Source organism: Lampris incognitus, chromosome 1, assembly GCF_029633865.1.
Source record: "Lampris incognitus isolate fLamInc1 chromosome 1, fLamInc1.hap2, whole genome shotgun sequence".
Taxonomy (NCBI): domain Eukaryota; kingdom Metazoa; phylum Chordata; class Actinopteri; order Lampriformes; family Lampridae; genus Lampris; species Lampris incognitus.
The window spans coordinates 124,759,174-124,881,069 of NC_079211.1; the positions used below are offsets into that span (position 1 = coordinate 124,759,174).

Here is a 121,896-nt window from a genome sequence, read left to right on the forward strand (position 1 = left end):
ATTTTTGGTGGGCTAAATTAAATGTAGTTTTCAAAATAATATGCTTTGGTCTGTGCAATCTCAGAGAAATCCACCCCCATGACAGTGTGTATATAGAGTCTAAAGATTGGTTAAAAGAAAAACTAAAAACAAATATTTCCCTGCAAAGAAACTTGAGAGCATTGCTCTAAAAACGCACATGCAAAACAAAGCCTCCTACAGCAGAGCAAGGGTAACTCACATGCTAGCTGTACCTATCTTTCTTTTAGGGTTGTGAAAGACATGTAGCCATCTCTGTTGAATTCGTCCGGTGCCAATCAAAGCAAGTGCTGGCATGGCAGGTTTTTGAGCTCTGGCGTGGTTCACCTGGTAAAACTAATAAATCCAAGTTGAGACCCCCTTTTTAAACAGCTGTAGTTTCCTTTGTCATAAGGCATCTTATTAACACTTCTCTTGCATGTCTTGTCATCTCAGGCTAACATTACTGTCTCTCTAAGAGCTAAAAGACTGACGCCGATGCAATTTGCTCCTATGGCAAAGCAAACTCACTTTAATTGAGCAAAGTTCAAGTCTCTGCAAACAGCAAAGTAACAGAAAAAAAATCAATGGTAGCAGAGGCATGGAAAAAAGAGATAGCATTGATTTATCTGCCATCGATTTGTGAGGATCGCTGCCTCGTGCCCTCTGGGTGAAACGCATGCTGTCTGCCAACTGATGGGGACGAATGTGAAAAGGTGTTGTGGTTAGAGGACACAGAGGTGGAGGGAAAGATGCAGGAACAGCATGGGGTTGCAGGGAAAGAAGAATAGATAAAAGTGGGGGCAAGAGCATAACGTATCAAATGGAAGAGAATGCTTGGCTGAAGACTTGATAAGAAAGAGTAATGTGGCATGGACAAGACAACAGCTATATATGTCAGGTCATCTGTCAATACTGCTGCGCTAATGTCTCTGTGTGACAGAGGCTCCAAGATGAGGTGACCATGAAAACATTGTAGAGGTATTTAGTGAAAGAGCAACAGGCAGAAAGCCGATCCTTTGATAGAAACCAAGGCACCAACTCAAAATCAATGGGCCACTGTCTTCCATGAATGCGATTTACAATATCATGATTGAATGCAGGTGTGCAGTATCTTGCATCAAGTGTATTTTATATGGTGACCTCTTGTATTTTCTATGTTGAAAACTACTGTGACTCAAACACTGTATCAAAAAAAAGTGAATGTTTGACTTCCCAAGTGGAGGATGATGAGCAGAGGAAGGTTATAGGAGGCGAAATTTGTTATTCCTGCTTTTGCACGTATTTGACAGGATCAGTGTGTCTCATTATCTTGCATCTGAGGCTAGCCATCTCTCCCTGGAAAGATAAGTGAAAGAGAGAGAGGCGAGTCGATTCGCGATCAGCCCGAGTGACATTGCTATGTTTTAATGTTGCCTAAGGGCCACACCTGAGGAGTGCCATAATTTTAGCTAACTGTAAGGGACATCCTTAAAGGGTGGGAATTAGTACTGGTTGGGAGGTGGAGAGAAGCGAAGGGACCACTGGTGAAACATCAAGCTAAGCCTGTTAATCTCCCAATATTTGCTTCTATGCACCCTATGCATTGCCTTTGTGCACTGCCTGTTGACACCCTATGTCAAATGGGACTTGAACCTAGTTTTGGGGCACTTAATTGCATTGTTGCCTCCTGACTAGATCCTTGCTTGTGTTGTATTAACTCTCAGATGCACAACGCTTTGGATGGAAGCGTCTGCTAAATGTAACATTGTAACATTGTAATATCTCCTCTGTGTTACTAGGTAGAAATGATATGGGAAGAAAGATCAGATGCCAGAGAACGCTACAGAGATCAAGCCCACGTGGCATCGCTCTGGAGGTAGTATGTCATTGTATACCTGCACAGACGTTGCTTCTTTGAGGAAAGATAAATAAAACCGTGTTTTGACTGGACTCTCCCGGTCACCTGTCTCCTGTGTGTGTCCGGACACCTTCAAGCTTTGCAGACTGAGCCTGAGAGACACACCAAACATCGCACACCCGAATGGGGAGCTGTGTGCAGGAGTAGTAGTGCCCATGTGGTGCCACCAGACCAGAGTTCAGAGTGGCTACATTAAGAAGGGGGCCAGTTTAGATTTTTTTTTTCAAACTGGAACAAAGATATGGACATTAAGTAAACCCAAGTCAAAACTCTGAAAAAAAAGAAACAGTGAAGCGAAAAATGAAACGAATCGATCCGCTTACTGATTTAGTGCATTTTTAGCATAAAGCAGGTACATGGGGAGCACATTCTGGATATGCAGGAGTTTGTGAAGATGCCTTAACATGTTCCTACTGGCCAGCAGCTTGAGACGCCTAGACGGCAGCACACCAAGCAGGTGTGAGGAGACCAGGCAGAGTGTGGTTTCTCTCTCCTGGAGTGTGAAAGGTCACAGCAGGCAGCTCTTCCTAACAAAAACTGAGGGAAGAAATAAAGGAGGTAATACATGTGGGGAAAAGAAAGGTCTTGCGGGTCACCGAATGCAGCGCGAGCAAGTTATGTTTCTAAGCGCAAGCTCTTGTACCCACCTATCTATCACTGTCCTGTGAAGAAAAGAAAGGGGAGAACACCCGCATGTGTTAATACTTTCTCCGGTGTTGTTGCAGCACCTCACCACTTCTACATCTTCTCATTTAGCAGGCGCTTTTATTCGACACGCTTTACAGAATCAGCAATTAGAGACTATATTTGGCACTCAACGTGCACCACCCACATCACAAATGTAAGGACACCTAGACCTGTGTGCTTATCTCTTTGAAGCAGGTAAACAACAATGATGCTGTCAATGACCCTTCACCTTATCATGGTAATGTCTGGATGACAGAAGACACACACGGTCTAGTCACAGAGGTCTCTCTCCCCTTAAACCCAGCAGCTGGTTTGGGCAGGACTGCCAAGAACACAACCATTCTTTGTGTTCTTTGAGAGCTTGGTAAAATGAACATCCCCTCTCTCCATATGTAGTGCTAGGCCTGCCTACACTGGTGTCTGTGACAGATGACAGGCCACTATACGCTATATTGACACCTTAGTTTACTTTAGTTCAGCAGTTTTCATGAAATACAGCAATTAACAATTACAGCTAGAAGACTGGCGAACACACAAAAGTGTGACTATTAAAAGACCTCTTCAAGCAGGCAATATAAAACATACCAAAAGCAAATTAAAACACATTTTACACAAATTAAAAAGTTGTCAGTGCAGACCAATCTCTCTCTAGGAGGAATGCCATTTTGGTTTGGAAGTTGCATTATTGCATCAATGAACAAAACACATCAGCGATTCCATGGCTTTCTTCCCCGCCAATTTTGAATCACTGTATTCTGAATTCATCGTGTTCTATTCAAAATTGCTTGGGCTTCCTCTTTTCAAGTTGCAAGGCTGCTGGCTGAACCTTTCTCTGTCTCTCCATCTCAGTCAGTCAGGCTCCAATGGACAAGGGACCATCATCCTCTGCTTTGCGCAATGCTCAGCTCTGCCCAATTTTGCACCTCCGTTTGCAAGTGATAGAGCACTATCAGTTTTGACAGCTCCCCAGAGCCACTGGGATTTGAGCGCTCCCTTCCTCCATCCACCCTACACACACACACACACACACACACACACACACACACACACACACACACACACACACACACACACACACACACACACACACACAGACAAACATACACATTCACTCACGCACCCTACTTCCTCTCTTCTGTCTGTCTCTTGAAAGCACACAGGCTGGAGATGATGGGCAGAACAAAAGCTGTCGAAGCAAAGAAAGAAACAGAAGTGAGGATATCTGTAGGGATGCTAAGGACAATGGGATACTTTGTCCCTGGTTTCATTATTGGATTGTGTTTCATTTGAAACAGACAACTAATCACATTAGAGACAACCTCTCTCCACAACACTCCAGCTCTCTGCTCTGTTTCCTGGAAGCAATCACTGTGCTGAAAGTGTCTCAATGGATCCTTGATCCCATTTACTTAACTCTTTAAAGTGTCCTAAATTCAAGAGGAACAATGGATTAGGGCATAGTTAGGCACCAATATATTTTCAGTTCATTTATGCCATAAATTAAGAACTTTTGCTTGCAGTAAGAAGAACGATATTGTTATTGTTGATGATAATGATGATGCCGATGACAATAATGAGGATGATGATTGCATACCCTTCCTATTTTTATAGCCTTTTCTACGGTATATTATTATCTAGTTTTGAAGGTACTCCTCCATTTTACACATTCTATTCAGCATGTTTCTTAGTGCTAATGACATTTTTTGTTTTTAAGATAGAAAATGTCCAGACTGAGTACATTTTTTGTCTTTGCAGAGTGATCCAATTTTTTAACAAGTCCACACAGCGATCATCAAGAAAAACGTCTCACGAAAAAACATGAAGAAAACTTTCCAGCATAATCATGGACAGACAACTGTTTTGAATGCCTGTGATGGCAGCTGCCTAACTATCCCAGCAAGGCATCTTAGCATGCAGCACAAAGCATGAATGAGGTCAAGGGGGAGGCTAAAATCAAGGTCCCGGGGGGGAGAGAGCCAGAGAGCTGAAGCAAGACAAAAAGATGCAATAACCTCACATGAGAGAAATCAACTGAAATATAAGAAGCATACAATAAACTGCAGATAGAGCTCTTTGCAATTAAATAGCCAATTTCCAATTTCACCAGAGTATAATCCACTGTCAGAGTGGCTTTTAGCTGCTCAGATAAAACAGTTCCATGTAAATGAACAGGTCAAAGGAAGCGTTTTGATAACCAAAGTCCAGGTGTTCGTTTACATGGCTGTTTGCAACATCGCTGCCTGGTTGCCTGGTGCCTGACAGACAATGAAGACGTGCCCTGAGACAGAGGTGAGTGTTTTAGGTTGTACAGTATGTTAGTCAGGGATGGTAGGACACCCCCCCCCCCGACTTCTAAGATTTCACTCTGCTATATCTTTATGATGCTCCAGCTGTTCTCTGTCTCCACTAAGCTGAAGTCTCCTCACAGAACTGCTTACACCTTTGACTCATTCAGCCACCCTTAATCTTTGTTTCTAAGAATGAATCTTGACTGCATTATTCAATATTCATAGTTACAACTTCGTCATTCCTCCTTCCTCAACTCTGACCTTAAAAAAATGTATTTCTTCTTCAGGTGAATTATTATCCCATCTTCTGTGAGACCTTGCCAATCTATTAATCTAACTTGCCATTTTACTGTCTATTCTCTCTGGCTCTGTTAAAGGTTGGCTGCCTCTCCTCTCACTCTATCTGTCAGTCAGTCTTTGTGTGCAAATCCCACTTCTTTCTCCTGCAGACTGAATTATTCAATTTAGATGCCATTTGTTTCACAGTTGGCAAGAGGGACGGTATGCACTCTCCTCTATATCAGCTGCAGTTCTAATCACCCACTGCCCCCCCCTTCATACACCTTTAATAGTCCCTCACAATACAACCCCTTACTATACTATTTCACATTCATTTTCTTTCCCTTCCACTGAATTAGCAGTTATACACTGATAAGCCAAAACATTATGACCACCTGCTTAATATGCTGTTGGTCCTCCATGTGCCGCCAAAACAGTACCGACCCACCGAGGCATGGACTCTAAAAGACTCCTGAAGGTGTCCTGTGGTATCTGGCACCAAAATATTAGCAGCAGATCCTTCATGTCACATGTAAGTTGCGAGGTGGAGTCATCAGGGATGGGACTTGTTGGTTCCAGCACATCTCACAGATGCTCAATTAGATTGAGATCTGGAGAATTTGGAGGCCAAGGCAACACCTTGAGCACTTCATCATGTTCCTCAAACCATTCCTGAACAATGTGTGCAGTGCGGCACGGCGCATTACCCTGCTGAAAGAGGCCACTGCCATCAGGGAATATCACTGCCATGAAGGGGTTTACCTGGTCTGCAACTATGTTTAGGTAGGTGGCACATGTCAAACTCACGTCCCCATGAATGGCCGGACCCAGGGCTTCCCAGCAGAACATTGCCCAGAGCCTCCACCGGCTTGTCATCTACCCACAGTGCATCCTGTTGCCATCACTTTCTCAGGTAAATGATGCACACGTACACAGCCATCCAGGTGATCTAAAAGAAAACGGGACTCATCGGACTAGGCAACCTTTTTCCACTGCTCCAAGGTCCAGTTCCAACATTTGGGTGCCCATTGTAGATACTTTTGATGGTGGACAGGGGTCATCATGGGCACTCTGATGAGTCTGTGGCTATGCAGCCCCACATGTAGCAGGGTGTGATGCATTGTTGCAACACATTCCTCCCGTAACCATCATTAAAAAAATGTATGACTTGTGCCACAGTAGACCTTCTGTCTGAAGGGATAGCCTTCATTGCCCTCACACATCAATGAGCCTTGGGCACCCCACACCCAGTCACCGGTTTGTGGTTTGTCCCTCCTCGGACCACCGTCGGTAGGTACTCAGCACTGCTGACCGGGAGCAGCCCACAAACCTTGTCATTTCAGAGATGCTCTGACCCAGTTGTGTGGCCATAACAATTTGGCCCTTGTCAAAGCTGCTCAAGTCTTTACTCCTGCCCATTTCTCCTGTATCCAACATGTTGACTATGAGAACTGATGGTTCGCTTAACATCTAATCTACCCAGACCTTGTCGTGTGCCCTTGTTTGGAGATGATCAATGTTATTCGGTTCACCTGTGAGTGGTCATAATGTTTTGGCTTATCAGTGTATGTGAAGAGGGTTTTATGTGTCGCTGTCTCCGGGGGCAACTCTCTGTTTCACAGCTATAAATCAATTTGTTGAAACCAGTGTTTCACTGAAAAGTGCTATTATGATTAATTAATTAATATAGCCAGTGAAGAGGTCACAGGGTCTGCACCCACTACTTTCCTTCTTTATTCAAATTGGTTCTTCTAAGGGGATCCCAAATTTCAAAATCTTTAAAAAGGTTATATTTTCATTGCATTACCTAGACAATATTTAGAAAGATTCAAATTTCAGTGACGGCTCTACATTTGAACATGATTTGCTGCATTGAGGTGAATATAACACAGTATGAAACAATTGTGCCACACCACATTTTGAGGGAAACATCAGCAGAATACAGGAGATGTCCCTGAATAAATAAACATAACTTGTAATGTGTCTATAAATCAAATCGCTCACACTGAAACTGGATTTATGAATTGTCAGCAGCCGAGCCAATGCACAAATTATACATCAAATATTATCTCCCTCAAAGGTATTGATCAAATCCGAATCCGATTTCCCATGGAAGGCCATTTTTATAGTGCTAGTAATGCGCTCTCCTCCCTTTGTCCTGACAGTCATTACCCTTTGGTCCCATCTAATGTCTGATGCCATGGTTTCCAACTCATTTTGCAACACCTCTGCTGCAACTGCAAATGGAGGCAATCCGTTGCCGGGGCAACAAACTTCTTTCCTGGCTTCTGTCATGCAAATCCCTCTAAAGAAAGGGCAAAAAGTTAAGGAGGCCAATCCAGCCACTCTATAGAGTCCTACGATAGAGACAGGATTTTGTGCGGTGGAGAGACTCTTGTCAGCGGAGGGGCTGTGATGTGTTATTTCTTTTCTCATCTCTGCTCGTCTCTCCCCTCCAAGAGAGGCAGCTGATGTAGAGTGAAAACCTTACCTAAATCACAGTGTGGTTTTTGTCCTGTTAACACAGACGCACAAAAACAAGCTACCTCTGGGAACATTTCAATTCCGACAGAACTAAAATGCATTGTTCTTTCATCTCGAAAATTACAAAGGAAGATGGGGGTAATCACATCCAAAGCTCTAAATAATACAGAAGAAAAAAGGAGAATGACAAGTCTGGCAAATTAAATCTGGCTGGGGGAGCCTCTGTGTACCCAGCAACCCTAGTAGGGGCATTTTCTCCTCGGTGGCCTTAGAGCACCCTTCCTCCTAATGGAAGGGAAGCAGAACAGATGGGACACAAATTGCACTTTCATACACCTCGAGGTTCAAGGCAATTTCCCCTCTGTGCCTGTGAAGTTCTCGGATTGCCTCTCCATCCTTTGAGCTTTTCACTCTTCAAAGGGGTTTGGGTTTGTTCAGTGCCCAGACTCATACACACACTAACACGTTCTCTAACACTGACATGTGAATGCATGCACGTACGCACACTTGTGCACGTGTTCACACATGCACACAAAAAAGGCACATGCACACACTGTGTCTCCCGAAAAGCCCTTCACAGTGGTCACCCTGTGTTTTCATGAGCACATTGTCATTTGAATGAGTGGGTCCCATTTACAGAAAGGCATTGATACTGTCAAAAATTTCAAGGAAGAAGACTAAAGAAAAATTGCCAGTCTTGTAAAAGCTACATTGTGGAGATTTGGCTACAGGACTACTTCTGGCCACAGCTTTACAACAGCATCTTACGGGGCAACAGAACACGAGTGTCAGACATGTTTCAACAAGTCAAATTCAACCCAATTATCTAAACAAAGTATTAGAAAGTGAAAATGAATGTACAAGTTAAAAGTTATTAACTGAAATGTCCAACATTTTCAATGGTCCATCAAGTTGCTGGGTTATTGTCTGATTCAACTTGCAGGAATCACCTGCCTAAACTTACTGTAGGAAGTCATAACCACTGATAAACTGTCCAGTGCAATGGAGAGTTCATAGATAATGGGAAATCATGCACACAGACTAACTAAGGCCCGAGATTTCTTTTTTGTCATTAATGTTGAAAGGACAGGTTTAAGGCTTGTGTTCTGTTGTCCCATTGTCACGCTGTGCCTAGCAGTGGTCCCAAACCCAGAATCTCCAAATTAAAGCCGTGAAGTAAAAAGATATCATAACCAATGTGCATTATGGCAAAAACTATGAAAAACAAGACCCAGGTTCAAAAAATCCAGAATTATCATTTAAGTGATTAAAAAAAGTCATCAAAATGTCTTGAATGTTTAGTCTCTATATGGGACTGGCTGATGTCCTTCTGTTAGTGCTGCACAGTGTGGGAGTGAGTTTTAGCAGTAATGATCACAACTGGTGCATTTTAACGAGGTTTTATAAGGAAAATCAAGAAATAAAGTTACATGTTCGGCTCTCGTAACTGTCAGCTATGCTTCCTTAGCTAGCCTATCCATCTCGGTCTGGATGTTAACATTACTTCCATTAATGAACAATGATAGTTGTAGTCCTATAACTACACTATTTATGTAGTTATGTCATCCTACATTTCCCCCTTCTTTAGCTAAGACCCTAAGTTAAGTCAAAGTCATGGAGTCTAGCAGGTAGTTTTCTTTCACAAGCTGGTCATGGCTCTGGTTGTTCTTCTTGTGCCCTTGCTTCCGGCACATCTCCATGAGCAACTTCTTGTCTCTGTTCTTGAAGGTTCTGCTCTTGATCCAGATCATAGCCAGGCGGTTGTGGAATTAACACTTCAGTGTCCATTTTGTCTCCAGTGGGCTGGTTGGTATAAATCAGTTTTCTTGAGTTCCAGAACGTTCCACATTGAAGCTGGAGAGTATATCTGCCATGTTAAGCAATGACCCTATAAGGGCCAGACAAACTGATCTTCAGGGTGTGTCCTCTCAGTGGTTGTTTTACCCAGACACAATCTCCAACTTGCAGTGAGGAATACTTCGTGACATTTTTTCTTTTGTCATAGTACTTCTTTTGAGCATCCTGATGTTTCCGTACTTCCTTTTGTAGCTTTACGTCATCAGGTGGTTTGTCAGCCACAAAGGGTGAACAGACTGTGTCCAGCAGGACTCTCAAGGTCCTTCCAATCATGAGCTCTGTGGGTGTTTTCCCTGTCATCTTGTGAGGCGTCAATCTGTAGTTCAACGGTAGTGTTTTCAGTGTGTCAGAGAACTGTTTTCCTTCTTGGAGCACGGCACAAAGACCATACTTCAGAACTTTTTTAAACCTCTCCACACCTGTGTTGGCTAGTGGATGGTACGAAGGTGTCTTCTGGTGTGCAATTCTTCTTCTCCAAGTAGCATGTGAAGTCAGGTTGGAATTGTGGGCTGTTATCTGTCACTAGAACTTGAGACTGGCTCCAGCACGTGAACTGATCTGAAAGTCCATTAATTACTGTTACAGTAGTCACATTGCTTGTGGCTAGGACTTTAGGGCATTTGTTGTACAGGTCTGTCACAATGATCAGTCACTTCTGATGAACTGGAGCCATTTGTATCTCCAAGGATGTCCACTTGAATCTTCTCCCAAGGTATTTTAGGCCATGGTGTTGGGTGTAGTGGTGGTTTCTCTGGGACGGGTGACTTCACCCAATGCATAGGGCACACAATTTTTCACAAAGCTGGTGACGTCACCATCCACCCTCAACTTCGATACTTTGCCACAAAGGAACTGTTTCATCTTCCTTGTTCCAGGATATCTTTCATGTACTTGGGTGAGGACTGTGTCTGAGTGTGATTGGTAGAATGGTACAGTCTCCTCTTCCAACTCATGATGTTTTCCAACTGAAAAGTTCTGCTCCTACCATATAGTATGGGCTGAGTAGTAAGTCTCTTGTTGGATCTTTCCATCCTGTTTTAATGTAGCACAGCACTTCCCTTAGTACTGGATCTTGCAGTATTTCTCTTGTGAGCTCTTCAGGGGTGATGGCTGCTTGAAGGTCATCAATGAAGGTCTGCTGTATGAAGAGCTCTTCTTTTCCCTCCTCGAAGTAAGTCTTCTTTTTACCATTATCTTGTGGCATAAGTCTCGAAAGGGTTTCAGTCACATTGTTGGACTTTCCTGGGTGAAACTGTTTTGTACATGTGCTGGGCAAGCCAATCTGACCATCTGGAGATTCTCATGGACTGTCTTCCTGTTACCGAGGCCAACAGAAGAGTGGTCAGGGCCTGATGATCTGTTTTAAGAGTTAATTGTCATCTGAATAAGTACATGTGCCATTTCTCCATGCTTCATAAACAATGGTACTTCTCTTTCCCTGACTGAGTATCTCTATTCAGTGGCTGACAGGGTCTTCGATGCGTAAGCAACTGGTCATTCTTCCCCATCCGCATTCTGTGATGAGACTGCACCTAATCCAACTGCTGAAGTATCGAAGGTAAGGAATATTGTACGATCTGTGTGGAAGTAAACTAGAACAGTTGATTCTGCTATTGCATGTTTCAGTTTGGTGAAGGCTTGGTCTTGTCTGAATGTCCATTTCCATTCTGTGTTCTGGCGTACCAACAGTCTCAGGGGTTCTGTTGTTGTTGTGTAAGATGGGATGAACTTCAAGCAGTAGTTTGTCATCCCTAAGAAGGTCTGGAGCTCTTTCACAGACTTTGGTGCTGGCATCTTCTCAATAGCAATCACGCTCGACTGGCATGGCTTCACTCCAGCAGCACGCCCATTGTAGCCAAGAAATTCTATTGTAATGGTGGTGAAGACACATTTCTCTCTGTTCAATGTCATGTTGTACTTTGCAAGGCGTGCAAACAGTTCTTTCAGTCTTTCTTTGCATTCTTTTTGATCCTTACCATAGACTGTGATATCATCGCATTTTAGCCTCTGCGTCGTCTGAACAGACTTTCTTCAGTTTTTCCATCGTGAATTACCCCTACGATTTTATGAGTAATTAATTCTTCGCACATCAGCTTTTGTCCTAGCCTGTGATGCCTCCTGCAGGATGTTCACTTCCTCTCTTGTAGCTTCCATGGTAGTGGCTATGTCAACAGATTTAGCTAGGGTAATGTCTCCCTTGTTAAGCAAACTTTCCCTCAACCTGTTGCTTGTAGTCTTGTTGATCAATAGATCTTTAATCGGCTGCTCCGTAAGTCTCCCCATTCACAAGTGCATGCTAGCTGCCTGAGCTCTGCATCATACTGTAGCAACCGGAAAGGGCGGTCGCTGGACTATTGACAGCTATGCGCTGGGGGAGCGCAGGGTATTCTGGGACTGATAACGTTCATGTTCAGATTATTGTTTTAGTAATGTTGTGATTATTGTTGTATTGTTTGTTTGGGAGTTCGACTCGGACTGGGTAGATGACCATTTTACTGACTGACTGACTGACTGACTGTAGCACCGTGACTAAAACTGGTATGTTCAACAGTGAGATGGTTAGGGGAAGACATTGTTTGGAAACCGTAGGGGAAGAATAAAATGAAGGGGTATTCCTGGAGGCGTGCAGTATATGAACCTCAGCAGCTGCCGTTCAAAGGAAAGTCTTGCTTCTTCTTTATCACGTCAGTTTTGTCCGGTTCCGACGGAGTGTAAAATTGAAGAGCATTCCCGGGGCCGTGTGGTGTGTGAGGCACGGGAGTTGCGATTAAAAGGGAGCTCTGCCTCTCGCTCTTCCACGCTGAATCGCCACAATATACATTAGTGCAGATTCTCCCTGTACTTGTGCTCTTCCGTAGGATTTAGCATGTTCCAGGCGCGCGATAGCATGCTCTATTTCAGTAAAGTTACTGGAATGCTGAAGTTCTTCAATATCGCCTGGTAGTGTACCAAGGATGCATTGTCCCTTGGTCCCCAAACAATGAAGAAGAGGAATCACCACATGTTGCTCCTTCAGGGCCTTGGTTACTCCAGTAGCGAGCAGGTAAATTGCCAAGTGTTTTTTCCATTGTTCTCACCCTCCACCAGTTGGCCACTGCACTGAACTACCTCAAAAGCCTGGAGCATATACCCCTTTCCCACTGGCCAAAAAATCCCGCTAACATCCGCTAACATCCAGCTTTTTTGGCCAATGGGAAAGGTTACAATCGGAATTCAGTCCCGGGTCAAATGACTGACATGCAGACTTAAAGCCTGATATATCATGATGGCCCCGTGTCTGCATGGGTTTCCTCCCACAGTCCAAAGACATGCAGGTGAATCGGCCGCACTAAATTGTCCCTAGGTGTGTGTGTGTGTGTGTGTGTGTGTGTGGGCCCTGTGATGGACTGACGGCCTGTACACAGTGTCTGCCCGCCTGCCGCCCAATGACTGCTGAGACAGACTCCAGCATCCCCGCGACCCCGATTGGGATAAGCAGCTTGGATAATGGATGGATGTTTCCATTGTAGAGGAGGGCCGCCTGTTGCGGCCAAAAATGCGGACGCATTCGTTTCCACAGCGGGCTCGGGTTGCTCTTCTACCTCGGCCGCTTGCTGTATCGGCGCTATCTGTATCGCCCCATCATCTGCTTCAGCAGAGTCAGACACCAACGTTCAGTTCAAAAAATCTTCATCGCCCCATGTGGGAAGGAGTCTTAGCAGTAATGATCACAACTTGTAGTGCCGCTGAACAAGGTTTAATAGAGAAAATAAACTTACATGTTCAGCCTCGTAACTGTCAGCTATACTATCCCTTAGCTAGCCTATCCGTCTCAGTCCGGATGTTAACATAGCTTCCCTTAATGAACAATAGTAATTGTAGTTCTATAACTTAACTATTAACTATGTAGTCACGTCAGGTCCTACACACAGTACCATCATCACCAGATCTAAGATGATCCAAATCTAAGAAATACATATCTTCTCTTATCATTTTTGTCAGGTGTTCAGTCAGCTGTTGAACAGCCCCTGGTGCTGATAGAGGTGCTGAGGATGTAATAAAAGATTTCCTGCAGTACTGTTTATTGCTCCATTAACAAACAAGCATCAGGGCCCATTTGACTAAATACTGCTGACGGAGAATATGGTGATCAATCACCATGGCAACCACCAGCCCTTTAATTAATATAATGCTGGAGGATTTAGGAATACATAGAGGATGGGGTAAAAATTTGCAGTTTTTGGTTTTAGCAGGGGACTGAATGTGGGGGCTGTGGCTCCATGGTACCATCCTAAATTTCTGGCCTTTGTCAGACAGAGGGAAGTAGCCTTGCTCCATGTGCCAACCAAAGGGTTAACTGTGTCCCCAAAGCAATTGTGGAGCTAGTTAGCAATTAGTGAATTAAATGTATTGAATCTGTCGTTGTCATGGAGACAGAATTTTCAATGATACTTGAGAAATTGAAGAGCCCTTTTAAAATATTCTGTGGTTTTAGTAGACGTGGACAGAGGTAGTTGCAGTCCATTTAGCATGATCATCACTTTAGTTTGTTATTGAATGTAATTAGTTGTTTTCATGTGAACTTTGAAAAAAAATACAAAAAAAAAAACAAAACAAAAAACAATGCCATTAACCCCTAGAATCAATGTGACCAGCAAAAAAGACTAAGCAAAAGGTGAAACCTCATCTGCAGATTAGAGCACCTGATGTAGGCGGTGTGAAAGCAGCTGCAAAATCATTTAAAAGGTCCTCGACAATCTTTGCTGGGTTATTGCTGAGGCCTCTTTTTTACTTAATAAGCTGCAGTCAGGCTTACTTTGATACTACAGGATTCAAAACTTTGAAGATAGACATACAACTGATTTTACTGCTGTTCAAATGTTGAGGGGTTTTTTTTCCCTAAAAATGCAGCCAGTGGTCCTCCACAGAAGCCTATGCGCCCCCTCCCTTCACATCACTCACTTATCCACCTAGATATTATAATGATCAGTCAAATGTTTATCGTACATTTAGCATACCATCTGTGCTTTTGTCTCTTCAGGGCCAGATCTGACACATCACGATGACATGAGGCACACAGATTCCAAAATACCTTTCCTATCCTATGCAATGTGGCTGCTATTTAGTTGGAATATCTGATGCTTTTCTATGCCCGTTCCTCTCCCTTTATGAAACCGTCTGTGCAAATGGGGCCAGAGTCCAAAAAAAATCTTTATGACAGATTCATGAAGAGAGGCCGAGGGGAGGGAAACAGATTAGGTAGAAATCTGGAGCGATAAAGATGGGACGTCTGTCTGCCGCTGAGGGCAGTGAGACAAGCCCCGTCTGTATTGGGCTCAAGGAAATATGCTGAGGGCCCTGACAGACAGCATCAGACCATCTCAGAGCAGCAAAACTCTTTAAAGCCGACACAGACAGTGTCTTTCATTTGATTTCCCAAGGCAATGGGCAAAGTGTGACTACCAATTATGGAATCTACAGGCCAACCATCTTGTTTTCTATTCAATCTCACTGCGCATGTATCCATAACCCGGACGAGGAATATGATGGACCTTTGTCTATAGATGCAAAGCACCTCATGAACTTGGTTTCCAACTCACTCTCTCACAAACACACAATTTGTCTCATATTTAGCTGTACCATTCAGGGATCAGTTGGCAATTCCCCCTAAAATATTTTTGAGTGCATCTAAAATTATATACTATTGCAAGGCGTTAGGGATTTTGTGTTTTGGAAAAATTAATTTTTTTTCTCTGCACCCCCACCGCTATTTTCTCATAGTCTCTCCCTCATATTCTATCACTTGGTATTGCCCATTTGGTTTCAACTGAGGTAGGATTTCACAGAAATGCCATTGACATATGCAAGTAACATGTGCTCTGTCCCTGTTAATGTATTCAACAAATGAATCCTTTCGATCGATAAGAGTTTTGAAGTGTTTCTGTTGTGCTAGAATGCCTTTCAATAAGAGTTTTTAAGAGTTTCTAATGTGCTAGCTTGCTTGTCTGAGTTGTCCATTAACTAAAAATATGATTTAGGCGAGCTAACTTTAGCCCTGTTGAAAAAAGCATCCATGTAGTGTCTATGTTAAGTATCCAATCAGGATATTATATATGTTTCTAAATGTATGTATTATGTATGTAACGTTAGCTACCCAATTGAAAATGTGCAGTCAACTAGGCATACTTCTAATGACAAACTGAAGACAATGGTCTGGCCTTGTTCTGTTCAAAACAGTCACACAACTGATGTAATTGTTTTCTACAGCATGACACCATGTCCTTGTTCGATAAACTCTTTTTGGATTTTTTCCTTTTTTTTTTGAAAAACATTATTTTCCCACCAGGTAGAGAGACGTGAGAGAAAAGTACATCATACCCAGAAGTATTTGCGGTTGAAGCGTCTGATAGCAGCTGAAGAGCAGAGGTCCGATCCACTCAGCTGAGCTCATAAAGATCGGACAGCATGATTTATCCAGCACACTCCTCTGGTCTACTCAGCTGCTATGCCCTGGCAGGAATCAGCAGCTGACAGCACAGGGGCAGCATAAAGATATCCCCGCCAGAAATCTATATTGAAAACAGTCAAAAGCTACTGTCTGGCATTCTCAGAAATGGCCAATAAAACCTTGTCGTTCAGGGAATGTCCGTTTCAATGCATCTCACTATTACATCACCCAAAGCACAGCACCAGGGGAACTTTGTCACCTGAGCCCACTGGAAAGTTTTGATGGTAAAACACCATTTTTGCTGACCAATCAACAGTAAACTGGTCTGATTCAGCCCAATTTCCCCAGCATTCACCTTCCATCTCCTCCCTACACCCCCCCCCCACACACACACACACACTCACTCTCAGCCCCCAGGTAGGATGACTGTCAGCCATAATGCCGGTCAGCGCGAGCCCCGGCTGCAGTTGAGCAGAGTGCTGGAAGGCCTGTGCGATTACCCCCGCCCCCCTGCTGCGAGCACTACAATGGTGGAGAGACAGAGAGGGAGAGTGGTGAGCTTTTAATACCACGCACAATAGGGCACCTCAACCCCAGACAGGCACCATATTTACACTGAGCTAAGGCCCTCCCTGAGCCGTATGACAGAGCAGGCGGAATGATCACCCCTTCGCCTTCCAGCCAGGGATCCATAATTCATGAGAAGAGGTGGTCGGGGGTGCAGACAGGGCAATGCTTACAGAAGGGGGGCTGCCGCCTGAGGAGTGTGTCCTGAGCCCTGTGTGTCTAAGTAATTAAATGGGATTAGGTATGTGCTGAACCCATTTTCAGAGAGATTGGCTGGCAATGCCATTATTATTGGAAAGGATCAGAGGGGCTTATAGGCATTGGGGAGAAAGGTAACTGAAGAGAAGTTTGAAGAGATTTAATAAAAGAAAAAACTATTCTCTCAAATGTGGGTGGCAGGTTTTTTTTGTCTTTTTTCCATACTCAGGGAGAAAGAGGTGGAAAAAAAAAGTTGGTCCAGGGGATAAGCTTCCTGTGGTGGTGTTGGAAACAGCCACCAGATCAAAGGATGCAGGACCAACCATGTCCACAGAACCTGCACCTCTGCTCTGCCCAAAACAGCCGTTTCTAATTTGTGTGACAATGCCAGTGTGGATGGCACCTGATTTGCAAGAGGATGCCCCGAGCAGAACTCATTTGAATAAGCACACATCCGAGTTATCTGGGATCAGGAGGGAGAGCTCATAGACAGAGTGCGACCTTTTTTCCTCGGAAGCTCGACATCTCAAACACACTCAGCCAACAATAGGTCTCTGTGTGCACCTGGGATGGTAATCCAAAAAACGCAGTGAACAAAATGGTATGCAAGCCATCATGACATGCAACCCACATCTTAGCCTCAATCTAAGTGGATGGAAAACCCCAGTTTGTGTGCCCCACCGAAGGATGATTTCCTCTTCTTGTCAGAACAGCTGAAGCAAGTTCTTGTTTGTGCTTCTTTTTTTTTTCACAAACCGAGAGAACCTTTTGGCGACAGCAACCCTGGGAGAGATGCAGAAAGCACGTCCCCTGGGGAGAAAAGCTGCCTCAGGCTTCAGAAAGCCTATTTACAACAAGCTGTGCTTGTTACTTTCATCAAAATAGAGCACTGAGCTTTTCTTCTGCCTTGTTTTTTGTGCTTTTGGCAGGAGGTTGTTATTGTAAGGCCCTGACTCCATTGTGCTCACTGGTGCGGTGAAAGTCTAGCTGTCCATGACTGAGGAGAAGATAAGAAAAGAGGGGAGAAGGATTGATAAGAAGAAAGATAACACCTTTCTCCCTAAGACCCCTGTCTGTTTTATGGAGTTTGGAGGAGTGCCCTACAAAGCAGTGGAGAAACCTGCTATGTCACTGAATTTTCCCAGCATTTGATCCTCAGCTGCACTCCATCAAGTTCAATTAGAGGATTCGTGGTCTTTCGTGGGCACGTTTGTCATAATCTATTGGGTATGGCGCATTCCAGATATTGAAGGAGAGGACAGAAAATCAATAGGCTGGATTGGACTGCTGGGCCCAGAGGGAGGTCTCTGTACCCTTCCTTGCATGGCTCAAGCTTAACCCTCCTCCATCAAGGCTTTCTTTTTACTGCCGTTTGGGCCATCAAATTGAATTTAATCAAAAGATCTCAAGAAGAAAGGAATATGGTGTAAGACCCTTGTTTTCCACAGGCCCTTTAATTACCCTCTAGACAAAATGCAAACACACTCAGAGATTCTATTTGAAATCACATTGAGTGATCTGTAGAGCACTGAGTGATGGCTACATTTGGCACATCCATCACAGCTAGCTAGCTGGATGGATGGACGGATAGATAGATAGATAGATAGATAGATAGATAGATAGATAGATAGATAGATAGATAGATAGATAGATAGATAGATAGATTTTACATGTCAGTAAATATTCTCTGGTGGTAGTCAGGTACCATCTAATGCAGATGCTTTTCAGGTGGTGTGGGTGAAATTCTAAAATAACTCACAATCTATGTCCAACAACAAATGTGCGGAAAGCTGAAAGTGAGGAGAGGAAAGATCTTTTAATCTGGCAAGTTTATTGTTGGCGCTTATCAACACAGAGCAGAGGGGGAAAAGGGACTGTGGGAGGAATCAAGGTCAATGACTCCTTGACAACCGTTCCATCTGTGAGGTATTATCATTTCATTACCTGCCCACGTCAGTAGCCACTGTTGTTTTTCTTTTTGACTCCATTTCCATAGTAACTATTGATTAAATGTTTGTAAGGGCCAATCTTTCCTGGACAATTAAGTCTTAATGTTGCAATATGACTGGCGGCGTTCAGCTGTCTGTAATGGCATGTGTGTGTGCATATAGGAGTATCTATATATGAATTTGTGTGTGTGTGTGTGTGTGTGTGTGTGTAAGTCTAAGACAATTGTTTTATTCCACAGTAGCTTTCAGCATTGAAAGTGTGGTTTGTCTCACATTGAATGGGACTCTGCACACATGACTGATTGTTTAGCAGATCTGGTTATTATCACTGACACTCTCAAGCCATGTGGTCATGCTCACCCTCCCCTACTTTCTCTCTCTCGCTTAACTACAGTCCCCCCAACGACGGTGGAACAAAAGATCACCCAAAGGAGGTGGTCCACCTAAAAATTTATAAAGCCCTCCATCAAAATCATTCCCTTTGGTTTATGAGGACATTAATCTGTTGGTGTGGTGCTCTGCTCTTCAAAGCACCTTGACGTTGGGATTGCCCTTTTTCTGGCTGCTGGTCTTTCTTGCTTCATTTTGCCCTGCAAAATCTCCAGTTTATCAAACCAAACGAGGCTGTGAAAAAAAATACTGTATCAGAGAGAAATAAGGAAGTGTGATGAAGAGAACAGAGAGTTTGATACAGAGGAAGAGAAGAAGGCCAAAAGAGAACTACTGTTGATTAACAGCCCTGCCAAAACAAATCCACCATGGGAAAACAAAATACCCTGTGAAATAACGCTCTGGCATCCCCTTCCAAAACTGCCGTAACATTTATTACTCTCAAGTGTCAGATAAATGTCTAGAAGAGACGAAGGAGTTGTCCTTGGAGTTGTGCTTTCTCTGCCTAAACTCTACCTGGCAAGACACACACCTCCATATAGCAGCCAGGTCAGTCAAGTGAGGGCTTACCATCCAGGTTAGACCACATCCTGTAGGTGGGGAATGAGTGATATCTACCCGGCAGGTGAGCAGGATTGTAAAACACGTGTGATAGAGCAGACACAGAGAGGGGAAAACAAAGACCTCTAAAGTTTAAGATTCATCAATCCAACCGGATTGCATTGTTCGCACATTGCTCATGATAAATGCAGCTCATGAGAGCTCCCCATCCGCCATTACAATCAGATTCATCACCGGCCGCGCTTGGTGGCGCCAATAAAGTGTGCCACAGAGATTATTTATGACACATGGAAGGCAGTGCCCCAGGCTTTAACGGCTCTGTCGGTAAAGGAGAGTGCTACCGGGAACCTGAGTGGAGCTGAACCAGCGGCACCGCTCCATTTAGTAAATAAATTAAGTTGCTAAATGAGGGCGGCAAGCGTCAGGAGAGGAACCCCACTCCTGTTAATTACGCCCTTGGCTGCAGCTCTGGGACTCTGGAGCTATCTTGTGGGGCCGGGGTTAGCAGTGGTACCAGGTGGGATTGCCAAAACAGACCCTTCTCTCTGCTGGAGGAGGTGCTTGCCATCTTGCGGATCACAAAAAAGAACCTGGGCTATAAACTGTAAGATGCAGATGGTGAGAAGGCAAATAAAATGCTGGCAACATAGCTACGCTAAGGAACCTCCACACCAGTCATTTCATTTAACAACCTGTCCTCTTTTAAGATTCAGTTCGTAATCACAGATGAGAGATGTGCACATCAAACAGGACGAGTGACTTCAGTCTACGCAGCCACCTAATAAAAAAGCAAACAAGCGATAAATAAAAGAGAATTTTATAGAGGGGCGTCTGTCGGGTACACGGGGCTGAGGTGGGGGAGAGAAGCAGAGAAGGAGAATAAGATGGATTCTAGGAGACATCAGAGACCTCATTGCATGACATTGCCTATTACAAATACAATGTGTTGCTATTTAAATGTGACGGTATAGGAACAGGTTGGCTGGAAGCAGGGTTTGTATGACAGCTCTTAATGAGATCCTTTGATGTGGCAGATGAGGGGGAACTGAATAAAGGAGAGGGCCCTCTGGGGGAGGAGAGGTGACAGGAGGCCAGACCACCACCACTTCTGAAGCAGAGGAGAGAGGAGGAGTGTGGACCATGGAAGGAAACTGCTCCTCCGTCACCAGACAGGACCTGGGGGCACTGAAAAGGAGCGTGTACTACACTAATAAAGAGAGAAGCATCCTTTATCATAGAATATTTTGTGCTCTAGTAATCCTGTTTGCATGTGTGTGTTCTGTGTGTTTGTGTGTCACGTCAAGTTTATTTAAAGAGCACAAAAAGAGTTGCCCAAAGTGCTGTAGAAAATCAATACATGAAATAAGAACGAATGCAGAGTGTAACGTATGATGCAGTATTGGCAAAAAATATACACAAAATAATTTAAAGAATAATCAATCCAAACAAACCATAAGGGCTAAAATGTGTTTTGAGCAGGGAGTCATGACCAGATTATTAACTCGCATGGGGGCCCCAGGGCAAGAATTTACAATACCCACCGAACCAATTGTCCACTATGTGCGTTGTGCATGTACAATGAGTGGTTAATGGCTCCTTATAAGGCTGCTATCATTTAACTCAAAACTGTGTTTAAATGGTGCATATTCCCATATTTGCAAAATGCATATTTGCATTTTATCAAATAACCACAAACCAATTAACACACGGTGAACCCTGGGCCTTTGGGGTCCCTGGGGGTCTGGGGCCCCAGAGCAATTGCCCATTTTACCCGGCCACTAATCCAGACTTGCAGGGAGTAGGTAGATTTGATGGAGAGAGGAACGCTCTTCCACAAGTCTAAGTCAACCTTGAGTTTAGACCTTTATGGACGAACACACAGGAGCCCCACATCAGAAGACTTGGGAAGCCTGGTGGTTGTATGGTGGTTTGGGAGATCTCATCTATATAGAGGGGGGATGGCCCATTCATTCAAGGCTCCAAAAATAAATAACTTAACCTAACTCAATTCCAAAATGATGTACAGGAAGCCAGTAAACATAGACCAAAATGAAGCTCACAAGGTCATTTTTCAAAAGGTCATTTTTCTCAAGGTCCCATCAGAGGCTTTGCCAGAAGACTCAACAAAATTTGCACGATAAAAAGACTGTTAGAATGGGTGCAATATACAGGTTATACTTGTATGAAGACGTGTTGCCTAAACGTCAAGTCTGCTTGTTAAGCCAGACAGTGCTATGAAGAATGGTTGCTCCAGGTGGGACTATGCCTGCTGCAACAGCTGCTACGGTGGCTGACCTACCTCCCACAGCGTCTGCCATCACGGGTCCTCCTGCATGGGTCCCCTGCACCGTCCTCCTCAGTGTTCAGGCAGGTTGGTCACTCCCAGTCCCAATGCTGCTTCCTCAGGCCAACAACATTCACCCCCTCCCAAGACTGTCCCTGGCAGTGCTGTCAATCAATCATGCACTCTTCGCTTCCCCCCACCAAATTGATCTTTGGGGAGTCCATAGTCTGAAACATCCATCTTGTAAATGTGGTCACTCACTGCTTTCCTTGAGTCACTACTCCTGACATACTAGAGAAACTCCCATGACTCCTTGATTCATTTCCAACAGTTGTGAGAGTAATAGTCCACGTCAGCTCCAATGACACTGCCCATCAACAGTTTGTGTGAACAAACTGCCACATCCGGCTTCCCACCTGCAGACACGGCTTCGCGGTGGCTACGTCACGAAATTTTCACGCAATGTAGCTTGGGGTCGAAAAGCGGACAAACAAGGCAAACAACCACGCGCAACACGCCTCGCTTTCATACATTTCAACAAGAATTGAGCGAACTAGAAGAATGACGTCGTTTTAATCCCATGATGGGTTTATTTCAGCAATTTGGAAGTTTTCTGGCAAGCGTATTTCACTTGCTAACGAGTGATCAGAGTTGCGGTAAAACGATAATTTACAGAGCTGGCACTGCTGCAAACGAAAGGTGTGGAAGGTAAGGCCTAAGATTTTCCAGTCGTGATGATGACTGCAACCGCTGTTCTCGAAGGAACAATAACATTGGAAGAAGAGGATGTTCCCGGTGCTAAGCTTACGAAGCCACCAAAGGACTGTAACCTGACTGAGCTTAGGCGCTGGCTAGAATGCTACGGAGGCAAGAAGACTGGCAAAAGGGCTGAGCTAATTGCAAGGGTGGAGGGCTATCAAGCAATCGGACAGAAGGCAGACCCAAATGTGTATGGGGGAAAGTGGTATAATGTCAAGACTAATATGAAGGCTTCAGGAGACAGTCAGGCAGAATTTCAAACAAACAAGGAATGGCAGCAATTTCCTTCCCGCAACATCCCTAGTATGTTCAATTATGGTCATATTTCCCATTACCTTGTCGCGTCAGTCTTATCCCAGGGTGTGACTTACTTCAGGCTCAAGTCGTTCCTTTCTGACTTTAGAAGGGCCCACAATACGGCTTTCTCGGGCTTACTTCGTTCTAAATCGTTTTTTTTTTGCACGAGGAGCACGACCCTCCATTGTAAACTGCACATGTAAGTGTCCTTCTTAATGTCCGAAAGACGACAGAAGTCTTTCCTTCCACATGCATGAAGCCACCTCTTTGCTTTTTCCGTCTTCTCCTGTTCGCGTTTCTTTTCCCACTCTGTTAGGCCATCTTTCACGGTTCCTGGCTTTGGAAAACTCAAAAATTCTGTTCCTTCAGGCAACCTTTCTTTATATCGCAAATCCGATCTACAAGTTCCCCAGCAGCAATGCTTTGTGGTACCTTTTCTAGATTGTTTGGCTCCCACTATGACAAGGTTACCAGCCATCGTAAACCCAAGTCTTCTGCAAGACCACTTTCGCACACAACGAAACGAAGAACAGTTTGTCCTCGAATCAATCCCATGATTCAATGCGCGCTCATGCCTGTTCTATTTTTAGAATCGCAGTTGAGCCCTATTGTGTCTGTACGGATGCACGACCAAGCAGGAGGTAACACAAGGATTCAAACCGGAGATCCCCGTGTTGGTAGGCAACGGAATAGACCGCTACGCTACTCGGACGCCCGTCCCTAACTAACTACACCCAATCACACCCACAGGATTCAAATAAAATAGCTATGGTTACATGCACACTTTTTTCATTCTGAAATCATTCCGATTGAAGATTTCGGGTCAACTGTTTACATGGGTGTGAAAATATGGTCAGGTGTTTACATACACTGATGCATTTAATTGGAACAGCTGTGTGACATTTTTTCGTGTACTTGTTTGAATAGGTCATTTCTTATTTTTCTACCGTCTAGGGGTTCTATAATTTTTCTGTTCGCCTCATGGAGCAGCTGTCAGTCTTCACGGCATTGTATCTGATGCAGATACAATCCGAATTTTGTTAGGGAGAAGGATGTCAGTCTCTCAGGTGGCAGACAGCGACTGACACAGGCAAGAGAATTCCAGAGTCTTTAGAGGGCTACAACTCGACGAAAGTCTCTGTCTTGGAGCACTAGTTCTACTTTGGCTGAAAGTAAGCAAGTGCTAGCTAGCAGCAGAACCCGCTAGCAGTACAAATGCACAGTACAAATTCTGGAATTCCTGAGCAAAGCCAGGAAAGCCCAGTCATTTTGTTTGGGCTTTTAACCCTATTATAATGGTCCCACTCCCTTAGTCACTGCCATTATATACACCCCCCACCCGCCCAAACCACTCCTTTCTCTCTGACTTCTCTGATATTCTGACCCAGGTATGTGCCATCTCACCCTCGTTCAGCTCCTGGGTTTTAATAACCACATTGATGACATTGACTGTAAATTTGCCATAGAATTGCTACAGTGCTTCAATTTCAAAAAACATATCAACTTTCCCACTCATAGCTGTGGTCACATCTTGGATTTGGTCTGTTCCACTGGTCTCACAATTTATCAACTCTCCAGCCTCAACCTCAATATCTCTGACCACGTGGCAATCGCCATGGACATTGACAACGCTATCCCCATTCCAAAAGTCAAACGCTTGATATCCTTTAGAAATCTCAAACCTATCTCCCCCTAAGCACTTTCTGCTTCTCTTGCCAGTAAAATGCCAGCCTCCTCTCCCTCGCTGTTTGATAATCCCTCAGAACTTGTCAGTTATTATAATGACACACTCTCCTCCTGTCTTGATCAGCTGGCCCCCATTATAAAACCAAAACAGTCTCATTCACACATTCAGCTCCCTGGTATACTCCTGAACTCCATCAAATTAAAGCCCGTAAGGGCCAGCTCGAAGGACTCTCCAATAAAACTGGTTTAGCAGTGCAACTCCAAGCCTACTCAAACTACCTTCAACAATACAAAGATGCTCATCACAGCCCAGTCCACCTGCTACTCACACCTCATACATTCAAGTTGATATATCTATTATACACATGTTGATTTACCCTTGTGTGAATATTACCAAATCGATTTTGTAAGAGTGATTATTGTGTAAATACATTTTTGGGAGGATATAAGTTTCTGTCATGTAACGTAACGTTAGCTAACGTGAATATGGCTAGTAGCTAGCTCGCGGTGGGAGATACAGATATTTTATATAGCCTTGACTCCAGTACATTTCCCCTTTTAATTTATACGGTTTTATTATTCTTTATTTGTGTATACTATTGCATTGAGTTGTGTAAGGAAAACGGTTTAGCTAATCTGAAGCTCAGACGTTCATATAGCCTATCTATGTTATGGATGCTAGTTAACGTTAGCTAGAAAAAGTGCTCCGGTGATTTTAGTTGGTTTTAGGTCACGCGGGGACCGATGACAGTTCAGTCACTAGATGACTATATAGTAGGCTAGTTAATGCCTGATGCTTACGTTACTCATTTGTAAAGGTAATGAATGAACCTGCTACTACATGTAATATGCTTGATTGATGATTTATTGAAATAAGGAGGACATATTCAACAAAATATGATGAATACTAATAAACAATGCTGAGGAACGCTGAACCAGGAAACACTGCATTGACTAATTATTTCTTTTTATCCTGTTTAACAGGAATACTTATCTGTATACATGTTCTCAAGCCAGAGAAGTGTAACAGATTGACTTGGCTGACTGACATGGGCATGGATTCCTCCCTGGACATTAATTGCTTTTGTTCTCCTATTTGGCTTGATTATGACTGTCAGGTAATGGGAAAATCACAATGAGGAGGTGTTTACTTATATATAAACTGCAGATGGTGCAGTAACATTACAGTCAGAGAAAAAATTTGTCTATTAGACATAGAAGTACTGTCTTTGTCTCTAAGGCCTTTCTACCTCCCAAGTGAATTTCCTCAAATATCTGTCTGAGTGGTTTACATACATCCTAGAGCAAACACCAAATTGACTGCTGATACCATTTTTAAAGTGACACAGAAACTGTAATCTCTCTCACCTAATTCCCCCAACATCATAATGGGAGATTTCAACCATTGAAATCTAAAGGACTCAATGCCAAGCTTTTATTTGTATGTCTCATGTCCCACACACCATAGTAAAACTTTACTTGAGACTTGTGCTATGGGACTATCAAATGGCCTTATACGTCTGTTGTGGGACCCCCCGCTTGGATCATCTGATGATAATGTAGTCCACCTTCTACCGGCATATAAGACTGTATTGAGAGAGAAGGTGCGGAAACAACATGTCAAGGTCTAGACTGAGGACATTTCCCTTGCCCTACAGGGCTGTTTCGAGTGCATGGACTGGTCAGTGTTCCATAACTCCACAGATGATATAAATGAACTCACTGATGTCGTGTGCAGCTATATTGATTTTTGTAAAGGCTCTGTGATTCCCACTAAAGAGGTAAATGTTTTTCCAAATAACAAATCATGGGTCTCTAAAGAATTAGAAGGGCTTATATGTCAAAGGAAAGCTGCTTTTCATAGAGGTGATGAAGTAAAAGAGAGAAATTAATGAAGAGTTAAAAGCTGAAATCAAGAAAGCAAAAATTAAATACAAGATTGCAGCCAAGTTTAGAAGTAACAACCCAAAAGCCACCTGGAATGGCATGAAACTAATGACAGGATGTCACGATAGGGGGAGGAAAGGAATAAGTCTTGATGGGTTTAACACTAATATACAACTGGCTGACAGTTTAAATGAGTTCTATATGAAGTTTGAAAAAGAACAAACAGATGAGTTGAAGAACAAGACTAAGTCTGGCCAAGCAATTACCATTAATGTTGACACTGTTGTAAAGCTTTTTAGGCACATAGATTGCAGAAAGAGCTTGGGTCCTGATGAAATTTGTGGCAGAGTGCTTAGGACTTGTGCAGAACAGCTTGGCAGTATTTTTCACTCTATTTTCTTGAAATCTCTAGAGCAACAAAAGATACCATCAACATGGAAACATTCTACCAATGTCCCTTTTGCAAATGCAAAAACCCAAAGATCTTAAATGACTTCAGGACTGTGGCCCTTACACCTATAGTTATGAAGATTTTTGAGAAGATTATAAAACGGGCTATTCTACTGCAGGTCCAGAATTCACTAGACCCTCTACAGTTTGCATATAGAACTGGCAGAGGAGTAGAGGATGCTACCCTACCTTGCTGAACTACCTGTATCACCTTGAACATCGAATGACTCATGCCAGGCTGCTGTTTGTAGACTTTTCTTCTGCCTTTAATACTATTCAGCCATATACGTATACTTGCAGAGAAACGTCTTTTCGATTTTAATCTTGATATCAATATCATTGGATGGATTTTAGACTTTTTGACAGACCGGTCACAATGTGTAAGAGTTAATAGTGTCCTTTCAAACAAGCTTCATTCATCCACTGGTTCACCTCAAGGATGCGTTCTGTCTCCCCTCCTTTATATTCTTTACACAAACAGCTGTCAAAGTAAATACCAGAACAGACACAATAAAGTTTGCCGATGATTCTGGTATACTCAGCCACCTGGAAGGAGAGGAACTAGGTCATGGGCCAGCAATTTACAACTTTGTGTCATGGTGTAAGGGGTCTTTTCTTGAGCTGAATGTTTTTAAAACCAAGGACATGATCATTGACTTTAGCAAGTCGGCACTCAACCCAAAACTGACAGGGGAATGAAATTGACCTGGTGGAAAATTACAAGTATTTGGGTATTGTGTTTGACAACAAGTTGAGCTTCCAATCAAATGTAGATGCAATTTCTGAAAAGGTACAACAACATCTGTACTTTTTGAGAAAAATTAGCTCTTTTAATGTGTGCACTACAATAGTGACTCTGTTCTATAGAGGTTTCATTGAGTTTATTCTGTCCTTCTGTAATGTGGCCTGGTTTGGGAACCTGAATCTGGCCAATAAGAACAGGCTTGGCTGGTTTGTAAAAGTGACCAGTAAAGTTATTGAGTTGAGTCAGCTGCAGCACTCTGACCTCTACTATAAGCAAGTCCTAAGGAAGGCCCAGACCATATTGGACTGCCCTGATCACCCCCTGCAGAGGGAGTTTGAGCTCCTACCTTCAGGCCGTAGGTACAAAGTTACTGCCCAAAGGAAAAAAGATACAACGTCTTTTCTTTGTGCCGCAATTAGTAGCCTGAATTTGCACATGTGATCTCTGCATCTAAGCTCTTTATGTATTTGGCATGCAGCTGTTTTTTTTTTCTTTGCACTGTTCATTTGAAATGATGTTGCATTTGTACCGTTTGTCCCTGGGAACTGCATTATCTGATTGTTTTTTTTACGATGAATGTGCTATATATATATATATATATATATATATATAAATCTGGCTGCCACCAAATTTCCCCTGGTGTGATAATAAAGTTTGACTTGACTTGCCTCACTGAAATTAAATCATGGATGCAAGCCAACTTCCTCAAACTAAATTCTGATAAATCTGACATGGTCATTATCAGTCCCAAATCCCTTTCCAAAACCGCTCATAACTTTTGCCTCACCAACTCGACTCTGTCTCCCTCCCCACACATCCGAAACCTCAGAATCATTTGACAGCAACCTCTCCTTTGAACACCACATCAATCAAATCACCAGAACTGCCTTTTTCCACCTAAAAAACATAACTCGTCTCCGCCCATCACTCTCGTCTGCTGCCAAAACTTTGATCCAGGCCTTCATCATATCCAGAAGTGACTACTGCAATAGCATTCGTTACGGGTCATCATTCAAAGTCCAAAACAAATTCCAGTACATCCAGAACTCTGCTGCTCATCTGCTCATCCACTCCTGCTCCCGTGACCACATCACCCCTGTCCTCCAGAACCTCCACTGGCTCCCTGTCCCACAACAGATCCAACTCAAAATCCTTCTCCTCACTCATAAAATCCTCCATAATCAGGACCCCTCCTACCTCACCAACCTGCTCCACTACCATACTCCTTCCCACAGCCTTCGCTCCTCTGATGCCAACCTCCTGTCTCTATCGCACAGGACCAAGTACTGGACCTGGGGCAATAGAGCCTTCTCCATAGCTGCCACCTCCCTCTGGAACTCTCTCCCCAAACACATCAGACTACGCCGATCTGTCCACATTCAAATCATTAATCAAAACTCACCTCTTCAGAATTGCTTTTAATGTGTGATTAATGTTGTGTGTTTTATGTTTTTGGTGTGTTGCTTTTATGTTTTTTTTTAATCTTGTGTAATGCATCTTTGTGTACCTTGAAAGGTACCATACAAATAAAATGAATTATTATTATTATTATTATTGTGTGTTTGAGCATACATCCACTGTGTACAGACTGTGTTGAATGCATTCTCAAGTTGTACACATGCATTCCACACATGCATTGATCCACCCACTCGCATACATATACACAGGCACACACACAAATACATAAATTCTAGCACACAAACTTCTGCTTGATGTATTTTCTTTCTTTTTTTTATTTTTTGCGCTATGCCAAACAAAGCACAAAGACCAAAAAAATAATTTGACAGAAATAGAGAATGTGACAGTGTGTATTCTAAGGCCTTGTACTTTTGACACCCACAGGCGAGGAAGTGTTATTGAAGCTTACTTTGAAGGCAAGGGCAAAATAATCAAGGCCTGTCTCGGCGAACACAGGGAATCTCAACACCAGATGTTCTCTCTGATTAAAAACAAATTGTTTTTATTATCAATGTCACCTCACTTGATCTTACATACCAAGGAGCAGAGGTGGTCTTTGATTTAAGGAATGCATGAGCATGGATCGCTTTCATCCCTGACAAGCTTGTTTTTTTTCCCCCTCAACTGTTCGACTGTTGTGCCTTTGACTATGTTGAGTAGGGATATCTTGAGATGATCAACTCTCCTTTTGTTTTCTATCTCACCGTTTGCCCATGTGTTGAATTATCGCAAGGCCAGTTGCACAGCAGACCTTGTAATCTTCTGGAATGCTGAAGATGAAGCTCAGTTATCATAATCAATTATCAGCAGTCTCCAAATAACTCAGAGATAATCTCTGTTTGCCCCATATAAACAAGCAGAAACACCAAACAAAGAATAATAGTCTGCTGAGCTGTTGCTTTATAATGCAACACAAGGGGAGAGTTATCAGTAAGATCAGGAGCGACTCATTGGATGGGATAACATGAAAGGTCAAGGAGGGAAAGTCAAACCACCAACCCTTAGTTTTGTGGTGTGGACAACATTACACTATTTACAGTCAACGTCTGGGACAGAGGGTTTTCGTTTCACCTGGGGACCCGTAAATTCACACGATCGTCAAAGCAACAACTGTCACAAACCTGGCATGTGTGGACCCGTGTGTCACACCTCATTTCCCCCGAGTCTTCATGCCTGTTGGCTGTTAAATGACTCGGGGCAAACACTCACATTTACACACTGGAGGTTACGTACCATTTTTTTTATCACATGGTGCTGCACTCCCATCGGGGGGCCTCCATATGGAAATCTAGATCTTACATACTGGTAGTTGAAGAACTGTCACCTCTGCTTTAGAGGAATAGCGTTTGCCCTATCATCAGCACAACATGAATACCAAGTGCAGTGGCAAGTTATATTTTTGTCCTTCTCGTGTTGCAGAGCATTCAGGGGAATTTTATTATTATTTCACAACATCAAACATAGTTTGCATTATTGCAAAAAGATTGCTACTTTTTTCCACTTGTAACAGAAACACCTCTATTTGTATGTATATGTATGTACTCTGTCAAGCAAGGAAAAAAATTGTGTACAAGATGTAAATACGATGTTTACTCAATGTGCTGATGCAAAAAGTCCTTGAATTACTGAAAACATGCCAATAAGGGTACTCAGAAGCCTCCTCTTGGTAGGGGTTCAGTACTAATTTATGCTCCTAGTCATCATGTCAGCCCCTTGTTCTCCATGCTAGTTGTTTCCGTAGTTTATCATAGGGCTGTAAACACCACAGCAACCAGGGGCCACTGAGGGCATGGAGTGTGTGTGTGTGGGGGGGGGGGGGGACTCCAGCTGTTAATCTCAATTTACCCACAGGCCTCTGCTCATGAGGTTGCTTCGACGTGACTTTCACTTCCTGCTCTCCATCCTGACAGCGGGAGAGAGTCTCTAAATCTTCCCTCCAACAACACCTCTCCCAGGCCCACATTCTCAGCCTTTCTGCCTTCATACCCCCCGCACGCTACAGCTGTGACCTCCGAACACTCGAGCTGCGCTGCATGGTGGATTGGTGCATTGGTGAGAAATGAGAGTTAGGCATGCAGGCTCGGTCTCTTTAAAGGTCCAATGAGATGACGAATGTATTTCCATTCTTGTGACCTCTTTTATCTGCACTTAATCTATATCTATTCAACACTATTTTCTGGAAATCCACAGAAACTAATTTTGTTTTCTTCATATGTTCATCGAAAATATTAATTTTCTCTTCCTGATTTATACAATGCTTTGGTAATGGCAGCCCATAGACCAACACAAATGTCAAATGAAAGGGAATGAGATTGACAGAAGACATGTGATCGTCTACCACCAAACTGTAATGAGCCAATAGCATATTGATGTCCACATTTATCTAAAATACTCAATATTTGCTGTTAGTCAACTCAAGCGCCCTCCACTCACAAACTGATTAGTTGATGTCAAATCACGGAAGTTTGTGGTGCTCTCAATGCTGTTTCATAAGGCCTTAAATAGACAGTAGCGCCCTACATAAGGGTGTATATATACTCTTCTATACATAAGATTGTCAACCAAAAGATACTTTGTCTAAGAAAGATGACTGATCTCAGTGTTACACCAAGCATTCAAATCTACAGGTGCATGAACAGTTACATAGCATTTGCCTCCTCACCTGTCGTTACCTTCCCTGTAAACTGGAGCTGCACCATTTGGCGGCTATTCCCATAGCTATGCTACAAATCCATACCTACACTGGCTGTGCCCCATTTGACAAGACACGCCCATCCTTCAGGGATTTCTGGTTGGGTGTGAACGCTTATAAGGGTTGGAATGGGCTCAAGCTAGTATAGGGAGAGGCTATTTTGCAACCCAATAAAAAATTGCTTCGATCTGAATGTATTGGACAAATGCTAACTTAACGCTGAATGAATTGGTTATCCCTGCCTCATATCTCTAGATCTATTGAGAAGAGGGTAGCATAGGTTAAGTTAAAAATCAAACGAAGAGTACCACTAGATATTAACAAATGAGCTGATAAATAAGGGGGAAAAGGGCTGCCATCAAAACTTTGTTTAACAAACAAAACCATTTCAAGAAATATTTGTACCACAACAGAGCTCCATCTATGTGTTGACAGGTTTCAGCTGAGAGTTTCTCAGCGACTGCATTGAGTCTGTCATACTATCTCTCGGTCTGTCAGGAGGCCTCTCAAGCAACTGATCTCTGAAACCAGACAGCAGTCAGAAACCGACTGTGGCAAGGTGAAAATAACCTCTTCCATTTGCTGGTGTTTGCCAGAGGGCAGGAGATGCTTGTCTTTTTGTCGGTGGGTCATAACCTCTGCATTTTAACTCAGTATGAAAGGGCCACAAAAAGAGAACATTGATCACAACATAACCTTCACGTTTTCAAGTAACTCTATGGTGAAGAAAGGGTGCCGTAAATCATTACTAATCAGACACCAGAAAGCAAATTAAATCGACTTGGGGATCAATAGACTCTGGTCGATTGGTCAAAAGGACAGCTGATTTGGCTCCTAAGAGCTGTGGAATTCCAGGGGCCGTGTAAAAGGCCATGGATTTGTCTCTGCTATGTAGCCATGTTGTCTGAGCTCTGAGCATCAAGATGTCTGGAGGTAACTCAGACAGGCTTAGCTAGAATAAAATCTCAGGGGGCTGGTTAGGAACCAGTCCAATGGAACTTAACCACTGGCCTTACAGGATAAGGGGAGGTTCCCTCCTGTGTCTGGAGCTGATGGTGCTCCTATCCCCTCTTCAGATGCACAACAGATGGCTCCCAGTTCACTGACGGCTGGTTTCCATGTCTTTAAGGTCATAAATGACCGCTTTAATAGCAGGAAACATAAACACATATTACTATACTGATCCCATCAGAGGTACAGTAAAACGCAATACAGTTATACTGCTGTGATGTTTTGGCTGTGTTAGCAATCTCCATTAAACTTTCTGTGTTTGATTTCCAATATTAAGCCATTTTAGATGCATAGTTTGAAGAGCAAATTCGCCTATTTTCAACCTTATATCTGTCTATCCTCCACAGGGGGAGCACGTGAAAAACATCTGGAGTTGTTCCGGATCGTCTCTGCATCTCGGGGGCAGCAGTGAAACCGAGTTTGTTTTTGTTTTTTTCCATCCTCCAAGTGACGTATCATGACGTCAGGCAGTCAGATGGTGGCTAGAAAAACTACACACAGCCTAGCAGGGGTTCTACTCGAAACACGCTGTTCATGAAACACATCCTTATTCTCTCAACTAAGCAACATTTCCAGTGACGGAAATGACGTCCCACAACACTAGCTGAGAGGATTTTATGGATGGCGATACAGACGCTAGCATGCAGCAATGCATTCTGGTATGTGTAGGTGCTGCGGGAAAGACTGAGCAGGAGAACACAGATTTCTCATTACACAGTGAGGACGTTGTTGCTTCAATCCAATACATCACTCATCAGTAGTGATTTTGAGGTAAGAAAATTATGATGGCAGTAAAAAAAAAATATATATATATATATATATATATATATATATATATATATATATATAAATAAATGGCGTGTTTACTTACCATCCACCGATGAGAAATTCAATAATTAAAAAAAGAAAATCTAAATTAAACATTTTAGCATAATAATAGCCGTACTTGGCAGGTGCAAAAGCTAACATTATGTATTAATAATGTCAGCATTTGCCATAGGCCAAAGGCCCTTCTCACGCCTAAATGGCCTCCTCACAGTATACTGCCTCTCCTCTTCTTCTTTCGTCTTGTTCCCTGTTTCTCAGGGGTCGCCACAGCGAATTTTATAGTTTCCATCGGTACCCTGTGAGGGCACAGCACCGATAGCTGTCGTTGTTAAACCGAGACTCGACCGATCCGGTATGGAGCCTCGGCAGATCCGGTATGGTCTTGTCAATCTGCATAATGATTTAGCAAAATGTTAAGTCGGATGCCCTTCCTGACACAACCACTAACCCTATGGACGGGGGCACAGGTAAAGCACTGGATGCCATGCCAGTATTCATGGACTCGCACCCATGCCTGTCGCCATAGTATACCACCTCTCTGCTGATGAAAAATGTAGTTGTGAACCCCATAAATGTTTCACCTTGTTAGATACTTACAATCATAGCGCAAACCCCGGAGGCAAACTTAATCTGAAAGTGAAGGCAAATCTCCTATCATATCAAGTGAAATTACTGTGAGCTTTTCTCAGCCTATCCCGATAAGATATAGATCAGCTGAATAGATTGGCTTTTCCATTATCTACCGGGAGATCTTGGAAGGCATTGGGTAGATAATTTGCTAATGTTTCCTGTGACCTCCCCAGATTTAAATTTTGTCTTTGGCTACATGTCAACTCAATTCTTCTGTTTACCAGGGAGGGAGCACTCACGGTGCCATTAATATTCACTGCAACATAACCGTCTTTTCACATATTTCGCTGAAGCATTTCCAGAGCCGGAGGAGAGCGGTGTCCATCCTACATGAAACACATCGGATTGAATCGGTTAAGTGCTTTATTGACCACGTGCGTGATCAAAAGAGAGTGATAGATCTGGAAAAGGCAGTCTCAGAAAGAGAGGAAGCGTATTAAAAGGGGGAATCAAAGTGAAATATACAAACTGGAAATTCACCTTTGGCCGTTTTAAATATCGTAGAAAATTCGGTCCATCTCGCATTCAATTGAATAACAATGTGTATTCACTTATATCCTGGCATTTTGAAGTAAGGTTTATTTTATCTTGGGCTAATTAACAAAATGTAATGGGCTCCTTTGATCTGGGAAATTATGGAAATGAAAGGGGTGAAATAATTTGATAATAGAGTTATATTGTCCCCTCTCATTAAAATTCCCATTCATTTCCATGTGGCTTTCTCATAAATATGCTGCAGTGCTCCATGAACCAGAGGGATTAGCAGCTTCACTGTTGCTCGTATAAACAATCTTAACACCGTTACGAAAAGCTAACATACATAAACACAAAGTTTAGTGGTTTTGCTTTTGTCCTGAAACGGGCTGATTTCCCAATTCCTTCTGCCTAATGTCATATTTAGCTCTGAAATGATCCAAAAAGGTTACCCGCACAGAGCGTCAGTTTAAACTGAAGTCAGCTTCACGCTGCAGTTAGTTGAAGACTACAAAACACAAAGCCACGTCTGTAAGGGTTCATTTTCTGCCACGCTGTAGTAAAATACAACACGCCATGCTACTGTTGTGGGTTGTGAATAGCAGCGGAGCAGCACAGCACCACTGGGAGTGAACGTCCTACCTCTGGCAGCGTGTGAGCAGAGCATGTTCTCTGCTCTTGTTCTGATGCACGCCATACTGCTAAACAAATCAACACTGATTATAACAAGACCTTCCCTGGTGGAAACTTGTCAAGAATATGAGCTAGTCAGCCCTATCTTTCAAAGAGGACTTTGAATCCCCCATTGGCCTCAGCAGTAGGAGAAAAAAAAAGAAGGAAAGCAAGAATTGTGCCCTAAGCACACACAGTGGCAGCATTATTACAGACCTTATCAAAACGAGAATGATTGAGAGACAGCCAAAACTCGGGTGACTGGTATTACGCAGCAAGGGGAGGTAATATTAACCGAGTGAAATGAGGGCAACTGCTATTTCATCTAGCAATCTTGGTTTTTTTTGGGGGTCTTTTGTTTTTTTAAACCTTGCTCAAATTTTCATTTAGCCCAGTGCCACCTCCCCCTCCTCCTCCTGGACTTATTAAATCAGCTGGAAGCAGTGCAGCTCTGTCACACACTGTATTAGAATGCCACCCCCCCTCCTCCTCCTATTACCAGGTGCAGGCCTGTGATTTAAAGCTTTGATTCTGTTCAAATGACAACAAAGGTGAGCCCAGAGCTGACGCTCCTAATTCATCATTCCCTGCTTGATAAGAGCGGGATTAATGCTTTTAATGCGGCGGTCACAGGCAATCATCCATTTTAGTGCCGGCTCCCTGGAGGATGCAGCTAAAAAGGGAAAACACCTGAAACACAGGGTGGGGAGAGGGTACGTCAGAGCGGGGCTGAGGGATATGCTAAGCTTCATAATGCCTCTTTATAGAGCCTGATCCCAGAGATGGTGCTTGCCTCATCTATGGAGCCAGAACCCTGCCCTGTGGCCTTGGCTCTTATACAAGAGGCAGATGGTCACAAGACCTCGGGTAATGTTTGACCTACATGCTGCAATCCAAAATTTAGGAGGTGCACAATTACAATCCTCCTTGAAAAACCAATCCCACATCTTCTTTCCTACCTGGACCACAACAGGGTATAAGACTTGGAGGTATGCGACAGTGTTTTTACCAATGACTGACCATTTGAGCTCTGCCTGCAAAGCAAAACCACATTTAATGTGCTTTACTCCCACCCTAATGGCTCATTATGTATTCACGCTGTGCTTAATTCAACATCTACAGACTCCCCAACCCCTCTCTGCATGCCCTAACCTGTGCAAACACATGGGAGCTAGGATGGAAATGATCCATTACCCACATGTGTGTGTGCAGGGTAAGCTGGATCCCAGCTGTTGCTTCCTGATCACTACTTTATTACCTTCTCAACCAATTCCAAACACATACTCGTCAGCATGACGAGAAGGGAAGTGTTGACAGAAATAGACATGGTGGGGTCTGCAATTCTCTCTGATCTGCACCTCCACCCTCCCATCCTTTAAACCATGTGCTCATAGATACAACAAAGAGCATTATAGCAAGGAGCGATGAAGGGGCTTTGTTTAAGCAGCGTCTATTCAAATACTCTGTCTCAGTAAAACCTCTCATTTCTATCGATACCTTTAGGGACGTTATATGGACATGCGTGGTTTCATCTCCTAATGATCATCTTCACTGAAACTGAACAAACAAACCAACAAACAATATTCCTCAGATGATGCTTTGAATACCCTTTACAGCTCACAAACGTTTTACAATATAAAATGGGGGGCATAGATTTGAGGAAAATGCAAGATGTTGGCTAATGAAAATTGATACAAAAAGTTTTGCCATAGAAAAGGTAGCCTAAATTAGTCATGCTAATTAAAGACAACCTCGCTAGCTCTGCTCACCTGTAACACAAGATCGACAGCATCAGAACGCAGTGGATATATAGCATCAGTATTCAGTATCAAATCTACTGAAATAGAAAATTGTAATTCTTTTTTTTTTTCATTCTGATTCCTGCTCTTCGCTTAAGCTCACCATGGACTGAAAGAGTCGGGTAGCAAAAACACAGGTGCAGTTTATTGAGATTTTACAAGGTAATTGTCCATTTTTGATGTGATGTTCAGGCAGCTATTTAACCCAAGAGCAGCAGTATTTCATCCAGATGAAAATGGAACATGTGGTTTGGATCAGACAGCAAAAACTAGTCGCTACAGACACTGAATGAATCAGAGTCAGTAGGACAACTGCAACAATTCAAATTTTGGGAAAATTCCTCTTCATTTAGGATAAAACAAAATGGTTTGACCATAGAAATTTAAGCCAATTTGACCATTTGAACTGTGGATTGAATTCATTTATAAGTAGCCACTTTGTGCTGAAGGGACTGTATAGAGATGACAAAAACTAAAGCCAGTAGAAACTCATTGTTAGCTTAGATCATTAGATAAATATTGTTAAAGCGGCACCGGGAAACTTTCTAGATTTTGACAGTGTCTCTTATGTCAACCGTCGCAAAAACAAAGGACGGGCTTCTTTTTTTCTCTTCACAGCCTAGCAACAATGCATTCATTTACAAGTCGTAGCTCAAAAGACTAAAAAAAAATACTATCACCTAAGGTGAGGGGCTATGTTCACAGACAAGGTAAAGTAAAACACCTATACCTATGGTATATGTACCGTAAAGCAATCCCTGGATTTCCCAGGAGGGTTCATGGTTGGTGGCAGACAAAATGCATTGCAGAAAAAAGGCTTCCAAGGAGCTGATCTGAATGGTAATAGTGTCATTCTCCCATAGGCATCACACTACGTTTGCAAACTAAATGAATTTAATGACGACATGTTTAAACATAAACATTACCAAGCGTCACTTCAATATTATCTTGAAATCTGTAATATTTATTTCAAATCCTTTTTTTTATCCAAGGTCGTCTTAGGGATTAACAAAGCACACCTTGTTTTATTCATGTTTGCAGCAGTGGTGCTGAGTAAACCCATGCCACATAAAGCTTGTTAGTTAGTTAGTTAGTTAGTTAGTTAGTTAGTTAGTTAGTTAGTTAGTTAGTTAGTTAGTTAGTTAGTTAGTTAGTATTAAACCACTTAATACAACCAAGTCCTGCCTTTCAAATATGTCGCCAAGCCCCAAATTCAAATCTTAGCTTGACAATGTACAACAAATACATTACAATCTGGTTGACACAACGTCCAAGCAGTGGATTGGTACAGTGATGAGAAAACAAAGCCAACTTGCTGACCTCCATATCTTTAGAGGGCCGCTGCAGCCTGCATGCCCCGGGAGGGCCACTTCAAACTCTTTGGTTTGACGTGAGGGGTCATTTCCCTAATATGTTCACTCACTGGGAAAAAAGTTCGAGTGACGATACAACAGGGGTGTAAGGAAATATCAATACACTTGAGTAATGCGGTATTATCTTTCACAATATCTACTTCGCTGTGCTGTTTACATCACCAACCACCTTAAGGCAAGTGCAGTGTTGCAGCAGGGCTGGACAGAACCACAACAGCAGACATTGCCAGTGCAACAATAGGCATGGCTCTGATCAATCTGATTTTATGTATATCGCAGTGTTTTCCTTATGATATTTTTCTAACATTTTGACAAGATATTGTAATGTATTTATGCACCCTCAATAATCCAGGTAAGGAAATCACAGAAAGTTGATTCAGTTCATCTGGATACAACATTTAGTGGGAGAAATATTTTTCATCACTCATCTCAGTGACCTCTTCAGTCTAAACAATGATTGGTTTGGTTGGTCGATTGGTCTAGTTAATGGTCACGCCAATTTGCATATGAAACCAATCATTGGTTTCAGTCATTATGCCACTGTATTGTTCATGAGGGTGGGGATACCTGCAGTCAGTTGAGACTGAAGAGGTCACTGAGATGAGCGATGAAATGTTTCTCCCAATAAACATTGTGTCCAGATGAACTGATTCACCTTTCTGAGAAGATATGGCAATATATCACAGTGTTTGCTGCAACATAATTTATCACAATATATTGGATTATGACAGTTCCTTGCTCATTTCTTGCCAATATACAGCCTTACTATACAATCTGGGGGAAGCATGCAATAAAACAAGGGTTTTTGGCCGGCACTCTGATCAGAGCCCCGACATTATCTGTAAGCCTGTTTGGATGGGCCTCCCTCTTTAGAATATCTCCCAGGCCAGACCAAATCTCACAAAAGATCAATGTGATCAAACGGTAATCCAATGGCAAGACTAATGTGCATTGCAAGGCTATATCTCATGATCAAAAATGAAAATATCACATTAATACAGCATAGAACATGATCATGAGACACTTTTTAGTACATTTACTCATAAGTATCTAGCTATTGTACTCTAATGTGAAACATTTCTAGGAGCAAACTTGAGTCTATACAATAAGTAAAATTTGTAGATTTAACATAACATGCCAAAAAATTTGGTAACAGTTGCACTTTGGGGTGTGTGTGTGTGTGTGTGTGTGTGTGTGTGTGTGTGTGTGTGTGTGTGTGTGTGTGTGTGTGTGTGTGTGTGTGAGGATGTAAAGTATTATGCCTAGGAACAATCTACATAATGTCTGTGCTCCTAATCAGGGCTTTAGGCTATGGTAAGGTGCTGCAGGCCCAAGCTCTCTGAGTTGTGATGTCTCATTATTATCCCCCTTTAGCTGCATCGACAACACAGCAGGCTGCTTTAATTACTCTCCATCAGTAGTGGAGTTGAGGCCACTCCAGAGACACACTCTAATCCCCCCCCTCCCTTCTTTGTCTCTGCAGGGCACTCATTGTCTCCTAAATATCATTTCCCTCAGCTCTGTGCACACTATTGGATTAAAATGTGGAAGTTTTGCGGGGGGGACTAATTTGAGTTTAGCCCGAGGACCAGGCTGTCTTCTGTAACGGTATTCTCTGTGCATCTGTTATGTAGTCCACAGAGGGGCTGCTTCCTCCCATCACTATTCCTCGTTCTTAGCCTTGACAGACACAAGGTACCGCACTTTGTGAGTAAAGACATTAATCGCTTTCTGCCATTTTCTGCCACTTTTTTCAGGGTTTTTTTTTTGGGGGGTGGGGGGTGGAGGTTATATCAAAACGATAATTTGGCAACACCTCTTGAATAGACCACCCACACAAATGTGCATGCTTGCACACACACACACACACACACACCATGTCACCCTATACTTGTGGGGACCCCTCGTTGACTATATTCATTCCCTTGCCTAACCTTAACCCTTACCATAACCTTAACCTAATCCTAATTCTGATCTTAACCCTAAACCCAAATTCTAATCCTAAACTAGACAATTTTCCTCAGCGGGACCCATAAAATGTCCCCATAAGGTAGGTGGTGAAAAACCTGGTACACAGACACACACACACACACACACACACACACACACACACACACACACACACACACACACACACACACACACACACACACGTATATACGTATATACTAGAATAGGTATCAGAAAGGAAATCCCAATCTCCAAACCTCCAACCTGAGCATCTTCAAAATATATTTGCCTTTTGAAAAGAGGCAATCATTTTGTGAGATAAAAACCTGGTTTAAATTCATTGTTATTGGACCAGTACAGCTCTGTGGGTGAAGCAAGGCCCTTACTCTTTAGGGGCTATAGGGTCGACTCTGATTGTGGCCAAAATTGCTTAAACTAAAAAAACAAAACAAAACAATGCATCCTAAAAGGCCATATTTTAGGTTGGTACTTGGTAGTATAGGAGGAGATATTGTGGTAAAACTGATATATGCACATCTAAAAATGACTTGAAGAGATGCATTTCAAGTGATTTTTTTTTACATATATCAGGAATAGTCACTGCCCTAGTTCAGAAGGGACGGCTCACATTGCCTTCATCTGCCGCCTAAGATAAAGCAGCATTAGAATTCCTACTTCCTACTTCTGCATGCATGCCAGAGCTTTTTGTTAGAATGAATGCAGAGCCTATTCATCTCAGAGGGCAATACAGAGTGCAGTAATAACACAGTCAGGCGTTTTGCCGGGATTCAATGAGGCTCAAAGCATTGCACTATGGGCAAGGGCCCAACCTCTTATGCCCCCACACCTTCTTCTTCTTCCTTCAGTGACCTCCCAGGCCTCCTGACCTCTGCATGGCCCCACTCTGACTCAGACGCTGCTGGGCCTTTTACAAAAAACAAGATTCAATGATAATGGACAGGCTGTTTAATACCAAACCCAGGTTAACCTCCTGGCCCCACTTGGCCCTTGCATTATGTGACCAAAGCATGCCAAAGGGTTGATGCAGATCTGTTTTTCATAGCTAATGATGTGGAATTAGTATTATTATTAGTGTGATTCATCAGCAAATTCAGTTTCACTCTGCGCTGTATGTTGCCATGCACAAACAAAACAATTACAGCTGCCCCACTTCCCCTTCATATACTCTATTCTTCTGTGCATTGTGTTTTTACCGTGTGTTTTGTTGCATAAATATGACTGCATGGTATAGCAGATGTTGTGAGCATCAAACAATGCAGACTGGACCAGGATCTGTCATTACATGGGAACTAGGTCACTATTCAAGCTCACTCGCTTACATTGACTGTTTCGAGTGACTATTGATTTTCTGACTAAAGCAATGACTTCATTAATATCAGCATTAGTCTGCCATCTGACACAAATGGGTAGCTCAGCTGCTGGGCCAGACGATAACTCATGTGGATATGAATCAGACACCAGATAAATTAAACATACATTTCACAACAAATGGGCATTACACATTGCAAGGCTGGAGGAGGGAAAAAAATAGAAGTGTTCAGAGAGTGTGCAGCGTTCTCTTACTTTCTTTAACGCACAGCTGCACTCTAAAAAAAACCCTCTTTCCAAAATAAAAACCCGCAAAATTCAAAGTAATGTCAACATTATGCTGCCTTAGCACACAGAAACATAAATAGGCATTACCCACACATTCTGCTTTCATCGTTCAATTTAAACTTAATCAGGGAAAGATGAGAGAAAAATCAACAGATCGCTTGTCACTGGATTTTCAAAACAAAAACAACAATGAAAGCAAGATTATTTCCCCTTTAATCCGGGGGCACCGGCTTAGGAAAAACAAAAGCATGACCATGGGAACGCATGGAGGAATGAGAAGGCTTGCTCTATACGCCAAACCAAGCTCTCCAGTAAACCACAAAAGAAGAACAATGTGTGTGTGCGTGAGTGAGGGAGAGAGAGAGAGAGAAAGAGAGAGAGGCAAAGGGAAAAGGGATTTGAGATCTATATTAAAACTGCAAATAGCTTTCAAAGATTAGTGACGGGCAGATGGGGTGACAGCAACGGGATATGTGAAATGTGGAATGGGCCTCCCCTTTGTGACTATTTTGATGGCAATAGCTTTGACAAGCATCAGCTTGATTGTAAGTATGCACTGTGCACTGAAAAGCCTTGACAAGTTTCTTTGAGGCATGTACAGATCTTTTGCTGACTGAAAGGAACACAAATCAGGATTATGTATTACACGGCCATATTCAAACAGCTGGCATTAGAAGCTCCGATGTATCTGGCAAGATACTGTTGTTCAAAGATGCCTCGCCGCGTGCACTGTAATTACCCAGATCTGGGCTCCTTAAAAACGCTTTTCCTAAAGACATGCAAACGCTGCTTGAATGCTTGCTTCCCACTGTTTCGTTTGCAGGGGTGGGGTTCTCGTACTATGTGGTGGACAGAGAGAAAGGAAAGAAAATGTTCCTTTTCATACATCGGTTTTTGTGGATAGCATATTGAAAAGCTGACTAAGCATATATCAAAATGTTCGTTTCCTAGCGCATAAAGCTTTCCAAACTTGAAGTGTGGAGGGTGCGAGAGGACATCCTGTGCCCTGGACTTGTTTAAACCAATCACTGTGGTCATCCCAGGCTGTGAAGTTGCTCTGTTGTCAGAGATGTGTCTCACTCTGCAGCATTTGTCAGGATTAGACAGGAGTAATCCCTTATCAAACTCCAGAGGATGTCATTTGGAGATATGTGCGAGAACCAAAACTGTGCACTCACTTCTCCAAACCCGATCTTCTTCTCCATCTCAGCAATCCAACCCCCATTTGCTAGTCCTCAGATGTGTCAGTTGTTTTTTGTTTTTGGGGGTTTTTTTTAAGTGATGGAAAATGTAAAACAGAAAAAAACAGAAGTGGAACTGTCAAGTGCCCTTCAACCCACTCTCTCATCCCACTCCAGCACCCCCCCCTTCAGGCAGGTGAGATATTCATGATGTCAGACCCTGTCGCTGATATCCGTTCCCAAATCCATTCCTCAGCACACCGCCGGCCATTAAGTCATCGCATGAATTCAACACAGGAGCCGAGCTGTGCACTCTGGCCCACTCCCAGCCTTGTGCCTTTATCACACCCCAACCTTCCTCTGACAGACAGGACTGATCTCCCTTGCAGCACCCCTCCACCCTGCTAGTAAAAGGACAGCAGTGGAAAAAGCTCCCAAGGGCCCAGTGAGGATGGACTCATGAATCAAACATGTGCCTGAAGCTTACTCCTTATCACTGAGGTCAGCCCAGGCATTAATACGCCATGGCTCGGGGGAGCTACCTACTGTGACCTCCCCCAGTTTCCCTGAACAGAAGGGCATCGTCCTCAGGAGTCAGCCTGGCGAGAGAGGGCCTCCCTCCAACACAGTCACTTCACATTACATCCACAAACTGAGAGAGAGGGCGAGAAAGAGCAACTGATAGAGGAAGAAAGAGGAAAAAGAATGAAAAGGGGTACAGAAATGAGGCATGAAAGGAAGAATAGACAAAGAAGGAGTAGAAAAGAAAAACAATATTCCTCGGTACAATGCAGAGCAGGGAGCAGCGCATGGGTAAAATCGACTGTGTATACAGAGCCTTTCAAACATCACCAATCTTCATCGGCTAGACGGGGTGTGATATATGTGACTGTCTGCCAGCGTAAATTAGGCAGTCCAGCCCGCTGTGTGGTAAAGCATGACGGGGCCGGACAGTGCACTAACTCAGGCGGCCTGGTGCTGTGCACACCACCTTCTCTCTGCTTTGCCGTGCCATAAATCACCGGCTGGGGGAAATGAATCGGTCCGTCCATGCTGGATGCACCAGCTGGCACCGCCATCACCTGACCAGCAGGAGCCCATGCCGAGCATCCATGCCGACACTGAAGCGGCTGAAATCAAGAAAAATGAGGCATGGAGGCAGACAGAGCCATAGCCCTGTGCTCTCTCATTAGTCTCCTCTGGGCTTCCTTCACACAGAGCTCCTCTGAAGTGAAAGGGCACACAAAATATATTTCAGAGTGTCACCTGAGGGGAGGAAAACCGGAAGAAATGATCACCCTTGGTTTCCTCGTGCGTCTATGTAGAACTAAACTGGCAGACAGTATTAGTGTTGCTGAAGCCAGAACTCAGGAAAGCAGCAGGGGTACAGCGGCATGGGGAGAGGTAGGAGCTCAGTGCATGTACATGTGTGTGTGTGTGGGGGGGGGCAGTTTTGTATTCAGTGTTATTTAATAGCCTTATTTTACTGAAAGTAATGAGTCAACACAACTAGGGATTCCATTCTGCATTCAGTTGTAGTTAACGGAAAATATGTTGATGAATAGATTTTCACTTTTCAATATTGCTGAGTTGCTGTGGAGAGCCCACTTATATGCTGACCACTGCGATTATGAGAAGCTGTGTGGGCGTTAGAACTGAGGCACTCATCGGGAAAATGGGTGGAAATTATATCAATATGGCCGCAGAGAACGCTAGAGATATATCTGAAATAATCTATACTTTGTCCTCTGCAACTGGTAGGGCTGATATAGTTTACCTCTTCTTGCCAAAATCACAAATGCAAAACATTTTGACATTAATTTCTCCTCTATAATGAAGACATCCATGGCAAAATGCACACTGTGTGGACAGTAGGGAATCTAAATCAGAAATGAATAGTCCATACTTAAATGAAAGTAGGGCAGAGTAAATGAGTGGCTGCATGCTAGATTGGCATTAAATTTGAGGCTGGTGGTGCAACAGGAGGTTACTCTATATGATTGGCAAGACCAATTTCCTGAGATCCCCCTCAGCAGTTTTAGCCTAATTTCATCGGTCCTGCAGCAGTCCTGTGGAGCAGCCAGTCTATCACTGTCTCAGATATGGAGGATTAGCTCCTGTTTCCCGCTCAGATGAATTTGCCTGTCATGGCCTGGTGATGAATGGCAGGAAGGCTGAGGAAATGTACTGTGGGCTCATTCGAGGTGGCAAGGTGAAGTCTGGCCTGGCAGCCTGCCCCCATCTCCCACCTCACCCTTCCATCTCTCCATATCATGGCCGTGACCCCCCACGGACGTCCAGGTGCACAGCCACATACCTGCAGCCAGCTCATCAGTTGGTCGGATGGTCAGCCAGCAATAGACCACAGCATCAGCTGGACATCTGTTTTAACAAGATGTCTGATTCCATCATCTTGTCTCAAGGTCTCTGGATACAGCAGAAAGCGTGCATTACTTCTCCTCTAAACATATCCAAAGGGTTTGCTTTAGAGGTAAAGTATAACTCAGGTGTCAACACCTGTGTTAAGCAGCAAGGTGTACTATCTTAGCTACGTACAATGTGCACAATGTGCAGAACAGTTCAATATGAAAATTATATATACCACCACTGTGCACTAAGGGCAATCTTGTGCAAGGAGAAGCAAATTCATTTACAAAACAACCATCACTTAGCAAGTGCTGTATAATTCATAAAGAACAAAAACATACAATAGACAACACAAGTGTAAGAAAAACAGGCAAAAAGTGAAGTCAAAAGTTAGAGGATAAATTAATTTCACTATTCAACAGGGCGGGGGAGGGGGATCTGATAGTAAAAGGGAGGCAGTTGCAAAGTTTTGGGGCTATGTCTGATAACATGCTGATGCCCTGCAATTTCAGCCTGATTTGTGGACAGCAAAAGTCCGTGGTCAGAGGATCCTGATAATACAAAATAGGCATGTTAAGTACAATTTGGCTGAAGGGGGATATGTTTTTCTGTTGTGCATGCAAATCTCTATAAAAACCACCCATACAATTGAGTGATATATACTATGTCTGTTATGTAGGAGGGATGCTAGTCTTCTTAACAGCTATGTAAATGAAATTTTATGGAGTCCTCTGTCTTTATAAGCTCTTTATCATCGTATTGGTTCATTCTCATCCAGATTTCCCCTTTGAGCCTCTGTGGGTGAGGCGCAAAAGTAACAAAAACAACTGCTCTCTAATTTCCTGTCCTCTTCTCTGCAGCTGTTACTGTCACCCCCTTCCGCCCCGCCCCCCCTCGCCCCCCACCCCAACTCTCACTCCACCTCCTCCATTTCAGCTGTAATCATGTAGCCATGCAAATGCTGTGCGGTGAGAGGCTCATGTTGCCCTCTCTGGGACATCATTCCCAGCTGTCTGAGCCCTTGAGTTGACCACCCAGGGGAGCGAGAAGAGGAAGTCATTACTGCTATCACAGCCAGACACAGCCCCTACGCTGCCAGACGGCCCCTCCAACTCATAAAGTCCTTGACGACTTCACTAAAACACCCAATTTCAGCCGGACCCCATTTAAAAATGACGCAGAGAAATCAATCCCCCCTACCCCCGTCATCCCTCCCCCACCTCAACCACCACCACTGCCCTCTGCTGAATCTGCCTGCTCATTTGGCCATCCGAAATGGCAGAGAAAAAAAAAGGGGGCTCTTTTTCCCATGACCACCGGTATCCTATCCACATCTCCGGGATATTCATAATTCATCATCTTCGATTCTGACATCTGCCACTGATTGTGCCGATGGGTTGGCTGGAATTAGCCACTCCTGGGAGCGGCATTAATGTGCTGGTGGGCCAGTACATGCACCCGGGCTGGGTAGTGGGTGGGGGTGGGGGGATTGGGGCCTGAGCGGCAGGAGCCTTTCACACTCTTAATGTGTAATTAGGAGCCATTTTGGAGCACTGCCTTACACCACTGAAATTAGCTGCCTTTTATTAATCAGGCGGACCAGCAGAATGGCACGCTGGGTCCCCCTATAATCTACCACAAAACGTTGTTCTTAATTACAAGGGGGTGAAGCAGCAGACAGTGGCTGCAACTCTTATGTGAAACCCTTGTGTTAAATGTTCTATCTGTGGAACACCATCAAGTCTACCCTGGCATGACTGTGTACATACTACTTTGCTAAAATAAATGGTTGGTATTTTGTCAATCATTCTCCAAAGCAGCCTGCATTTTTGCCTGCCTTATGTAACACACATTTACTGGACATCATACTGAGCAGACAATGATTTCATTTGGCACCAATATAACATTGATATTATGCGTATGCATTTGCTGAATGCTAACACAACTTGAGAAATGCTGTGGGATTACCAGCACTGGCTCTCTTTCTGAGATATACTGCAAGAGGTACAACTCTGACCAGGGTCCTCAGAATTGATGCTCTGCTGATTTAAAATGAGAACCAAATATTTCAGTGTGTACAGGCCTCTTTTTGACAGTCAATATATTTATTCAACATTCAACTAATGGGGAAGAGTACACCATAGACTATTTCTGTGTATAGTGTTTCAGTGTACAACATTTCAGAGTGAAAAAGTAGTCACTTGATCCCTACAGTGAATGTAATGTAAGGAGGATTAGGGGTGAAAAGTTCCACATGTACTCCATTACTGTTTATTGTTTTCCTGCTTTAAACGGTAATCAGTAACTGATTACTGTTTTAAGTCCAACTTAAGTCTTAACGGTTAGTCTCACAGTTGGGAGAATGTGAGACTTACCTGCACAACATGTGCCACAGTACAGCATGCACCAACAACGAACTTCTCAGAAACACATACCCATAGTTTCATACTAGAAAACCCTTTTCAGAAACATATATCCATACTTTCATACTAGAAAACCCTTTTCAGAAACATATATCCATACTTTCACACTAGAAAACCCTTTCCAGAAAAATATACCCATACTTTCATACTAGAAAACCATTTCCAGAAACATATATCCATACTTTCATACTGGAAAACCCTTTTCAGAAACATATATCCATATTTTCATACTAGAAAACCCTTTCCAGAAAAATATATCCATACATTCATACTAGAAAACCATTTTCAGAAACATATATCCATGTTTTCATTCTAGAAAACCCTTTCCAGAAACATGTATTCATATTTTCATGCTAGAAAACCATTTTCAGAAACGTATATCCATACTTCTCATCTCTCATCTCATCATCACCCGCATCTCCGGGGTCGGGTCACAGTGGCAGCAAGCTAAGTAGGGCACTCTAGATGTCCCTCTCCCCAGCAACACCCTCCTGTTCCTCCTGGGGGATCCCAAGGCATTCCCAGGCCAGATTGAACATGTAGTCCCTCCAGCGAGTTCTGGGTCTACCCTGGGGTCTCCTCCCAGTTGGACGTGCCCGGAAAACCAAAGGAAGGCACCCAGGAGGCATCCTAATCAGACGCCCAAACCACCTCAATTGGCTCCTTTTGATACAAAGGAGCAGCAGCTCTACTCCCAGCTCCCGTCGGATGTCCAAGCTCCTCCCCCTATTTCTAAGGCTGAGCCGGCTGTCCACCAGCAGGTTCTTAGGTTGCTACCTCGACAGGCACGGATGACCTTATGACCACAGCTCCTACCTGCTGCATCTGCAATAGAGTCTTTGAACATGGCCCACTCAGACTCCATGTCCCCAGCCTCCCTAGGGATACATGAGAACTTCTTCCGGAGGTGGGAGTTGAAGACCTCATAGACAGGGGCCTCAGCCAGATGTTCCCAGTTCACCCTCACTGCATGTTTGGGTTTGCCAGGTCTGTTCGGCAGCCTTCCCCGCCATCTGATCCAATTCACCACCAGATGGTGATCAGCTGACAGTTCTGCTCTTCTCGTCACCCGAGTGTCCAAAACATATGGCCGTAGATCTGATGATATGACTACAAAGTCTATCATCGATCTTTGGCCTAAGGTGTTCTGGTACCAAGTACACTTATGAACTACCTTACGTTCAAACATAGTGTTTGTTATGGCCAATCCATGACTTGCACAGATGTCCAATAACAAGGCACTGCTCGGGTTCCTCCCAATCACGCCCCTCCAGATTTCTCCATCGTTGCCCACATGAGCATTGAAATCTCCTGGCAGAACTATAGAGTCCCCAGGCAGAACCCTATCCAGGATACCACCCAGAGACTCCAAGAAGGCCAGATACTCCAAACTGCTATTTGGTGCATAAGCACACACAACAGTCAGAGCCTTCCCTCCAACAACTCATATGGAGGCGACCCTCTCATTCATTGGGGAGAACTCCAATACAGCGGTGCTCAACTGGGAACTTGTGAGTATCCCCACACCCGCCTGGCGCCTGTCACCTTGGCCAACTCCAGAAAAGTAAAGAGTCCAGCCCCTCTCCAGGAATTGTGTGGAGGTGAGCCCAACTATATCTAGTTGGTACCGCTCCACCTCCCGCACCAGCCCAGGTTCCTTCCCTGCCAGAGAGGTGACATTCCACATCCCAAGGACCAATCTGCGATGCCGGAAGTCGGCACGCCCAGGTCCTCACCTTTGCCTGCCGTCCGGCCTGCATTACACCCTACCCCAATGCTCATATCCGCTTGTAGTGGGTCCACGGGGTGGTGGCTCCATGTTGCTTGTTTGGGCTGGGCTCGACCAGGCCCCATGGGCCAAGGCCTGGCCACCAGATGCTCACCTTTGAGCTCCCCTCCCAGGTCTGGCTCCAGGATGGGGCCCCAGTTTCCCTTTTCCGGGCGAGGTGCTGTAGCTCTGCTGGTTTACTTTCATTGGGTTTCTTGGGAATCGCTCTTAGTCTGGTCCCTCCCCTGGGACCAATTTGCCTTGGGAGACCCTACCAGGAGCTATTGCCCCCGACACAGCTCCCATATAACCATACATTCATACTAGAAAACCCTTAAGAAATATATGTTCATACTTTCATACTAAAAAAACCATTTTCAGAAACATATATCAGAACTTTCATTCAAGAAAATCCTTTCCAGAAACATGTACCCATACTTTCATACTAGAAACCCATCTTCAGAAACATATATCTATACTTTCATTCTAGAAAACCCTTGCCAGAAATATGTATCCATACTTTCATACTAGAAAACCTTTTTCAGAAACATACACCCATATTTTCATACTAGAAAACCCTTTTCAGAAACTTATCCATACTTTCAAACTAGAAAAACTTTTCCAGAACCATATATCCATAGAGTCATATTAGAAAACCCTTTTCAGAAACATATATCCATACTTTCATACTAGAAAACTCTTTCAATAAACGTATGTCTGGGGTCCATCCGGCTAGCGTGGCCATCTAGTCCATTGTTTACCAATACGGGGATCGATCGCCAGTTCGAATCCCCGTGTTACCTCTGGCTTGGTCGGGCATCCATACAGAAACAATTGGTCGTGTCTGCAGATGGGAAGCCGGATGTGAGTATGTGTCCTGGTCACTGCACTAGCGCCTCCTCTGGTCGGTCGAGGTGCCTGTTCAGGGGGGAGGGGGAACTGGGGGGAATAGCGTGATCCTCCCACGTGCTACTCCACATGTGTTGGAGGAGGCATGTGGTAGTCTGCAACCCTCCTCGGACCGGCAGAGGGGGTGGAACAGCGACCGGGATGGCTCGATGGAAAGGGGTAATTGGCCGGATACAATTGGGGAGAAAAGGGGGGGGGGTAAAAAAAAAAACCAAACATATCCATACTTTCGTGTCTGCTTTTTCCAAGTAATACAACAAATAAGCACTGTTTCAGGATGATCTCTTATTTCTCTTCTTTTTACAGCTATAACCAACTGACTATGGTAAAGCATTACAAAATCCCCTATGTTGATGAAAGGCCTTCCTCAACTATTCTACATTGTTGTTGTTTTTTTCTTTTTTAACAAAACTACATCCTGTCAGAACAAAATAAAACTGTATCCCGTCTTACATCTGGGGGGAAAAAGCAGTTTGTTTAATACAGAGTAAATGTATCCAAAAAACATTAGTGTTTGCCAAATAGTCTTGGGTTGTGTTGTCTACTCATTGGACAATTCTGATAAATTGCTTTCCCAACAATATTGTCCTCCCGTAAATGATGCAATCACAGAAAAGTACACGTTGTCTTTTTACAATCGAGCCGATGCATATTGATGAATACGGCTGTTGTGCCAGAGATGCGCTTATCATTTTCCAGGAAAAGGAAATAAACTGAAATGACTGCCTGACTGAAAGCATCTCTGACAATTCTGACTCTAACGACAGATTAGTCAACCAATAGACTGAGAGGGCACATCACTCATGTGTGGTGGATGATAAAGACCTGCTTTTTTTGTCCTCTTAACAGCACTGCAGTAGGAGGATCACATCAGCGAGGTCATCGCTTGGTGCAAGGCCGAGGCCAATTTAGCATTCAGCAGAGCATCTGGATGAGAGGAGAACCTGCCACTCAAACCCTTATTGATGAAATGTGGGACAAAAAAAGAACTGATGCTGGGTCAATGAGGGCTGGTCTCTGCCCGTCTCTACTTCAGCTTATCGACGTGTCCAATGGCACCATAGCTGTCACACGGCAAATGAAGGGATACGGAGGTTACATCCAATAAAGAGAAACTATCTACTAAACAATGACTCAAAAATGGATGTCACATCATATGAATGGTTCTACAAAAAAAAAAAAAATCTAGGCATACATATGTGGCGGAGATGAATAGTGCCCTCAGTATACATTGCTAATCAAGAGGGACTTAAAATTTTGGGAACATATTTCAAAACTTTCCCTTAACAGTTCACGTTATTTTAATTTAAGTTTCCTTTATTGATCCCCTTGGGGAAATTCAGTTACTGCAAATTAACCCATCCTTGCTGTGATCTGTGTAGCTAGGAGCAGTGGGCTACCACCTTCATGCTGAGCCCGGGGACCAACTCCAGTTCTTTTCCCATTGCCTTGGTCAGGGGCACAGACAGGAGTATAAACCCTAACATGCATGTCTTTTTGATGGTGGGGGAAACCGAAGCACCCAGAGAAAACCCTCCACAGACACGGGGAGAACATGCAAACTCCACACAGAGGACAACCTGGGACGATCCCCCAAGGTTGGACAACCCCAGGGTTCAAACCCAGGACCTCTTGCTGTGAAGCAACACCGCTAACCACTGAGCCACCATGCCGCATTACCTGTGAAGACATCAAATTCCAAGTCCTCAGTTGGCTTCTGTTCAAGTAAAGTCTGTAAACTATTCTACCTGTGAGGACCTAACCTCTCTCATCTTACTATTGTAATATTCTCTTTCGCCCACAGCCAACCTGAGGTCTTAGGTCAGCTGATGCCAACTCCTTGACGCCAATCAAAAGGTCCAAGAATCAAATTTGTCATATCAGAGCCTTCTCCACACTGTTGCTCCTACACAATGGAAATATAGCAGCAGTGGCATCAGTAATAATGATATATAACAAAGCAGGAGTTATACTGGCTATATATTCATTGTTATTCAAAGTGACTGCCAGATCACATGACAAATGGCAATGTTTCTAAGTTCTGGCACAATGAACACAAAGTAAAGTCTACAGGAGAGTCCCCAGGGAGCCAGGCAGGGTGTGTGTGTGTGTGTTTTGGGCCTGGGGGGTATTGAGGGTATCGGACTGTGCTGCCTCTCTGACCATGAGCCACAGGGGACCATGCGTGCCTGACGGTGCACTGTAGCCCGAATGTGACACCCGGGCTGTCTGTCACAGCCACAAACACAGACTATGTGACACCTGACAGGACAGGAGTTGAGGCCGCAGCACCAGAAGTCAAGACCCAAGTGACAGCAACGATGAGGGGCATGCAGCTAAACTCAATAATGCCCAAGCACATTGAGATCTCCCCTCTTCTCCTTCTTCCTCTCGCCCGCTGTCTTCCTCTCACTTACATACAAGGCCTTGCAAATAAATCAGGCTCCTGAGGAGGCTGAACCCATCAATTGGCGTCTGATGTGGATGTATGTGTATTAATCAACAATGTGAGGTGTGTGACGGGCCGAGAAGAGACAAGGTGAAGGGCTGAGGTCCCAGAGGGCTTTATGAGGAACAGTGACAAACAGGCTCTTGAGATGAATTTCCCGGCCCTCATTACTAAACTAAGCTGATATCCAATTATGTCCCCCTACATCAGCATGCTAACAGAGCTGCTGTGAGCAGCATAGGCTAGCAGTGTCAGAATTGGCCAGGCACGAGGCAGAGAAACCCAAGACCTTGAAGGAGATGTCACAAGGAGGCCAGAGTCAGCCGCTTGAGTGAGCGATGGTCCACACGCTTGCCTGAAAGCATGACATTGCCAAAGGGGGAAAAACAGCATTTTATCATTCACTGCCATTCGCACCCTCTCTCCCTGTCAAACATGCCATATGTCCCCGTCACAGGTCGTCTTGCTGGCTTATCGAGTGTGACAGGGCTATTCACACACTGCTCCCAATCAGACACCATCTCCTGCAGAAAATAAAAAAATACAAAAAAAACACCACCATCGTACAGTGACAGGCTGTCAGGCAGAGGGCACCAACTTCCACGGGGCCTTGGCTGAGAGTCTGCTCATCTGGGGGAGGGGGCAGAGGCCAAAGGTCACAGGCACCCACATGTACATATACACACGGCATATACACACATACCATAGAGACTCACTCACACACAGACAGCTGACACTTTATACTCATTGACTAATGATAACACGGCACCAAAAGCTAAAGCCAAGGTCCAAAGGCTGGAATATCTAGGAATAAAATAATTCATTAGTCATAAACAGAAACTCTGAGTGTTAAAACCCCTTTGTTTCATGTCGAGTCTAAACCATTATGTCTTAATCAGCCCTGCTGTACTAAACAAGAGAGCGGAAAGTAGAACCATGCATGCACTTACAACTGTTTACCGAGGTGCTTCCTGTTGTTATGTTAGAAATGAATTAAACTTGACATTTCACTGGTTAATGTGGATCGAAGTGATTGTCAAACAGGTTATTTGCCCGACAGGAAACAAAGGCAGCACGTAAACCTCGCCTGGGAGTTTACAGCACGACCTGGTCACCAGTCTATTTTCCTAACCACCAGACCATACAAGCCCCTTATGCTTCATGCCAATCTGTGGCTACAAGCAGGGACAAGTAGAGGTCATGGAGACCCTCGTTAGGGATAGAAAGGCAGAGCTTTGGAGAGGGGGAATTGCCACGCTTTGAGCCATTCCAGATTTGGCAAATGTTTACTTTGATGCCCAAAGAATCTGAGTGGTACTTAGCCACTCAACTCCAGACACAATAACGTTGCAGCTGCTGAATATATTTAGTAAGTGTGCAATCAGTCGAAAAGTGGTCTGAAAATTACACTTATTCCCTTGATGATGATGCTATGCATGGAGAAATAAATCAGACAGCAAGAGAAGGAGCAGAGGGGGCAAGGAGAGAGAAGTGGTATCACCTGATCTGTCATATCTTAAAAGCGGTGGGATGTGTCACCTCAAGTCTTGAGAGAAGAGATAGAACCCCCCTGGCACATTTTTATATGAAAGATTTCTGTGAAATGATTGCTAATCTATGCAAAAAAGCAATCAGAGGCTCATTCATAATGCATGAGCAACGAGATACCAATTTTGCAACGCTTTCAGATTATTAGATGTTATCGTGAATGCAGCAGATGAAATATGAACACACCTACCTGTCCCATTGTAATTACACAAGTGCAATGGCCTAAACATGTGGTGGGGGGGAAGAAAGCTGAGATACAGACAGATGGAAAGACAGACGCATGGACGACACTGAACACCCGCTGGAATGCCGTCTGTCTATTGGTTGCCCTTGTTTGGAATATTTGTTTCTAACAGCCTTATGAATCCATTTGTGGCATGATTTACCAACCTGAAGGCTTTGGTTTTAAGTACAGCTGGCTGACATTTTAATGGCCCATCAATCACGTAGTGGCATGTGATAACATTTTGAAATCATCCTCCTCGCCAAGTCTCTGAGAGGCGTTGAATTCAATAAATTGGCTGCTGTCCCAGGGAAATGATGAGAGCCTATTTCTAACTCAAAGCCAGTTGAGGGTGAGATAAGCTGGTTTTCAAATTAATGCAAATCAAATTTCATTTTGGATATTTCAGTTACGCATAGACCTGAATCTAGCTGCATTTATTTTAAACCGCAGTTTATAGCCTGATTAAAGAATTGTCATTCACGTCCGGATTAGTGGTCTCAGATTACCGAATGCAAGGACATATAAATTTATATCTCTAGCCCCATGTAGACATATATAACATCAAAATAAATTCAACTGCATTGAATGGCTGCAAAGTGTCTGCGTATAATAAGTACATATTACAATATATTTGCATTTGTGAAAGACAAATCAAGAAAACCAGATGTAAAGCTCAGCTCGGTGCCCGAGTGTCTGACACATTTTCCCAGGATAAGTATTTTTTTATATACACCCGAACAGAAGCAGGCAAATCTACTTCAGCAGGGGCTACACTTTAGCCCTCCTGGCTACACTACAGTGTGCTTTCAACACGGCCTTTCATCGACTGGCCTTGAGTCTTCCCATTTGAGAGACAGACGGCGGGGAATAAAATACAGACTCTCTGCTCTTCCTCTTTTTCTGGGGGAGAAAAAAAAAAAGAAAACCCCCACAGAACTCTGTTTTTAAACCTCAATGTCAACGTGTCTGGGTTGCACCTGGAGGCCTTGAGAGACGAACTGACAGATTCACACTTGTACATTCTGAGCAACTTCGACATAAGGGATTCGCTTTTAAGATGGAGCAGAGCAAGGATGAGGGGTGTTATAAAAACCAATGAGGCTTTTCAAAGGCAACAAGAAAAAGCAGGGTCTTAACCTGCAGCTAAACAAGAGAGCTCCCAGTGCTAAAGGATGACATAATATTGTATTGTACAAGTGCCTTCTGGTTCACAGATTCAATTACAAGATCAATACACAATGACACGACACAACTGCTTGATTGAAACTGAAATGTTCACCTCTGTCCCACTGAGTTTCAAAGCTGTGTGGGCACAGCAACGTTTTACACATTTTGCTAAACTGTGCTTAGTCTGGGCGTCTGGGTAGTGTAGTGGTCTGTTCTGTTGCCTACCAACATGAGGATCGCCAGTTTGAATCCCCGTGTTACCTCCGGCTTTGTCAGGCGTCCTTACAGAAACAATTGGCTTTGTCTGCGGGTGGGAAGCCGGATGTGGGTATGTGTCCTGGTCGCTGAACTAGCGCCTCCTCTGGTCGATCAGGGCGCCTGTTTGGGGGGGGGGGGACTAGGGGGAATAGCGTGATCCTCCCACATGCTATGTCCCCCTGGCAAAACTCCTCACTGTCAGATGAAAAGAAGTGGCTGGCGACTCCACATGTATCAGAGGAGGTATGTGGTAGTCTGCAGCCCTCCCCGGATCAGCAGAGGGGGTGGAGCAGCGACCAGGACTGCTCGGAAGAGTGGGGTAATTGGCCGGATACAATTGAGGAGAAAAAGGGGAAAAATGTACTTAGGCTGATGCTAACCTGAAGTTTCCGAATGGAAATCTCAGTCAAAAGATGTTTTCAAGTCAAGATGGCCACAAAATTTTGTTAAATGAGCATTAGCAGAGATGCCACGACCAACTCGCCTCTGTCCTAACTTAGTATTTACAAAAGCTGTTGTTTAACAGGGCCAGAAAAGGGGTCTCAAAATAAACTAAAGGTAGAGGTCTGTGACACACTCCTTTACCCTGCTGCCTTTGCAGACCCCTGATATTAACACTGCAAGCCACCCACCTCGTATGGAAAGGACACACTCACCCCAGGAGGGTCAAACGACCCCTTATGACCCATATAGTTTGCAGGGTAGTTTTGCCCCACTTGTCCGTATCTCTGTCCTGATCGCTACATGGACCAAAGCCCACCTTTCAAACGGAGTTGCCTTTGGTGAGCCTGTTTCCATAGCATATCACTCCTCCTCAACACAGCTGTATTGAACTTATCACCTGACTGATGCAAAGCACAGGACAGGTTTTTTTTTACATACTGGCAGCCCACAAGATATTATAACTCGTGATACTCACTTGATGAAGTGACACACTGAGCAAAAACTGGAAAGTAAACCCAGTGGCCAACAGCAACGCAACATCTCCTCAGCCAAGTCTGATTCTGTGTTCAAAAGTTAATGGCTCCTGACAAGCGTTTTCACTAGTCCACTGCAAGACCAGAGGGAGTGTGCCACAGTGATCATGGCCACTCAACGTCTCGTTCCTCCCACTTGAACCCAATGAATTATACATCCACCATTCTCCCGCGCTGATTGATCCATCCAGACAAAACTCCTTCAGTGTGAAACATTAAATGATTTGTACATCTCGCCTCCCTCCCGGGACAACACTTAGGCTTGCGTACTGTTTTCATCTCTTCAGTCCTGACATTCCCGCTCTATCCTTGACCCCCTTTCCTCAGCCCCTCTGTTATCTGAAATAATGTCAGGACCTCCTTAGAATCTATTCATCAGAGCAGAAAGAAGCTGGGGCTGACATTGATAAAAAGAAGAAAAAAATACCATCTGTGCCTTCCAGGGGTGAAGAAAGAGAGGAGAGCAAAAGAGAGAGGGGCTTCAAATGAAACTAGCTCTGCTGTCTCCCATTTGCCCCCCCCCCCCCCATGCCATTTCAATAGAAAAGCGCAGTGGTAATTAAATTCCAGCAGGGGTTAGGGGCAACTGTACTGCACACTGACAGGGGGCTGCCCTGACATAAAGATGACACAATTCAGGAGGACAGAGGGGGCGCCAGGCGGAAAGGGGTGGGGGGGTGACAAATGTCGTTTCTTCATATACACTGCCAGACTCACACTGCTCAATCTTCATGACATTTACAAAACAGAAAATGAAATGGAAATTCAAAACCCATAAATCCCAAAATGACCTTTTCCTAAATCAGGGACATTCTAAATAAGTTTCTATTCTGTATCTGCAGCACTTGCTTAACATTTCACCACGCTTGGAATGATGGGCAAAAAAAAAAAAAAAAAACTAAAGAAAGAGAAAAAAGAAAGAGTTTTGGAAAGCTTTTGTATGCAGATGCGGACGTGTGCATGTGTGTCAGCACAAATGTAAGTGTGACTCACAGAAAGACGCTGGTTGTTGTTGAGCCACATTAGAGTGGCAGTAATCCAGAGGCTCCAGAGAGGCCACCCTCCTCCTGCCACCCCCTGCCCAGTCTTTATTAGCAAAACAAAACACAGGCAATTGCTTTTCCAATCATAGAGCTGAACAGCACACAGCGGCTGTAATTCCAAAATGAGACCTGAAAAAAAAAAAAGTATTTTGCAGACATTTTTGGCAAACTGTGATTAGACTATTTAACATTTCCTTAAAATACAATAGATCCTATCACAGAAAAATCTTCAAATTTGATTAAAATAGCTTAGATGTGTGAACATGAAAAGGCAAGCAAAAGTATGGGCATATTGCAGCGATGGGCTGCATGCATTTGCTAAGAAGTAACTTATAGCGGTCTTATTAAAGATGATTAATGAGCTTCACATATGAACTGGGTTTACACTGTTTTTGTGTTATCATTTACTGATCACGAGTTATTCAGACACACTCTTATACATGTTATGTGCGATTAATAGATATATGTATGAGACCCGTTACAATCATTATCCTCCTGTTATAAAAAAAACAAAAAAACATTTATTGGCTTTTGGTGACTAATAAAATAATTAGTTTCCTTAGTAAAACTGTTATAGTTGTAATCATTGTGCTCTACACGTGAAATTAAGCAAAATGACCATTTCAGATCTAATTTGCTATCAAGAACTGGTTTATAATGTTATGCTGACACAAAGGCCAACTTACTGATTGACTAACAAATCATAAAAGCCCTACTGCTTTAATGACTCAAAATGCATTTAAAAACCAAACTCTTCCAGGTTTTATTAGCTTGGATGTGAATTAATTGCTCACAACCTTTCATGTGAGGCCCTTAAATAAAAATCATTTATGCAATGTTAATGCCATCTACTGGACAGAGAGGAGAGCTCTTTGAAAGGTTACCAAAAATGCTCCCGTAACACGTTTTTCAGTGGCTGTGCCGAAGGGAAATCAGCCAAGAATAGGAAACACAAGTAAATATTTAGAGAGAGAAGTGCCTTGCTGATACTTCCACATCCTCTACGTATTACAACATTTTACTGTGCAATCAAGCCATGCTGAGCAGTTCTTTTCCAAACGGAAATGAGTTGAGACATTACAGGATCCATTACAGCCACATCTGGGAATTGTGGATGTCTCAGATAGATCTTGCCATTGTTGGGCCTCAGTAATTTCTTAAGTTCTCCAGAACCTCTTCCTTCACGGAAAGAGCAGAGTGCTGCTGGACTCCTGGACCACCGATACTGGTTTCCCAGCAGTCAAAGCCGCAGTCCTTCAAGTCTTGTATTGTACTCTGGACAATAGAGGTGTCCGTTTCTAAACACAAAAAATAAAATGAAAAGAAAAATCTCATCAAATCATAGTGCAACTGAACATAAAAACAAACATTGGAATTATTAATTACAATCGTTATATGCACTATTAAAATTTGTTGTATCTAATATCGCTGTGTTGGTATTGTTGCTACGACATCATAATTAATATTGCTCCAGGACCATCATTGCAACAAAACAATCACATTGTTGTACTGCCGTGTCTTTGCGACTGGAGGGGAAAAGGTTGTTGTGGGATTAGGTTGTGGATTAGCTTGAGTTAGCTATCAGGTTAGGTTAAAGTTAGCTATCAGTTAAGGTTAGCGTAAAGTGTTAGGTTGAGGTTATGTTAGGTTTGTTTGGTATTTTTCTGGTCTTTTTCCCCCATACAAAGGCACATCACAACAATGTGATTGGTCCATTGCAAAGATGGTCCAGGAGCAACATTAATTATGATGTCATGGGAACAACCCCGACATTGCAAGATCAGACTGGGCATTAAAATATAGAGATTGAAATTCAGCCACGAAACTACATATCTACAGTGGTGCTTTCAGAATTAAAGTCGGTTCTGAAAATGAGTCTGCAATGCCCATCTAGCTGAAGGAAGAGGGGCACGCGCCTTAAGCAGAGCAAACAACCTGAGCAATCATCTCTCAATTATCAGTCAATTATCTCTCAAATTTATTAAAATGGGGGTGCAATGAAAGCTTTCCAACCAAAGATTTGATGGCTCCCTGCTGTGGCATAGTAAAAGTAGCATGGTAAGGGTTTTGAGATCCATGAAAGGCTTAGTGCTTCACCTGGACAAGGTAGACAGACATGCAGAGAGCACTGCTCATGCCAACCATAAATCATACTGAACCCTTAAGACTTCAGATGCAAGCGCAGCTTTTAACAGAGAGGTAAAACAGCAGCCAAGTCTATCCACCTTGTGCCTCCTTAAATCAAGGTGCTTTAAATCCAAGACTCAGAGCATTTTAGCAGAGAGACACTGAAGGATCATCTTGAAAATGGCTGCGATTCACAAAGATGACAACGTTTGCTAGCAAAGCAAATCAACACCATTTTTGGATCATTTTAGAGGATTTTAAACTCATTAAAATTCAGTGTTAAAGGCTGCAGGCATAAACAAAGACTGAATTCAGACAGGTTCTCTGCCTGTTTGTTTTGTCAGAGAGGAGCGATAAACATTTTCCTCCAAACTAATGGCACAGTACACCCCTGCACCAAAGGACCCTTCCTGAGCCGACATCTCATCATATCCTGCCACTCAAGTGTCTTGTCCAGGGAGGAAAAGCGATGTAGTGTTTCAACAAAATGCAACATTCTGTTGTAAACCAAAGCCTGGATTTTTGGCTCACTTCTCATCATCAAAGTAACTCCCGTTATCAGGCAGATCAATTTGCTTGGAGATATAATATTGCCTCATTAGTGTGAGAGACTTAACTTGTGTATTAACTTAATTTCAGAGGAAATGATGACACAGTATTCAATCTGTATTCGACTGAAAAATGACAAAGCATATGTTCACTGATATGACAAAATGCAGAGTAGAATAAATTGCCATTTTGAAATGAGTAGAGGTGGATGGGTAGAGATGAATAGGTATACACTACCAGGCCTTAAAAGGGTTATGGCACAGCCTCCACCACCAGCACCTGTCAGCTTGCTGTGGAGTCCTCTGGCCAGGGTGACCAGACATAGTTTGTCCAGGACAGGGTGTCCCACACCAATCACATTTAAATGGTGCTGGTTGATGTCAATAAGTTCCTATCAGTGACACGACAAAAGCTTTGGTTATTTTCAGAGCAATAGCTGAAATAGTGGTGATGAGCTGAAATTAACACTGAGTTCTTAGTATAGCATTTATAATGCAAGGTGTTGCTGTGTACCTCTAGAAGATTGTAGTGCTCTCCTGTGATGGGCTGGCTGGTCATCTCAGAGAGAATTTTCTCACAAGAGCAGGAAATGGCCTCAATTGAATCCAATACAGGGTTCATGATCGAAGGAAACTAAAGATCAGAGGGGGAAAAAGGCAGGCAAAACAATTATAGCCATACGTAATCATGACAGCGAAATTAACATACTGTATGCGACAAGTGTCCATGTGTTCAAAAATGTCTAAACTCCCACATGGCAACAATGCCATCAGGGTTCCTTGACTGGAGTGATTGCAGTTTAAACTTCAATTTAAACTGTTCAAGCGTCATCGTTTAAAAGGTCCTATATTATGAAAAACTCACTTTTTCAGTGCTCAGCACATACATTTGGGTATCTGATGGGCCTACTACCACACAGACATTGAAATAAAACAACCCAGTAAGTTTTTTGTGGGCTTCCTACGTCTGAAAAAACAAGCCGTCCAGATTTGCAGCCGACTCCTACTCCTGAAAGTGGGTGCAATAACAACTGTCCATAACCAAACTGCAGACGAGGGAAATGTAAGTACTGAAAAAATAACTGCACTGCGTGTTACTTTTGCTGTTTAGCACCAGCTAACGCCAACTGCTGATGTAATGTGTTAGATATAATCTTCTAGAAAGTTACTGGCGTTACTTGCTGCAGGATTAGCACCCACCAGCTAACTTGCTCAGACCATAAAGCTGTTAACTCGAAATCCTGGCGAAGTCACTTAGATGAGTGATGAAATGTTTCTCCCACTAAACTTTGTGTCCAGATGAACTGATTCAACTTTGTGGGATTTTGACACCTGGAGTATTGAGCATGCAAAAGTCAAATATTCTATGGCTTTCTTCTTCAATAATCGATTGAATAAATTACTTATCATTTTTGCACTGTCTGTAGCTGTTACCATAACTACACATCTGAGATGGTGTTACATCCAACCGTTTCCTGCACACAGGCAAGCACATCACAACAGTTACCTGCAGCAAGGGATGTTTGCCACTAGACCGACCCTCCAGAGACACACCGTTGGCACACAAGTGTCTTTTTTTTCAATGCGATGTATATGAGATATGAGATGAGATATGTTTAACGACTGTTCAGCGTCACATCAGAAGTGAAGGTCTGTAGAATGATATATTACGACTACTTTTGATAAAGATTAACAATGACCTGTTACAGCATTTAGTAGTTGTACTTCTACAGCAATATTGCTGTGTGTTTGTCTTATGTCATATTACTTGGGGTTTCATAAAAATACAATTGTTACAGCCGTCCAGGCTACTTAAACTCGTTTTTTACAAACCTGCTCTTACGTAATGAGGCTTGACCTCCCTTTTATGGTTTATTTTTATGTTTCTTGCTTTCTCTTCATATTTCTTCCCTTGCTTTCACTGCAGATTTAATCTCTCGTTTGGTTTTCTTTTTCTGGCAAAGCATAGAAAGCTTTTTGCAACTGCGTTTCAAAACTGCGTGTCATACAATAAAAGAACAACGTCATCAATACTACACTATACATCTTATGTAGAACAGAAAGGGTAAGCCGTGGGTTTAGGCTGAAATGTTGTTTTATCCCGGTTACAATACTGCCACGAGACCATCCAACCCATTAGTTTCCCAAGCAGCAACGTGCACACCTGCTGGTGTCACCAAGGCAACTGCACACAGGGGTGCTGTCCAAGAGTTTAATTTCAATGTTTTTATGAAGGAACTCTACATCAGGCCGCCAGAGTGTGCACCATGAAAAAGCACAGATGATTACATTAATTACACTATCAGGAAGTAACACACAGGGGAGGAAGTAGCCATTTAGTACCTTGTTAATTTTGTCCTTCACCCCGGCAACGAGTACCTTGGTACTGCGTGGTACTTTAGTGTTAGTGAGGAGGATTCTTAATAGTGGCACCCTGGAAATCAAAAACAGACAAGAGTTGAGCAAAGCATCGCTTAGTCATCGCGCTGTTATTGCCATTAAAACAAACAGAAATAAATCACGAATAAAAAAAAAATGTATTCATCATGAACACTGAAATGAAATACAAACGAGCCATTAAAGCACTTAATTGTACCTGCTCAATGGTATTATCTTCCCAGACAGGAATCTTAGTACGCCACCTACATAAGAGACAACAAGCAAAATGAAACAGAAAATTGTCAAATAATGAAATGTTGACACTGCAACACACAGGCGCTTGTCTTTAAGGGCTTCCCGAGTATCTGTGGAGATAAAAAGTGGTATAATATCATATTCATTTGTACCATATGGTGAAGGAGTTCAGGCCTTACCCCATGTCCCTACAGCATTGTCCACCCCTGAAGGGTTACCATGGATGATCATCTCTCCTTGGAACGCCCGACTGTTGATCAGCTCCATATCCTCCTGACACCACCTATAAATGCACAAAGTTGATCAACAAGACTTCTTTTTAGAAAGGGTCTTTAAAAAAAAAAAAAAAAAGACCCTTCCAGTCCTATTGTTAAACATCGTCCCCGAAGATGGTGATCTGTAAGAAACGCAGCATGCTCACTGAACAAATACTGCACTCGCAATACATTTGAACTAACATTTTTATCTATGGCATAATTGATAAAACTAAGATCTTGCTATCGTCTTCAGTCTCCAGGATATCTAAACGATTTTTTAAAAAATTTTATGTTATAAAATTTACTGTAGAAAACATGTAACAACAAACACTGAATACTGCTTCTCGTTGTTTTATAGGTAGAGGCCATGAATAAGTCCCTCTGAGTTTCTTGCTTCTCCCTGCACAATTTACTGCTACTAGTTTATTTGTGTTTTATGGTATATTTGTTTTCAAATTGCACAAAAAGAAAGTAAGTAAACAACAACAAAAATGTTAGCAAATAATATCTTAAGAGTCATAATAATAAGTGAGACTATTCAAACTCATCATTCTCAGTAACTAAAAACCAAATTAATGTGTAAGACTGGATTATGTGTAAGGTAATATGAATATCAAATCATCTTTGGCATAATCCTGTAAGAGTGGGATGATTACTTGGGGCATTCTGAACCTGCACAGTGTTTGACTATGCAAACTGTATAAACAGCACATGAGAGAATTGGTGTCAGTGTGAGGTCAATAGGTCTAAAGATGATATCCTCACCGGGCAGTGTTATCCCATTCTTGCAGAGGAGTGGAAATGGCTCCGCTTGCAGAGAGCAGAGCTGCAGCCAGGCATACAGAGAAAGCAGCGCTTGACCCAAGGCCTGCCCCAGTCGGCAACTCTGACCACACAGATATCGTCAAGCTGGGCAAATCTCTTTGGAGAGCATGAAGACATGCGTATTTAGTGAATATACTCAGTGAATACAGTAATTAGCTCAGCACAGATAATTAGCTAAAGCAGATGATAAACAGCAGTTTCATTACTAATCATGCTGTGGGCCATAAGAATTTTCTGAATGCAACACATAATATTACAATTTTCACATAGCCTATAAGCATTACTATTGCCACTTGTTCAGAAAACAAAACTGAGAATTGCATTCCCCCTCCCTATAACCACTAATAAAATGATAAATAAATAAAGCTTCTTTTTTTTCGCACAAGGAGAACCAAAGTGTGTACATATGCAATGCGAACTTGCTTAGCTCAGCTGTCAATTTCTATCACAAATGCTGCTTTTGGGCTGACAGGAGAATACTCTAAACTAATTGTCCAGGCCCTCTCCCAAGGGGAAAAACACATCCAGACTTGTTAAGGGCTACAGTGTGGCCCAGTGCCAGACCCTCATTAGAGGTCATGCTGTCAGAAACCATCGCCTCTTTCAGGCAGGCCAGCACCGTGTCAGCCTCGATTATGCCTACCGACAACCTGCAGCCTTAATGCTCCTGAGCATCCTGCCTGTTCCCAGATGCTGGAATTTCCAAAATTAGCATGTCTGTCTCTTTTTACCATCATCATTGCGAGCGAGACAAATCTTTTCAAATTTGGTAAAAATAATCTCACACTCATCCCTGCATGCACCTATACCCATACTAAATACTTCCAAGCGGAAACAGTTTTATGTTTCATATCAATTTAAGCCCAGACTGGGCAATCCATCTTTTCTTGGTGTATCGGTCTGGCAGATAATAAAATACGGAAACATTAAATGAAGGAGTTGTGACTGCTATGCCAGAAATTAAGTGTAATGAGTCAAAACCAAGGTCAATTCTAAAGTTGGCACACTGCTGCACTCAGCCACCAGGACACAACATAGCTCTGATAGCTACCTGCTACCTTCCTTGTCTTCTGCCAGTTAAATCTCCATATTCAAACTTTTTGGTATTTAGTTAATGCTGCTCTACAGAGAAAATTGAAATGAAAGCTTTGGAAGAATAAATTAAAATGTCTACATTTTATCACTTTTCTCATCACTTTGCTTCTATGTCTCACAACTGTTCTGAATATTAATAACTTAATAGTGACAATATAAAATGATGTCCGGTGTTGAATCAGATTATTAGCATTGTTCAGCATTATTATCTGTATGTCTGTCACCACACATATCAGCTGCAAACATAAAACAGCTCATTGTATCCTAATCTATATATTGAACAAATGCTATATTGAACAAATACCCCTGATCCGGTTACTTTTGAGATTGTGATGTTTAAAACTATGTTCCACCAGTCAACTCCTTTTACTTATCATGATGCCATTATTTCTCACCCTGATCTAAATAGGGAGAGGTAAAGGTAAAGGAAGGCTAAGGTCGCCATGCTGCGATTATCCAAGCTTCCATTGGTTACCCCAACAAATTCACGCAGTCTCCTCACAAGTTCAGTATCCAGCAGTTTTGTTTCTTCCAATGTGGCTGTAAAAAGTAGACAAAAATACATTAAAGAATACATAACAGATTTGTAACATTACTGTTAATCCTTGTTTGCCCTACTGGTTCATATGTGTGTCTACACTTACAAAAGACATGCATGATAGTGTTTTTACAAGGCTCAGCGTTTTCGGTTTATGCCAATTTTCACTGAAAAACACCCAGATTTTTAAATTGATTTTCACCCGGATTTTATGTTTCCATGGATCCAAAAGTTGTTCCTGTTTGTGTGAGGTTATGTAACAGTGTCCTCTTGTGTCGAAAATCGGCATGCTGTATGACTTTGAAAAATAAAAACCAAAAACGCTGAGCCTTGTGTTTTTAACAGGAGATGAACCCCAGTTTGATAGTTACATATATCCTAATAATTTAACCTAGATGACAGGGATCAATTCTGGATTCATCACCACTACCCAGATGAACATAATGATCTTGAAAATAAAAAATAAATAAAAATCAGAATATGTACATATTTGAAGGTATATTTATATCTTGAAAAAAAATCTCCTTGGATGCTCACAGTCATCTTCACACATGATTGACAGTAGCTTGATTTCATAGATTTAGGGACATAGAAAAAAAACTTGTTTCTCCCTCTAGGGAGCGATAGCGACTTAACACTTATACACCGTTGAGGGGGCAGAGGGGATTTTTATTATCCCGGGGATTATAAATTTGGTCGTGTGTGTGTGTGTGTGTGTGTGTGTGTGTGTGTGTGTGTGTGTGTGTGTGTGTGTGTGTGTGTGTCTAATCTCACAAACTACCAGACCTATCAGCCTAAATTTTTTTGTGCACAGTTGTGACTGTATGATGAAGAACCTCTTGTGATTTGGTGATTCAAAACCTTCAAAAAACCTTTTTTTGCTATCGCCACTCCCTCTTTTCATTCACTTTCTAGCTCACTTGACCAACGCTGCGCTCTGTCACTGCCTGATCTAAGTCAATGATGAGCATGCGCAACACACATCTACGGTTGACTCAGATCGGGCAATGACTTGATCAAAAATACTAAAGTTATAAAGGAATAACTTCCTCTAGGTTGCAGTCAAAATAGGAGGTGTTGCATATTCTTGTCGCTGCCCGATCTGAGTCAGCCAGTGTGTGAATCGCGCATGTGTGACGATAAACATTTTACCCTGCTTTGTTACATTATGAAAATAAAGACAGGGGTAGGGTTAGACCAATGGTTGCAGAGCAAACCTTTTCTGGGCCCGTCAGGCTAATAATTTTTGTGTACAGTTAAGAATATATGATCAAGGACCTCTCGTGATTGTGGCAGTTCACGACCTTTGAAAAACATGTTTTATATGCAATTGAGTGCTAACTCCTCAGCTTGTTTTTCGTCTAGGTCCGAGCACCAGAAAATTGGACATATGTAGGCAGTGCTTCCAAATTTTCCCCTTCTCCAGGTAGTTGAAAAAAAAGGGGTGGTTTGTCACCAAGTCCAAGCACCAGAGAAGGGGAGATACGTCTGGCAGGGTGCACTCTTCCAAGTTTAGTCCTAAAGTTGCTGTTCCCATATATAATGCCACATGGGTTCTTTTTCTAACATTGTTCGGTGTTTCACTATGGGAATTGCCTTAGTGTGACCAACTACAGAAGCTCCGAATGATACCATGTCTGTCAGTGACAGACAAGTCGAACCATGCTCGCAGCATGCCCCCTCATACTACAACAGTCAACCAACCCCTCTCACATCACCCACTTTCTTCCCGTGTGGGAACTGTGAGGCCGTCAACCAATCTAGGCTAGTGTGGATAGCTGTTCAACAATTCACAAACGACCAGTTAAGGATTATGTCACTGAACACAGTTCCCTGCTTCAGTCTGGCTTTGCCGAGTAAATCCTTCGCAAGAAGTATACTTTGCCGGGGCGTCTGGGTAGCATAGCGGTCTATTCTGTTGCCTACCAACACAGGGGTCGCCGGTTCAAATCCCCGTGTTACCTCTGGTTTGGTTGGGTGTCCCTACAGACACAACTGGCCGCGTCTGTGGGTGGGAAGCTGGATGTGGGTATGTGTCCTGGTCGCTGCACTAGCACCTCCTCTGGTCGGCTGGGGCACCTGTTCAGGTGGGAGGGGGAATAGCATGATCCTCCCACGCGCTACGTCCCCCTGGTGAAACTCCTCACTGTCTGGTGAAAAGAAGCAGCTGGCGAATCCACATGTATCGGAGGAGGCATGTGGTAGTCTGCAGCCCTCCCTGCATCGGCAGAGGGGGTGGAGCAGCGACCAGCACAGCTCGGAAGAGTGGGGTAATGGGTCGGATACAATTGGTGAGAAAAGGGGGGAAACCCCCCCCCAAAAAAAGAAGTGTACTTTGTTGTTACACAGGATAAATTGGAGCAGTGTTAAGTCTCAAGGCGAGCTGTCCCTACAGCTAACCAAGTGTATGCTTACCGTTGCAGCCGGTGACTGTGTAACATTATACTCTCCGGCTACACGTTACGGCAAGCCAACCAGGATTCCGTTAGCTTTTGTTAGCTGAGCAGAGTACCTGGAGTTCTGCTAATGTGTCACGAGTAGACTCTTATGATACCAGAGCAGCACCAGGCCCCTATCCCATCAAGCGACATGTACTGGGTGTTTTGAACATGGATGCAGATCTTCTGTCCTGAGGGAACCCCCTGTATGGAAGAGTGAACTTTCCACCTGCAGGTGGTGGAACAAATTTGGCAGAAATACGGCCAGGCAGCTGTAGATCTCTTTGCCTTGCAAGAAAACACTTAAGTGTCCGCTGTTTTTCTCCCTGTCGGACATAAATGCATTCCCCCCTCTCAACCTGATCTCCCCCACCCTGGCCAGAGTGAGCGAACGGGGCTTCTCACTAATCCTGATAGCGCTGCGGTAGTCATCCAAGCATTGGGTAGCAGAAATAATACAGCTTCTAGCAACTGAGCCGTGGCCTCTCCCCATATGCAGGGATCTTCTGTCCCAGGTGCGCGAGGCGATCTGCCACCTTCACCCAGACCACATAGTGCTCTTGGCTTGGCCCGTGAGAGGTGGAATCTGAACACTGCAGGCCTCCCTGCGCAAGTCATTGACACCATTCAGATTGGAAGGGCCTCCTCCACTCGTTCTCTTTACAACGGTAAACGGCGGGGTTTTGAGGAGTGGTGCAACTTGAGGCACACCGTTCCTTATCAGTGTTCGGTGGTTGACCTGCTGTGTTTCCTGCAGGAATTGATAAGAGGAAGGCCTTTTCTACAATTAAAGTGTACTTAGCAGCCATCTCGGCTTGTCATGTGGGCTTCGGGGATTAGCCTATGGGGCAGCATCTTTTAGTTTGTCATTTCATGAAGGGTGCAAGCCACAAGCGCCGAGTTTCCAGGCCCCTGGTTCCTCTGTGGGACCTGTTGGTCATGTTGGACACACTCTCTCATCACCCATTTAAGCCCATAGAGGCAGTAGGGATGAAGTTTGTTTCACTGAAAAAAGTATTGCTCTTAGCTTTAACCACAGAAAAGCAAGCAAGTGAGTGACTTGCAGACTTTGTCCGTTCCTACCTGCAGTTTGCCCCAGGGCTCACCAAGGTCTGCTTGTAGCCCAATCCAGCCTTTGTGCCTAAGGTGGTGGAGTCAGCATACAAATGTCCCACAGTGGAGCTTTTGGCTTTTCACCCACCTCCATTCTCCTCAGTGGAGGAGCAGAGGTGTAACACGTTATGCCCGGTGCGGCTCTGCATATGCATGTGAGCAGCACAGCAGGACTCGGGAAAGAGGATCAGCTGTTTGTCATGGATCACTACCCATAAAGGAAAGCCATTGTCCTACCAAAGGCTGTCCCACTGGATTGTGGAGGCTATATCAGGGGCCTATAGCTGTAAGGGTTTCCAGCCCCCTCTGGGTTTGAGGGCTCATTCCACGAGGGGCGTGGCCACTTCATGGGCCCTGTTCAGGGGAGTTTCTATACAGGAAATTTGTGATGCAGCAAGCTGGGCTATTCCTCACACTTTTATAAGGCGTTACAGGCTGGATGTCTCGGGGCCCATCCTTAGCACAAGCAGTGCTTCCTTAGCACTAGCAGTGCTCAAGGCAAACGCACCAGCATCTGTGTGATAAACACTACCCAGCTCTTTATTACTTATGGTTTCAGGTAACTTATGCAATCTGAAAGTGGTCTATAGCTCCCATAGTGAAACACCAAACGACATTAGAAAAAAAAACACTGGGCTACTTAACGAAATCCCAGGTTCTTTGATAACGTCGTGAAGTGTTTCACCATCACTTCCATGTTTTTTTTTCATAGTGATAGTAGAGAGAGAGACAGGGAAAGGTAGGGGAGAAAGAGGGGATGACATGCAGCAAAGGGCCTGGGCCAGATTCCAACCCAGGCTGCTGCAGTAAGGACTCAGCCTTATGTGGTACGCACTCTACCAGGTAAACCACCAGGGCGCCCCCTTCACTGTTTTGTTTTTTAACTGTATATCAGCCTTTTTATTACATGTAAGGCCCTAATTTTTTTTTAACAATATATTAGTTTTCATTTTTACAAGTAGAAGATGATGCATTATAAAATACATAAGAAAAAAGTACAGAAGACTAACAAATAAAATCAAACAGTTCAAAAACACAGAACACCAGCTCAGTTTCACGCACACCAACTACAGCAGTTACAATTATAATGTGCAGTAAGAACAATCAAGAAAATCCCTGCAGCATGACAGCAGAGAAGACACCAGACTCTACGTAGTTCAGATAGGGTTCCCAAGTTTTATAAAATTGGTCTGTTTTCTAATATAATATACATGTATGGTACTCTAGTGGCACTAACCCAAACGGCACTCTCAGCCAGCCTTTTAACAGTTAGTATTTTTTCATTAATCCACTGCAATAAAATGTTCTTCATCACAGCATAAGTAACAATACAGTAAAATCTCCTGGTTTTTATGTTACATGTCTGCTTGGGAGGCCCATGATGAGGGACACTGGGTCCATCTCCAGTTCCAAACTCAATATTCTTTCTATTTCAGATTGCACATTGCATATTAGACCAGTACCTTTGCAGCTTATGGCATGACCAAAGACAATAAGTTAGAGTACCAATTGCTGTCTTGGATTTAAGGCACATGGGTGAAAGAGTAGGGTTGAAATGATGTCTGCGATTGGGGGATACGTGCATTCTGTGTATAATCTTAAACTGTATTGCTTTGGTACAATTGGAGACTGAAATTGATTTTGCATGTCTCCAGATATCTTTCCACTCCATCATTGATTGTGACAGATGCCTCCTTCTCCCATGTGCCCCTAAGCTCCTGTAAATTAGTAAGTGGTGCAAAATACATAGCCTCATAGAACAGACTGACAGACATCTTTCCAGCAGTTAGAAATAACAATTTCTCAACAGGAGACCTTTCAGGGTTGTCAATTAGCATTGTGCTGTGCAATATAGAATGTCTTATCTGCAAATAACGAAATGCCTGGGGATACCATATTCTTCAATCATTTGTTCAGATGTCATTACCATATTATCAGAAAATAAGTCCTTCAGTCTACTAATGCCACTATTACCCCACTGTCTAAAACCAGCATCAAATAACCCAGGCTGGAAATCAGGATTGTTCACAATAGGGGTGAAAACAGATTTCAGTTTTGACCTTCCCTCAAGTCGACACACTAGTTGCCATGACTTAAGTTTAACTAACAGGGCTGGCACAACTCTACCAAATAGCTTTAAATTTCTTCTTCCCCCCTCCTTTTACTCTCCCGAGCCGTCCCAGTCACTGCTCCACCCGCTCTGCTGATCCGGGGAGGGCTGCAGACTACCACATGCCTCCTCTGATACATGTGGAGTCGCCAGCCACCTCTTTTCACCTGACAGTGAGGAGTTTCACCAGGGGGACGTAGCGTGTGGGAGGATCACGCTATTCCCCCCAGTTCCCCCTCCCCCCTGGACAGACGCCCCAACCGACCAGAGGAGGCGCTAGTGCAGCAACCAGGACACATACCCACATCCGGCTTCCCACCCACAGACATGGCCAGTTTTGTCTGTAGACACCCGACCAAGCCGGAGGTAACACGATTCGAACCGGGATCCCCGTGTTGGTAGGCAATGAAATAGACCACTACGCTACCCAGACGCCCCTTTTAAATTTCTTAAAAAACAGTAAGTTTCTAAGTGAATACTTTGAAAGGGAAACTACAACACTCAGCCAGACAGAATTTGGATACCTCATATGAATACACAGCTGATATGTTCTGATATTTGGTAAGTCTAGACCCCCCCCCCAAAGAACCTGGTAGCTGCAATGCAATCTGAAGCCTTGGTCTGCATTTATTCCATATAAAAAGGAATTTAGCCAGCCATTTAGGTCTTTTATCACCTTATTTGCGAATACAATAGGAATCATTTGAATAGGGTACAATAACCGAGGTAATACAGGTATATTCATCTTAACATCACTTCCCTACTTGCATACCCACGGCAAGAAACCGGTCTAGAATGATTTGAAAGGGGTTAGTCGACTGTGGTAATATTAGGGTCGTGCCCCGGGCACAGTTCGACCTGTCTGTCCCTGACAGACGTGGTGTCATGGGAGCTTCCGTATTTGGGTCACACCGAGCCGATTCCCTTAGTGAAACCCCTCACTGTTATCAGAGAAGTTTTGCGTGCTCGAATAACACTAGTACACAACATTTACAGGACAGACCCGAACAGTTCCTTCACATCAGCATCCCTTACCACTAGAATCAGGGATAAGCCGCTTGAGTTCGGACAGGTCCCAGCACAGGAATGTGTCTATGTTTGGAAGATTGACACAAACCTTCCCAGACGAGGTCGCCTTCAACCACAAATATGTTCTAAGGTTCAAACTTACAGCAAGAGCCACCTAGAATGGGGTAACAAGAAAGAGCACAACGTTTACGACTACAAACTAGCATCGCTGATATTGACTGATAAGTTTCTGTCGTGAAAACACAATACTTCGCAACATGTTAGCGAATGGGGCGTTTCGTTCGCTGGCATTGGAAAGCAGAGGGTGGGGGATCTCTTAGCAACAGCATTACCTACCTTTCCATGCACCACCGCATGCTCGCCGTGGAGAATAGCTTTTCCCGGCGCAGACACGAAGCATTCTTTGACATGCATCTTTGCAAATGCATACATTCTCTAAAATGCACAGGTGGCTGCTTCGATTGACAGTCGATTCAAACCGAGTTTGCTCAGAGCAATAACATTAATCCCTTGGACAGTCGACGTGCCGTCATCGACACACCGCAAAGAGATCACCGCACTTTGATACTCACTGTGCTTTCAGCGGGTCGTGACAATGATGGAATTAAACAATGTACTTCTCTGATCACAAGACGTACTGAAACATAAAAGAGCCACGGTGCTGATCCACACGTCGGTGGCAACTTCTCAAACAGACAGATGAGGAGGGGCGGGACCGGCATGGCTTGAGCTTTTAGCATCCAATGAGCTTTCAAGCAAATATGCCATATGCCGTGTTATCCAATCAACAGGCCCCGCCCAAAGAGGCAATTCTCGTCCCATTGGCCGCACGATCTAGCGGGCGCCTCATTCAACTACGGCAACCGCTGAGGATCGAAAAGCAGTGTTCAATTTCTCGTTTGTGTAAACAGCAGTAAACATGGCGTCGCTCATCCTCAAACCCTCTCATATGCGGTGTATCGTAAGGACATGCAAGTGTCTAAACTTGCAATGGACAAAGAATCGGTTTTGCTCAGAGAGAAGGTAGTAGCATGTCGTGTTGTGTATTGTGTGTAAAATTATTCTCGCCTTTGGTTGATTGCCCGTTCAAGTTACTGGTGATTGGTTAGCATGGCGCTGTGCTGAGATGTAACGATTACACGGGCATCGTTGCTGTAGCAAAGAATCTCATCTGTCCTATTTTATCACGAATATGTTTAGTGGTACAGAAGTTCGAGCACCTTCAGGAATCCAGTGGGAAAGCTAGCTGACATGTTTCCTGTTCCATAACAGTTACGCTACCGACGGAGACAGCAGCAGGGTTCCCAAAATATACACAAAAACTGGAGACAAAGGTGTGTTGTTGTAAATGTTGTGTCAGTATACACTGGTTACTGCACAATCGTGTCGTGCATTCAAACACTTAGTGGGTCCCTCTAACAGGTTTCTCAAGCACTTTCACAGGAGAGAGAAGGCCAAAAGAGGACCATGTGTTCGAGGCGTTGGGGACTACAGACGAGTTGTCCTCGGCTATAGGGTATCTTTCTACATTGTTCATACAATATAGTCTAATATGTACGTATATGTTTTATGTTTATCGCTAAAAGGTACCGTCTGAATTTGTACTTTACAGTTTGGCCAGAGAGTTCTGCATTGACAAAGGGCACTCATTCACCCATCAGCTAGACAAGGTTTGAGTTTCAGCTTGCCTCTCTTTGCTTTGATCATCGCTGACTAATTCAACGTATTTTCGTCATACTGAATTCCACTTTTCATTACCCAGATACAGTGTGTTTTGCAAGACGTGGGTTCAAATATTGCCACCCCTCGGTCATCTGCAAGAGAAAGCCACATAAGTAATGTTTTTGCTAAGTGTTGCACTGCATATTTATTAATAAAATGGATTTTGTTTCGTGTTCTCATTAATGACGCAGGGTGCAATAACACAGTCACTGATCTACAGATTTGTTAAGTGGTTCAAGATCTGTGTGCTAATTTTTCTGCATTTTTTCATCAGAGAAAACTAAATTTGGCACTCAACCAGTCGCAGACCTTGAAAACTGGATCGATGAATTCACAGAGGAACTCCCTGCACTGGCCAACTTCATATTACCTGTAAGCCCACTCGTGGATCAAACATTGAACTGGTGTGGGAACCCAAATATTTTTCTGGTACAGTAACTCTGGTGCCTGGTGTCTCACAGTCTGGGGGAAAGAGCAGCGCTGCCTTGCATATGGCACGGACAGTCTGTCGCAGAGCAGAGCGCAGGTCAGTTTAAGCATGTTAAATAGTCATTTTGTTAAAACATTTCTATAATGACCTGTTTAGTCTTGACTGACTTGCACCTTTGCTTGACCCTTGTTCCAGTGTTGCACCTATTGTGCGTTCAGGTGAAGCAGATCCAGATGTTGCCAAATTTTTGAATAGGTGAGCACAGGGCATTAGTGAAATTTAATCCGCACACAAGGACATAATTTACATTGTTTCTGCATTGTATCATTTTTCATTTAGATTGAGCGACTACCTGTTCACTGTGGCCAGATATGCAGCCATGAAAGAAGGCAATGAAGAGAAAATCTACAAAAGACCAGAATAGGGAATGGGATTCTGTTGTGAAGTTAACAGTAGCATAGTTCTGTCAACGGCTTGTGATTAGAATTTCAATAAATTATGCCTATTCCTGTGGATATTTAAGTGCTTTTTCATTCATTTTACACATTTGTTTCAGCAACTGCATTTTACGCACAGCTTAGGCCACTCTTAATTCTTGTTTTCATGTATACTGGGTAACAGATGGGGCCATGGGCAAATATTGTATCTCCAAATAAGTACATAAAGAAAAAATCAACTCTTGACCTTGGTTAGAACAGAAAGTAAATGGTAATCCCACCACAACACATTTCCAGTTAAGACCTGCTGTATTCAAATTAACTTTTATATCTTTAATACACCAACACAATTTATTTGAATGTCAGGGAACACTGCACACATTTTAGACTTCAAAAATCCCACTTTCTTCACATGGCTCTGTCATCATTCTCTACAGTCACATGATTTGGCACCAGCCTTGGCTCTTCTGGGAGAGTGTGCTGGCCCATGTCATTAGAGTCAGATTGTGGTCGTCATAGGGTGGGTAACGCAGATAGGTGACACACTCAAACCGTGTGCTTCTTAGCAGGCATGATTTCCTGTGTGAAAACGTGTCAAAGCTGTAATGCCCATGATAGGAACCCATTCCACTGGCACCTGTCAAATTCAAAGCTAGTTAAAATGTTGCGGGTAATTTTCACCACCCACTAATTTTGGCACAGCTGGTAGTTCCATTTCCCCACCATTATTTGTAGGGCTGGATGGTCAGTAACTTACCAACTCCACCCAAAGGCAGACCCACCATCAGACTCTGCAGGACACTGTCATTGGAGCAAAAACTTCCACTAGAGGTCTCACTCATTAGCCTTGAGATGATCTGCATAACCAGGAAGATGAATGCATAAATAGAATGCTTTGGCTGCACAAATCTCTGCAATTAACACTGAATACATAACATTGTGTGCCTTGTACCGTGTTGTTGCTGGAGTATGCATACAAGCACAGGGGTTTCTCTTGCTTATTAATGAATGTAATTGCCTCATCCACATCCGTCATGGTCAGAATTGGAAGGACTGGGCCAAAAACATCTTGCAGCATGATAGGGTCAGATTCTACCACTTCTGTCAGAATTGTTGGGGCTTCAACAGAAAAATTAAATGTGCGACAATGACAAAAAATGGTGCATATTTTACTGCTGGGATAATCCAAAAATAAAATCCCAATTAGATGTGGCAATTACCAATATATTTCTCCGCTTCAACCACCTGCCCTCCCAGAGCCACTTTTCCAGACTTGGACAGCAATTCTCTGGTGCGGTGAAAGCTCTCCGCATTCACCATGCGGCCAAAGCTCCGGGACCCTCGGGGATTTGAGCCATAGAACTGCATTAGAGAGCATTTGAGAGCTTGGACCAACTGTTCTTTGATGGCCACATGGCACAGGATGTAGTCAGGAGCTACCACACTTTGCCCAGCATTATGGAAACGCGCCCATGCAATGCGGTGTGCTGTTGTAGTAACGTTACATTGCTTGTCCACATAACATGGGTTCTTGCCACCTAAAACTAGGGTGACGGGTGTGAGCATGCGAGCAGCGCTCTGAGCCACCTTGCTTCCCTCCTCTCTGTTTCCTAAGGATTGACAGTCGCAAACAGATTTAGGCATTATTGAGTGTCATGAAAGTTAGATTTTATTTTAGCTTATCTTTACCTATAAAGAAGACATGATCAAATTTGAGTTCCACTATTTCAGCCAAGTCATTCATGCCAGCAAGAATCACATGGAAGCACTCCTGGAAGAAAACATTTTCCTTAGATCAGATAATTAAAATATTTAGTATTATGTGTCCTCATTTCACACCATCAAAAACCAACATACACGGTGTGGTTGCACCAGTTAGTCGTGTGATAGGTCATTAGTGGTAAACGCACACCAGACTTTTACACTAAGCCACAAAAAGGTTTCACTTTACATAAGAAGAATTGAATAAAAATTGTCTCATTTTTGAGGTATGCCTGGAGCAAGCAATAACCTTAATCATCTGTCTTTTTTTGCAATGTTTAATTCAGGAAGAGGGTACGTGGTGAGGATGTACCAGTCTTTGAAATCACCCATGTCAAAAAGATCACAGACACAATTTCTCTGTAATTCTTAATGGCGCATTCAATCACTGTTGGTTTTATTCTGAATTGTAGCTCCAAAAATTTGTTTCATACATGTTGATATTTCAACTGTCAATGTCCCCAGTGAAGTACTTGAATCAAATGACACTGTTTGCACTCATATCATTTACCAAAAAGGGAGAACACAGTTTGAGGAGAATATGACTGGGTAGGATGACAATCTCCTTCTGTATGAGGTATGTAAAGGTCTAGCCCGCGAGGTGAAGAACACTGAAAAACCAATAACTGCCATCATGCAACTCCTCACATTGTCCAGGCATGACGGGATAAGACGATGTAAAATCTCTGCTGTGTAAGAGGTGGTCTCCGGTGGGTTGACGATTGCACAGTTACCTATAGAGACGAGTTTAACATATTTAGAGCTGTCAAACTAGACTAGATAGTGGAGGCAAGCAGTGTTGGAGCACAAATAAATAAATGAAGGCCTCTATTTCACCTGCTGCATTGGCCCCTACCAGGGGCACCAGGCACAGCTGGACAGGACTACACCATGCCCCTATGATAAACACCACTCCCAGCGGCTCATTCAACACCAGACAGTCATCCAGTGTGGTGGTGGTCTACACAAAAAAAAAAATCAGAAGCTCAAAATTCGTTCATAGACTGAAACAGGATGCCCACGTGTTGAGCTGAGTTACTAAATTGATCAGTATGCAGGCAAACTGACCAATAAAAGCTGCACAACATGAGAACTTTAATCTTAAAACAAGGAAAAGCCACTCAAATTATAATCTGATTTGGCGCACTCAACACAAGGCCATGCTTTGTGGCAGGGAGACGGAATGTTCTCCCAAAAGGGTTGGCTGAATCGTGAGTAATTCAAAAACCATTTCTGAAGATGTTTGTGTGGAAATGTTAGTAATGAGCACCCAAAACTCTTATCTCACAAGGTCCCTTTCCATACACTGTGGCAGCATCCACTTCCGGAGGTTGGTGATGGCATGGAAAGCCTCATTCTTCACAGGGATGAGCTCCGACACAACTGTCTCGAACCGGGGCTGATGGAAATAAGAGCACGCGCGCGCGCGCACACACACACACACACACACACACACACACAACGTACACTCAAGTGCTAAAAAGCCAACAATACTCAACAGCTATTACGTCACGAATGTTGTAATCCATAAATAAATATTGACAAGTACGGATCAAAGCGATGATACCTTGTGAAGGTCTCTTCCTAGGGCGTCTACAAAGTCCCACTCATGTTCCACCAGCATACGTACTAGAGCCTCCAGCTGAGCAAGCCTGAAGCTCTTCTTAGCCGTGCGTCCAGCTTGAAAGGCAGCTCTCGCGCTCTTCAGCAGCTCCACACACTCCAGAGGATATGTCTTCATACAAGGCTCCCCAAGCCTGGTCCTTGAACAGAGAAGTTACGTACACACCACTGATTACTGTCACCCAACAGTTACACGGTCTATTTTGACCCAGAAGCCTACCCGTGTTTCATACTCGCCCAACAATCCTACCTACTGTACGTCAACCTGCCATTCCTCTGGCAAGTGGGAACCGCCCTGATTCTCACACATGGCTTTTCTAGTTGTCTAAACAGACTTCTGTGTACAGTCAAGCCCACTCAGGGCTATGTGTGTGGGCCAGTTCAGGACAGCCTCATTAGCCGGTCAGGTGATGAGCATATCAACAAAGCGACTCGAACCACTTGCTGTGGATTTATTGTCCAAGTTCCCAACAAGTTTAACACAGCTCTGCCAACCAATTATGTAAAGTTGGACCACGACAAGCAAAGTAAGAAAATTAAAAACAACAAATCTTAGTAACTCAACAAACACAAACGTGAGACAGGCATTCACAACCTATGCAGTGTGGATTAATTACCCTGACAGTAGGTAGTGAAACACTAAACTGGACCACAGTACGCAACGCTGCTCCCCACGTAAATTGCGTTTTTACCTTCGCAGCGCTTTAAACCAACGCGTTGGCGACGGGTTCGGTGGGTTGCTCATCGCTAGCGATATGCCGACGGTAGTTCAATTCAAACTGCGAAGAAAATAGTATTCGCAACTTTTACGTCGCATTCAGACTGTGAGTTTACTGTTCTAGTCGCCGTGGGGAGAACAACAGCTGACGGGCTGAGCAGAACAGAGAAAGTGGTTCGGGTGTGGTGGCTGCACATAAGAATTTGAGACGTTCACCTTAATGTTCTGCAGGCCCTTTAAGAGTTGAGGTTAGAGGGGCCTCGCGAGATGAGAGTTCCGAGGGGTGTGCGGTATTGTTTTTTGGGGGGGGGTGGTTAGCTGGTAGCTGGTTAACACGCTACATGCTGGTGTGTCCTCCTGTGTTTAAGTGGAATGAATAAAACGACCCGGCAAGGGTCTTAAAGGAGAACCCGTCTCGTTGTCTCTTCATTCCTGTGCTCCCACCATTTGCGACCCCGCACATTGACTTCCAACATGTCAATGGACGAAGCTACCAGTGCCGTCCTTTCCAATGAGGTAACACAGCTGGCCGCGGCGCTAGTGTATACGCCGTGGCGCTAAAATTGCCCGAATTCTGGCAGAACAGCCCAAGGTCGTGGTTCCGGCACGTCGAAGCCCAGTTCCAACTCAGGGGAATCACCGATGACACCACGAAGTATTATTATGCCGTAGCGGCACTGGATTCTTCGACATCCGCACTGGCTCTTGGCTTACTTGACGACCTTCCGGCGACGGGCGAGTATGACGCCATCGGAGCCTTTCTATTGAAATCCTTCGAGCTGTCGGAGATGGAGAAGGCCGGCTGGATTCTGTCGCTTAATGGCCTCGGCGACAGCAAGCCGTCGGACCTGATGGCTAGGATGTTAGCCATTTTGGGCTCGGCTAATCCCGCCTTCCTCATCACCCACGTTTTCCTGCGACAACTTCCAGCGCCTGTGCGGACCGCCCTGGCCAGTTCACCGCTCTCCGACACCAAGGACTACCGCGCGTTGGCGGCGGAGACGGACAGGATTTTCCTTGCCAACTGGCAGCAGTATGTGAACGCGCTGCTACCTGCCCAGCCCTCACCACCGCCGCCAGGGGACACGGCCGGCGCGGCGGCCGCCCGCTGACAACGCGACACAGGCCTGTGCTACTGTCACGACACGTTTGGCGCCAAGGCCAAGCGGTGCCGCCCGCCGTGCACCTTCAACGGCCAGGGAAACGTCGGAGCCAGCGCTCAGTAACAGCTTCCCCCCTGCACATGGTAACGAAGGTTGGCACCCATGCGGCGATTACTGCCGCATTAACAGCGCCATGACCCCCGACCGCTACCCTGTCCCGCATATTCAAGATTTCTCCTCTCGTTTGGCGGGGACTACCATTCTCTCCAAGGTGGACTTGGTGCGGGGCTACGACCAGGTGCCGGTCCACCCTCAGGATGTGCCGAATACAGCAGTCATCACTCCATTTGGACTCTTCGAATTCCTGCGGATGCCCTTCGGCCTCAAGGGAGCGGTGCAGACGGTCCAGCGGCTGATGGACTCTTTGCTGCGAGACATGCTGTTCTTGTTTGTGTACTTGGACAACATCTTCATAGCCAACACGTCTGTGGAACAGCACCTGGCCCACCTCCAGTGGCTGTTCAAGTAGCTCAGTGAACATGGGCTCATCATCAACCCAGCCAAGTGTCAATTCGGGCGGTCAGCCATAGACTTCCTCGGACACTGAATCACCAAGGAAGGAGCGGTTCCACTCCCCACCAAGTTGGACGCCGTGGCCAACTTCCCGCACCCCAGGACCGTGAAGTCCCTGCAGGAATTCCTGGGGATGGTGAATTTTTATAACAGGTTCATTCCCCGGGTGGCTCACATTATGCGGCCCCTATACGAGAGCCTGCGGGGTAGGAACCCCAAAGGTGCGGTAGACTGGTCCCCAAAGGCTGACAAGGCCTTTGAGGATGCTAAGGCTAGTTAACGCCACCTTGTTGGCACACCCATCGCCTACTGCCCCGGTTGCCCTCACGACCGACGCATCTGACTACGCTGTTGGAGCGGTGTATGAGCAGTGGGTGGGCGGGGACTGGCAGCTGCTTGCCTTCTTCAGTCGCAAGTTACGCGACAAGGAAGTACAGTACTTTCGACCAGGAGCTCCTTGGGCTGTTCCTCGCCATCCAGCACTTCAGGTTCCTGCTGGAGGGCTGCCGTTTCACCATGTATGTGGACCACAAGCCGCTAGCATCAGCCATGGTCAAGGCTGAACCGCCGAAGGCTGGACGCCAGCAGCACCAGCTCTCAAGATCTCTGAGTTCACCACAGATGTCCACCATGTGCCTGGGAAACACAACTTCATTGCTGACTGTCTCTCCCGGGCTGTGGCAGGTGCTGTACACCTGGGTCTCGACTTTGCTGACATGGCTACGGATCAGGCGGGCGACGCTGCCTTGCAGGCTTACCGGTCCGTGGACACTGGATTACAGCTGCAGGATGTAGTGTTCGGCGACACTGGCACCACGCTCCACTGCGACGTCTCCACGGGTTAGGCTAGACCCATGGTTCCCACCGGGTGGCACCGATGCATCTTTGACGCAGTCCATGGTCTCTTGCACCCGGGGGTGAAGCCGTCTACGAAGTTGATGGCTGCCAAGTTCGTCTGGCCTGGGCTGAAGAAGGACATGAGGGACTGGGCGAGGTCCTGCATCGCGTGCCAGCACTCCAAAGTCTACCGTCACACCAAAGCCCCATTGGCCCGTTTGCTAGGTCTGGAGAGATGCTTTGACCATGTCAACATGGACTTGCTGGGGTCCCTTCCTCCCTCCCGGGGGTTCCCCAACCTCCCCAGTATGGTGGATAGAACCACCAGGTGGCCTGAGGCAGTTCCACTGTTGTCAACCTAGTCAGCGGAGGTGGCCCGGGCATTCATCGGATCCTGGGTAGCCCGGTTTGGCACTCCGTCCGACCTCTCCTCAGCCCCAGGGCTTTCAGTTCACATTTGTCACAGAGGGCCTGGGAATACAACTCCATCGCACCACGGCATACCACCCACAGAGCAACGGGTTGCATGAGTGTTTCCATTGCTCCATGAAGAAAGCTTTGCGGGCCAGCCTCACCGATGCCAGCTGGGTCGACCAGCTCCCTTGGGTCATGCTAGGCCTGCGGACCATCCCCAAAGAGGATCTTCAGTCTTCGGCTGAGCTTGGTTCATGGCCAGCCGCTACAGGTCCCGGGGGACTTCATTCCCATCACCACAACTCCCTGTATCGCTGCCCACTAGCGGACCGCACTCCATGAGGATGCCAGTGCCTTTGCTCCTGTCCCCACGTCAAGACACGTCCTGCCTTATGCCCACGTTCCTAAGGACCTGCTGTCGGCTGGGTACGTATTTATTTGAAATGATGCACATCGGCCGTCCCTGCAGCTCCCTTACGATGGTCCCTTCCACATCCTGGAGGTGGGGACTAAATACTTCATAGTGGACATCAGGGGGAAATCAGAGTGCGTCTTGGTGGACCACCTCAAGCCGGCCCATCTTGACTTGGACAGGCCGATGGAGCTAGCATTTCCCCCACGGTGTGGACGCCCCCCTGCCCCAGCCCCTGCCACCACACCTGCCCCTGCCCCCTCCCCAGCTCCTGACTTGGCTACTCATTGCCCCACTGTCCCTGTTTCCACCCCTGCTTCTGTTAGGTGGAGGCGCTATGGGCGCCCTGTTCGCCCCCCACATCATTGACTGTTGTCTCATTTTGTTTTTTGTTTTGTTTTTGTTAAAGTGAATTCTGGGGGAGGGGGGCAAGTGTGGCAGCTGCACATAAGAACTTCAGACATTCACCTTATTGTTCTGTGGGCCCTTTAAGAGTTGAGGTTAGAGAGATGAGAGTTCTGAGGGGTGTGGTTTTTTGGGGGGGAGAATACAGGTAGCTGTTTAACATGCTACATGCTGGTGTGTCCGTCACCACATCTCATTGAAAAATGTGTTGAACTTAACTCAACCTGACTGATCCATCTCTGCCACTCAGTTTAAGTATATTATGCTAAAAAAAATCCACTTAGTGTCACTGTGTCTTATAGTAGTATGCCTTTTCAGTTCGCCTCCTTATTGGAACTCGGCAACAAAAAAGTCACTCCAGACATGAGGACTCATTTTTGGAATTTTCAAAGGTAAGCATATTTTTTCGACTTTTTATAGTTTCAGAGGTCTTACTGAACAGAGTTATATAACTTGATACAACAAAAAAGAGTCTAATAAGGGTCAAATAATTTTTTAAAAACATCCATCCATTATCGAGCCACTTATCCTGCTCTCAGGCTCGCGGGAATGCTGGAGCCTATCCCAGCAGTCATTGGGCGGCAGGCGGGGCGACACCCTGGACAGGCTGCCAGGCCATCACACAGGGCCAACATACACACACACATTCATACCTTGGGACATACACACACTCACATTCATACCTAGGGACAATTTAGTATGGCCGATTCACCTGACCTACAAGTCTTTGGACTGTGGGAGGAAACCGGAGCCCCCAGAGGAAACCCATGCAGACACAGGAAGAACATGCAAACTCCACACAGAGGACGACCTGGGATGACCCCCAAGGTTGGACTACCCCAGGGCTCGAACCCAGGACCTCCTTGCTGTGAGGTGACCGCGGTAACCACAGTGCCACTGTGCTGCCCATTTTTAAAAAAACATGCTCTACCAAACGGTTTGTTTGGCATTTTATGGTAAAGGTACGAAGCTAAGCCAATGCAATTAAAATTGACTATTTGCTGCAAAATAAACTTCTGATCATTCATTGTTGTTAATATGATACATTTAATGTTATTCCATTATATACAGTGGGGTCCAAAAGTTTTGAGAAGTGGTCTCAGACTTTTGGATCCCTACTGTGTATGCTGAAATACAGTGAAAACCTGTTGTAACAAAAAAATCAGGGTCGCGCTGAATCTGGGTTCAAGAAAATCAGTGCGTTTTTATTATATTTATCCACATTATATCAGAATTTGCATTAAATCTAGAATGAATATGTGGAAATTATGCTAGTAGTGTTAGTACTACTAATTCTATGGTAACAAATTGACATATGTTGGTATACTAGCATATTACTAGCATTATAACAGTACACGGTTTGTAATTTTGATTTTTTTTTTCCTTTCTGTTTTACAAATAATAGATGGACACTAAAACATTTTATGGTGCAAGGCCACACACTTTTCTGGCCCTTATACCAGAAAATCCTCAAGATTCTGATGCTGATCTGAGTGATGACGATGACCAAACAGGATCCTGATTGTCAGCCCACACAAGCAGAAGAGACTGGGGACACGCACTTTTGAATCCATGGATGAGGAGGAGGTTGCCTCAACAAGCTCATCTTCTAAACCACTGTCCTGTAAGAAGAGGAGAAAAGGGACAAACACCCTAAAAACAGTTTCCCTGGCAGAGCCAGAGGGCACCCCTGACCCTAGTTCACCCCCAGGCCCAAAGATCTACCTCTAGAGGCCAAAGTGATGACATTTGCAAAACCATAACACTGCCATGGCTTTCAGTCGTCATCTGTGACAACTACTTCACCAGTTTCAGCTTGGTCCAGAACCTGCACGCAAACCTGGGTGTCAAGTGCATCGGCACTGTCCGATCAAACCGCAACGGTGGAGCTCCCTTGATGTCAAACAAGCAGCTGCTGCAGAAAGAACGTGGAGCTTTTGATTACAGGTCTGCTGAAGGGGCGATCGCAGTGAAATGGTTTGACAACAAATGTGTCAACCTTCTGAGCAATGCCTGTGGGATCATGCCTCTTTCAACTGTCAAACGGTGAAGCAAAGAGGCCCACTCAAAGATTGCTGTCCCGTGCCCATCACTCATTCCTGCCTACATATGGGATGCATTGATCTTTCTCAGTAGTGAACCGTGGGGTCTGGCAGTGGGCCTTCAATGACGCAATGATATTGTAATCAGCCAAATTTTGGGGGTATTTTTTAATACGTGAACAGCTCCCACACACAGCTCTAACACACACACACACACACACAACACACAAAGTGCACCCATCGCAGCATCGCAGGTGAAAACCTCTGACACACAGCTCACCTACACACACACACACACACACACACACACACACACACACACACACACACACACACACACACACACACACACACCCCACCAGTAACTCAGTGCCTCAAGATCCACCAAAATCAAATCCACTGGATATCAAATAGCCCTTGTCTCTCTCCATATTTGGAAAACAATGAAAATGCACATGACATGGCCTCCGCTTCTGGCCTGCAACATCACCGTGGACAGCACTAGCATGCAACATCATAAAACCTCTTCTTTACAAACTGACCAGACCAAGTCAAAATAGTTCATGAGCAAAGAATAGAAATAATGATAAAAATCAACCTTCCCATGCAGAATATGCCATGAGCAAAGTCGCAATACAATCATATGCAAAATATGCCAAACCTTATTGAGTGTAGTAGGCCTAATGTTACATGAGCAAAGTGTGGTATTAACCAGCCATGAAGTGCCATCACAATATGTAAGATGAATATGCCAGCTTGGAGTAAAATAAAATTAGGCAGCTGACCTTATTAGGCTACTTGAATATAAAGTCCATCCGTTGGTCCTTCTTTGTGAAGTGGCCAATGGCAGCATCATGCAGTTTGTCCTTATATTTAAGTTCCATCAGAGGGCCTTTTTCTATGGACATCAGTGCCAAAGCTCCCAGTCAATCCTGTCCCATTGTGTTTCTGGTTTGCGTCTTGAGGCACTTCAGGGCTGAGAAAGACCGCTCAACTGGAGGATATGGGGATGGTCAAAACCAGACAGGTGAGGTGATGAAGCATAGGCGAGACAAGAGAAGGAGTTGGCCTTCCATTTCAAATCACTTGTTGCTTTTCCCCAACAGCACGTCTTGAGAAGGGTAACGCTAACAAGCTAGCTACAACATCGCTCTCGTCTCCTCCTGTCGCCATGCTTCGTCTTTAACTTCTTTCTCTAACTAAACTAAACTTCATCGCACTCATCTGATACACAGACTAACGTTAGTGATGTGCAGTTCGATTGGCTTAAGTGAACCAGTAGATTTGGATTGCCAATGTGAAAGAGTTGGTCAATCAAAAGTAATGACTCCTCAGCAACCGCACATCATTCTTTATATGAGTGAGCCCGCGTCTGTATAGGTCTGGACTTCTAGAAGTCCTAGGATGATATTTTTTGTCCCACCCACTACAACAGCAAAATATGATTGGCTGATTCACCTGTCACTTGTTAAATAAACACACATGCACAGGACTTCTAGCAGTCCTAACTAACGAGGGAGCCAGCCAGCTAACCCTTTCTCTGCCTGCCAAGAGACAACAACAACAAAATCTGATTGGATAACTCAATTTTCATGGTGTCAGGACAGTAACCCTGTAATGAATCATTACTGAAGCAAACTTGATAGAAACTAGGGCTAAAATTAGAATTAGAAGAGAGAATTATTATTAAATGAAAGATTTTAAATATAGCATTTAAAATGCTGATATGTTGGGCTGCGGCACGGTGGCGCAGTGGTTAGCGCGGTGGCCTCACAGTAAGAAGGTCCTGGATTCGAGCCCCGGAGTAGTCCAACCTTGGGGGTCGTCCCGGGTCGTCCTGTGTGGAGTTTGTATGTTCTGCCTGTGTCTGCGTGGGTTTCCTCCTCCCACAGTCCAAAGACATGTAGGTCAGGTGAATCGGCCATACTAAATTGTCCCTAGGTATGAATGTGTGTGTGTGTGTGTGTGTGTGTGTGTGTGTGTGTGTGTGTGTGTGTGTGTGTGTGTGTGTATGTGTATGTCAGCACAGTGATAGTCTGGCGGCCTGTTGGGGGTGTCTCCCTGTCTGCCGCCCAGTGTCTGCTGGGATAGGCTCCAGCATCCCTGAAAGCAGGATTAGCAGTTCGGAAAATGGATGGATATGTTGGGCCTTCTCTTAAGTCCTAGAAGTCCCTAAGGGTTCCTCTCTGATTCTGACATGCTGGTGTACATGAACAAGACCCCAGCCAAGTCAAGGCGATAGTACATTTCCCTGTTCGGATACATCCTTGACCTGTGCATCTAAAATTCCTGGCTAGTTTACTAGAGGGACTGTGACCTACTGAACGAGAAACCAATGCCTCTCAAAAGGTTTTGCCTGGCAGTCGCCCACAGTTTGAAGCAAGTCAACAAGCCAGCATCTAAAGTTGGCCAACCATCCTCCTCCTCTCCACCACAGATGTCGTCTCAGAAGAAACATCACACCCCAGGACCCTCACAACCACAACCAGATGTGTGCTATGACAACTGCGGACATTTGCCACTTCACTGTGACAAGCGGGGGCAGTGCAACCTCTGTCCAAAGGGTCTGTCGAGATGGAAATGTCAGAAATGCAATATTTCTCTGTGTTTGAATGCAAACCAGCAGTGCTTCGCAGCATACCACCAGAAATAAAGTGGATCTAATGCCCCCCCCACAAAAAAACACGTGTACTGTTGTACAACGACACAGATGATCAAGTCTGAGTTTAAAAGTTTAAAAAGTCAGCATTTTATTTGACTTTTTCTAGACATTTTGGTATTTGTAAATGTTTTTTGACTTCTACCATGAAGCGACATATCAACCGTTTGGTAGAGGCCTGTATTTAAAAAAAACTGAGGGGGGGGGTCTGTTAAAAAAAAGTAAACATTGTTCTTGTAGTTGCCCCAAGGAAATAAAAAAAATGCAAAGAACGAAGTTTTCCACTGATTTTTTTTCTTAGTGAGGATCTTAAAGGGTTAAGTAGGAGAAATAACACGAGAAACCGTCTCGTCGTCTCTTCATTCCTGCGCTCCCACATGGGCGCGCCTTTAAATCGAGAAAATCCGCTGCGTTATTTCGGACAACCGCCATCACTTACGGCGCCGGCGGCGGCGGCAACCTGTCGTGCATAGCCGTGTATCAACGCAGGTTTAGCAGGTGTTCGTGATTAACCGAACAATAAACCGTGATAATATGCGTTACGCGAGACTGCTGCTGCCAAAAAAAAAGGTGCGATTAAAAAAGAAAAGAAAAGAAGAAAACCCAACGACACACTCCTTACACTGTTTTAAGTAAAGGTTTTATATAATAGTGTACATGATGTTAATGACTCACGGAGGAAAGACTATTTTACACATTGGACAAGTTTACACAGGAATTGCCTTTTGAACAATTTGTTTTGTGTAGTGCAACTAGTTACAAATACACTTTAAAAAAAACAATGAGACAACACGTTCACGGGTAAGGTACACATTTCCTGGATCATCCTTTTTTTTCTAAAATTCGTTTAAAAGCACGTATAATCAAAACCAGCTTCAGATGACCACTGGAGCCTTTGCAGGGTCATGCCTACTGTTTGTTTTATTCTTGACATCATTTAAAAGTGATGAGTGGCCTCATCAGACACATCAGAGGAAGGAATGAGAGGTATCTATATCGTCTCCCCCTGCACTCTGCTCCATTCTCCAGCACACGTGTCTCCCCTCGGAGCCAAAATAACAAGACATTCTCCCGTGATTTGTCAGCTTTTAGAAAGAAAAGGTGACAGCATTGACCTCATCATTAGTTTGCAGGCGAATCAATCTTAACAACAAAAAAGGTTGCATTTAAATCATTTTTGTTTGTTCTTACTCATGTTAGTCTCCATAACATTCGAGACGTGGCAGCAATGACTAATAAGGTTGACTATAGGAGTGCATATTGACAAAAAAATTCCATTGCCATTCACAAGATTTTTTGCATAAAAAGAATTCAGTAAATATACTATAATTGTTTAAAGCAATCTCTTTTGTGTTTCTATTTCAATCCTGTTGTGTCTTCTCTTGACTAAAAAAAAAATCTCATGAACTCCACTAAATAAGTAAACCCTGTGTAATGATATATTTAGGCCTTGTTAGGTAACATTCACTCTTTTCTCCCTTAATCGAAAGCCACAAACAGTTGGGTTTAGTGTGCAAGATTTGTGGAGAAAGGGACATCACAACATAGCAGTCAGATTTGGTTAATGAACCGGTCCATGACATCACGTTGAGAGGTTTCTGCCTCTGATTCTGTTCCACATGGCTTCAAAGGTCTACAGAGGGGACTTGAAAAGTCCTCAGAGCGTATCATGAAACCCTCCATGGGTCTTGTCGTGGTAGTACAGTGGTTGGCTTTCAGCTGTTTCTTCTTAGCAGGAGCAGAGAACAGTCCAGACACTTTGCCCCATGTGTATGGCTTGATTCCGAGAGACACGGTAATCGGTAACACGCGAAAGACAGCCAAGATGTGATGGCAAGAAGGAACATACATGAGGCACTCAGTATTATTCAAAGGGAACTTGTACTGACTCCATCCTTGATTGACTTAACTGTTGGTTTTGTTTTCGTGAATGGATGTCAAGCACAACCATTTTCCACAGCAAAGTTGTGTTTGCTGTTCTTGTGCTGAAACTGAAAATAAACATCATAAAAGCATTTAGGTTCCATTGTCAAAAATAAAAAGACACCACAGCAGGGAACATGTCTAAAATGGCAACATGATGAGGAAAAAAATCGTTTTGTGTCAAATACATTGTTGCATCACCAGATGTGTTTTAAGATATATTTCTGCATAGAAAACAGAAAATCAAAGAGCCAAATCCTCCGTCAGGTGACTGCAATGTCTTATGTAGTGAGAGATGAAATGAGGTCATCAGAATTTACTCCCTTAATCCACATGGGCAATCAACACAGGGCCACCTCGGAGCCTTATCTCCTTAATGGAGTTGAACGTGAGGCAATGATTTGTCTTTTCTTTATAAAAAGGTGCATCACGTTCAGCACTTAATATGCATTGAATTACAGCTGGTAAACTAGTATGTATACTAACAATGCATCCCTTGGTTTTGTAAAGTGAGTCAACCACGTGTCTAATGGCTTGCATCTGTATTGCTTTCCAGTTCAGATGACAGGGTGAGTATGTGATCCGACAATGACTCTTTTTACGCCTGAGAGATAGAGATTGAGTCATTATATTTGAGTATTTTATCAAGTTAATATTGTAGCACTGAACTTTGTGAGTTGAGGAACATGATGAGAAATTGAATTGTACAGCAAAAAATAGCAGTTCTGTCTTTTTTCCTCAAGAATGGGATGTATGAAGGCAGGTGCTCAAAAAAAAAAAAGATTATTTAAGCTGCAATGGGCTGGAGGAACCATTAGCATGGCTCACCCTTCCAGAAGGTATGGGGTTAAAGTAGAGAAGTAGAGTGGAGCTAGTGTAGTTTTAATTAATAAAGACAAATGAGGGTATTTATTAGTCTTTTATGATTGCCCTTTTGCTTCAGTGATACTCCGCAGATGTGACAGGCTCCGGTACAGGAAAGCAAGGCCCACTTGCCTGGGTCAGATCGCATGACAAAGCCCTGCTGTGCAGACTGTCCTGGTACAGCAGTTAGGAGAGCTCGAAGCCTGTGTTCATACTGATGGCATAGCGCAACTTGTCACGCAGAATGCTCTTCTTGCTGTAGTTGGGTAGTTTGAGCAGGTTGAAGCATGTGGAAGAAGTGGGCAGTCGACCGCCAGGCTCCCTCTTCCGGATGGTGAAAAAACCCCTGAGGACACTGCCGAGGGTATCTCCAGTGTCCTGGGAACAGGAAAGAGTAAAAGTTAATTTAGTACACAAGAAATGGAAAAAAAATACATATAGAAACCAAGCCGAAACAACTGAATTCTATAAAAAGCAAAATTGTTGTTACCTTAGCATGCTCTAAGTAACATCATTATCCACTTCTAAATTCATGTTTTCTTCTATTCCCTCTGTCTGTCTGTCTTACCTGATCATCTGACACCTCCACACAACGGATAGAGAAAGGTGGTTTGAGGTAGGCAAAACCTAGAAGAGGTGGCCTTGAGCAGCTGGTAACAAACTGTGAATACAGACCGTCAACAGAAATTAGAAACCATTTTGTGATGCAGAATGTCTGGGATGAAACTGCATTCTCAAAAGAAATTAAAGCGGCTTGACCATGTTGAGTGATTGTCTCTAAAAGCCTTTAAAACTGATGCGTAGAAAAGGAGATGGGCTCACTTTTAAGAACATAGCCCTCTCCTCAGCATTGAAGTCGCTGGACAGGATGTCCCACAGCCAGATAATGACCCGATGGCTGCTGTGAAAGCCTCCATAGTACACAGTGTGCTTCCTGGAGAGGCATAACAAGCAAAGTTAATGCGTCAATATAAAAGGTATCTGTACAACTCAGAAATAAAGAAAGGAGAAAAATTTTTGCAGTGTCACAATTCCATTAGGGTTTTTGAATTGGGGGGGTCAACTGACAAAAGAAAAAAAAATCTTTTGATTATAAAGGTTTTGATTGGGGGCGTCCGGGTAGTGTAGCAGTCTATTCCATTGCCTACCAACATGGGGATCATGGTTCGAATCCCCGTGTTACCTCCGGCTCGGTTAGGTGTCCCAACAGACACAATTGGCCATGTCTGCGGGTGGGAAGCCAGATGTGGGTATGTGTCCTGGTCGCTGCACTAGCGCCTCCTCTGGTCCCCTCGGAAACTGAGGAGAATAGCGTGATCCTCCCACGTGCTATGTCCCCCTAGCGAAACTCCGCACTGTCAGGTGAAAAGAAGCACTGATGACTCCACATGTATTGGAGGAAGCATGTGGTAGTCTGCAGCCCTCTCCGGATCAGCAGAGGGGGTGGAGCAGCGACCAGGAAGTGGGGTAATTGGCCAAATAAAATTGGGGAGAAAAGGACACACTTTATTTGTCATTGTAAGCAAGCATACAACGAAATTTATCCTCTGCATTTAACCCAACCTATGGTATAGGAGCAGTGGGCAGCCGCAGTGCAGCACCCAGGGACCAATTCCAATTCTTCTTTCCATTGCCTTGGTCAGGGCCAAAGACAGGAGTATTAACTCTAACATACATGTTTTTGATGTATGTTCACCATATATAAACAGATCTTTTTTCCCTTCTGTTTTCACAACTATAAACACGTCTTCCCACACATGGTTGGAAAGGGAGACAAATATCAACAGGTTAAATTATAGAGAAGTTGAATAAGGGAAGGGAAATCTGAGAGGTTTACATACTTGAGGTCGTCTAAATCAATCTCAGCGTTGTCTCCTGAGACAAGACGCTGAACCTCGGGAATGGAAAACATGTGCAGCCATTCTGGGTTGATGATGCTGCGGAATCCCCGGATGAATGCTGCCATCTGCTCCTTGATCTGCGTGTGCATCCGGAAGTGTGCCATAAGGTGGATGTAGCTGATCCTGAAAGGACCATATTATTGGTGGAAAGAGGCCAGAGATCAGAAATAGCAACCCAGCACAAAGATTCCTCACAGTGCAACTGGTAAGAATAAAACAATTCCTCAGTGATGTGAAATGTGCCATGATGCTACAGCATCAGTTACCAGAATGCATAGGGATTTACGCACTTGTTTTCATTAGTAACCGGCATGGACTTCCCTCCTGGGATCAACTCATGACAGACTAGCTGTAAGGAAATATTTGGAGAAACTTAAACCTGAGAAAAAGGCTATAGATTTAAATATGCTAACCTATTCTACATATAAGAATCTACAGCTACATACAACAATCTCCTGCCCATAGTTGCAGTCCTTACCTGCCCCATGACATCCTCATCATAGGATAATGTCAGTCCTAGATCTCCTACATCCCCATCATAGCGCTGAAAAAAATAAAACAATAACATTTAGTGTCCCTCAGACTTTAGAAAAGTAACCTGGAATTACATAAACTACAGATGGAAGCTAAAAGTAATGAACATAAATTAGAGAATAATAAGAAGTTTGGGAGAAGGAGTTTTACTACCAACTAGGGATGCACCGAAATGGATAATGTTATCAGATATCGGGCCAATACCTGGCTAAAATGGAATATCAATAACAGAGATTTTACCTAAAAGACCAAAATCTGATACCAAAAACCATGAGTCATATGTCAAAGATAAAAGCAAAATGGCTTGATTTACTGCAATTTTGGCACATGGAAATCTGTATTTCTATAATGGTGGGGAAAAAAAGGATTTTATCTCAATTATTTTGTTCACTGACCCCAAACTAAGGGTCTAAATCTGCATTGTGAAGCAAAAGTAATGGATTGAATCGGCCCTTGATATCGGCCAATACTTAAAGAGCAACCAAATCCTTGGCCATTTTATTGAGTTTGCTGACATCTACAGGTTAACAACCATCTAAAGGTTAAAAGCATGCCAGGCTGGTCTTGGTACTCCATGATGTAAGCATGGGACTGCCTGTTTGTGCACCATTTCACCTATGGGTTAACATTAGATTAAGATAAGAGATAAAGTTTGATTAAGGTTAAGGTTAGGGCCAGGGGTGGGGGTTATGGTTAAAAATGAAACTTCAGAAATCTTTAAGGTGGGTCATCCGCGTGAAACGCCATACAATCCAGGCAGCACAGTGGCGCAGTGGTTAGGGCTGTCGCCTCACAGCAAGAAGGTCTTGGGTTCGAACCCCAAGGTTGTCCAACCTTGGGGGGTCATGCCAGGTCCTTTCTGTGTGGAGTTTGCATGTTCTCTCCATGTCTGTGGTAGGTTTTCTCCGGGTGCTCCGGTTTCCCCCACCATCAAAAAGACATGCATGTTAGGGTCAATACTCCTGTCTGTGCCCCTGACCGAGGCATGACAAGACCAACTGGAGTTGGTCCCCGGGCGCTGCAAGGCGGCTGCCCACTGCTCCTAGCTACACAGCTAGGATGGGTTAAATGCAGAGGAAGAATTTCCCCACGGGGATCAATAAAGTAGCAAAAAGCAAAAAAATAAAATAAAAATAGGGAGTCCCATGTAAGCATAGCAGGATAAACACAGCTACAGCTAGTAAAATTGATAATGGGCCTGTTTGATTAAGAGGTGCCAGAGAACCAGCATTGACTGTACTATTGACAGTTGCTAGTGGTGTCTTGCCATTCTGTCAATGCAGACAGTTGTGCTGGCACACCTAAATCAAACAGACCCTAATCAATTTTATTAGCTGCAGCTGTGTTTATTCTGTTACGCTAATATCACAGAGTACTAAGACCAGACCGGCCTGGCACGTTTTTAACCTTTATATGGTTTTTAACCTGTAGACGTCAACAGACTCACTAAAATGGCTAAGGGTTTTGTTGCTCTTTAAAAATTCATACTCAGAATCAGTATCAGCAGTGAAAAAGTGATATCGGTGTATCCCTATTGCCAACCTTGATGGATGTGAGGTTCTTGTAGAATTCAGAGTCCAGTGAGGGCAGCTCATCAATGGAGCTGTAGAAGATGCTGTGGTGGTGACCCAGTACTTGACTGAGGAAGAAGGAGGCAAAGGGGACATCCACAACAATGCCCTGAGGACATTGCAGATAAAACAAAAGTAAGAAACAGTGTAGCACATTCACTCAATTCCTTAGAGACCACTTTGTTTAATACTATAACAAACAAAAGCGCTTCCTCAGAGAGTGCTAACGTACCTCATACACGGCTTTGCCCAGCATCTTTCCCACAAATTCAAACAGCTGCAGGTGGTTCTCATGGATGTAGGATGTAGGGGAAGGATATAGCCTTTCATTTCCACTAGTAGTCTAAGGGGCATAAATATAACCATAATAGTCAGAGTCAGAATGATTAATGCTAGTATTAGAAGCATAGTCTTGAAAATGGCAAACCATCTCCTTTAGTTACCTTAAAGAGATTGAGTGCAGGATTAAAGACTTTTTTGATTATCTCTTCTAGAAACTCTTTGAAGACACCATCCTGGTCAATACCAGCCTCGTCTACTCCCAAGTCGTTGACAAACTTTACACGAATGACACCTTTAATGGAATTAACTGGCAGCCGGCGAAGCTGATCGTAACCATCCTTAAGAGAAGGTATTACAGACATTAATGTGGGTTCACTGCCATAATGTAATGCCATTTTATCCATTCTTAACATCTACTGACTGATTAACTTCCTCCAGTACCTCTAACATCCGTGAGCGGCGAATTGTTATATGGGTGACATGGGGTGAAGCGGAGCTTGTTTCCACCAATCCTAAATTCTCCTTTTCCTTCGTAACAATATTCCTGAACAGCAGCACCCTCTACCATGGAGAGGAAAAGTAATTTGCAAAATTATCATAAAGACTGACTCAGCCTGAAATCAAAGGAAAATCCTGCACAACTGTTCACTTACATTTTTATGTGGTATGACATGAGGGATATACTGCAGTAAAAACTGGGCTCTTTTCTTGCCTTTCTCCAGCTCTTGGAACAATAGGCTGGGCTTCAGGTCCCTGAAAGCAATAATGCAAAAATGAGAAGGTGATCCATCTTCAGTATCATTAAGTATCAACCTCTAATAGTAGACCAGTATGCTGATATCAAGAATAATCCTATGTATTTGCAAAGGAGGTACTCACTTGCGCAGCCAGTGGTCATCCGGAGAGAATCTCCTCCTGCAGTCCCGTTCATAAAGCACCATCAGCCAGCCATGTACACTATGAAACAGCTCCAGTTTCTCTCCCTTGGCATTTTCTGTTAGAGTAACAAATAAATCAAAACAGGGGTAAATGACACATATCTACATGCCGATATATCTAGACAGAAAAAAAAGGATTAACAAGATTTTCAAGGGATCATCAATCTTTTAATACAAAAAAATGCATTTCTATTCAAATACATTTTTGGCATCAGTAATTCCTACTGGTACGATTGCTCAGGGAGTAACTGATCGTTGCCTTAAATTTTACTGGCCATGCTTTGATTGAGATGTAGTTAGGCCGCCCACTAACCTAGGATGCCGTCCCATATCATCTTGTATACAAATGTGTTGAGAAACGATGAGATGGTGATGAGTTCTTCTATCTTGAAAGAGGTCTGTTCTTCATAGACCTCAATATCATCCAGGATCCTGTAACACATAGACAGCATATCATGACTAAGCGTCTATGTACCAAGGTTGCTGCTGCTGTCACCTTATGTTGCACAATTCTATGTTGGATGTACGGATATTAATTACGTGATGAGATGTCGTGAGCAGTCACAGAAGAGCATAAGCATAGCCAAGAGCTGCTTGGACTCATCTGTGTCATTGTTTAAGCACTCCATAAACAACTTCAGGCCTCCCTGAGGGCCTAGCTCACAAATGAAGGCCCAAAGCTTGGGAAGTAGATCGCCAAGGTATGTCAGACCTAGAGAAAACAAATAACACAGCGCAAGGAGAAATTACACGCTGAACTTTTTCCAATAAGTGTGTATGCATTCCCGTTCATTGTTGAAAAATTTGATGTTTAAGCACTGACCGGTGAGTATCTGAAGTCGTATCTGTGTCAGTGTAGAAAGAGCAGTCTGGTAGAGCACACAGATGCTGCACACCTTCTGAACTTCAGCCGAGTCCACTCGCTTCCCTCCTACCGGCTTAAGGATATTTCGTACTGAGGCTGACTTCTGAAATGCCCTCTTAAAGAGGTCTATCAAAACAAGGCCATAACACAAATGGTAAACAGGTTCAAATCTCAAATTTCTTCTTATATTTAAGTTATTTCCATTCAATTTTCAGAGACTGAAAACAAACAGAAGCTGATCCAAATATAACTTACTCTTAACTGGTAGATTGTTTTGTGATGTGCTAGGTTGCTGGGGTGGGGGAGTAGGCTCCTGACTCTCCAGCTTTTTAGAGAGGACATCATTGAAGAGCGTCCGAATGACAAGAGCACCCCACAGGTTCTGCAGCTGTTTAGTTACCAGCGGCATTGACTCGTTTAGACTTCAAAGAGTAGGGAGGGGAAGAAGAAGAGCTGATGTTAAGTCATGTCAGTGTGTCATTTACTGTTTAAAATCATTCAAGTTATGAGGGCCTCTTTCACTGACCCGTAGTCTACAGTCTGGGAGAACCAGCCCAGGACTGGGTGCCAGTGGGTGAGGTTGGATTTCTTTTGGGAAACATATCCCTGGCAGTAAGAAAGCATGTCAGTCAGGTCCTTCACAAAGTGGTTGGCCTCTTCTTCTAACACTCTCTCATTGAGGTAGCCCAAGTGGATCAGGTTACCTACCATACAAGAGAGAGGTGCTGTCATGAGAAACCCAGCTAACCAGATGCAAAGACTATACCCAAAGGTATTAAACGAGCTATAAATACAAATGAACAACAATTTGACAAATCATCTGTACACATCTATAGAAGTTCAAGCCCACTTTCACTTATTAGACATTGAAAAATGTACCCAGTAAACAGAGGGTGTGGCTCCCCTCCAGACACACACAGATGTCTAGACACTGCTCCTCCTGACTAAGAAATAGAATAAACTTCCGAAGCAGATCATGAGTTTGGATGGTAGCCATGCACTGTCAATATAAAGCAGATATCCAGAGTTAATCTAATAGATCAAACATGATCATGAATAATTACATTACTATGATACATACACAATCTATAAATAAGGGTTTACCTCTGGGGTAAGCACATTGAGGTGAGTTATAATTGCAGGAACTGACATGATGTGAATAAGGAACGATCTAAGCAGGTTATCAGAGAAGTGAGCAGCAATGACTGGCCTGGAAAAAAATACAGGTTGAGTTATAGAGACATTGTAAATAAAAATGGATACAGCAGAGGACAATCTTTTATGTCAAGCCTACTTCACTTCAGGTAATGGAGCTAATATAGTATCTCCAAAGACACCTCTAACTCAGTTGACTCATAGCTCACCTTAATGACAAAGTGAATATTGCTGTTAGAGTACCCTTTGAGAGAGAGGGCCTGGTGCGAGACAAGCCATTGGTAAGCAGGATCTACAGAGGAAAAACAAAGATGACAAATGATGTACAGACAGTGAAAAAGAAAATGTATAACCGCACTTCATCAAATCTCTGGATGACATCAAAAAAGCAAGTGCTGAACTGAGCACCTGTAGTATAGAATAGAATCCCTTTTGATTTAGATGACCCATAATATTCTCACAAATCCTGGTCAATGCAGGTCTGAGGGCTTCCCCTAAATAAAAGAAGAGAAAATATTTTCCTTTCCAGAAAGCATGGCATACCATAATATAAACTGTGTATACAATGTCCGCCATAATTTGGCCTGAGTCTGACCTTTCCCTCGGACTATCCTCCATGTTGAAGTGTCTGTGAAGGTTACCAGCATGGTAAGATACAGGGTTACCAGCTTATTATCCTGGAGTATGTCAGGCTGCAATTGACAGACAACACAGGTAGGATAACACTGATATGAGTTAAAACACTAAACACGTGACACTTAGTATTTTTCTTCCTTGAAAGCAAGACTTGCCTTTAGGTTTTTCAGCAGCTGACAGGATACCCAAAGAATATCTTTTATTTGTTTCAGCCAGGGAATTGTGAGGTCTTTCGATAGAGCCAAGGACACATACCAAACCTGATAGCCAAATAACAAAATAGTAACTAAAACAGCATTCACAAAACAGAAGTATTTGTGTTTACAGATAAAGCTGAAACACACTCACTTTTGATTCATTTTCTGCTTCCATGCTGCCAAGAATAGCACGACATAGCTTCTCAAACCTCTGTGTAATGTGCAAAACGAAACAGAATTAAAACTCAACATAAGTAACTTATTTTATGTTTACAGCAAAGCGCGTTTAAGCCTTTATAAACTAATCATATTATCGAGTACAAGGAGGCACCAACAGTATAATTGTGGAAAAAAAGACTACTCAAATACTACTTGTTTCTGTCCAAGGATTGATTATATATCATTCATCTGAGAAACTCACCAACTTATCCTCCTGGCGATAAACGAATAATAATTTCCGAGCAATTCTGAATATTGATAGCGCATTTCTTTTTGATGCCCCAGCCTCAGAAGCTTGAAAGTAATCATCAACCTCTTTCCTGAAGAGACAAAAAGAAACATTAAGCCTAAATTTAAAAGTTTTTTTAAATACTTTATGTATCTGATAAACACATCTGAATAAAAGTTTCAATTTCTTGTATCAATGTCGATAATGGTGACAATAACTATTACACGACACTCTAATGGAGCATACCGTGTTTGTTTTTGAAGTTGGCAGCGACAGAGGTATCTTCGGACAAGGGCTTGGATCTGGGTTGCTGCCTTCTCCCTCTCCTTTTGCCCCTTCCGCTCCTCCCTTGCCTGCCTGGCTTTGTCCAGGAACTCTGACTTGGAGCTCTGAGATGCACTAAACATCGTGCACCCTATGAAAGAGATAATCAAGATTAAAAAGAAACCAGCTGAGTGGTCACTGTGAAAGACAGCAAATATCAATAAAGTAAATGGAAAGCTCACAAGCTTCTTAGATCATTTCAAAATTTAGCAGCAGTAAAAATGGTGCTGTGGAGGCTACTAGCACAGAGGGCTAGTTCGTCGCAAGAAAGCCTGACAGTAATTTAGAAAAAGAGTGTTATGGACGCTTCAACGACATCTGGCATCGTCGGTGGCGAGGCTCGGTCTCTTGTCCATGACAGCGTCGCAAATGTAAGCAACATACAGTTTCAAAATGTAAACAATAACATCAGATCCGTACATTGACTGCAGCCATTAATCCCCTGTGTCGCACTAAATGATTCCGGGTAGTATTTTTTTTTCTCGCACTGAAAACATGACAAAGTATATTTGACGTTTTGATAATTTGCGGTTAAATAATTGTGTTCATTTCTTACCGTATGAATATTGCAATTCAATTGGATGATAATTATTCCTCCAAGAGTTTTGGGTGGAACACATACAATGAGGGGACTATTATCAATGTTGCTCCCTACATGGTGGAGCTGTGCTTGGCCGCAAATTGATTATTTAAGATACACTTTCTTTGTAGCAACAGAAAAACAACGGCTCGGATGACTTACTCCAAGAGAGACGACGTTGATCTGTGGCTTAGAGTGACTGCTCGCCGCTTTTTATCCTCTCGCTTCGTTCTTTAGAATTTAGAATTTAGAATTAAGTACGCATTCTAAATTCTAAAGCACGAATTCTAAGTTGTAACCAAGTATTTTCAGTTCATTAGTATTTATTCCGCTCATGGTAATGCACAGCTCCAGAAATGTCAAAACTTTACTTTATTGCAGACTCAGGGTCCATAACAGACAAAGACAAATAGGTAAAAGACAATCCCTAGACAATACACAGAGTAAACACAATAAAATTATATAAATGGAACAAGTCAGTGTGTTAAAAGAAGGCAGCTATACCAGTGGTCCCACAGCCGGGATTGGTAGCGTGTGGCACTGAATCTTATATTAGTCAAACTGTTGATGATTACACTATCAGAGTCATTAAGCCGGCAAACGGCAAATAAATTTATACATAAGATTTCTTAGAAGAGCCTGAAAGGTACTGACTCCTGCAGCCACAAACATTTCACTTGCACTACACCATCTAGGTCTTTTTGGCAGTATTCTCATGGCATCATCATAAGCCACTCGAAGCCTCTGTAAGCTTGCTTTTTTATAGTTTGACCACAGGTGTGCAGTATAGTGTTGTACAATATGCTCTGAACAGAGACGTCTTCACACTAACTCAACACATACCAAACTTGCGTTACAGAGTGTTTGCTTGTGCATACATCATGCGGCATTGCCTATAAATATCATCATCGTCTGTCATTTGTTCAGTCATATAGTGCCCAAGATATTTTACCTTATTACATACCACAAGATTATTATTAGACAATTTAAAATCAAGAAATTTTAGATGATTGACCTCGTTGGTTCAGCAGATCGTGACAACACTCTTACTAGCATTGTATTTGATATCATGCTCCACACCATACATAGAACATATAGCAAGGAGCTGCTGGAGACCAGCGCTACAGGGACTAAGAATGACAAGGTCATCTGCATACATAATATGGTTCACCAAGGTATTGCCAATCATGCACCCAGTGTTACAGGCTTTCAGCTACTTGGATAAATCATCAATTTATAAATTGTAGAGAGCCGGAGACAGAATTCCCCCTTGTCTGACACCATTGCTAACTCCAAATGGGGCTGAAACACTATTACCCCATTTCACTTGCATAGTCTGGTGGGCATACCAATAAACCAGAATTCTCGCAATGTATTTAGGCACCCCTCTTTGACTCAATTTAACAAACAACTTTCTATGATTAACACGATCAAAAGCTTTAGAAGCATCAATAAAACACATAAGAACTGATGAGTTTTGGCCTCTGTATTTGTTTACAATTTCCTTTAAGGCATATATACATAGGTCAGTGCCATGTCTAGCTTTAAAACCAAACTGGTTATCTGTGGAGTTGATAAATTCATGCACTCTATCCAGCAGTATTCTTTCTAGGACTTTTGACAGTATGCTGGCGAGAGCTACAGGCCTGTAGTTCTCTAGGCTGCATACTTTACCAGCTTTGTCCTTAATGACTGGCACTAACAGTACAGACAACATTGAGTCTGGTAACAAGCCATGGACCATAAAGCCAGTAAAACAGATAGCAAGGAGAGGAGCTAACCTCGGACTGGCATATTTAAGGTGTTCAGCAGTAATGTTATCTAAGCCACTTGCCTTGTTAACAGACAGCTTGTTTATAGCTTGGTACACCTCGTGTGACATGATCACCACTGAATCATCACTCTCACTATTGCCCATCTTATACAGATCACTGTGGACACAATTGAATAGGGTACTATAATGCTGTCGCCATAACTCAGCAATATTGTCTGTACCGGAGATACCATCAACAGTGCATGGTAGAGATGTTTTATAGTTGTTGAGAACTCTCACTTCTTTCCAAAAATTAGCAGGATCGTTTCTTAGCAGCTTCTTAGCCATGGAATCTGCCCTCATGGCTTGCTCATTTTTACAGATGAAGCGAATGGCATACTTGTGTCTTGCATTAGTGAGCTTCTTGTGTTCAAGCTCAGGCCCTTGTCTGGGTTTGCCTGCCATAGCCCATGTTTTAAAGGCTTCACGTGCTTCTTCATGATACCCAGCTACATACTTGTTCCAACCAGACCTGATGTTATGTGTCTTATTTTTATACTTGTAATAGGGCTTACTACCTTCATACAGAGCACTAACAATATCATCATACATGCAGCAGAGATCTCTCATATCCTTACAATTAATGTCGCTGCACATAACTGCATCTCTAAGCAGGTGTATATTACCCAAGGTTTCATCTGTGCGGGCATGATAGGCTAAGATGTCCTCCTTTGTAAGAGCTGACCAATCCAACCTTTCTGCATTATCAATATCTCCATTACTAGATAGCACAAGTAAATGTTCAACATTTATAGCAATAGCAAGAGGTATGTGATCAGTCGTTGCTGCCCCATACATAATACCCATACTCCCCAACGAGGCATGTGCATCAGAAGTGCAAATACAGTGGTCCAGCCATGTGTGCCAGACCTCACTTATGTATGTAAAAGTATTTGTAGGCAACAAGACTCTGCTTGACAATATAAGATTATTATCTTGACAGAACTGAACCATGTGATTAGCAAATAACGAATTCCTGTCTGAGATATCAGCATTCAGATCCCCAATGACATACATACTGGAGGAAGTATTAGCTTGAATAAAGGAATTGATGAATGCAAGCCTATTTAAATATTCATCCTCATTCTGCTGGCATTCATAAGGTGTATACACATTTAGGATAAAGAATTCCCTGTCGTTGTGAGTAACCTGTATTGCAATGCACCAGTCAACACCAAGCCTAACCACATTTATCAATGAGTCAAGCCTCTTATTCCATAGAATAGCTGCACCCCCTGGTATCCTGCCTCTGACTATCCCCACGCCAAGGTCAGTTGTCGACTCCCCAGCCCCATGAAAGTTCTCATTGAAGGAGTTTAGTTTTTCCAGCTCTTGCTTTGCTAAAAACGTCTCTTGCATACATAGTATGTTACAGTTCTCCAAAAGGTTTTCCACAACTATGCGGCGAGCTTTATCCCCTGAAAATGGAGCAGGGAGAAGAAAATCTTATTTTGCCTGCCCCTTACTCAAACCTAAATAAACAACAGAATAGATTTTCTGTCAGTCAGATACTCAACAACTAATACTGACAACAACATGACAAATGAAAAAGAATCAAAAAGCCACACAAAATAATTCATCATCAACTTTAAATTCTACATTTAGAAGTTAAATACTTGGGGTCAACTGTACAAAGTAACGGTGAGTGCAGGAAGAGAGTGCAGGCAGGGTGGAGTGGGTGGAGAAGAGTACTAGCAAAAGTTAAAGGGAGGGTTTACAAAATGGTTGTGAGACCAGCTATGCCCCCCCCCTTTTTTTTTCCTCCTTCCGAGCTGTCCCGGTTGTTGCTCCACCCCCTCTGCCGATCCGGGGAGGGCTGCAGACTACCACAGGCCTCCTCCGATACATGTGGAGTCGCTAGCTGCTTCTTTACACCTGACAGCGATGAGTTTCGCCAGGGGGACGTAGCGCGTGGGAAGACCACGCTATTCCCCCCAGTTCCCCACACGGTCATGCCCATCTACCTACCCTCTAACCCCCCCCCCCATCAGTGCTGGTCACTCGTTGATAGACACCGGCTGTCAACATTTAAACTGAAATGGCTCTCTAATGGACCGTGTTGCACTTGAATGGACTGTGTTGTTGATTGTTTGAGCTTTTTTTGTTTTGCTCTCTCTGTTTTTATGTTTTTAATGGTATCGTTTTTAGGGAATTTTTTGATGTGTATTTTTATCTTCTCTGTTGCACTGCTGTGGGCTGGGAGAAACGGCATTTCGTTTTTATTTATGTGCGCAGGTACATAATGAAAATGACAATAAACTAAATCTTGAAGTTTGAGTATGGAGCTGCCAGGGAAGAGGAAAAGAGGAAGGCCAAAGGGGAGGTTTATGGATGTGGTGAGAGAGGACATGCAGGTAGGTGGTTAGTGTGACAGAGGAAGATGCAGAGGACAGGAAGGGATGGAAAGGGGTGATCCGCTGTGGCGACCCCTAACGGGAACAGCCGAAAGTAGTAGTAGTAGTTCGCGCTTTAGACTCTATTGCTGATATACCTTTAAAAATAGTACCGGAAATGTGACGTCATTTGATAACTGCGCAGTGTCGGTCAGGAAGGAAGTGGGTGTGAGCTGGCTAACGACAGCGAGCTAAGACTTCGAAGTCAGTTGAGGGTTCTATGGTAAATTTCTCTGTCTCATGTCATTAGCTTAATAGTAAATAATTCTTAACGTAACATAGAGAAAAATAGTTGTATTAGTTAATTTCACAAGTTATTTGGATGCGTTGTACCTCCTATCCTTGCCAGACGAATCCATGCTAGCTCATGTAAGTAGGTTAACTTTGGTTAACGTTAGCTACATACGCTAGTTGTCCAGTGTAGGATTTATGGTCAGTTTCAACATCGTTGACGAGGGTATGAATGCTAATACCAATATCATTACTAGTGTTGGGTGAAGGAATGCTGACATTACCTTTGAATATTGCTCATCAATCTGCTTAACTTTGATCGAGATTTCTTTAGTAACGCTGATAATGTTTTGTCATTGCAGGAAGAGATGTCAGGAGAGAGTGTTGTGAGCTCGGCAGTGCCGGCAGCTACAACTCGGACGACTTCCTTCAAAGGTTCGAGCCCAAGTTCTAAGTATGTTAAGTTGAACGTGGGTGGCGCGCTCTACTATACTACAATGCAGACGCTGACCAAACAGGATACAATGCTCAAAGCTATGTTCAGTGGCAGGATGGAGGTTCTGACAGACAGTGAAGGTTGGTTGGTCGTCTAGCTGTTCAATGTGCATTTGTTATTGAGGGTGTATTTGGCCAATATTCCATTAGAACTATCAACAGTTGATTTTTCACATATTCATATACATAGGCTGGATCTTAATCGATCGCTGTGGGAAACACTTTGGAACAATCCTGAACTATCTTCGAGATGGGGCAGTGCCTCTTCCAGACAGCCGTCGTGAGACTGAGGAGCTCCTAGCTGAGGCCAAGTATTACCTGGTCCAAGGGCTGGCTGACGAGTGCACAGCTGCTTTGCAGGTACTGTCACTGAACTACCTCTTTACATCACAGCAGAGGCCTCCCCTACACTTCTCAACGTTTTTGCTATTATCTTCCACTAGGTGGCAACATTACTCTGAATCTTGTGGGAGGAACAGTGCCTATGCAGTCGCTGTACACGTTGTACAAACTGTTTTACGGTTACCGTTTTTGCATGTGGGACAGATTTTGTTTTGAATTAGTGTATTTATTTCCTTTAGAACAAAGACACATATGAACCATTTTGCAAAGTCCCTTTAGTGACATCATCAAAGGAGGAGCAGAGGCTAATTGCAACTTCAAATAAGGTACACCATTTTGATGAATACTAACCTATTATACCAATGTCTCATTTCCCCTGAAAATGTGCCGAAGCACTTTGTTCACATTACAGATTGCAAAATGTCTTATTTTGTTTCCACAGCCAACAGTCAAACTTCTTTATAACAGAAGCAACAACAAGTACTCATACACCAGGTGAAGGTCTTAAGACAAGTTATAGCAAGCATGTAGTTGTATTGAGGGAATATAAGATTAAACTTATGTCATAAGAGCCTATGCAGTAACCATTTTCTCCTCTCTGAACAGCAATTCTGATGACAATATGCTGAAAAACATTGAGCTATTTGACAAGCTGTCACTACGATTCAATGGTCGTGTACTCTTCATCAAAGATGTGATTGGGGATGAAATCTGCTGTTGGTCATTTTATGGCCAGGGCCGCAAGATTGCTGAAGTTTGCTGTACCTCCATTGTATATGCCACTGAGAAGAAGCAGACTAAGGTAAAAATTGTTATGATAAGAAGATATGGTAGCATGTACTTGTAATATGCCTAGAATCAAGGGTTGATTTTTTTTTTCTCTTTTAGAAGTTTAATTTTATCATCTGACTACTCTCTTATCTATGGTGTACTTATCTCACTTCCTCTCCTAGGTGGAGTTTCCGGAGGCACGAATATATGAGGAGACCCTCAACATCCTCCTGTATGAGTCCCAGGATGGAAGAGGTCCAGACAATGCCCTGCTTGAGGCCACAGGAGGTGCTGCAGGACGTTCCCATCACCTGGATGAGGATGAGGAGCGGGAGCGCATTGAACGAGTTCGTAGAATTCACATCAAACGACCTGATGACCGTACACACCACCATCAGTGACCTTCCTCAATTCCCACTGAGTAGCCCCAACCAAGCCCAGTATATCAGACCCTGGACAGTTTTTGGACCACGCTTGTGCCTTACAACACCCAGCGCCTCTCTCTTTCACTTCTCATCTGCCACCTTGCCAGCTCTCTTCATAAGTCTATCACCGAAGGGAAAGTGTCACTCAGTAGTTTGAAGTGGTGACGCATGTGTGTGTTTTGTTTTTGTTTGTTGTGCTCCTATTTGTCAGCATTGTTATGTGTGCTCTGAAAGGCCTTAGTGTTTCACTCTGTATATGTTAGTCAAAACTGTTTCTATTGGTGTTATCTGTTAGCATGTAGAAGTATTGAAGGCTGTGGCCTTTGATGCTTGGATGTGGCACTGTAGGGGACATTATCTGCTCTCTGCGGGTGAATGTGATGTAATTGGCAGGAAGTGGTAAGAATTTTCTGATGTCAGTATCTTGTTTTGTTTTGTGTTTTGTTTTTTGCGGTCCTTATTACATTACAGCATGGAGAGCAAGTATTATGATTTAAGCAGCTGTTGCTATTTATATTTTTCTTGTTATGCTTCTGATGGGTCTGTTGACTTTTGTCAAAGGTGAGCGAACTAGGTGTTGTACAAGATATGGCTGTTTGGTGACATTGTTTTATTTGTACAAAAATGTCAAACAAAGGGATGTAGAAGCCCACCGATTTTGGCAATTAAAGCTTTTTAGATTTCTTTTGATAATTATTTTACAATTCCAATATCATGGGTGGATGCCACATTTCAGAAGTGCCTCCGCAATACCCATTGTTAAGTTTTACCAATAATCCCATGTCCCTTCATTCCACAAAAGCGACCATTTTAAAAGAAAGGGTCTTGAGCTGTGACCTGAGGTGTTAAATGTACTGGGGTAATTGAATGATGAATGCTAAGGTTAAAATGAATGAGTGTAACCTGAGACCTCCCTGGTAGGAAAGGAACCCTGTCTTGTACAAGCTTTTAACAGGAAGAGAAATTAGACCTGTCCTTCATCATCACATTCATCAAAGAATGTACGGTTTGCACAGAAATATGTTTAAATAGGTCTCTTAACAATCAGTACTTGTAGCTCTGTTGTACAGATGTGAATGTGTATGTTTTACAAATATTTATACATACTTTATCACCAATAAATTTCTACAGATATATTGTCTTCATCTTTTTAATGTTTATTTTGTCATTATTAGCAAACAAATGTATCTTAAATATGGCTTCATTTTTCTGAAATCAATAATGGAGTTAAATAACATTTGTTTTTGTAATATTGATTGCCCTCTTAAACATTAAAGCCACAATCCTCAAGATTTAAATGCAAACAAATGTCCTTTTTGATTGCTCGTGTAACGGGGGTCTCTTTTCTCTTGATTATTTATATACACAGTTTATAACACCCCCTTTGAATGTCTTATATATCACTGATAGTGGTGACAGCCAACAGTGTGCGTTGTTTTGATGATGGCGGTGGACTAAGGGCTGATGGTTAGCTAGTTGATTCCAACGACGAGACAGCTCCGATGACGATTCAGTGATGATTTGTTTATTGCTTATAAGCACTTCGGGATCTGGGGGATACAAGCCCGGTCTCAGTAAAGCTGACTGTTCAGTATAAAAGAAATTCATAATCAAAGGAAACTTGCAATACTAATGAATATCTGTAGCCAAGCTCAATAAGCATTAACTGACAAATTATAGGGCCAATGGTCTGACCTTGACCAGGAACAAAGATTCTATTACAAATTACACAAAGAAAGACATTACTGATACAGATGGACCAGTACACATAGATGATCACTCTGGATGTCAATATAGTTACTGTCTCTCTCAGATAGGCTAGACATTAATATTTACAGGTTTTCATTTAACAATCACACTCTCACCAGGGGGATACAAGCCCAGTCTGACTTGTTCCCCTGGTGATGGGCTTTAAAGCCACATCGTTACCATGGATACTGTGTTGCCTATAAAATAACAGCTTATAAAAACATGAAAATAACAAATATTATACACCTTACAACTATCAAATGAAGGTAAAATTACTGACAAAATCAAATTCTATATATTACAAGATTTTGCTATTAGACATAGTAACCATTTAAAGCTCAAATTATATATTTAATGTAACATGCAAAAGGTATATATTACACTCACTAGATCACGGCGTTTTCAATTGCTGGTGTATTCAAGATAATAGCTAAACCATGAATATGCAAATCATGAACACTTGTACGGTCATTTAATGGTTACTGTCTATTGGGACCTTCCTGGGAAAAATTATACAGCTGAAAGTGTTTTACACACTCACCATAGCCGCCAAAGTCAGAGGAATAAGGCCGGTAGCGTTGAGTTTGGAGATGTTAAGTTGTTGCTAATAAGCAGATGTGGCAAACCAAGCTCGATGAATACCTTCACCAACAGATACTACAACATCAACTGCTAAAAGCCAAGTTCAACCATGCTTTTTTTTTTTGTTTTTGTTTTTGTAAGCGAAGGTGCTGACAGAACATTACTGGTGATATAAATAACGTACCACTGAGTTCAACAAAATAGACCATCTTCAGGATTGCAGTTTTATGATGTGTTTTCCCTTCAGACCCTCTCTCACACTGCAAGTACACTCTCAGCTTTTGTTTTAAGCTATAGGACCAGAACCAGTACACTCAAACCTTTTCATAAGAAATTAATGAAAAGGTTTACTGTTGAATAATGAAAAAGTGACATATAAAACCTAAAAAAGTATGTTGCATTTTTATGTTGGAAAGTACTTGCTAGAGCTGACGCTGGCTGTTAGACGTCAGTACCAGATTTGTTGAGCTGTGCTACATAGGTTATCTTCAGTCATCACTGTAAAGCAAAAAAAGGGGTTTATTCAGGGTCTTGATTTTCAGGGTGCTGATGTTGGTGCTGATGTTGCTTGGGTCTATATCCTGTAAGAGTGTACATCTTCTTCCTGGGGGTCTCTCTCTCTCACCCTGATGAAATATGTAGGTACCTCTTGTGTGTCTGTGCCTCTGCTCTATGCAGGTCACCGTGCCCTTGCTCGAGTGGACACCTGCAGCGACAAAGATAATTTCAATCAAATTATTTGCCTTGTGCTGACCATGGATTTTGGCCTAGGGCATACATATATATATATATATATATATACACACACACACACACACACACACACACACACACACACACACACACACACACACACACACACACACACACACACACGTATGGATGTCGCTCACCACCATGAGGTGTCCATTTTTGGCTTTATACACCATGGGATCCTGGCCAGTGCTGAAGTCTACAGCACTCTCTTTACCTGCTTGGATTTCAATCTTGATACTGAAAGTCAATGCAAAAATGCGCGATGATTTTAGCCCAGTGTTCTTGGCAGGTGGTAACAACTGCCAGAAAATGAACTTAAAACAACATACCTTCCCTGGACTACTTTGATGATGCTCTGCTTGTTAGCAACCACACCGAGTTTGGTCAAAAACTCAAAGAGGTGGTCACACTGCATTACAAGGTCCCCCTAAAACAACCACGGAAAAAAATTAATTGGAAGAAGTGGACCTAATTTATGATTTGAAAGTCCGTTTTTTTTAAAGGGGGTTTTCTTGAGTCCTCGTGGTAAAAAGGGAAATTCTATTTTCATTGTGTGATTGTCTGTAAAATTAGGCTGTAACACACTGATGTTACTACTGACATCTGTACCTTCACACTGGCTCTGTTCTGATGAAAATGGGCATTTTGTGTGTGAAGTTTGAAATTCTTTCTTTTAGTCAAGTGCAAGTCAGACAATAACACTGGAAGATACTGAAGTAGAGCTTTTAGGCTAACAAAAAGAGGTTCTAAACACAATTGCTGAGGTTTTAAAGTCTACATTATTTCAATGTCCCGCCAGTATCGAGCATTCAGTATTTTTTTTGTGGGCCAGCTTTGATTTAAAAGTCAGATTTACTTTTATGTTATATTAGTTAGCTGGAACAGGATATCTGCAAATGTATGGCAGTGAATAGGATGGTGTCCTCATCAATTACACAGAGACGAGTGGCTTTAAAGATGAAACAAATTAACCAAAGGATTTTCCTCTTTGTTAGCATACATGTGGATGAATATTCTGAAAGTTTTCATGGGCACCCTGCCCAAAAAGTTCATTGGTTTTCCTACTTCAAATCAGTTTGTTTTGTCTCCACTACATCTAAATTTGGCCAAGATTAGATGTGAGGCTGGATCATTTACATTTACAAAATCTCTCTGTTCTCAACTCTAATACGCATGCAAATATAATCAAAGTACCTTCTGTTTTGGGTCTTCACATGTTATGTGGAAGACAATGATGCCATCGCTCAAGTTACTGACTGATATACCTAAAATTAGCAATGGACATTATTAAGTTGTTAGCACGATACAAAAACATCCCCCTCAGCACCTATGAATAACAACCACTGTATCTTTTTGACCTTTTAAAGAGGTGTACAATACTCTCTGCCTGATCTTGGCCTCATCTATTACATATGCAGCTGTCTGGGTGAGGATGAGCTGTCGTGGCCTCGGTTTGAAGCCATTCCTGTTGTACTTTATCACCGGGACACTGTACTGCAGAAACAGAGAATTCAAGACAAGCCAAACAGTATTTGATGGAATGCTATTTCGTTTATTGCCTCTTAGATTGTTCTATGTAGACATAGGTAGAAATTGTAATCCCGAACTACCTTGATATGCTCGTTGCGAATCATCTGCAGGACCCTCATATTTACATCCTGCTCACCTAAGAATATGAAATGTGTAAAATTGGTTACTGAAAGAGATGGCAAGTCTACATAGATGTCTGCAATTATACTCACTGATTCTGGTCTCAACGAAGGGCTGAGCAACACTTTGTGGATAACTGTCCTTTTTCCCCTTGAAGATGGCACTGGTGATAACTTTCAACTGTAACTGGGCAGGGCGGGAATTATAAAGGTGATCAAATTTACAAGCCCCATGCTGATCCATGGTAGGATAATGTGCTTGATATAGCCACTGGCTTTGCTATTACCTGTGCTTTTTGCGGTGGGGTGATTCTTCTCACATACCTCCTCACCATGAGACGAGTGTGAAGCTTATGCAATATCTCTGATGTCTGGGGGGATCCAACAAACAAACAAACAAAAAAGCAAGTTTGACATTACATTAAAACAATAAATGAATGAACAATTAATAAGGCTGACAGATGCCTGTACCTCTTCACACACAGGAGGAGGAGGTAGCCATGTGGTTTTATCCAGAACTGTTCTTGGCAGATTGTTTCTTAGTCTGTTCAAGTAACTTTGTCTCACAAATGCCAGGTATTCAGAATTATCTGTGGTTTTTGCTTCCCGTCTCGTCATGTATCCTTTGATAAATCTGAAATGTGTTGTAAGATATTGTTTATGTAAAATGTAACAACAGCCAATGGATAGGGCCTGTGTCATTTTGATATTAAGCGCGTTTGCTCCTCTTCCTTACTTCTTGATGACTTTGACTGCCCATGCTCTCTTCTCTCTCTCTTTTCTTGCCTGCACTCCTCTCCAACAAGTTTCAATCTTGGTGGCTAAGAGATACCAAGACATTAAAAGATGCATGTTATTTTTTCTTTACTCCAAACATGATCATAACACATTGTACATAGTATTATACTGTACATCCTAATCAATGCCATGATTACTGCCATTTACCCGCTTCCTTCTGTTTCTTGAATTCTCCTTTTGCCCTGTATCCTCTATACTTTGCCTGGAGCCGGGTTGCTGCAAATTCAAAGTATGATATTAGACTCACATTGCAAATAATGATGAATAATGCATTTTTTTACAGCTGATTTGTTCTCACCTAGATCATGTTTGCTTCTCTCAAAAGCATCTTCAGTGGCAAAAAGTGTTCTTGGATATCGAATAAATATTTTGGTTCTGTAACAAATTCATAAAGTACAATGGGTATTCCTGGATATATATTACTGCATACAGTTTATCTGCTGAATTCAAAGAATAGTTTTGGAAGAGCTGCTCTCACCGTCCCATTTTGTACTCATTTGGCAGGTAGCCCAAATGTTGAACCAGCACTTCCACTCCATCAGCAGGAACTCCTCTCCAATGGGGCCAGGTGGCTGGACACAGGGGTTTATATCTATGAGACACAGCAAAACACCAACATACTCAACACATTGTCAATTTCCTAGAGGAATTTCTCCACTTAGAAATATTTTCAGCTTAAAAAGAAGGTAAAAGCTACATGAAACAGGAATTATTTTAATTGGTACCTTTGTAAGAAGACCTCAAATTTGCGTCGATAGGCAAAACCCGCACGTCTGACTCTGAGGTGCTCCATCAGGCCCAGATACTTCACTTGGTGCCTGATCAGTGCCTCGTCAAATTTACCTAGGTGGGGAGTCAGTTTGAATAGGTGTGTATGTGTGTATATGCATGGCAGGCATATAGAAAGACACACACAAGAAAGAAAGAAAGAAAGAAAGAAAGAAAGAAAGAAAGAAAGAAAGAAAGAAAGAAAGAAAGAAAGAAAGAAAGAAATGCAAATGAATTACCCAGAATTTAACATTCCCAACCATTAACAAAATTGCTGCAGTGAATTTGTGCTCTTTGCAGTACCTGGCTGCTTGGACTCATTGGATTTGAGACAGCGGACATACCAGGCCTCTTTGGCCATGAGTATCTCTGTCAGCTTCAGCAGGCTGCTCTTAAACTGGGTCGCCACCTACAGACACAGACTGAGGGTCATAATCCCTAACAGTTCATCTGTCAGATACATATGGTTTATTAAAAAGACAAGACTGCCTCTGACAGAGAAAAACTTCTGTTTCATTTCAATGGGTGCACTAAATAGAGACGAAGTCGAACACAGTGGCTTTACAGCTGTGTATTTCTCCTAAAGTTTGAGTCATACATAGCCCAGGGCTACTGCTTTCAAACAACATCAATGGCATCAGTGAGACAAGGGACAAAGGTGAGAGATATGGGGCAGACAAATATTATGGAAAACTCACTGTTTCTGGCCGTCGTCTGCTGTCTGGATCTATGGTGGAGAAGCATTCTCTCACTATGTCATTTTTAGATTGACACATCAGCTATGAGAGGATGAGACATCATACACATGTGTAGGTTAATCAGACATGTGTACCAGGCACTCACGAACACACACAGACACAAACTATAAAGTTGATACTCAAGGCTCATTTACCAAATTTACTGCATTCCCCTCCTGTATTATTTACAGTAAGTCTACAGGATAGTTAATAATTAAGGAACTAATCGGGAAGAGTCTCCCTTCCATCTGTTTGTTGTCTCACATATTAAACAGTCTTGCAAACTCACATGTTTTATGTTTTTATACAAGAGATCGTTGTTTTTGTCCAGGAAACCTGAAATATAAGAAACAAGGACGATTTAAGATGTGCGTGTATATTTGTCAGTCGAAAATAATAAGGGTTTAGGGGCCAGATCACAGGGTCTGAGATTGTGGTTTCTTTTACCCACAACACAGTAGGTCACCTCCCCGGCATAATGCAGGAGGCGGAAGTCTCCTCTCTCCAGAGTCTTACGTGTCATCTTGTCAGCCAGCTTGTGCCTGAAGTCAGTAAGGTAGAGAGAGACAGACAGATGAAGAGTGAGAGGTATTAAGGACAGAGCCTAAGCCTCTTCCTCCATCAGCTCACTGTGGTGAAACAAGCCGTCAGTCAGCAGAGTGCCTAAGGATGGATTTGCTTCCGAGTACAAAGTGGTGAAGTTTTGAATTACATAAGTGTATCGACATGACCAATGTAATGTAACTGCTTGATGACCAAATGTACGATTGCCAAAACAGTAACACAAAAAACACTGCAACATTATTTACAGTAATTAAGAGAATTAAAACCTGATGAAGGTCGTCCTCTCCGAAATCTTTTTTTTTACTTCTTTCGTTGATGATGTTGTGCTCATACTAGATTGTGAAAGCCTATCAACCTTTGAATTATAAAATAAAGATAATTTCACTCACGTCACAAAGTGAGGGTGATTTCCTATTTTCTCCTCCAGCCTCTCCAGAAAGGTGAGGTCTGTGGCGTCTCCTGGTCTGAGACACTCCTCATCCTAAAAAAAAGAAAAAAAGAAGAGTGAATGAGTACCATCTTCTGGTTTATAAACTGCTGTCGTGGTTTTTACTACATATTTCATTTCCTCAGTCCACACCAGTATCGATATGACGCCCCTGTGTCTCTCTTCTATCAGGTCACAGATGATCTTGTTGTTGAAGAACTGTACCGGCTCCCACTAGAGGATGGAAAAGAAAATGTTCGTAAATGTTCGTGTTTAGCAGCCACCTGGCGTGAACACACCCTATGAAGTTAAAAAGAAGAGAGGGGGAAAAAACTCTCGCTCGTCATAAATACGTAAAGTTAGTTTAAGCGAGTTTACCTCAATATTCTCGGCCTCATACTCCTCTTGCTCAGATTTGAGTGTCAGCTGAATGAAGAGCTGCTGCAGCTTCTCGTTGCAGTAGTTTATGCAAAACTGCTCAAAGCTTTAAAGGCAAAGGATTATCACATACTGGCCGAGTTCAGTCACAATCGCCAATATGTCCGTTTTACAAATGTAAGGAACATGAGCGACAAACGAAATCTCTTTAGAAAAAAAAGGTCGTTGTAAACCAGGCCTGGAGTAAAAGATAGCCCGCCGCCATGTTGGCCTTAATGTAATGTGTATGACTGTTTACCTGTTTACGTAGAAAACCTCAAAACCATATATGTCCAGAAGCCCTATAACAGTCTTCCTTGAGAGGTCCTTGGAGAAATTATGATACAGAGAAAGAAACCAGGGTAATTAATTATCACACAAATTCAACACTGTTACCAAAATGTCTTGTTTAAACAGTCTATTCTAAGGTAGGCTATTAGTTCAAGCTAACCTTATTCTCAATGGACACGTTTATCCTGTCGACAAGCCAGGTGAATGTCCGTCCATAAATGGCTTTAGCGAGGGCGTCCCTGACATAGATCGCATGATCTGTTGTAAATGGGCTCAGGACCTTAACAGTGAAACAAACCACGATTATTTTTCAACTGCCGTGGAGGGAATCTAACGCGAGTTTCACTCTTCCATTACGGTCAGTAAAGGGTGGGGCCATGGCAACTGGAGGGCGATTTTCACCTCATCTTTTTGGGCTTCAATCTTCCTGTATGTTAGTCCTTCTTGAAGTGTCTGAGCACTGACTCCCAGTAGCTACAGAGAAAAGGAGTAAGCGTCCCCTCCTTTTGTTAGACACTTTGTTCGACAGTTTTGTAATGATGACTGAATATCTAAAAAGATATGTATTTAGGCTACAGGCTTACCGTTGAGACCCAGCGCAACTCCGCGTTGCTGTTCGAGGTAGCGTGGCCTTTATTGTCCAACTCAAACTGAATATTCCCCAAGTGAAGAACACAGGCAATGACCCCGAACAAGTGCTGCACAGAAAAGAAGAAAAACATGAGGAAGCGGCTGTGATTGTGTTGTGGGATTACAACACAGTGATACTAACGGTCAGAAGTGATTAGCGGAAATTAAAACCGCTCAGTCTTAGCCATGAACTTACATTTGTGTTAATCTCATCAGTGTCAATGACTTGCAGTGCATTTTTGACTGTCTTCCAGTCATTTTTGTCATTGATGGAAGACACAATGGCACATTCCCCCTGTCGGAGAGAGTAAATAATAGTAATGTAACCGGTTATTTTCTTGCTCGGTGCGGGATTCGATACGAGGTGTACTGCACCACAAGGCAACATCACTAACCGCTCGGCTAAAGGGTCAAACCCGTTAGCTGGGGACTAACGTGTCTTATTACGAGTTTACAGTCGTCACCCTCTCCCGGAAGCGCGACCTCGCGCTTTGTTATTCCCGCGCTCCGAAGAGACTTCTGAGGATCTGCACACTTCCGGATCCCACCGCTGCCACCAATGTAACCGGTTATTTTCTTGCCCGGTGCGGGATTTGATACGAGTGTACTGCATCACAAGGCGACATCGCTAACAGCTCGGCTAAAGGGTCAGACCCGTTAGCTAGGGGCTAATGTGTCTTATTAGGAGTTTACAGTAATAAGTGGTCAAAGCTAAGCATTTTGGGGTGGCAACCTGAGCCCATAACAAGGTGGTGTTGTGCATACTTGTATTAGGTAGTTGTAGTGCTTGCAGTCTCTCTGCAGCCCAAATTGGTGCAGCAGGTCTTCCTCTGCTCCCTCCACCAGCTGATAGAAGATGTGGAAGTTCCTCTCCCCGTGGTTTTGATGGACCACCCTGGACTTCTCCAGAAGGTAATTCAGAATATGTCCTCCAACTGCATTACCCTGTAAATATCATACTCCTTAAGACAGAAACTCTACAACTAGCAGAGACAGACTATAACCAGAAAGTCTTGATCCTCACCTGGCTGTCAAACTGAATATCCATATACTTTCCAAACCGACTTGAATTGTCATTCTTTAGTGTTTTAGCATTGCCAAAAGCCTGTCAAAGACATCAACATATATCATAATATGGTATAATATACTATATATGTAGTATGTATACATATAGTATGTATGTTACTACTAGATCTTTTTAAGGAAATGGAGCCACATATTGAGTAGCAAATGCTTTTGTAGTTTTGTAGGTAAAATGACATGCAAGGGTAACTATCAGACCTCTAGGACAGGATTGGACATGAGCATCTTGTCCCTGACAGTATCCAGTAGAGTGGTGCTTGGACAGCTGACAGCATAATACTGCAGAATCTTCTTGGAGGCTTCTGTCTTCCCTGCTCCGCTCTCACCAGAAATCAGGATGAAGTGATTGTTGAGCTCCGTCAGCATGGTGTGGTACGCATTGTCCGCCAGGGCATAGCTGAATGCATACAAAGCAATTACACCCATTTCAAAGGTGAACTGTCCTCCAGATTGCAGAACATGATTTTTAATCACGACGATTTCCCACTTGAGTCAGATGTGTGTGTGTGTGTGTGTGTGTGTGTGTGTGTGTGTGTGTGTGTGTGTGTGTGTGTGTGTGTGTGTGTGTGTGTGTGTGTGTGCACTGTGCAACAAACAGTTTGTGAAACACACTTTAAATTCATGTGTTCACTCATACCAACAATCACACGGACCAACGATGCACACAGACTTGTGTACAGAGATACATGTAATGAATATGTCATTCTCTTATATACACTCACATGTGCGGGGGAAGCTCAAAAAAGTTCACACCCATGTAGAGATCAATTTGCTTCTTGTTGTAGATATCCAGCTCTTTGTATGGGTTGACAGACACTAAGAGAGTGCCAATGTAGGTCTACAAGTATCGGGAAAGGGAAGGTGTTAAAGGTACATTGATTTTACAGATGCCCAAACATTTTGAACAACATTTGAATGGTCCTCTCCAGGCTCACATAAATTAGGTCTCCATTGAAGCGTTTCCTCATATTATTGAGGAAGGCTGTCTCTGTGGTCTCATCCAGAAGGACAAAGTCCTGGATGCCAACTCGATCCCTGGCAATCAGGGCCCCCTCCATGTCCAGCTGACCCTGAGCACCAAGTAACATCAAGGATGTTAATAAATGTAATTAAGTGCAAGGCCTTAATGAAGTAGCAGTAACCAACTCTCAGTATGTGAGTGTTTAATTCCTGCACTTTGATGCAACATTGTGCAGAGTTCTGTATTTTTAACACAATGGTTCAATGGATTATATGCTCAGTACATTATATGCAGAAATCACATTTTAGATTGCTTCCTTCAAAATCTCATCATGTTTTCCAGTACCTGGTTTTTTTTGTTTGTTTGTTTTTACTAAAGCAAAGAGCGCCACACATATTGACAACAATTGTATCACATTTTACATGCAGGACAATCATATTTGAAATTCCCAGACTTCCATTTTGCCACTTTGACTGGAAGAATCAACACATGAAGGAACAGCTCTATAGGGGAGCACTGTGCTAAAAAAGCACCAGCAAAGGCGCAAACACGGTTCTTGTCAGTTCTATTGAAATAAGAGGTGCAGAGGTCTTATGTGGCTTTGAAGAAAGGGCCTGCGCTTGTGCAGGGAAACAGAGAGAAGCTAATGATCGCTACAGAGCACATGAGGACCTTGGCTGACGGCCCATAGATCACTAGGGCTGACACACCAACCAAACACAACACACTGTGCAAATGGAATCGGGGGAGCCCAAAACAGCGGCACATTTAAGCATAGTGGGAAAAATTCCACCAATCTGTTTTGCATTCTCGACACCAACACTTGGACCAAAGGTTTTCACAGCTTTTGTTGGTTTTGCATTTTTTTTCTCTCTCCTTTGGAAGCAGAAGTTCTTTGATTCTCAACACTCTCTGTAAAAACATTAAAAAAGATAATCCATTGGATCTAATTGACACAAAGCCCTCGGTCCACCCTCCCTCGGCCCCTCCCTTTCCGTAGCCCTCATTTCTTCTGAGAAAGGCCAAGTGTTTTTGTCCTGTAAATACCACGGAGCAGAGACAAAAAAGACGTTTTTAAAATGCAGTCTACAATCCATTACACATATTCCCCCTGCATATCCATTCAGTAATTATTCATTAGAAAACATTTAACGTCACAGTGAATTTCACACTAGGCAGTCGAAACACAATAGAGGAGATTTGGCCTATTTTGGGGTGAGGAGAGGGGGTAGGTTTGTTGTACAGAGGAAGGGTGAGGGTAAAGGAGGGGGGTGAGGAGGGGGGCAGTATTTGTCTGATCTGAGAACCTCTGAAACGGGGCCGTCTTGAGACAACAGGACAGACTAAATAGTGCAGTAACGGTCTGTGCCCCGCTGCTTGCTGTGACACTCATTTAGTGTGCCCTTGGGGTGAACAATAGAGGCTTGTTCTAAGCAATCCTGTGCTGTAATTTGGACTTCATTACTTTGCTCACATAGGGCCCCATGGAAGGATAGAGGAGGCTAGTCGGATGAGAGTTTTTTTTCCACCTGTCAGCCCCCCACCCCCTGATGGTCTCACCCCTCTCCTCAACAATACCCCTCACCCCGTGTCCCCACCAATAACCCTCACCCGACCCCCTTCCCATAGCCCCCCCACCCCACTTTAAGCCAATGAGACAGGTGAACAATATCATTGAAGAAGCCCTATTTGAGACGTCAGAATCAATCTGGCAATGTGATGGTAGTGGTGCTGGTGTGGGGTATCTGTGACACCCCCTTTCTTCATGGGAACAAACTTCCCTCAAGCCAGCGCAGGCAGACAATACTCAGGGACAGCGTGACAGGGATATGCCATACAGTATTGCAAGTAATATCATGAACTGATAAGCACCACTTAAGAGGTTCAATAATGACCACTGCTGGTGATACTAATGTTTTGTTTTATTTTGGGGTTTTTTTAGGTTTTGCTTTAATACCTAAGGATTTGTTATACTCTGCTGCTTTTCTCTCTGCTCTGCCTGGTTTTCTCGCAGGTATTTGATTTTTTTTTTTCAAACAAAGTTACAAAAATGAATATTACCAGTGTACATGTCACTGTGTTTAAACAGCCAGGGTAAAACTTTAATATCAAACTCAATGGCATCCCTTATTCCAGGAGGAGAAAAAAAAGGATGAGATGAAGCAAGAAATGACCACACGAAAACCTGTCTGCATGGAAAACCCACACACATTTCCGGGTCTCGGCTTTATCTAACATGCAACAAGTGGGCTGTATTCTGCAATGTTAATTGATCAATTGAGAGAGTCAAATCTGAAGAGTGGAAAGAATGATTATGTAATGAACCCACTAAGCCTTTGTCAGATCAGGTGAACGGTCTTGCAAGCTCAGAGCACAACCAATTGTATTTCAATTAAGAGATGGTCCCTCATCTTGGTCTAGAGTGTCAGTGTTGCCTGAGACTGAGCTCAACTCTGTGAGAAATGGAGGCAGGGTTGGAGGAAGGGGAGGGAGGGGCGGGCTGCTGGAGAGACACAGCAGCAGCCTGAGCCAGTGGCATGAAAGCCTCTCTCTCTCTCTCTCTCTCTCTCTCTCTCTCTCTCTCTCTCTCTCTCTCTCTCTCTCTCTCTCTCTCTCTCTCAGGAATTACAGATTCAGCTTTACATTATCCCTCATGTTGGCAATATCTCCACTTGACCCCAGAGATGCCCTTTTCGGTCCCAGCAACTAGCAGTGGGGCCCCATCTCAGTCATAAGTACGCTGTTGTGGCTTCTACTGACTGGGCCTCTGTGCCACAGACATAATAGCTACACACACGGAGCAGTGTTACTCCCTCCTCTCTGAAACACTGTTTTAACAGATTCGTGACATCCAAAATCAAGGAAAAAAAATCCTTGGTGAGAACAAAAGGATGAACATAATAACAGAGGCAAACACGAGGGAACAACAAGTTGATCTAAAACTATGAAATGATGTATTATGACCAGACTCCTACCTGCATGTTGGAAATTGTATTTGCCAGTAATCCTTTGTAGACTCTCAAATAGGGTTGAAACTGACACAGGCGTTTCTCTTTCCAGAGAAGTTAGACAAATACAGGGGGTCCTCTCATGTCTGCTCACATGGAGAAAATCACTGCCTGTGTTAGTGATGGATTATTGACATATACGTGGCAAAAGTCCAATTTGTAGTAAGCTAGAACTGCATCCGCTGTCTTCCTACCCCTGTTTGCGTTACGAGCTCATTCATCCAGAGCATCCAGCGCCACAGGGGCCGATGCTGCCGTCTACCTGCACTCTCCTCCACAGCATCCTGAGTCAGGCTCAGGGCACTGTGGGCTGGCTGCTTAATCATTCATGTTGTGGTAGGTGGAGGGGCAAGGTGATCTTACTCAGTGCTTACCTGCGTCTCTACTGCTCTAGTGATGGTAACATAAAGATGCAGAAACAAGATC

General features: G+C 43.4%; 6 protein-coding genes across 8 annotated transcripts; 2 read left to right on the forward strand and 4 right to left on the reverse strand.

The window, feature by feature from the left end:
• Positions 1-58,488: 58,488 nt before the first annotated feature.
• mvk (mevalonate kinase) lies at positions 58,489-73,837 on the reverse strand. Its single transcript, XM_056290146.1, has 10 exons — positions 73,563-73,837; positions 73,233-73,380; positions 66,394-66,538; positions 64,844-64,999; positions 64,001-64,104; positions 63,784-63,829; positions 63,531-63,621; positions 61,702-61,821; positions 61,426-61,579; positions 58,489-59,810 (listed from the first exon to the last, which is right to left on the reverse strand). The coding sequence occupies exons 1-10, from the start codon at positions 73,656-73,658 to the stop codon at positions 59,659-59,661; spliced, it is 1,212 nt and encodes a 403-aa protein (XP_056146121.1). The 5' UTR covers positions 73,659-73,837; the 3' UTR covers positions 58,489-59,658.
• A 283-nt stretch (positions 73,838-74,120) lies between these two features.
• mmab (metabolism of cobalamin associated B) lies at positions 74,121-75,885 on the forward strand. Of its 2 annotated transcripts, XM_056292888.1 has the most exons (9): positions 74,121-74,249; positions 74,499-74,560; positions 74,649-74,742; positions 74,839-74,896; positions 74,989-75,061; positions 75,223-75,320; positions 75,410-75,474; positions 75,574-75,633; positions 75,718-75,885. In XM_056292888.1, the coding sequence occupies exons 1-9, from the start codon at positions 74,146-74,148 to the stop codon at positions 75,800-75,802; spliced, it is 699 nt and encodes a 232-aa protein (XP_056148863.1). In that variant the 5' UTR covers positions 74,121-74,145; the 3' UTR covers positions 75,803-75,885. The 2 variants fall into 2 exon arrangements, with proteins under 2 accessions (XP_056148863.1, XP_056148870.1); XM_056292895.1 differs by lacking the exon at positions 75,574-75,633.
• A 367-nt stretch (positions 75,886-76,252) lies between these two features.
• Positions 76,253-79,949, reverse strand: aldh3b2 (aldehyde dehydrogenase 3 family, member B2). The gene is made up of 10 exons (XM_056293544.1): positions 79,892-79,949; positions 79,144-79,339; positions 78,865-78,975; positions 78,414-78,537; positions 78,225-78,310; positions 77,505-77,586; positions 77,036-77,425; positions 76,768-76,934; positions 76,573-76,672; positions 76,253-76,452 (listed from the first exon to the last, which is right to left on the reverse strand). The coding sequence occupies exons 1-10, from the start codon at positions 79,942-79,944 to the stop codon at positions 76,253-76,255; spliced, it is 1,509 nt and encodes a 502-aa protein (XP_056149519.1). The 5' UTR covers positions 79,945-79,949.
• Positions 79,950-90,672: 10,723 nt separating this feature from the next.
• ube3b (ubiquitin protein ligase E3B) lies at positions 90,673-100,396 on the reverse strand. Its single transcript, XM_056290488.1, has 26 exons — positions 99,923-100,396; positions 99,650-99,767; positions 99,380-99,439; positions 99,187-99,291; positions 98,991-99,087; positions 98,804-98,889; positions 98,605-98,687; positions 98,345-98,450; positions 98,120-98,240; positions 97,767-97,944; positions 97,496-97,662; positions 97,199-97,366; positions 96,916-97,087; positions 96,689-96,807; positions 96,317-96,431; positions 96,091-96,190; positions 95,879-95,998; positions 95,599-95,775; positions 95,388-95,498; positions 95,127-95,264; positions 93,529-93,594; positions 93,341-93,399; positions 92,991-93,173; positions 91,972-92,083; positions 91,718-91,810; positions 90,673-91,527 (listed from the first exon to the last, which is right to left on the reverse strand). The coding sequence occupies exons 1-26, from the start codon at positions 100,081-100,083 to the stop codon at positions 91,336-91,338; spliced, it is 3,207 nt and encodes a 1,068-aa protein (XP_056146463.1). The 5' UTR covers positions 100,084-100,396; the 3' UTR covers positions 90,673-91,335.
• Positions 100,397-104,938: 4,542 nt separating this feature from the next.
• On the forward strand, positions 104,939-108,346 carry kctd10 (potassium channel tetramerization domain containing 10). 2 transcript variants are annotated; one of them, XM_056290393.1, is made up of 7 exons: positions 104,939-105,009; positions 105,380-105,593; positions 105,703-105,872; positions 106,094-106,180; positions 106,297-106,349; positions 106,461-106,656; positions 106,808-108,346. In XM_056290393.1, the coding sequence occupies exons 1-7, from the start codon at positions 105,007-105,009 to the stop codon at positions 107,024-107,026; spliced, it is 942 nt and encodes a 313-aa protein (XP_056146368.1). In that variant the 5' UTR covers positions 104,939-105,006; the 3' UTR covers positions 107,027-108,346. The 2 variants fall into 2 exon arrangements, with proteins under 2 accessions (XP_056146368.1, XP_056146292.1); XM_056290317.1 differs by having other exon boundaries at positions 104,953-105,155.
• Positions 108,347-110,060: 1,714 nt separating this feature from the next.
• On the reverse strand, positions 110,061-118,589 carry myo1ha (myosin IHa). The gene is made up of 31 exons (XM_056302206.1): positions 118,437-118,589; positions 118,224-118,339; positions 117,700-117,898; positions 117,443-117,523; positions 117,184-117,363; positions 116,615-116,713; positions 116,373-116,486; positions 116,191-116,262; positions 115,949-116,068; positions 115,757-115,824; positions 115,459-115,564; positions 115,234-115,314; positions 115,043-115,134; positions 114,537-114,631; positions 114,379-114,425; positions 114,051-114,131; positions 113,656-113,761; positions 113,310-113,427; positions 113,063-113,176; positions 112,883-112,959; positions 112,732-112,800; positions 112,523-112,607; positions 112,258-112,420; positions 112,074-112,157; positions 111,880-111,973; positions 111,748-111,803; positions 111,496-111,631; positions 111,332-111,402; positions 110,467-110,564; positions 110,275-110,374; positions 110,061-110,087 (listed from the first exon to the last, which is right to left on the reverse strand). Exons 1-31 carry the CDS (start codon positions 118,587-118,589, stop codon positions 110,061-110,063), a joined length of 3,102 nt encoding a protein of 1,033 aa, XP_056158181.1.
• Positions 118,590-121,896: the final 3,307 nt, after the last annotated feature.

What these genes read in the sequence shown, in the direction of transcription:
- mmab (XM_056292888.1), top strand. Translation starts at nt 74,146, where the DNA reads ATGGCGTCGCTCATCCTCAAACCCTCTCATATGCGGTGTATCGTAAGG. An exon ending in CGGTTTTGCTCAGAGAGAAG is followed by an intron (nt 74,250 to 74,498) that starts GTAGTAGCATGT and finishes GTTCCATAACAG; the next exon opens with TTACGCTACCGACGGAGACA. An exon ending in TGGCCAACTTCATATTACCT is followed by an intron (nt 75,321 to 75,409) that starts GTAAGCCCACTC and finishes GGTGTCTCACAG; the next exon opens with TCTGGGGGAAAGAGCAGCGC.
- myo1ha (XM_056302206.1), bottom strand. Translation starts at nt 118,589, where the DNA reads ATGTTACTTGGTGCTCAGGGTCAGCTGGACATGGAGGGGGCCCTGATT. An exon ending in ATATTCAGTTTGACAGCCAG is followed by an intron (nt 117,364 to 117,442) that starts GTGAGGATCAAG and finishes TGATATTTACAG; the next exon opens with GGTAATGCAGTTGGAGGACA. An exon ending in AATCACCCTCACTTTGTGAC is followed by an intron (nt 114,632 to 115,042) that starts GTGAGTGAAATT and finishes TACTGACTTCAG; the next exon opens with GCACAAGCTGGCTGACAAGA.
- mvk (XM_056290146.1), bottom strand. Translation starts at nt 73,658, where the DNA reads ATGTATGCATTTGCAAAGATGCATGTCAAAGAATGCTTCGTGTCTGCG. An exon ending in GCTTATCCCTGATTCTAGTG is followed by an intron (nt 66,539 to 73,232) that starts GTAAGGGATGCT and finishes TACTTTTTACAG; the next exon opens with CCACATTGGAAGAAACAAAA. An exon ending in CTCTCCCTATTTAGATCAGG is followed by an intron (nt 65,000 to 66,393) that starts GTGAGAAATAAT and finishes TGCTCTCCAAAG; the next exon opens with AGATTTGCCCAGCTTGACGA.
- kctd10 (XM_056290317.1), top strand. An exon ending in GGTTCTGACAGACAGTGAAG is followed by an intron (nt 105,594 to 105,702) that starts GTTGGTTGGTCG and finishes TCATATACATAG; the next exon opens with GCTGGATCTTAATCGATCGC. An exon ending in AACAAGTACTCATACACCAG is followed by an intron (nt 106,350 to 106,460) that starts GTGAAGGTCTTA and finishes CTCTCTGAACAG; the next exon opens with CAATTCTGATGACAATATGC.
- aldh3b2 (XM_056293544.1), bottom strand. Translation starts at nt 79,944, where the DNA reads ATGAGCAACCCACCGAACCCGTCGCCAACGCGTTGGTTTAAAGCGCTG. An exon ending in TGATCATGTCTTCTTTATAG is followed by an intron (nt 77,426 to 77,504) that starts GTAAAGATAAGC and finishes GTCAATCCTTAG; the next exon opens with GAAACAGAGAGGAGGGAAGC. An exon ending in TCTGCCTTTGGGTGGAGTTG is followed by an intron (nt 76,453 to 76,572) that starts GTAAGTTACTGA and finishes TGAATTTGACAG; the next exon opens with GTGCCAGTGGAATGGGTTCC.
- ube3b (XM_056290488.1), bottom strand. Translation starts at nt 100,083, where the DNA reads ATGTTTAGTGCATCTCAGAGCTCCAAGTCAGAGTTCCTGGACAAAGCC. An exon ending in TCAATGTGCTTACCCCAGAG is followed by an intron (nt 98,241 to 98,344) that starts GTAAACCCTTAT and finishes TTATATTGACAG; the next exon opens with TGCATGGCTACCATCCAAAC. An exon ending in ATGTCATACCACATAAAAAT is followed by an intron (nt 95,999 to 96,090) that starts GTAAGTGAACAG and finishes TCTCCATGGTAG; the next exon opens with AGGGTGCTGCTGTTCAGGAA.